At 62.5% G+C, this 133,926-nt stretch overlaps 29 non-coding genes and 3 pseudogenes across 29 annotated transcripts; all 32 read left to right on the top strand.

Annotated features, from left to right (window-relative positions):
- Nucleotides 1-10,470: 10,470 nt before the first annotated feature.
- On the top strand, nucleotides 10,471-10,589 carry LOC142863547 (5S ribosomal RNA). Its single transcript, XR_012914317.1, has one exon. It is a non-coding gene; the product is annotated as a 5S ribosomal RNA (ribosomal RNA).
- Nucleotides 10,590-14,386: 3,797 nt separating this feature from the next.
- Nucleotides 14,387-14,505, top strand: LOC142863548 (5S ribosomal RNA). The gene has a single exon (XR_012914318.1). It is a non-coding gene; the product is annotated as a 5S ribosomal RNA (ribosomal RNA).
- Nucleotides 14,506-18,308: 3,803 nt separating this feature from the next.
- LOC142863549 (5S ribosomal RNA) lies at nucleotides 18,309-18,427 on the top strand. The gene has a single exon (XR_012914319.1). It is a non-coding gene; the product is annotated as a 5S ribosomal RNA (ribosomal RNA).
- A 3,796-nt stretch (nucleotides 18,428-22,223) lies between these two features.
- Nucleotides 22,224-22,342, top strand: LOC142863550 (5S ribosomal RNA). Its single transcript, XR_012914320.1, has one exon. It is a non-coding gene; the product is annotated as a 5S ribosomal RNA (ribosomal RNA).
- Nucleotides 22,343-26,145: 3,803 nt separating this feature from the next.
- On the top strand, nucleotides 26,146-26,264 carry LOC142863551 (5S ribosomal RNA). Its single transcript, XR_012914321.1, has one exon. It is a non-coding gene; the product is annotated as a 5S ribosomal RNA (ribosomal RNA).
- Nucleotides 26,265-30,065: 3,801 nt separating this feature from the next.
- Nucleotides 30,066-30,184, top strand: LOC142863553 (5S ribosomal RNA). The gene has a single exon (XR_012914323.1). It is a non-coding gene; the product is annotated as a 5S ribosomal RNA (ribosomal RNA).
- A 3,804-nt stretch (nucleotides 30,185-33,988) lies between these two features.
- Nucleotides 33,989-34,107, top strand: LOC142863554 (5S ribosomal RNA). Its single transcript, XR_012914324.1, has one exon. It is a non-coding gene; the product is annotated as a 5S ribosomal RNA (ribosomal RNA).
- Nucleotides 34,108-37,906: 3,799 nt separating this feature from the next.
- Nucleotides 37,907-38,025, top strand: LOC142863555 (5S ribosomal RNA). Its single transcript, XR_012914325.1, has one exon. It is a non-coding gene; the product is annotated as a 5S ribosomal RNA (ribosomal RNA).
- A 3,791-nt stretch (nucleotides 38,026-41,816) lies between these two features.
- LOC142863556 (5S ribosomal RNA) lies at nucleotides 41,817-41,935 on the top strand. Its single transcript, XR_012914326.1, has one exon. It is a non-coding gene; the product is annotated as a 5S ribosomal RNA (ribosomal RNA).
- A 3,789-nt stretch (nucleotides 41,936-45,724) lies between these two features.
- Nucleotides 45,725-45,843, top strand: LOC142863557 (5S ribosomal RNA). Its single transcript, XR_012914327.1, has one exon. It is a non-coding gene; the product is annotated as a 5S ribosomal RNA (ribosomal RNA).
- A 3,783-nt stretch (nucleotides 45,844-49,626) lies between these two features.
- Nucleotides 49,627-49,745, top strand: LOC142863558 (5S ribosomal RNA). The gene has a single exon (XR_012914328.1). It is a non-coding gene; the product is annotated as a 5S ribosomal RNA (ribosomal RNA).
- Nucleotides 49,746-53,557: 3,812 nt separating this feature from the next.
- LOC142863559 (5S ribosomal RNA) lies at nucleotides 53,558-53,676 on the top strand. The gene has a single exon (XR_012914329.1). It is a non-coding gene; the product is annotated as a 5S ribosomal RNA (ribosomal RNA).
- A 3,777-nt stretch (nucleotides 53,677-57,453) lies between these two features.
- On the top strand, nucleotides 57,454-57,572 carry LOC142863560 (5S ribosomal RNA). Its single transcript, XR_012914330.1, has one exon. It is a non-coding gene; the product is annotated as a 5S ribosomal RNA (ribosomal RNA).
- A 3,773-nt stretch (nucleotides 57,573-61,345) lies between these two features.
- LOC142863561 (5S ribosomal RNA) lies at nucleotides 61,346-61,464 on the top strand. Its single transcript, XR_012914331.1, has one exon. It is a non-coding gene; the product is annotated as a 5S ribosomal RNA (ribosomal RNA).
- Nucleotides 61,465-65,247: 3,783 nt separating this feature from the next.
- On the top strand, nucleotides 65,248-65,366 carry LOC142863562 (5S ribosomal RNA). The gene has a single exon (XR_012914332.1). It is a non-coding gene; the product is annotated as a 5S ribosomal RNA (ribosomal RNA).
- A 3,785-nt stretch (nucleotides 65,367-69,151) lies between these two features.
- On the top strand, nucleotides 69,152-69,270 carry LOC142863564 (5S ribosomal RNA). Its single transcript, XR_012914334.1, has one exon. It is a non-coding gene; the product is annotated as a 5S ribosomal RNA (ribosomal RNA).
- A 3,785-nt stretch (nucleotides 69,271-73,055) lies between these two features.
- LOC142863565 (5S ribosomal RNA) lies at nucleotides 73,056-73,174 on the top strand. Its single transcript, XR_012914335.1, has one exon. It is a non-coding gene; the product is annotated as a 5S ribosomal RNA (ribosomal RNA).
- Nucleotides 73,175-76,948: 3,774 nt separating this feature from the next.
- On the top strand, nucleotides 76,949-77,067 carry LOC142863566 (5S ribosomal RNA). The gene has a single exon (XR_012914336.1). It is a non-coding gene; the product is annotated as a 5S ribosomal RNA (ribosomal RNA).
- A 3,798-nt stretch (nucleotides 77,068-80,865) lies between these two features.
- LOC142863567 (5S ribosomal RNA) lies at nucleotides 80,866-80,984 on the top strand. The gene has a single exon (XR_012914337.1). It is a non-coding gene; the product is annotated as a 5S ribosomal RNA (ribosomal RNA).
- Nucleotides 80,985-84,776: 3,792 nt separating this feature from the next.
- Nucleotides 84,777-84,895, top strand: LOC142863568 (5S ribosomal RNA). Its single transcript, XR_012914338.1, has one exon. It is a non-coding gene; the product is annotated as a 5S ribosomal RNA (ribosomal RNA).
- Nucleotides 84,896-88,678: 3,783 nt separating this feature from the next.
- On the top strand, nucleotides 88,679-88,797 carry LOC142863569 (5S ribosomal RNA). The gene has a single exon (XR_012914339.1). It is a non-coding gene; the product is annotated as a 5S ribosomal RNA (ribosomal RNA).
- A 3,787-nt stretch (nucleotides 88,798-92,584) lies between these two features.
- LOC142863570 (5S ribosomal RNA) lies at nucleotides 92,585-92,703 on the top strand. Its single transcript, XR_012914340.1, has one exon. It is a non-coding gene; the product is annotated as a 5S ribosomal RNA (ribosomal RNA).
- A 3,787-nt stretch (nucleotides 92,704-96,490) lies between these two features.
- Nucleotides 96,491-96,609, top strand: LOC142863571 (5S ribosomal RNA). Its single transcript, XR_012914341.1, has one exon. It is a non-coding gene; the product is annotated as a 5S ribosomal RNA (ribosomal RNA).
- A 3,787-nt stretch (nucleotides 96,610-100,396) lies between these two features.
- LOC142863572 (5S ribosomal RNA) lies at nucleotides 100,397-100,515 on the top strand. Its single transcript, XR_012914342.1, has one exon. It is a non-coding gene; the product is annotated as a 5S ribosomal RNA (ribosomal RNA).
- Nucleotides 100,516-104,323: 3,808 nt separating this feature from the next.
- On the top strand, nucleotides 104,324-104,442 carry LOC142863573 (5S ribosomal RNA). The gene has a single exon (XR_012914343.1). It is a non-coding gene; the product is annotated as a 5S ribosomal RNA (ribosomal RNA).
- A 3,825-nt stretch (nucleotides 104,443-108,267) lies between these two features.
- LOC142863575 (5S ribosomal RNA) lies at nucleotides 108,268-108,386 on the top strand. The gene has a single exon (XR_012914345.1). It is a non-coding gene; the product is annotated as a 5S ribosomal RNA (ribosomal RNA).
- Nucleotides 108,387-112,173: 3,787 nt separating this feature from the next.
- Nucleotides 112,174-112,292, top strand: LOC142863624 (uncharacterized; annotated as a pseudogene).
- A 3,787-nt stretch (nucleotides 112,293-116,079) lies between these two features.
- LOC142863576 (5S ribosomal RNA) lies at nucleotides 116,080-116,198 on the top strand. Its single transcript, XR_012914346.1, has one exon. It is a non-coding gene; the product is annotated as a 5S ribosomal RNA (ribosomal RNA).
- A 3,787-nt stretch (nucleotides 116,199-119,985) lies between these two features.
- On the top strand, nucleotides 119,986-120,104 carry LOC142863577 (5S ribosomal RNA). The gene has a single exon (XR_012914348.1). It is a non-coding gene; the product is annotated as a 5S ribosomal RNA (ribosomal RNA).
- Nucleotides 120,105-123,889: 3,785 nt separating this feature from the next.
- LOC142863578 (5S ribosomal RNA) lies at nucleotides 123,890-124,008 on the top strand. The gene has a single exon (XR_012914349.1). It is a non-coding gene; the product is annotated as a 5S ribosomal RNA (ribosomal RNA).
- A 3,799-nt stretch (nucleotides 124,009-127,807) lies between these two features.
- LOC142863625 (uncharacterized) lies at nucleotides 127,808-127,926 on the top strand (annotated as a pseudogene).
- A 3,798-nt stretch (nucleotides 127,927-131,724) lies between these two features.
- Nucleotides 131,725-131,843, top strand: LOC142863661 (uncharacterized; annotated as a pseudogene).
- The last annotated feature ends 2,083 nt before the right edge of the window (nucleotides 131,844-133,926 follow it).

A 133,926-nucleotide genomic window follows, 5' to 3' on the forward strand; every position in this document is an offset into this window, starting at 1 on the left:
TGTCACTGTCGATGTCATCGTCACTGTTGTCGTCATTATCACTGTCACTGCCATCATCACTGTTGATGTCATTGTCACTGTCGATGTCATTGTCACTGTCATTGGCACTGTTGATGTCATTGTCACTGTCATTGGCACTGTTGATGTCATTGTCACTGTCATTGTCACTGTTGTCATTGTCACTGTCATTGTGATTGTCACTGTTGATGTTATTGTCACTGTCAATGTCATTGTCACTGCCGATGTCATTGTCACTGTCATTGTCACTGTCGATGTCATTGTCATTTTGATGTCATTGTCATTTTCACTGTTGATGTCATTGTCACTGTTGATATCAATGTCACTGTCGATGTCATTGTAACTGTCGATGTGATTGTCATTGTCACTGTCGATGTCACTGTCACTGTCATTGTCACTGTCGATGTCATTGTCACTGTCATTGTCACTGTCGATGTCATTGTCACTGTAGTTGTCACTGTCCATGTCATTGTCACTGTTGCCATTGTCACTGTAATTGTCACTGTCCATGTCATTGTCACTGTTGTCATTGTCACTGTCGATGCCATTGTCACCGTCAATGTCATTTTCAATGTCATTGTCGCTGTGGATGTCATTGTCACCGTCAATGTTATTTTCAATGTCATTGTCACTGTGGATGTCATTGTCACTGTCATTGTCACTGTCGATGTCATTGTCGATGTCATTGTCACAGTGAATGTGATTGTCACTGTCATTGTCACTGTGGATGTCATTGTCACTGTCATTGTCACTGTAGATGTCATTGTCACTGTTGATGTCACTGTCCATGTCATTGTCATTGTGACTGTTGATGTCATTGTCACTGTCACTGTTGATGTCATTGTCACTGTTGGTATCGTTGTCACTGTCGATGTCATTGTCACAGTCGATGTCATTCTCACTGCCAATGTCATTGTCACTGTTGTCATTGTCACTGTTGATGTCACTGCCGATGTCATTGTCACTGTTGTCATTGTCACTGTCGATGTCATTGTCACTGTGATTGTCACTGTCGATGTCATTGAAACTGTGGATTTCATTGTCACTGTGGATGTCATTGTCACTGTCATTGTCACTGTCGATGTCATTGTCATTGTCACTGTCAATGTCATTGTAACTGTTGATGTCATTGTCATTGTCACTGTTGATGTTATTGTCACTGACGATGTCATTGTTATTGTCACTTTCGATGTCATTGTCACTGTCGATGTCATTGTCACTGTTGTCCTTGTCACTGTCAATGTCACTGTCACAGTCATTGTCACTGTTGATGTCATTGCCACTGTCATTGTCACTGTTAATGTCATTGTCACTGTCATTGTCACTGTCATTGTGATTGTCACTGTTGATGTTATTGTCACTGCCGATGTCATTGTCACTGTCATTGTCATTGTCACTGTCGATGTCATTGTCACTGTCACTGTCAGTGTCAGTGTCACTGTCATTGTCACTGTCGATGTCAGTGTGACTGTGGTTATTGTCACTGCCAAAGTCATTGTCAATTTTGACATTGTCACTGTCGATGTCACTGCCGATGTCATTGTCATTGTTGTCATTGTCACTGTCGATGTCATGGACACTGTCCATGTCATTGTCGATGTCATTGTCACCGTGGATGTCATTGCCACTGCCATTGTTACTGTCGATGTCATTGTCACTGTCATTGTCACTGTTGATGTCATTGTCACTGTCATTATCATTTTCATTGTGATTGTCACTGTCGATGTTATTGTCACTGCCGATGTCATTGTCACTGTAATTGTCATTGTCAATGTCGATGTCATTGTCACTGTTGATGTTATTGTCACTGTGGATGTCATTTGTTCTCTCACCATTCGGAGAACACGGAGGGGGTCCAGGGGGGTGACCCCAACCCTCAGCACCCACCACCGTGCCTGGCACCCCAGCCTGCTCCGTGGGGCCTCCACTTGCCCAAAGCTGCAGACTGCTGCCAAGCGACAGCAGGCATGGCATCTGGACTGTCAGGTCTCAGACCAAGGTTCTGGTCTGTGGGAACCAACACGCTGGAGGAAACCTTGAGAGTCTGAGAGGGGAGGGAGTTGCAGAAGGGCAGGATGTCATTTTGAGGGAGTATGTGACCAGAACTAGCCCCATTGATTTTGGCGTTCTATGGGCTACACGTAGGAATCTTTGGTGGTGGCACCGGATGTTGGGGGATGCACAGTAACACACAGACGTACTCGACAGGCCTCCTTTTACTTTTAATTTCAGAGTCATTTTTTTTTTTTTTAAAAATGCCCCTAGCTGGGCGTGGTGGCTAACACCTGTAATACTAGCACACTGGGAGGCCGAGGTGGGTGGATTGCTCGAGGTCAGGAGTTCGAAACCAGCCTGAGCAAGAGCGAGACCCCATCTCTACTATAAATAGAAAGAAATTAATTGACCAACTAATATATATATATATATATATATATATATATATATATATATATATATATATACAAAAAAAATATTAGCCGGGCATGGTGGCGCATGACTGTAGTCCCAGCTACTTGGGAGGCTGAGGCAGCAGGATTGCTTGAGTCAAGGAGATTGCGGTTGCTGTGAGCTAGGCTGACGCCATGGCACTCAATCGAGCCAGGGAAAAAAAGCACGACTCTGTCTCCAAAAAAAACCGCATCTTCCCTCAATTATTGCATTTTTTTCTCTCACTTTTCAAGCAGATTATGGGGGTACAAGTATTAAGGTTCCATGTATAGCCCGTGCCCCACTCCAACCTGTTGTCTTATTCATTTATCTCTCATGCTTTAGCAGCGTATTGTCGGGGTACCAATGTTAAGGTTGGGTACATAGCCTTCTCCCCGCCTCCCCACTCTGGTCAGAGATTCAAGTGCGCCCATCCCCCAGTTGGTGCGCACTCAACCCATTCCTAATGGGTGTGTAGGACCATCCCATACCCCAACCCGACTGACCTCCACCTGATCAAGGTGATTCCTCTACGTCCACTTAGGTGTCCATGGGTTCCTCCCAATTAGCCAGTGAGCATGCACGGAGTGTTCCTGTGTCCGTTCTTGGCATACTTGGCTTACTGGAATGGGTTCCAGCACCAGCCAGGAATACATGAGAGGTGACCTCTCACCACTGCTCCTCATAGCCGAATAGCACTCCGTGGTGTCCACGCAACACATGGAGGGGACTGATTTCTTTAGCGCCCCCCAAACCACCCCGCCCCACCCCACCCATGGGACACATCCCGAGAGACGCCCCTACACTCGCTCCCCTCCCCCATGCGCTGTGCCCCAGCCCTGGCCCTGGGGAATAGGCGGCAGCCCGCCCACCCACAGGGCGAGGGGTGCAGCTGAAAGGGGTTGTGCGGGAGGGCGGCCCCTGGCTGGGGTCAAAGGGTGAGCGCACCCAGACCTGCTCGACAGGCCTCCTTTTACTTTTCTTTTCGGATTCATTTTCTTAGAAAGTGTCTCTTATCTCTAGTATTGCATTTTCTTTTCTCTCTCTTTTCAAGCAGATGATGGGAGTAAAAGTATTGAGGTGACATGTGTTGCCCGTACCCCCCTCCCCCCTGTTTCCTTATTTATTTCTCATTTTCTCCCAGCGTATTGTGGGGGTGCCAATGTTCAGGTCAGCTGCATTGCTCTTTCCCCGCCTCCCCCCTCGGGTCAGAGCTTCAAGTGCGCCCATCCCCCAGTCGGTGCGCACCCACCCCCTCCCTAATGGATGTGGATGCCCCTCCCCTCCCCCCACCCGCCCGACACCCACCCGATGAAGGTGATTCCTCTCTGTCCACTTAGGTGTCCATCCGTTCTTACCAATATGCCGGTGAGCGCGCGCACGTGGTGCTCGTGTGTCCGTTCTTGGGATACCTGGCTTACTGGAACGGGTTCCAGCTCTGGCCAGGAGAACACGAGAGGCGCCCTCTCACCGCTGCTCCTCATAGCCGAACAGCACTCCGTGGTGTCCACGCGCCACATGTTATTAATGCACTCCTGGATGGATGGGCACTCGGGTCGCTTCCACATCTTTGCGATTGTGAATTGTGCCCTAACTGTCACCCTACCCCTTACCCAGCCCGTCTCCTCTGCCCCTGCCTGACGCGCTCCTCCCCCGCCAGGCCGGTCACTGTCCTGGGCCCCTGCCTGACCGGCTCCTTCCCGCCCCGGCCCCTCACGTCACCGTCACCGTCACCGTCACCGTCACCGTCACCGTCCTCTGCCCCTGCCTGACAGGCTGCTCCCCGCCCGGCCCACCACTTCGGCCACTGCCTGACTCGCTCCTCCCCGGCCAGGCCCGTCACTGTCCTGGGCCCCTGCCTGACCGGCTCCTTCCCGCCCGGCCTGTCACCGTTCGGCCCGTGCCTGACACGCTCCTCCCCGCCCGTCACCGTCCTCGGCCCCTGCCTGACCGGCTCCTCCGTCGCATGGGCCTTCCAAGGGCTTGGTGTGGACGCTGCTTCCGGGAAGCCCTCCAGGAACCCGGCAGCAGGGCGGCCGGCCGCAGCAGTCTGGCGCAGGCATCGCTAAGTCGCCTGCCTGCCGGGTTACGTGCCCCCGCTGTGCCGCGGGGGCCCAGCCTGGTGTCTTCCCTGAGGCCCTGGGGCTGCCGCTGCCCGCAAGGGGAGAGCCGCGGAGGTGGGGACCGCCTCCTGATGGGGACGTCCACGCAGCTCTCCACGTCGGATTCCGGGGCTCTCTGTCCTGCCTGAAGGCCCAGCTGGCCTGCGGGTCCTTAGAGTGGCGGAAACATCCTCAAACTGATATTGCGAGTCCGGTGGTTGTCTGCACTTTTGTGCTGGGCACCCCAGGGAGGCCCAGGGGCTGGCTGGACAACGCGGTCTGCTCGGGGGCTTTGGAGGTGCAACCGATGCCCTTTGGACTTTGGCAGCAGCGTCTGAGGTGTCTCTGAGCCCTGCGCCATGTCGCCATGTCGGGGAGGAGGCGGGAGGGGCCGCGACCTGCAGTCGTGTTCCCGGGGTGGCACGGCATGTGGCTTCTTCCACAGGCTGCTTGGCCTGGGCTCCCTGCACCTGGGCCTTTGGAGGACTGGCCCTGTTCTTGCCAACGCTTCCTGCAGGGACCCAGAGCTGGGAGGTGGCATCTCCCAGCCCTGGGTCGGGCAGAGCCCCAGCGGGCCATGCCCACAACCTCTCTCAGCACGGGTGCCCCAGAAGGCTCCTTTGGGACCAGGATTCTCCTGCGGGTGACTTTTTAAAGTCTGGCCCCTGGATGGAGGGGCACCGGGAGGAGAGGAGCCGGAAGCGGAAGGGGGTGCCCATGCGAGGGGACATTTTCAGCCCGAGCCCCAGCTTCAGCCTGATCCTCCTGGGAACCCCGGGGTGTACATCACACCTCCTGGTTGTCCCGCTCTGAGACCAGGAGCCGGGCTTCGCATGCCCACAGCAGCCAGTCGTGGGCTGAGGACACCTGGGGCGTTGGGAACTCCCTGGCTTCTCTTTGGATTACCATCCGGAGCTGCTTGGGAATTGTGCCGCCACACACACCCGAGTGCAGGTGTCTTCTGCACAGACTGCGGGCCTCGCTCTTCTGAATGCCACTGGCTCGCCACCCACCCACGGGTGAACCTGGTCAGGGTACTTTCTCTAAGGAGCAGACTCTGATCCGGGCGGGCTACCGGTGTTTCTGTTTGCTCGTTTCTTTCTTCCATTTCGGCAAAGTCTTCCTTACTGGGTTTGGAAATCTCCTATGCCTTTCCTCGCCTATTCTGTTAGCTTTAAAATTCTCTTTCAGTTGCCACCCTCACAGATGGATTAGGAAACTCTTTTCGGTGCATTCGTTAGTGAAACGACCTCAAGGAAGCTCGAATCCAATATCTAATCGCCGACTTTTAGCAAGTCCACACCCGAGGGTGGTTGGGGTCCAATCCAGCCCCGGGCCACAAGAGGACACAGAGCAGGGTCCCGGCCCCCACGGTAGCGGTGCCGGCAGTTCTCCAAGGGCTTGGGGGTTTTCCAGAGGTAGGAGATGGAGGGGACTGATTTCTTCAGCGCCCCCCAAACCACCCCGCCCCACCCCACCCATGGGACACATCCCGAGAGACGCCCCTACACTCGCTCCCCTCCCCCATGCGCTGTGCCCCAGCCCTGGCCCTGGGGAATAGGCGGCAGCCCGCCCACCCACAGGGCGAGGGGCGCAGCTGAAAGGGGTTGTGCGGGAGGGCGGCCCCTGGCTGGGGTCAAAGGGTGAGCGCGCCCGCCGCGCGCGCGCGTGCGCAGTCAGCGGCGGCGCGCTGGGGGTGGGGGCGGGTAGGTGAAGGAGGCGAGGTGAGGAGAGGAGGGGGGCTGGAAGGTCTCCACCTTGGCGGGTCCAGCCGTGGAGGCGCATCGTGTGTGTGTGTGTGTGTGTGTGTGTGTGTGTGTGTGTGTCTGTGTGTGTGTGTGTGTTTGTGTAGACAGCCCCCCACCCCACCCCACCCCGCCCCGTCCCTCACCTCAGTGCTCCGGAGTCCGCCCGACCGGGCCGGCGCAGTCCACAGGCCCGGCGCGGGTCAGCGCTATCGCGGGGAAGCGCGGTGAGGCTGGCTTCTTGAGCGGGGCAGGGGCGCCCTCCGCGGTCTGCGGCCACACCACCCCGAACGCGCCCCGTCTCGTCTGCTCTCTGAAGCTAAGCAGCGTCTCGGGCCTGGTTAGTACTTGGATGGGAGAAGACCGCCTGGGAATCCTGGGTGCCCTAGGCTTTTTTTTTGTTTTTTTTTTTTGCCTGTTGTTCGTTCCCCTTGCTGGGAGCGCGGCGGGGCGGCGGTCCGGCGGATCACCCCCACCCTCAGCGCCCGCCGCTGTGCCTGCCGCCCCAGCCCGCCATGGGGCCTCCTCTTGTCCCAAGCCGGGACACCGCCGCCACGCGGCAGCACGCGTGGCATCTGGACTGTCAGGTCTCAGACCAAAGGTCTGGTCTGTGGGAACCGACACGCTGGAGGAAACCTCAAGAGTCTGAGAGGGGAGGGAGTTCCGGAAGGATTCCAGGATGTCATTTTGAGCGAGTATGTGACCAGAACGCGTCCCGTTGCTTTCGGGGTTCTATGGGCTACACGTAGGAATCTCTGGTGGTGGCACTGGAGGTTGGGGGATCCGGAGTCACACCCAGACCTGCTCCACAGGCCTCCTTTTACTTTTCTCTTCGGATTCATGATTTTTAAAAAGTGTCTCTTACCTCTATGATTGCATTTTCTTTTCTCTCTCTTTTCAAGCAGATGATGGGAGTACAAGTATTCAGGTGACATGTGTTACCCGTGCCCCCCTCCCCCCTGTGTTCTTTTTTTTTTTTTTTTTTTTTTTTTGAGACAGAGTCTCGTTTTGCTGCCCAGGCTAGAGTGAGTGCCATGGCGTCAGCCTAGCTCACGGCAACCTCAATCTCCGGGCTCAAGCAATCCTGCTGCCTCAGCCTCCCGAGTAGTTGGGACTACAGGCATGCACCACCACGCCCGGCTGTGTTTTTCTATATATATTAGTTGGCCAATTAATTTCTTTCTATTTTTAGTAGAGACGGGGGTCTCGCTCTTGCTCAGGCTGGTTTCGAACTCCTGACCTGGAGCAATCCGCCCGCCTCGGCCTCCCAGAGAGCTAGGATTACAGGCGTGAGCCACCGCGCCCGGCCCCCCCTGTGTTCTTATTCATATACCTCTCATGTTGTTGCAGCGTATTGTGGGGGTACCAATGTTAAGGTCGGGTGCCTTGCCCTCTCCAAGCCTCCCCCCTCGGGTCAGAGCTTCAAGTGCGCCCATCCCCCAGTCGGTGCGCACCCACCCCATGCCTAATGGATGTGTATGCCCCTCCCCTCCCCCCACCCGCCCGACACCCACCCGATGAAGGTGATTCCTCTCTGTCCACTTAGGCGTCCATCCGTTCGTACCAATTTGCTGGTGAGCGCGCTCACGTGGTGCTCGTGTGTCCATTCTTGGGATACCTGGCTTACTGGAACGGGTTCCAGCTCTGGCCAGGAGAACACGAGAGGCGCCCTCTCACCGCTGCTCCTCACAGCCGAATGGCACTCCGTGGTGTCCACGCGCCACATTTTATTAATGCACTCCTGGATGGATGGGCACTCGGGTCGCTTCCACGTCTTTGCGATTGTGAATTGTGCCCTAACTGTCACCCTAACCCTTACCCAGCCCGTCTCCTCTGCCCCTGCCTGACGCGCTCCTCCCCGGCCAGGCCCGTCACTGTCCTGGGCCCCCGCCTGACCGGCTCCTCCCCGCCCGGCCTGTCACCGTCCTCTGCCCCTGCCTGACATGCTCCTTCCCGCCCGGCCTCTCACCGTCCTCGGCCCCTGCCTGACCGGCTCCTCCGTCGCCTGGGCCTTCCAAGGGCTTGGTGTGGACGCTGCTTCCAGGAAGCCCTCCAGAAACCCGGCAGCAGGGTGGCCGCAGCAGTCTCCAGCAGCCGTCCCTAAGTCGCGTGAGTGCGGGGGACGTGCCCCCGCTGTGCCGCGGGGGCCCAGCCTGGTGTCTTCCCTGAGGCCCTGCGGCTGCCGGCTGGGCTGCCGCTCCCCGCAAGGGGAGAGCCGCGGAGGTGGGGACCGCCTCCTGATGGGGACGTACACGCAGCTCTCCAAGTCGGATTCCGGGGCTCTCTGTCCTGCCCGAAGGCCCAGCTGGCCTGCGGGTCCTTAGAGTGGCAAAAACCTCCGAAAACTGAGACTGAGGGTCCGGTGGGTGTCTGCACTTTTGTGCTGGGCACCCCAGGGAGGCCCGGGGGCTGGCTGGACAACGTGGTCTGCTGGGCTGGGGGGTTGGAGGAGCAACTGATGCCCTTTGCACTTTGGGTAGCAAGAGTCTGAGGTGTCTCTGAGCCCTGTGCCCTGTGGGGGGGGGCGGGGGGGAGGAGGAGGAGGAGGAGGAGGAGGAGGTGGGAAGGGCCGGGGCCTGCAGTCCTGTTCCCGGGGTGGCACGGCAAGTGGCTTCTTCCACAGGCTGCTTGGCCTGGGCTCCCTGCACCTGGGCCTTTGGAGGACCGGCCCTGTGCTTGCCAACACTTCCTGCAGGGACCCAGAGCTGGGAGGTGGCATCTCTCAGCCCTGGGTCGGGCAGAGCCCCAGCGGGCCATGCCCACAACCTCTCTCAGCACCGGTCCCCCAGAAGGCTCCTTTGGGACCAGGATTCTCTTGCGGTGACTCTTTAAGGTCTGGCCCCTGGATGGAGGGGCACCAGGAGTAGAGGAGCAGGAAGGGGAAGGGGGTGGCCATGCGAGGGGACACTTTGAGGCCAAGTCCCAGCTTCAGCCTGATCCTCCTGGGAACCCCGCTCTGAGACAAGGAGCCGGGCTTCCCATTCCCACAGCAGCCAGTCGTGGGCTGAGGACACCTGGGGCGTTGGGAACTCCCTGGCTTCTCCTTGGTTTAACATCTGGAGCTGCTTGTGAATCGCGCCGCCACACACACCCGAGCGCAGGTGTCTTCCGCACAGACTGCGGGCCTCGCTCTTCTGAATGCCGCTAGCTCGCCACCCACCCACGGGTGAACCCGGTCAGGGTGCTTTCTCTAAGGGGCAGACTCTTTTCCGGGCGGGCTACCGGTGTCTCTGTTTGCTCGTTTCTTTCTTCCATTTCGGGAAAGTCTTCCTTGCTGGGTGTGGAAATCTCCTATGCCTTCCCTCGCCTATTCTGTCAGCTTTAAAATTCTCTTTCAGTTGCCACCCTCACAGATGGATTAGGAAACTCTTTCCGGTGCACTCATTAGTGAAATGACCTCCAGGAAGCTGGAATCCAATATCTAATGGCCGATTTTTAGCGAGTCCACACGCCAGGGTGGTCGGGGTCCAATGCAGCCCCGGCCAGGCCCAGGCCCCTTGGACTGGGCCACAGGAGGACACGGAGGAGGGTCCCGGCCCCCACGAAGCGGTGCCGGCAGTTCTCCACGGGCTTGGGCGTTTTCCAGAGGTAGGAGATGGAGGGGACTGATTTCTTCAGCGCCCCCCAAACCAGGCCACCCCACCCCACCCATGGGACACATCCCCAGAGAGAGACGCCCCATACACTGGCTGTGCCCCAGCCCTGGCCCGGGGGAATAGGCGGCAGCCCACCCACAGGGCGAGGGGGGGGGCGCAGCTGAAAGGGGTTGTGGGGGAGGGCGGCCCCTGGCTGGGGTCAAAGGGCGAGCGTCCCGCGCGTGCGCAGTCAGCGGCAGGCAGCGACGCGCTGGGGGTGGGCAGCGGGTAGGTGAAGGAGGCCGGGCGAGGAGACGAGGGGGGCTGGGAGGGCTCCACCTTGGCGAGTCCAGCCGTGGAGGCGCATCTTGTGTGAGTGTGAGTGAGTGTGAGTGTGTGTGTGTGTGTATAGAGAGACAGCCCCCCGCCCCGCCCCGCCCCGCCCCGCCCCGCCCATCACCCCCGTCCCTGGGAGCCCGCGGGACCCGGCCGGCGAACTCAACCGGCCCGGCCCGGCGCGGGGCCTGGGGCGGGAGGCGGCGGCGGGGAAGCCCAGAGAGGCTCGGCTTCTTGAGCGGGGCAGGGGCGCCCTCCGCCGCCGCCGTCTAGGGCCACACCACCCTGAACGCCCCCGATCTCGTCTGGTCTCGGAAGCTAAGCGGGGTCGGGCCTGGTTAGTACTTGGATGGGAGACCGCCTGGGAATACCGGGTGCCACAGGCTGCTGCTTTTTTTTTTTTTTTTTTTTTTTTTTGCCTCTTGTTCTGTCCCCTTTCTGGGAGCGCGGCGGCGGCCCGGGGTGGGGGTCACCCCCACCCTCAGCGCCCGCCCGCGGTGCCTGGCGCCCCAGCCCGCACCGTGGGGCCTCCTCTTGTCCCAAGCCGCGACACCGCCGCCACGCGGCAGCATGCGTGGCATCTGGACTGTCAGGTCTCAGACCAAAGGTCTGCTCTGTGGGAACCGACACGCTGGAGGAAACCTTGAGAGTCTGAGAGGGGAGGGAGTTCCAGAAGAAGGCCAGGATGTCATTTTGAGGGAGTATGTGACCAGAACTCGTCCCGTTGCTTTTGGGGTTCTATGGGCTACACGCAGGAATCTTTGGTGGTGGCACCTGATGTTGGGGGATCCGGAGTCACACCCAGACCTGCTCCACAGGCCTCCTTTTACTTTTCTCTTCGGATTCATGATTTTTAAAAAGTGTCTCTTACCTCTATGATTGCATTTTCTTTTCTCTCTCTTTTCAAGCAGATGATGGGAGTACAAGTATTCAGGTGACATGTGTTGCCCGTGCCCCCCTCCCCCCTGTGTTCTTTTTTTTTTTTTTTTTTTTTTTTGAGACAGAGTCTCGTTTTGCTGCCCAGGCTAGAGTGAGTGCCATGGCGTCAGCCTAGCTCACGGCAACCTCAATCTCCGGGCTCAAGCAATCCTGCTGCCTCAGCCTCCCGAGTAGTTGGGACTACAGGCATGCACCACCACGCCCGGCTGTGTTTTTCTATATATATTAGTTGGCCAATTAATTTCTTTCTATTTTTAGTAGAGACGGGGGTCTCGCTCTTGCTCAGGCTGGTTTCGAACTCCTGACCTGGAGCAATCCGCCCGCCTCGGCCTCCCAGAGAGCTAGGATTACAGGCGTGAGCCACCGCGCCCGGCCCCCCCTGTGTTCTTATTCATATACCTCTCATGTTGTTGCAGCGTATTGTGGGGGTACCAATGTTAAGGTCGGGTGCCTTGCCCTCTCCAAGCCTCCCCCCTCGGGTCAGAGCTTCAAGTGCGCCCATCCCCCAGTCGGTGCGCACCCACCCCATGCCTAATGGATGTGTATGCCCCTCCCCTCCCCCCACCCGCCCGACACCCACCCGATGAAGGTGATTCCTCTCTGTCCACTTAGGCGTCCATCCGTTCGTACCAATTTGCTGGTGAGCGCGCTCACGTGGTGCTCGTGTGTCCATTCTTGGGATACCTGGCTTACTGGAACGGGTTCCAGCTCTGGCCAGGAGAACACGAGAGGCGCCCTCTCACCGCTGCTCCTCACAGCCGAATGGCACTCCGTGGTGTCCACGCGCCACATTTTATTAATGCACTCCTGGATGGATGGGCACTCGGGTCGCTTCCACGTCTTTGCGATTGTGAATTGTGCCCTAACTGTCACCCTAACCCTTACCCAGCCCGTCTCCTCTGCCCCTGCCTGACGCGCTCCTCCCCGGCCAGGCCCGTCACTGTCCTGGGCCCGCGCCTGACCGGCTCCTCCCCGCCCGGCCTGTCACCGTCCTCTGCCCCTGCCTGACATGCTCCTTCCCGCCCGGCCTCTCACCGTCCTCGGCCCCTGCCTGACCGGCTCCTCCGTCGCCTGGGCCTTCCAAGGGCTTGGTGTGGACGCTGCTTCCAGGAAGCCCTCCAGAAACCCGGCAGCAGGGTGGCCGCAGCAGTCTCCAGCAGCCGTCCCTAAGTCGCGTGAGTGCGGGGGACGTGCCCCCGCTGTGCCGCGGGGGCCCAGCCTGGTGTCTTCCCTGAGGCCCTGCGGCTGCCGGCTGGGCTGCCGCTCCCCGCAAGGGGAGAGCCGCGGAGGTGGGGACCGCCTCCTGATGGGGACGTACACGCAGCTCTCCAAGTCGGATTCCGGGGCTCTCTGTCCTGCCCGAAGGCCCAGCTGGCCTGCGGGTCCTTAGAGTGGCAAAAACCTCCGAAAACTGAGACTGAGGGTCCGGTGGGTGTCTGCACTTTTGTGCTGGGCACCCCAGGGAGGCCCGGGGGCTGGCTGGACAACGTGGTCTGCTGGGCTGGGGGGTTGGAGGAGCAACTGATGCCCTTTGCACTTTGGGTAGCAAGAGTCTGAGGTGTCTCTGAGCCCTGTGCCCTGTGGGGGGGGGCGGGGGGGAGGAGGAGGAGGAGGAGGAGGAGGAGGTGGGAAGGGCCGGGGCCTGCAGTCCTGTTCCCGGGGTGGCACGGCAAGTGGCTTCTTCCACAGGCTGCTTGGCCTGGGCTCCCTGCACCTGGGCCTTTGGAGGACCGGCCCTGTGCTTGCCAACACTTCCTGCAGGGACCCAGAGCTGGGAGGTGGCATCTCTCAGCCCTGGGTCGGGCAGAGCCCCAGCGGGCCATGCCCACAACCTCTCTCAGCACCGGTCCCCCAGAAGGCTCCTTTGGGACCAGGATTCTCTTGCGGTGACTCTTTAAGGTCTGGCCCCTGGATGGAGGGGCACCAGGAGTAGAGGAGCAGGAAGGGGAAGGGGGTGGCCATGCGAGGGGACACTTTGAGGCCAAGTCCCAGCTTCAGCCTGATCCTCCTGGGAACCCCGCTCTGAGACAAGGAGCCGGGCTTCCCATTCCCACAGCAGCCAGTCGTGGGCTGAGGACACCTGGGGCGTTGGGAACTCCCTGGCTTCTCCTTGGTTTAACATCTGGAGCTGCTTGTGAATCGCGCCGCCACACACACCCGAGCGCAGGTGTCTTCCGCACAGACTGCGGGCCTCGCTCTTCTGAATGCCGCTAGCTCGCCACCCACCCACGGGTGAACCCGGTCAGGGTGCTTTCTCTAAGGGGCAGACTCTTTTCCGGGCGGGCTACCGGTGTCTCTGTTTGCTCGTTTCTTTCTTCCATTTCGGGAAAGTCTTCCTTGCTGGGTGTGGAAATCTCCTATGCCTTCCCTCGCCTATTCTGTCAGCTTTAAAATTCTCTTTCAGTTGCCACCCTCACAGATGGATTAGGAAACTCTTTCCGGTGCACTCATTAGTGAAATGACCTCCAGGAAGCTGGAATCCAATATCTAATGGCCGATTTTTAGCGAGTCCACACGCCAGGGTGGTCGGGGTCCAATGCAGCCCCGGCCAGGCCCAGGCCCCTTGGACTGGGCCACAGGAGGACACGGAGGAGGGTCCCGGCCCCCACGAAGCGGTGCCGGCAGTTCTCCACGGGCTTGGGCGTTTTCCAGAGGTAGGAGATGGAGGGGACTGATTTCTTCAGCGCCCCCCAAACCAGGCCACCCCACCCCACCCATGGGACACATCCCCAGAGAGAGACGCCCCATACACTGGCTGTGCCCCAGCCCTGGCCCGGGGGAATAGGCGGCAGCCCACCCACAGGGCGAGGGGGGGGGCGCAGCTGAAAGGGGTTGTGGGGGAGGGCGGCCCCTGGCTGGGGTCAAAGGGCGAGCGTCCCGCGCGTGCGCAGTCAGCGGCAGGCAGCGACGCGCTGGGGGTGGGCAGCGGGTAGGTGAAGGAGGCCGGGCGAGGAGACGAGGGGGGCTGGGAGGGCTCCACCTTGGCGAGTCCAGCCGTGGAGGCGCATCTTGTGTGAGTGTGAGTGAGTGTGAGTGTGTGTGTGTGTGTATAGAGAGACAGCCCCCCGCCCCGCCCCGCCCCGCCCCGCCCCGCCCATCACCCCCGTCCCTGGGAGCCCGCGGGACCCGGCCGGCGAACTCAACCGGCCCGGCCCGGCGCGGGGCCTGGGGCGGGAGGCGGCGGCGGGGAAGCCCAGAGAGGCTCGGCTTCTTGAGCGGGGCAGGGGCGCCCTCCGCCGCCGCCGTCTAGGGCCACACCACCCTGAACGCCCCCGATCTCGTCTGGTCTCGGAAGCTAAGCGGGGTCGGGCCTGGTTAGTACTTGGATGGGAGACCGCCTGGGAATACCGGGTGCCACAGGCTGCTGCTTTTTTTTTTTTTTTTTTTTTTTTTTTGCCTCTTGTTCTGTCCCCTTTCTGGGAGCGCGGCGGCGGCCCGGGGTGGGGGTCACCCCCACCCTCAGCGCCCGCCCGCGGTGCCTGGCGCCCCAGCCCGCACCGTGGGGCCTCCTCTTGTCCCAAGCCGCGACACCGCCGCCACGCGGCAGCATGCGTGGCATCTGGACTGTCAGGTCTCAGACCAAAGGTCTGCTCTGTGGGAACCGACACGCTGGAGGAAACCTTGAGAGTCTGAGAGGGGAGGGAGTTCCAGAAGAAGGCCAGGATGTCATTTTGAGGGAGTATGTGACCAGAACTCGTCCCGTTGCTTTTGGGGTTCTATGGGCTACACGCAGGAATCTTTGGTGGTGGCACCTGATGTTGGGGGATCCGGAGTCACACCCAGACCTGCTCCACAGGCCTCCTTTTACTTTTCTCTTCGGATTCATGATTTTTAAAAAGTGTCTCTTACCTCTATGATTGCATTTTCTTTTCTCTCTCTTTTCAAGCAGATGATGGGAGTACAAGTATTCAGGTGACATGTGTTGCCCGTGCCCCCCTCCCCCCTGTGTTCTTTTTTTTTTTTTTTTTTTTTTTTGAGACAGAGTCTCGTTTTGCTGCCCAGGCTAGAGTGAGTGCCATGGCGTCAGCCTAGCTCACGGCAACCTCAATCTCCGGGCTCAAGCAATCCTGCTGCCTCAGCCTCCCGAGTAGTTGGGACTACAGGCATGCACCACCACGCCCGGCTGTGTTTTTCTATATATATTAGTTGGCCAATTAATTTCTTTCTATTTTTAGTAGAGACGGGGGTCTCGCTCTTGCTCAGGCTGGTTTCGAACTCCTGACCTGGAGCAATCCGCCCGCCTCGGCCTCCCAGAGAGCTAGGATTACAGGCGTGAGCCACCGCGCCCGGCCCCCCCTGTGTTCTTATTCATATACCTCTCATGTTGTTGCAGCGTATTGTGGGGGTACCAATGTTAAGGTCGGGTGCCTTGCCCTCTCCAAGCCTCCCCCCTCGGGTCAGAGCTTCAAGTGCGCCCATCCCCCAGTCGGTGCGCACCCACCCCATGCCTAATGGATGTGTATGCCCCTCCCCTCCCCCCACCCGCCCGACACCCACCCGATGAAGGTGATTCCTCTCTGTCCACTTAGGCGTCCATCCGTTCGTACCAATTTGCTGGTGAGCGCGCTCACGTGGTGCTCGTGTGTCCATTCTTGGGATACCTGGCTTACTGGAACGGGTTCCAGCTCTGGCCAGGAGAACACGAGAGGCGCCCTCTCACCGCTGCTCCTCACAGCCGAATGGCACTCCGTGGTGTCCACGCGCCACATTTTATTAATGCACTCCTGGATGGATGGGCACTCGGGTCGCTTCCACGTCTTTGCGATTGTGAATTGTGCCCTAACTGTCACCCTAACCCTTACCCAGCCCGTCTCCTCTGCCCCTGCCTGACGCGCTCCTCCCCGGCCAGGCCCGTCACTGTCCTGGGCCCCCGCCTGACCGGCTCCTCCCCGCCCGGCCTGTCACCGTCCTCTGCCCCTGCCTGACATGCTCCTTCCCGCCCGGCCTCTCACCGTCCTCGGCCCCTGCCTGACCGGCTCCTCCGTCGCCTGGGCCTTCCAAGGGCTTGGTGTGGACGCTGCTTCCAGGAAGCCCTCCAGAAACCCGGCAGCAGGGTGGCCGCAGCAGTCTCCAGCAGCCGTCCCTAAGTCGCGTGAGTGCGGGGGACGTGCCCCCGCTGTGCCGCGGGGGCCCAGCCTGGTGTCTTCCCTGAGGCCCTGCGGCTGCCGGCTGGGCTGCCGCTCCCCGCAAGGGGAGAGCCGCGGAGGTGGGGACCGCCTCCTGATGGGGACGTACACGCAGCTCTCCAAGTCGGATTCCGGGGCTCTCTGTCCTGCCCGAAGGCCCAGCCGGCCTGCGGGTCCTTAGAGTGGCAAAAACCTCCGAAAACTGAGACTGAGGGTCCGGTGGGTGTCTGCACTTTTGTGCTGGGCACCCCAGGGAGGCCCGGGGGCTGGCTGGACAACGTGGTCTGCTGGGCTGGGGGGTTGGAGGAGCAACTGATGCCCTTTGCACTTTGGGTAGCAAGAGTCTGAGGTGTCTCTGAGCCCTGTGCCCTGTGGGGGGGGGCGGGGGGGAGGAGGAGGAGGAGGAGGAGGAGGAGGTGGGAAGGGCCGGGGCCTGCAGTCCTGTTCCCGGGGTGGCACGGCAAGTGGCTTCTTCCACAGGCTGCTTGGCCTGGGCTCCCTGCACCTGGGCCTTTGGAGGACCGGCCCTGTGCTTGCCAACACTTCCTGCAGGGACCCAGAGCTGGGAGGTGGCATCTCTCAGCCCTGGGTCGGGCAGAGCCCCAGCGGGCCATGCCCACAACCTCTCTCAGCACCGGTCCCCCAGAAGGCTCCTTTGGGACCAGGATTCTCTTGCGGTGACTCTTTAAGGTCTGGCCCCTGGATGGAGGGGCACCAGGAGTAGAGGAGCAGGAAGGGGAAGGGGGTGGCCATGCGAGGGGACACTTTGAGGCCAAGTCCCAGCTTCAGCCTGATCCTCCTGGGAACCCCGCTCTGAGACAAGGAGCCGGGCTTCCCATTCCCACAGCAGCCAGTCGTGGGCTGAGGACACCTGGGGCGTTGGGAACTCCCTGGCTTCTCCTTGGTTTAACATCTGGAGCTGCTTGTGAATCGCGCCGCCACACACACCCGAGCGCAGGTGTCTTCCGCACAGACTGCGGGCCTCGCTCTTCTGAATGCCGCTAGCTCGCCACCCACCCACGGGTGAACCCGGTCAGGGTGCTTTCTCTAAGGGGCAGACTCTTTTCCGGGCGGGCTACCGGTGTCTCTGTTTGCTCGTTTCTTTCTTCCATTTCGGGAAAGTCTTCCTTGCTGGGTGTGGAAATCTCCTATGCCTTCCCTCGCCTATTCTGTCAGCTTTAAAATTCTCTTTCAGTTGCCACCCTCACAGATGGATTAGGAAACTCTTTCCGGTGCACTCATTAGTGAAATGACCTCCAGGAAGCTGGAATCCAATATCTAATGGCCGATTTTTAGCGAGTCCACACGCCAGGGTGGTCGGGGTCCAATGCAGCCCCGGCCAGGCCCAGGCCCCTTGGACTGGGCCACAGGAGGACACGGAGGAGGGTCCCGGCCCCCACGAAGCGGTGCCGGCAGTTCTCCACGGGCTTGGGCGTTTTCCAGAGGTAGGAGATGGAGGGGACTGATTTCTTCAGCGCCCCCCAAACCAGGCCACCCCACCCCACCCATGGGACACATCCCCAGAGAGAGACGCCCCATACACTGGCTGTGCCCCAGCCCTGGCCCGGGGGAATAGGCGGCAGCCCACCCACAGGGCGAGGGGGGGGGCGCAGCTGAAAGGGGTTGTGGGGGAGGGCGGCCCCTGGCTGGGGTCAAAGGGCGAGCGTCCCGCGCGTGCGCAGTCAGCGGCAGGCAGCGACGCGCTGGGGGTGGGCAGCGGGTAGGTGAAGGAGGCCGGGCGAGGAGACGAGGGGGGCTGGGAGGGCTCCACCTTGGCGAGTCCAGCCGTGGAGGCGCATCTTGTGTGAGTGTGAGTGAGTGTGAGTGTGTGTGTGTGTGTATAGAGAGACAGCCCCCCGCCCCGCCCCGCCCCGCCCCGCCCCGCCCCGCCCATCACCCCCGTCCCTGGGAGCCCGCGGAACCCGGCCGGCGAACTCAACCGGCCCGGCCCGGCGCGGGGCCTGGGGCGGGAGGCGGCGGCGGGGAAGCCCAGAGAGGCTCGGCTTCTTGAGCGGGGCAGGGGCGCCCTCCGCCGCCGCCGTCTAGGGCCACACCACCCTGAACGCCCCCGATCTCGTCTGGTCTCGGAAGCTAAGCGGGGTCGGGCCTGGTTAGTACTTGGATGGGAGACCGCCTGGGAATACCGGGTGCCACAGGCTGCTGCTTTTTTTTTTTTTTTTTTTTTTTTTGCCTCTTGTTCTGTCCCCTTTCTGGGAGCGCGGCGGCGGCCCGGGGTGGGGGTCACCCCCACCCTCAGCGCCCGCCCGCGGTGCCTGGCGCCCCAGCCCGCACCGTGGGGCCTCCTCTTGTCCCAAGCCGCGACACCGCCGCCACGCGGCAGCATGCGTGGCATCTGGACTGTCAGGTCTCAGACCAAAGGTCTGCTCTGTGGGAACCGACACGCTGGAGGAAACCTTGAGAGTCTGAGAGGGGAGGGAGTTCCAGAAGAAGGCCAGGATGTCATTTTGAGGGAGTATGTGACCAGAACTCGTCCCGTTGCTTTTGGGGTTCTATGGGCTACACGCAGGAATCTTTGGTGGTGGCACCTGATGTTGGGGGATCCGGAGTCACACCCAGACCTGCTCCACAGGCCTCCTTTTACTTTTCTCTTCGGATTCATGATTTTTAAAAAGTGTCTCTTACCTCTATGATTGCATTTTCTTTTCTCTCTCTTTTCAAGCAGATGATGGGAGTACAAGTATTCAGGTGACATGTGTTGCCCGTGCCCCCCTCCCCCCTGTGTTCTTTTTTTTTTTTTTTTTTTTTTTTTTTGAGACAGAGTCTCGTTTTGCTGCCCAGGCTAGAGTGAGTGCCATGGCGTCAGCCTAGCTCACGGCAACCTCAATCTCCGGGCTCAAGCAATCCTGCTGCCTCAGCCTCCCGAGTAGTTGGGACTACAGGCATGCACCACCACGCCCGGCTGTGTTTTTCTATATATATTAGTTGGCCAATTAATTTCTTTCTATTTTTAGTAGAGACGGGGGTCTCGCTCTTGCTCAGGCTGGTTTCGAGCTCCTGACCTGGAGCAATCCGCCCGCCTCGGCCTCCCAGAGAGCTAGGATTACAGGCGTGAGCCACCGCGCCCGGCCCCCCCTGTGTTCTTATTCATATACCTCTCATGTTGTTGCAGCGTATTGTGGGGGTACCAATGTTAAGGTCGGGTGCCTTGCCCTCTCCAAGCCTCCCCCCTCGGGTCAGAGCTTCAAGTGCGCCCATCCCCCAGTCGGTGCGCACCCACCCCATGCCTAATGGATGTGTATGCCCCTCCCCTCCCCCCACCCGCCCGACACCCACCCGATGAAGGTGATTCCTCTCTGTCCACTTAGGCGTCCATCCGTTCGTACCAATTTGCTGGTGAGCGCGCTCACGTGGTGCTCGTGTGTCCATTCTTGGGATACCTGGCTTACTGGAACGGGTTCCAGCTCTGGCCAGGAGAACACGAGAGGCGCCCTCTCACCGCTGCTCCTCACAGCCGAATGGCACTCCGTGGTGTCCACGCGCCACATTTTATTAATGCACTCCTGGATGGATGGGCACTCGGGTCGCTTCCACGTCTTTGCGATTGTGAATTGTGCCCTAACTGTCACCCTAACCCTTACCCAGCCCGTCTCCTCTGCCCCTGCCTGACGCGCTCCTCCCCGGCCAGGCCCGTCACTGTCCTGGGCCCCCGCCTGACCGGCTCCTCCCCGCCCGGCCTGTCACCGTCCTCTGCCCCTGCCTGACATGCTCCTTCCCGCCCGGCCTCTCACCGTCCTCGGCCCCTGCCTGACCGGCTCCTCCGTCGCCTGGGCCTTCCAAGGGCTTGGTGTGGACGCTGCTTCCAGGAAGCCCTCCAGAAACCCGGCAGCAGGGTGGCCGCAGCAGTCTCCAGCAGCCGTCCCTAAGTCGCGTGAGTGCGGGGGACGTGCCCCCGCTGTGCCGCGGGGGCCCAGCCTGGTGTCTTCCCTGAGGCCCTGCGGCTGCCGGCTGGGCTGCCGCTCCCCGCAAGGGGAGAGCCGCGGAGGTGGGGACCGCCTCCTGATGGGGACGTACACGCAGCTCTCCAAGTCGGATTCCGGGGCTCTCTGTCCTGCCCGAAGGCCCAGCCGGCCTGCGGGTCCTTAGAGTGGCAAAAACCTCCGAAAACTGAGACTGAGGGTCCGGTGGGTGTCTGCACTTTTGTGCTGGGCACCCCAGGGAGGCCCGGGGGCTGGCTGGACAACGTGGTCTGCTGGGCGGGGGGGTTGGAGGAGCAACTGATGCCCTTTGCACTTTGGGTAGCAAGAGTCTGAGGTGTCTCTGAGCCCTGTGCCCTGTGGGGGGGGGCGGGGGGGAGGAGGAGGAGGAGGAGGAGGAGGTGGGAAGGGCCGGGGCCTGCAGTCCTGTTCCCGGGGTGGCACGGCAAGTGGCTTCTTCCACAGGCTGCTTGGCCTGGGCTCCCTGCACCTGGGCCTTTGGAGGACCGGCCCTGTGCTTGCCAACACTTCCTGCAGGGACCCAGAGCTGGGAGGTGGCATCTCTCAGCCCTGGGTCGGGCAGAGCCCCAGCGGGCCATGCCCACAACCTCTCTCAGCACCGGTCCCCCAGAAGGCTCCTTTGGGACCAGGATTCTCTTGCGGTGACTCTTTAAGGTCTGGCCCCTGGATGGAGGGGCACCAGGAGTAGAGGAGCAGGAAGGGGAAGGGGGTGGCCATGCGAGGGGACACTTTGAGGCCAAGTCCCAGCTTCAGCCTGATCCTCCTGGGAACCCCGCTCTGAGACAAGGAGCCGGGCTTCCCATTCCCACAGCAGCCAGTCGTGGGCTGAGGACACCTGGGGCGTTGGGAACTCCCTGGCTTCTCCTTGGTTTAACATCTGGAGCTGCTTGTGAATCGCGCCGCCACACACACCCGAGCGCAGGTGTCTTCCGCACAGACTGCGGGCCTCGCTCTTCTGAATGCCGCTAGCTCGCCACCCACCCACGGGTGAACCCGGTCAGGGTGCTTTCTCTAAGGGGCAGACTCTTTTCCGGGCGGGCTACCGGTGTCTCTGTTTGCTCGTTTCTTTCTTCCATTTCGGGAAAGTCTTCCTTGCTGGGTGTGGAAATCTCCTATGCCTTCCCTCGCCTATTCTGTCAGCTTTAAAATTCTCTTTCAGTTGCCACCCTCACAGATGGATTAGGAAACTCTTTCCGGTGCACTCATTAGTGAAATGACCTCCAGGAAGCTGGAATCCAATATCTAATGGCCGATTTTTAGCGAGTCCACACGCCAGGGTGGTCGGGGTCCAATGCAGCCCCGGCCAGGCCCAGGCCCCTTGGACTGGGCCACAGGAGGACACGGAGGAGGGTCCCGGCCCCCACGAAGCGGTGCCGGCAGTTCTCCACGGGCTTGGGCGTTTTCCAGAGGTAGGAGATGGAGGGGACTGATTTCTTCAGCGCCCCCCAAACCAGGCCACCCCACCCCACCCATGGGACACATCCCCAGAGAGAGACGCCCCATACACTGGCTGTGCCCCAGCCCTGGCCCGGGGGAATAGGCGGCAGCCCACCCACAGGGCGAGGGGGGGGGCGCAGCTGAAAGGGGTTGTGGGGGAGGGCGGCCCCTGGCTGGGGTCAAAGGGCGAGCGTCCCGCGCGTGCGCAGTCAGCGGCAGGCAGCGACGCGCTGGGGGTGGGCAGCGGGTAGGTGAAGGAGGCCGGGCGAGGAGACGAGGGGGGCTGGGAGGGCTCCACCTTGGCGAGTCCAGCCGTGGAGGCGCATCTTGTGTGAGTGTGAGTGAGTGTGAGTGTGTGTGTGTGTGTATAGAGAGACAGCCCCCCGCCCCGCCCCGCCCCGCCCCGCCCCGCCCATCACCCCCGTCCCTGGGAGCCCGCGGGACCCGGCCGGCGAACTCAACCGGCCCGGCCCGGCGCGGGGCCTGGGGCGGGAGGCGGCGGCGGGGAAGCCCAGAGAGGCTCGGCTTCTTGAGCGGGGCAGGGGCGCCCTCCGCCGCCGCCGTCTAGGGCCACACCACCCTGAACGCCCCCGATCTCGTCTGGTCTCGGAAGCTAAGCGGGGTCGGGCCTGGTTAGTACTTGGATGGGAGACCGCCTGGGAATACCGGGTGCCACAGGCTGCTGCTTTTTTTTTTTTTTTTTTTTTTTTTTTGCCTCTTGTTCTGTCCCCTTTCTGGGAGCGCGGCGGCGGCCCGGGGTGGGGGTCACCCCCACCCTCAGCGCCCGCCCGCGGTGCCTGGCGCCCCAGCCCGCACCGTGGGGCCTCCTCTTGTCCCAAGCCGCGACACCGCCGCCACGCGGCAGCATGCGTGGCATCTGGACTGTCAGGTCTCAGACCAAAGGTCTGCTCTGTGGGAACCGACACGCTGGAGGAAACCTTGAGAGTCTGAGAGGGGAGGGAGTTCCAGAAGAAGGCCAGGATGTCATTTTGAGGGAGTATGTGACCAGAACTCGTCCCGTTGCTTTTGGGGTTCTATGGGCTACACGCAGGAATCTTTGGTGGTGGCACCTGATGTTGGGGGATCCGGAGTCACACCCAGACCTGCTCCACAGGCCTCCTTTTACTTTTCTCTTCGGATTCATGATTTTTAAAAAGTGTCTCTTACCTCTATGATTGCATTTTCTTTTCTCTCTCTTTTCAAGCAGATGATGGGAGTACAAGTATTCAGGTGACATGTGTTGCCCGTGCCCCCCTCCCCCCTGTGTTCTTTTTTTTTTTTTTTTTTTTTTTTGAGACAGAGTCTCGTTTTGCTGCCCAGGCTAGAGTGAGTGCCATGGCGTCAGCCTAGCTCACGGCAACCTCAATCTCCGGGCTCAAGCAATCCTGCTGCCTCAGCCTCCCGAGTAGTTGGGACTACAGGCATGCACCACCACGCCCGGCTGTGTTTTTCTATATATATTAGTTGGCCAATTAATTTCTTTCTATTTTTAGTAGAGACGGGGGTCTCGCTCTTGCTCAGGCTGGTTTCGAACTCCTGACCTGGAGCAATCCGCCCGCCTCGGCCTCCCAGAGAGCTAGGATTACAGGCGTGAGCCACCGCGCCCGGCCCCCCCTGTGTTCTTATTCATATACCTCTCATGTTGTTGCAGCGTATTGTGGGGGTACCAATGTTAAGGTCGGGTGCCTTGCCCTCTCCAAGCCTCCCCCCTCGGGTCAGAGCTTCAAGTGCGCCCATCCCCCAGTCGGTGCGCACCCACCCCATGCCTAATGGATGTGTATGCCCCTCCCCTCCCCCCACCCGCCCGACACCCACCCGATGAAGGTGATTCCTCTCTGTCCACTTAGGCGTCCATCCGTTCGTACCAATTTGCTGGTGAGCGCGCTCACGTGGTGCTCGTGTGTCCATTCTTGGGATACCTGGCTTACTGGAACGGGTTCCAGCTCTGGCCAGGAGAACACGAGAGGCGCCCTCTCACCGCTGCTCCTCACAGCCGAATGGCACTCCGTGGTGTCCACGCGCCACATTTTATTAATGCACTCCTGGATGGATGGGCACTCGGGTCGCTTCCACGTCTTTGCGATTGTGAATTGTGCCCTAACTGTCACCCTAACCCTTACCCAGCCCGTCTCCTCTGCCCCTGCCTGACGCGCTCCTCCCCGGCCAGGCCCGTCACTGTCCTGGGCCCCCGCCTGACCGGCTCCTCCCCGCCCGGCCTGTCACCGTCCTCTGCCCCTGCCTGACATGCTCCTTCCCGCCCGGCCTCTCACCGTCCTCGGCCCCTGCCTGACCGGCTCCTCCGTCGCCTGGGCCTTCCAAGGGCTTGGTGTGGACGCTGCTTCCAGGAAGCCCTCCAGAAACCCGGCAGCAGGGTGGCCGCAGCAGTCTCCAGCAGCCGTCCCTAAGTCGCGTGAGTGCGGGGGACGTGCCCCCGCTGTGCCGCGGGGGCCCAGCCTGGTGTCTTCCCTGAGGCCCTGCGGCTGCCGGCTGGGCTGCCGCTCCCCGCAAGGGGAGAGCCGCGGAGGTGGGGACCGCCTCCTGATGGGGACGTACACGCAGCTCTCCAAGTCGGATTCCGGGGCTCTCTGTCCTGCCCGAAGGCCCAGCCGGCCTGCGGGTCCTTAGAGTGGCAAAAACCTCCGAAAACTGAGACTGAGGGTCCGGTGGGTGTCTGCACTTTTGTGCTGGGCACCCCAGGGAGGCCCGGGGGCTGGCTGGACAACGTGGTCTGCTGGGCTGGGGGGTTGGAGGAGCAACTGATGCCCTTTGCACTTTGGGTAGCAAGAGTCTGAGGTGTCTCTGAGCCCTGTGCCCTGTGGGGGGGGGCGGGGGGGAGGAGGAGGAGGAGGAGGAGGAGGAGGTGGGAAGGGCCGGGGCCTGCAGTCCTGTTCCCGGGGTGGCACGGCAAGTGGCTTCTTCCACAGGCTGCTTGGCCTGGGCTCCCTGCACCTGGGCCTTTGGAGGACCGGCCCTGTGCTTGCCAACACTTCCTGCAGGGACCCAGAGCTGGGAGGTGGCATCTCTCAGCCCTGGGTCGGGCAGAGCCCCAGCGGGCCATGCCCACAACCTCTCTCAGCACCGGTCCCCCAGAAGGCTCCTTTGGGACCAGGATTCTCTTGCGGTGACTCTTTAAGGTCTGGCCCCTGGATGGAGGGGCACCAGGAGTAGAGGAGCAGGAAGGGGAAGGGGGTGGCCATGCGAGGGGACACTTTGAGGCCAAGTCCCAGCTTCAGCCTGATCCTCCTGGGAACCCCGCTCTGAGACAAGGAGCCGGGCTTCCCATTCCCACAGCAGCCAGTCGTGGGCTGAGGACACCTGGGGCGTTGGGAACTCCCTGGCTTCTCCTTGGTTTAACATCTGGAGCTGCTTGTGAATCGCGCCGCCACACACACCCGAGCGCAGGTGTCTTCCGCACAGACTGCGGGCCTCGCTCTTCTGAATGCCGCTAGCTCGCCACCCACCCACGGGTGAACCCGGTCAGGGTGCTTTCTCTAAGGGGCAGACTCTTTTCCGGGCGGGCTACCGGTGTCTCTGTTTGCTCGTTTCTTTCTTCCATTTCGGGAAAGTCTTCCTTGCTGGGTGTGGAAATCTCCTATGCCTTCCCTCGCCTATTCTGTCAGCTTTAAAATTCTCTTTCAGTTGCCACCCTCACAGATGGATTAGGAAACTCTTTCCGGTGCACTCATTAGTGAAATGACCTCCAGGAAGCTGGAATCCAATATCTAATGGCCGATTTTTAGCGAGTCCACACGCCAGGGTGGTCGGGGTCCAATGCAGCCCCGGCCAGGCCCAGGCCCCTTGGACTGGGCCACAGGAGGACACGGAGGAGGGTCCCGGCCCCCACGAAGCGGTGCCGGCAGTTCTCCACGGGCTTGGGCGTTTTCCAGAGGTAGGAGATGGAGGGGACTGATTTCTTCAGCGCCCCCCAAACCAGGCCACCCCACCCCACCCATGGGACACATCCCCAGAGAGAGACGCCCCATACACTGGCTGTGCCCCAGCCCTGGCCCGGGGGAATAGGCGGCAGCCCACCCACAGGGCGAGGGGGGGGGCGCAGCTGAAAGGGGTTGTGGGGGAGGGCGGCCCCTGGCTGGGGTCAAAGGGCGAGCGTCCCGCGCGTGCGCAGTCAGCGGCAGGCAGCGACGCGCTGGGGGTGGGCAGCGGGTAGGTGAAGGAGGCCGGGCGAGGAGACGAGGGGGGCTGGGAGGGCTCCACCTTGGCGAGTCCAGCCGTGGAGGCGCATCTTGTGTGAGTGTGAGTGAGTGTGAGTGTGTGTGTGTGTGTATAGAGAGACAGCCCCCCGCCCCGCCCCGCCCCGCCCCGCCCCGCCCCGCCCATCACCCCCGTCCCTGGGAGCCCGCGGAACCCGGCCGGCGAACTCAACCGGCCCGGCCCGGCGCGGGGCCTGGGGCGGGAGGCGGCGGCGGGGAAGCCCAGAGAGGCTCGGCTTCTTGAGCGGGGCAGGGGCGCCCTCCGCCGCCGCCGTCTAGGGCCACACCACCCTGAACGCCCCCGATCTCGTCTGGTCTCGGAAGCTAAGCGGGGTCGGGCCTGGTTAGTACTTGGATGGGAGACCGCCTGGGAATACCGGGTGCCACAGGCTGCTGCTTTTTTTTTTTTTTTTTTTTTTTTTGCCTCTTGTTCTGTCCCCTTTCTGGGAGCGCGGCGGCGGCCCGGGGTGGGGGTCACCCCCACCCTCAGCGCCCGCCCGCGGTGCCTGGCGCCCCAGCCCGCACCGTGGGGCCTCCTCTTGTCCCAAGCCGCGACACCGCCGCCACGCGGCAGCATGCGTGGCATCTGGACTGTCAGGTCTCAGACCAAAGGTCTGCTCTGTGGGAACCGACACGCTGGAGGAAACCTTGAGAGTCTGAGAGGGGAGGGAGTTCCAGAAGAAGGCCAGGATGTCATTTTGAGGGAGTATGTGACCAGAACTCGTCCCGTTGCTTTTGGGGTTCTATGGGCTACACGCAGGAATCTTTGGTGGTGGCACCTGATGTTGGGGGATCCGGAGTCACACCCAGACCTGCTCCACAGGCCTCCTTTTACTTTTCTCTTCGGATTCATGATTTTTAAAAAGTGTCTCTTACCTCTATGATTGCATTTTCTTTTCTCTCTCTTTTCAAGCAGATGATGGGAGTACAAGTATTCAGGTGACATGTGTTGCCCGTGCCCCCCTCCCCCCTGTGTTCTTTTTTTTTTTTTTTTTTTTTTTTTTTGAGACAGAGTCTCGTTTTGCTGCCCAGGCTAGAGTGAGTGCCATGGCGTCAGCCTAGCTCACGGCAACCTCAATCTCCGGGCTCAAGCAATCCTGCTGCCTCAGCCTCCCGAGTAGTTGGGACTACAGGCATGCACCACCACGCCCGGCTGTGTTTTTCTATATATATTAGTTGGCCAATTAATTTCTTTCTATTTTTAGTAGAGACGGGGGTCTCGCTCTTGCTCAGGCTGGTTTCGAGCTCCTGACCTGGAGCAATCCGCCCGCCTCGGCCTCCCAGAGAGCTAGGATTACAGGCGTGAGCCACCGCGCCCGGCCCCCCCTGTGTTCTTATTCATATACCTCTCATGTTGTTGCAGCGTATTGTGGGGGTACCAATGTTAAGGTCGGGTGCCTTGCCCTCTCCAAGCCTCCCCCCTCGGGTCAGAGCTTCAAGTGCGCCCATCCCCCAGTCGGTGCGCACCCACCCCATGCCTAATGGATGTGTATGCCCCTCCCCTCCCCCCACCCGCCCGACACCCACCCGATGAAGGTGATTCCTCTCTGTCCACTTAGGCGTCCATCCGTTCGTACCAATTTGCTGGTGAGCGCGCTCACGTGGTGCTCGTGTGTCCATTCTTGGGATACCTGGCTTACTGGAACGGGTTCCAGCTCTGGCCAGGAGAACACGAGAGGCGCCCTCTCACCGCTGCTCCTCACAGCCGAATGGCACTCCGTGGTGTCCACGCGCCACATTTTATTAATGCACTCCTGGATGGATGGGCACTCGGGTCGCTTCCACGTCTTTGCGATTGTGAATTGTGCCCTAACTGTCACCCTAACCCTTACCCAGCCCGTCTCCTCTGCCCCTGCCTGACGCGCTCCTCCCCGGCCAGGCCCGTCACTGTCCTGGGCCCCCGCCTGACCGGCTCCTCCCCGCCCGGCCTGTCACCGTCCTCTGCCCCTGCCTGACATGCTCCTTCCCGCCCGGCCTCTCACCGTCCTCGGCCCCTGCCTGACCGGCTCCTCCGTCGCCTGGGCCTTCCAAGGGCTTGGTGTGGACGCTGCTTCCAGGAAGCCCTCCAGAAACCCGGCAGCAGGGTGGCCGCAGCAGTCTCCAGCAGCCGTCCCTAAGTCGCGTGAGTGCGGGGGACGTGCCCCCGCTGTGCCGCGGGGGCCCAGCCTGGTGTCTTCCCTGAGGCCCTGCGGCTGCCGGCTGGGCTGCCGCTCCCCGCAAGGGGAGAGCCGCGGAGGTGGGGACCGCCTCCTGATGGGGACGTACACGCAGCTCTCCAAGTCGGATTCCGGGGCTCTCTGTCCTGCCCGAAGGCCCAGCCGGCCTGCGGGTCCTTAGAGTGGCAAAAACCTCCGAAAACTGAGACTGAGGGTCCGGTGGGTGTCTGCACTTTTGTGCTGGGCACCCCAGGGAGGCCCGGGGGCTGGCTGGACAACGTGGTCTGCTGGGCGGGGGGGTTGGAGGAGCAACTGATGCCCTTTGCACTTTGGGTAGCAAGAGTCTGAGGTGTCTCTGAGCCCTGTGCCCTGTGGGGGGGGGCGGGGGGGAGGAGGAGGAGGAGGAGGAGGAGGTGGGAAGGGCCGGGGCCTGCAGTCCTGTTCCCGGGGTGGCACGGCAAGTGGCTTCTTCCACAGGCTGCTTGGCCTGGGCTCCCTGCACCTGGGCCTTTGGAGGACCGGCCCTGTGCTTGCCAACACTTCCTGCAGGGACCCAGAGCTGGGAGGTGGCATCTCTCAGCCCTGGGTCGGGCAGAGCCCCAGCGGGCCATGCCCACAACCTCTCTCAGCACCGGTCCCCCAGAAGGCTCCTTTGGGACCAGGATTCTCTTGCGGTGACTCTTTAAGGTCTGGCCCCTGGATGGAGGGGCACCAGGAGTAGAGGAGCAGGAAGGGGAAGGGGGTGGCCATGCGAGGGGACACTTTGAGGCCAAGTCCCAGCTTCAGCCTGATCCTCCTGGGAACCCCGCTCTGAGACAAGGAGCCGGGCTTCCCATTCCCACAGCAGCCAGTCGTGGGCTGAGGACACCTGGGGCGTTGGGAACTCCCTGGCTTCTCCTTGGTTTAACATCTGGAGCTGCTTGTGAATCGCGCCGCCACACACACCCGAGCGCAGGTGTCTTCCGCACAGACTGCGGGCCTCGCTCTTCTGAATGCCGCTAGCTCGCCACCCACCCACGGGTGAACCCGGTCAGGGTGCTTTCTCTAAGGGGCAGACTCTTTTCCGGGCGGGCTACCGGTGTCTCTGTTTGCTCGTTTCTTTCTTCCATTTCGGGAAAGTCTTCCTTGCTGGGTGTGGAAATCTCCTATGCCTTCCCTCGCCTATTCTGTCAGCTTTAAAATTCTCTTTCAGTTGCCACCCTCACAGATGGATTAGGAAACTCTTTCCGGTGCACTCATTAGTGAAATGACCTCCAGGAAGCTGGAATCCAATATCTAATGGCCGATTTTTAGCGAGTCCACACGCCAGGGTGGTCGGGGTCCAATGCAGCCCCGGCCAGGCCCAGGCCCCTTGGACTGGGCCACAGGAGGACACGGAGGAGGGTCCCGGCCCCCACGAAGCGGTGCCGGCAGTTCTCCACGGGCTTGGGCGTTTTCCAGAGGTAGGAGATGGAGGGGACTGATTTCTTCAGCGCCCCCCAAACCAGGCCACCCCACCCCACCCATGGGACACATCCCCAGAGAGAGACGCCCCATACACTGGCTGTGCCCCAGCCCTGGCCCGGGGGAATAGGCGGCAGCCCACCCACAGGGCGAGGGGGGGGGCGCAGCTGAAAGGGGTTGTGGGGGAGGGCGGCCCCTGGCTGGGGTCAAAGGGCGAGCGTCCCGCGCGTGCGCAGTCAGCGGCAGGCAGCGACGCGCTGGGGGTGGGCAGCGGGTAGGTGAAGGAGGCCGGGCGAGGAGACGAGGGGGGCTGGGAGGGCTCCACCTTGGCGAGTCCAGCCGTGGAGGCGCATCTTGTGTGAGTGTGAGTGAGTGTGAGTGTGTGTGTGTGTGTATAGAGAGACAGCCCCCCGCCCCGCCCCGCCCCGCCCCGCCCCGCCCCGCCCATCACCCCCGTCCCTGGGAGCCCGCGGAACCCGGCCGGCGAACTCAACCGGCCCGGCCCGGCGCGGGGCCTGGGGCGGGAGGCGGCGGCGGGGAAGCCCAGAGAGGCTCGGCTTCTTGAGCGGGGCAGGGGCGCCCTCCGCCGCCGCCGTCTAGGGCCACACCACCCTGAACGCCCCCGATCTCGTCTGGTCTCGGAAGCTAAGCGGGGTCGGGCCTGGTTAGTACTTGGATGGGAGACCGCCTGGGAATACCGGGTGCCACAGGCTGCTGCTTTTTTTTTTTTTTTTTTTTTTTTTGCCTCTTGTTCTGTCCCCTTTCTGGGAGCGCGGCGGCGGCCCGGGGTGGGGGTCACCCCCACCCTCAGCGCCCGCCCGCGGTGCCTGGCGCCCCAGCCCGCACCGTGGGGCCTCCTCTTGTCCCAAGCCGCGACACCGCCGCCACGCGGCAGCATGCGTGGCATCTGGACTGTCAGGTCTCAGACCAAAGGTCTGCTCTGTGGGAACCGACACGCTGGAGGAAACCTTGAGAGTCTGAGAGGGGAGGGAGTTCCAGAAGAAGGCCAGGATGTCATTTTGAGGGAGTATGTGACCAGAACTCGTCCCGTTGCTTTTGGGGTTCTATGGGCTACACGCAGGAATCTTTGGTGGTGGCACCTGATGTTGGGGGATCCGGAGTCACACCCAGACCTGCTCCACAGGCCTCCTTTTACTTTTCTCTTCGGATTCATGATTTTTAAAAAGTGTCTCTTACCTCTATGATTGCATTTTCTTTTCTCTCTCTTTTCAAGCAGATGATGGGAGTACAAGTATTCAGGTGACATGTGTTGCCCGTGCCCCCCTCCCCCCTGTGTTCTTTTTTTTTTTTTTTTTTTTTTTTTTTGAGACAGAGTCTCGTTTTGCTGCCCAGGCTAGAGTGAGTGCCATGGCGTCAGCCTAGCTCACGGCAACCTCAATCTCCGGGCTCAAGCAATCCTGCTGCCTCAGCCTCCCGAGTAGTTGGGACTACAGGCATGCACCACCACGCCCGGCTGTGTTTTTCTATATATATTAGTTGGCCAATTAATTTCTTTCTATTTTTAGTAGAGACGGGGGTCTCGCTCTTGCTCAGGCTGGTTTCGAGCTCCTGACCTGGAGCAATCCGCCCGCCTCGGCCTCCCAGAGAGCTAGGATTACAGGCGTGAGCCACCGCGCCCGGCCCCCCCTGTGTTCTTATTCATATACCTCTCATGTTGTTGCAGCGTATTGTGGGGGTACCAATGTTAAGGTCGGGTGCCTTGCCCTCTCCAAGCCTCCCCCCTCGGGTCAGAGCTTCAAGTGCGCCCATCCCCCAGTCGGTGCGCACCCACCCCATGCCTAATGGATGTGTATGCCCCTCCCCTCCCCCCACCCGCCCGACACCCACCCGATGAAGGTGATTCCTCTCTGTCCACTTAGGCGTCCATCCGTTCGTACCAATTTGCTGGTGAGCGCGCTCACGTGGTGCTCGTGTGTCCATTCTTGGGATACCTGGCTTACTGGAACGGGTTCCAGCTCTGGCCAGGAGAACACGAGAGGCGCCCTCTCACCGCTGCTCCTCACAGCCGAATGGCACTCCGTGGTGTCCACGCGCCACATTTTATTAATGCACTCCTGGATGGATGGGCACTCGGGTCGCTTCCACGTCTTTGCGATTGTGAATTGTGCCCTAACTGTCACCCTAACCCTTACCCAGCCCGTCTCCTCTGCCCCTGCCTGACGCGCTCCTCCCCGGCCAGGCCCGTCACTGTCCTGGGCCCCCGCCTGACCGGCTCCTCCCCGCCCGGCCTGTCACCGTCCTCTGCCCCTGCCTGACATGCTCCTTCCCGCCCGGCCTCTCACCGTCCTCGGCCCCTGCCTGACCGGCTCCTCCGTCGCCTGGGCCTTCCAAGGGCTTGGTGTGGACGCTGCTTCCAGGAAGCCCTCCAGAAACCCGGCAGCAGGGTGGCCGCAGCAGTCTCCAGCAGCCGTCCCTAAGTCGCGTGAGTGCGGGGGACGTGCCCCCGCTGTGCCGCGGGGGCCCAGCCTGGTGTCTTCCCTGAGGCCCTGCGGCTGCCGGCTGGGCTGCCGCTCCCCGCAAGGGGAGAGCCGCGGAGGTGGGGACCGCCTCCTGATGGGGACGTACACGCAGCTCTCCAAGTCGGATTCCGGGGCTCTCTGTCCTGCCCGAAGGCCCAGCTGGCCTGCGGGTCCTTAGAGTGGCAAAAACCTCCGAAAACTGAGACTGAGGGTCCGGTGGGTGTCTGCACTTTTGTGCTGGGCACCCCAGGGAGGCCCGGGGGCTGGCTGGACAACGTGGTCTGCTGGGCTGGGGGGTTGGAGGAGCAACTGATGCCCTTTGCACTTTGGGTAGCAAGAGTCTGAGGTGTCTCTGAGCCCTGTGCCCTGTGGGGGGGGGCGGGGGGGAGGAGGAGGAGGAGGAGGAGGAGGAGGTGGGAAGGGCCGGGGCCTGCAGTCCTGTTCCCGGGGTGGCACGGCAAGTGGCTTCTTCCACAGGCTGCTTGGCCTGGGCTCCCTGCACCTGGGCCTTTGGAGGACCGGCCCTGTGCTTGCCAACACTTCCTGCAGGGACCCAGAGCTGGGAGGTGGCATCTCTCAGCCCTGGGTCGGGCAGAGCCCCAGCGGGCCATGCCCACAACCTCTCTCAGCACCGGTCCCCCAGAAGGCTCCTTTGGGACCAGGATTCTCTTGCGGTGACTCTTTAAGGTCTGGCCCCTGGATGGAGGGGCACCAGGAGTAGAGGAGCAGGAAGGGGAAGGGGGTGGCCATGCGAGGGGACACTTTGAGGCCAAGTCCCAGCTTCAGCCTGATCCTCCTGGGAACCCCGCTCTGAGACAAGGAGCCGGGCTTCCCATTCCCACAGCAGCCAGTCGTGGGCTGAGGACACCTGGGGCGTTGGGAACTCCCTGGCTTCTCCTTGGTTTAACATCTGGAGCTGCTTGTGAATCGCGCCGCCACACACACCCGAGCGCAGGTGTCTTCCGCACAGACTGCGGGCCTCGCTCTTCTGAATGCCGCTAGCTCGCCACCCACCCACGGGTGAACCCGGTCAGGGTGCTTTCTCTAAGGGGCAGACTCTTTTCCGGGCGGGCTACCGGTGTCTCTGTTTGCTCGTTTCTTTCTTCCATTTCGGGAAAGTCTTCCTTGCTGGGTGTGGAAATCTCCTATGCCTTCCCTCGCCTATTCTGTCAGCTTTAAAATTCTCTTTCAGTTGCCACCCTCACAGATGGATTAGGAAACTCTTTCCGGTGCACTCATTAGTGAAATGACCTCCAGGAAGCTGGAATCCAATATCTAATGGCCGATTTTTAGCGAGTCCACACGCCAGGGTGGTCGGGGTCCAATGCAGCCCCGGCCAGGCCCAGGCCCCTTGGACTGGGCCACAGGAGGACACGGAGGAGGGTCCCGGCCCCCACGAAGCGGTGCCGGCAGTTCTCCACGGGCTTGGGCGTTTTCCAGAGGTAGGAGATGGAGGGGACTGATTTCTTCAGCGCCCCCCAAACCAGGCCACCCCACCCCACCCATGGGACACATCCCCAGAGAGAGACGCCCCATACACTGGCTGTGCCCCAGCCCTGGCCCGGGGGAATAGGCGGCAGCCCACCCACAGGGCGAGGGGGGGGGCGCAGCTGAAAGGGGTTGTGGGGGAGGGCGGCCCCTGGCTGGGGTCAAAGGGCGAGCGTCCCGCGCGTGCGCAGTCAGCGGCAGGCAGCGACGCGCTGGGGGTGGGCAGCGGGTAGGTGAAGGAGGCCGGGCGAGGAGACGAGGGGGGCTGGGAGGGCTCCACCTTGGCGAGTCCAGCCGTGGAGGCGCATCTTGTGTGAGTGTGAGTGAGTGTGAGTGTGTGTGTGTGTGTATAGAGAGACAGCCCCCCGCCCCGCCCCGCCCCGCCCCGCCCCGCCCCGCCCATCACCCCCGTCCCTGGGAGCCCGCGGGACCCGGCCGGCGAACTCAACCGGCCCGGCCCGGCGCGGGGCCTGGGGCGGGAGGCGGCGGCGGGGAAGCCCAGAGAGGCTCGGCTTCTTGAGCGGGGCAGGGGCGCCCTCCGCCGCCGCCGTCTAGGGCCACACCACCCTGAACGCCCCCGATCTCGTCTGGTCTCGGAAGCTAAGCGGGGTCGGGCCTGGTTAGTACTTGGATGGGAGACCGCCTGGGAATACCGGGTGCCACAGGCTGCTGCTTTTTTTTTTTTTTTTTTTTTTTTGCCTCTTGTTCTGTCCCCTTTCTGGGAGCGCGGCGGCGGCCCGGGGTGGGGGTCACCCCCACCCTCAGCGCCCGCCCGCGGTGCCTGGCGCCCCAGCCCGCACCGTGGGGCCTCCTCTTGTCCCAAGCCGCGACACCGCCGCCACGCGGCAGCATGCGTGGCATCTGGACTGTCAGGTCTCAGACCAAAGGTCTGCTCTGTGGGAACCGACACGCTGGAGGAAACCTTGAGAGTCTGAGAGGGGAGGGAGTTCCAGAAGAAGGCCAGGATGTCATTTTGAGGGAGTATGTGACCAGAACTCGTCCCGTTGCTTTTGGGGTTCTATGGGCTACACGCAGGAATCTTTGGTGGTGGCACCTGATGTTGGGGGATCCGGAGTCACACCCAGACCTGCTCCACAGGCCTCCTTTTACTTTTCTCTTCGGATTCATGATTTTTAAAAAGTGTCTCTTACCTCTATGATTGCATTTTCTTTTCTCTCTCTTTTCAAGCAGATGATGGGAGTACAAGTATTCAGGTGACATGTGTTGCCCGTGCCCCCCTCCCCCCTGTGTTCTTTTTTTTTTTTTTTTTTTTTTTTTGGAGACAGAGTCTCGTTTTGCTGCCCAGGCTAGAGTGAGTGCCATGGCGTCAGCCTAGCTCACGGCAACCTCAATCTCCGGGCTCAAGCAATCCTGCTGCCTCAGCCTCCCGAGTAGTTGGGACTACAGGCATGCACCACCACGCCCGGCTGTGTTTTTCTATATATATTAGTTGGCCAATTAATTTCTTTCTATTTTTAGTAGAGACGGGGGTCTCGCTCTTGCTCAGGCTGGTTTCGAACTCCTGACCTGGAGCAATCCGCCCGCCTCGGCCTCCCAGAGAGCTAGGATTACAGGCGTGAGCCACCGCGCCCGGCCCCCCCTGTGTTCTTATTCATATACCTCTCATGTTGTTGCAGCGTATTGTGGGGGTACCAATGTTAAGGTCGGGTGCCTTGCCCTCTCCAAGCCTCCCCCCTCGGGTCAGAGCTTCAAGTGCGCCCATCCCCCAGTCGGTGCGCACCCACCCCATGCCTAATGGATGTGTATGCCCCTCCCCTCCCCCCACCCGCCCGACACCCACCCGATGAAGGTGATTCCTCTCTGTCCACTTAGGCGTCCATCCGTTCGTACCAATTTGCTGGTGAGCGCGCTCACGTGGTGCTCGTGTGTCCATTCTTGGGATACCTGGCTTACTGGAACGGGTTCCAGCTCTGGCCAGGAGAACACGAGAGGCGCCCTCTCACCGCTGCTCCTCACAGCCGAATGGCACTCCGTGGTGTCCACGCGCCACATTTTATTAATGCACTCCTGGATGGATGGGCACTCGGGTCGCTTCCACGTCTTTGCGATTGTGAATTGTGCCCTAACTGTCACCCTAACCCTTACCCAGCCCGTCTCCTCTGCCCCTGCCTGACGCGCTCCTCCCCGGCCAGGCCCGTCACTGTCCTGGGCCCCCGCCTGACCGGCTCCTCCCCGCCCGGCCTGTCACCGTCCTCTGCCCCTGCCTGACATGCTCCTTCCCGCCCGGCCTCTCACCGTCCTCGGCCCCTGCCTGACCGGCTCCTCCGTCGCCTGGGCCTTCCAAGGGCTTGGTGTGGACGCTGCTTCCAGGAAGCCCTCCAGAAACCCGGCAGCAGGGTGGCCGCAGCAGTCTCCAGCAGCCGTCCCTAAGTCGCGTGAGTGCGGGGGACGTGCCCCCGCTGTGCCGCGGGGGCCCAGCCTGGTGTCTTCCCTGAGGCCCTGCGGCTGCCGGCTGGGCTGCCGCTCCCCGCAAGGGGAGAGCCGCGGAGGTGGGGACCGCCTCCTGATGGGGACGTACACGCAGCTCTCCAAGTCGGATTCCGGGGCTCTCTGTCCTGCCCGAAGGCCCAGCCGGCCTGCGGGTCCTTAGAGTGGCAAAAACCTCCGAAAACTGAGACTGAGGGTCCGGTGGGTGTCTGCACTTTTGTGCTGGGCACCCCAGGGAGGCCCGGGGGCTGGCTGGACAACGTGGTCTGCTGGGCGGGGGGGTTGGAGGAGCAACTGATGCCCTTTGCACTTTGGGTAGCAAGAGTCTGAGGTGTCTCTGAGCCCTGTGCCCTGTGGGGGGGGGCGGGGGGGAGGAGGAGGAGGAGGAGGAGGAGGTGGGAAGGGCCGGGGCCTGCAGTCCTGTTCCCGGGGTGGCACGGCAAGTGGCTTCTTCCACAGGCTGCTTGGCCTGGGCTCCCTGCACCTGGGCCTTTGGAGGACCGGCCCTGTGCTTGCCAACACTTCCTGCAGGGACCCAGAGCTGGGAGGTGGCATCTCTCAGCCCTGGGTCGGGCAGAGCCCCAGCGGGCCATGCCCACAACCTCTCTCAGCACCGGTCCCCCAGAAGGCTCCTTTGGGACCAGGATTCTCTTGCGGTGACTCTTTAAGGTCTGGCCCCTGGATGGAGGGGCACCAGGAGTAGAGGAGCAGGAAGGGGAAGGGGGTGGCCATGCGAGGGGACACTTTGAGGCCAAGTCCCAGCTTCAGCCTGATCCTCCTGGGAACCCCGCTCTGAGACAAGGAGCCGGGCTTCCCATTCCCACAGCAGCCAGTCGTGGGCTGAGGACACCTGGGGCGTTGGGAACTCCCTGGCTTCTCCTTGGTTTAACATCTGGAGCTGCTTGTGAATCGCGCCGCCACACACACCCGAGCGCAGGTGTCTTCCGCACAGACTGCGGGCCTCGCTCTTCTGAATGCCGCTAGCTCGCCACCCACCCACGGGTGAACCCGGTCAGGGTGCTTTCTCTAAGGGGCAGACTCTTTTCCGGGCGGGCTACCGGTGTCTCTGTTTGCTCGTTTCTTTCTTCCATTTCGGGAAAGTCTTCCTTGCTGGGTGTGGAAATCTCCTATGCCTTCCCTCGCCTATTCTGTCAGCTTTAAAATTCTCTTTCAGTTGCCACCCTCACAGATGGATTAGGAAACTCTTTCCGGTGCACTCATTAGTGAAATGACCTCCAGGAAGCTGGAATCCAATATCTAATGGCCGATTTTTAGCGAGTCCACACGCCAGGGTGGTCGGGGTCCAATGCAGCCCCGGCCAGGCCCAGGCCCCTTGGACTGGGCCACAGGAGGACACGGAGGAGGGTCCCGGCCCCCACGAAGCGGTGCCGGCAGTTCTCCACGGGCTTGGGCGTTTTCCAGAGGTAGGAGATGGAGGGGACTGATTTCTTCAGCGCCCCCCAAACCAGGCCACCCCACCCCACCCATGGGACACATCCCCAGAGAGAGACGCCCCATACACTGGCTGTGCCCCAGCCCTGGCCCGGGGGAATAGGCGGCAGCCCACCCACAGGGCGAGGGGGGGGGCGCAGCTGAAAGGGGTTGTGGGGGAGGGCGGCCCCTGGCTGGGGTCAAAGGGCGAGCGTCCCGCGCGTGCGCAGTCAGCGGCAGGCAGCGACGCGCTGGGGGTGGGCAGCGGGTAGGTGAAGGAGGCCGGGCGAGGAGACGAGGGGGGCTGGGAGGGCTCCACCTTGGCGAGTCCAGCCGTGGAGGCGCATCTTGTGTGAGTGTGAGTGAGTGTGAGTGTGTGTGTGTGTGTATAGAGAGACAGCCCCCCGCCCCGCCCCGCCCCGCCCCGCCCCGCCCCGCCCATCACCCCCGTCCCTGGGAGCCCGCGGAACCCGGCCGGCGAACTCAACCGGCCCGGCCCGGCGCGGGGCCTGGGGCGGGAGGCGGCGGCGGGGAAGCCCAGAGAGGCTCGGCTTCTTGAGCGGGGCAGGGGCGCCCTCCGCCGCCGCCGTCTAGGGCCACACCACCCTGAACGCCCCCGATCTCGTCTGGTCTCGGAAGCTAAGCGGGGTCGGGCCTGGTTAGTACTTGGATGGGAGACCGCCTGGGAATACCGGGTGCCACAGGCTGCTGCTTTTTTTTTTTTTTTTTTTTTTTTTGCCTCTTGTTCTGTCCCCTTTCTGGGAGCGCGGCGGCGGCCCGGGGTGGGGGTCACCCCCACCCTCAGCGCCCGCCCGCGGTGCCTGGCGCCCCAGCCCGCACCGTGGGGCCTCCTCTTGTCCCAAGCCGCGACACCGCCGCCACGCGGCAGCATGCGTGGCATCTGGACTGTCAGGTCTCAGACCAAAGGTCTGCTCTGTGGGAACCGACACGCTGGAGGAAACCTTGAGAGTCTGAGAGGGGAGGGAGTTCCAGAAGAAGGCCAGGATGTCATTTTGAGGGAGTATGTGACCAGAACTCGTCCCGTTGCTTTTGGGGTTCTATGGGCTACACGCAGGAATCTTTGGTGGTGGCACCTGATGTTGGGGGATCCGGAGTCACACCCAGACCTGCTCCACAGGCCTCCTTTTACTTTTCTCTTCGGATTCATGATTTTTAAAAAGTGTCTCTTACCTCTATGATTGCATTTTCTTTTCTCTCTCTTTTCAAGCAGATGATGGGAGTACAAGTATTCAGGTGACATGTGTTGCCCGTGCCCCCCTCCCCCCTGTGTTCTTTTTTTTTTTTTTTTTTTTTTTTTTTGAGACAGAGTCTCGTTTTGCTGCCCAGGCTAGAGTGAGTGCCATGGCGTCAGCCTAGCTCACGGCAACCTCAATCTCCGGGCTCAAGCAATCCTGCTGCCTCAGCCTCCCGAGTAGTTGGGACTACAGGCATGCACCACCACGCCCGGCTGTGTTTTTCTATATATATTAGTTGGCCAATTAATTTCTTTCTATTTTTAGTAGAGACGGGGGTCTCGCTCTTGCTCAGGCTGGTTTCGAGCTCCTGACCTGGAGCAATCCGCCCGCCTCGGCCTCCCAGAGAGCTAGGATTACAGGCGTGAGCCACCGCGCCCGGCCCCCCCTGTGTTCTTATTCATATACCTCTCATGTTGTTGCAGCGTATTGTGGGGGTACCAATGTTAAGGTCGGGTGCCTTGCCCTCTCCAAGCCTCCCCCCTCGGGTCAGAGCTTCAAGTGCGCCCATCCCCCAGTCGGTGCGCACCCACCCCATGCCTAATGGATGTGTATGCCCCTCCCCTCCCCCCACCCGCCCGACACCCACCCGATGAAGGTGATTCCTCTCTGTCCACTTAGGCGTCCATCCGTTCGTACCAATTTGCTGGTGAGCGCGCTCACGTGGTGCTCGTGTGTCCATTCTTGGGATACCTGGCTTACTGGAACGGGTTCCAGCTCTGGCCAGGAGAACACGAGAGGCGCCCTCTCACCGCTGCTCCTCACAGCCGAATGGCACTCCGTGGTGTCCACGCGCCACATTTTATTAATGCACTCCTGGATGGATGGGCACTCGGGTCGCTTCCACGTCTTTGCGATTGTGAATTGTGCCCTAACTGTCACCCTAACCCTTACCCAGCCCGTCTCCTCTGCCCCTGCCTGACGCGCTCCTCCCCGGCCAGGCCCGTCACTGTCCTGGGCCCCCGCCTGACCGGCTCCTCCCCGCCCGGCCTGTCACCGTCCTCTGCCCCTGCCTGACATGCTCCTTCCCGCCCGGCCTCTCACCGTCCTCGGCCCCTGCCTGACCGGCTCCTCCGTCGCCTGGGCCTTCCAAGGGCTTGGTGTGGACGCTGCTTCCAGGAAGCCCTCCAGAAACCCGGCAGCAGGGTGGCCGCAGCAGTCTCCAGCAGCCGTCCCTAAGTCGCGTGAGTGCGGGGGACGTGCCCCCGCTGTGCCGCGGGGGCCCAGCCTGGTGTCTTCCCTGAGGCCCTGCGGCTGCCGGCTGGGCTGCCGCTCCCCGCAAGGGGAGAGCCGCGGAGGTGGGGACCGCCTCCTGATGGGGACGTACACGCAGCTCTCCAAGTCGGATTCCGGGGCTCTCTGTCCTGCCCGAAGGCCCAGCCGGCCTGCGGGTCCTTAGAGTGGCAAAAACCTCCGAAAACTGAGACTGAGGGTCCGGTGGGTGTCTGCACTTTTGTGCTGGGCACCCCAGGGAGGCCCGGGGGCTGGCTGGACAACGTGGTCTGCTGGGCGGGGGGGTTGGAGGAGCAACTGATGCCCTTTGCACTTTGGGTAGCAAGAGTCTGAGGTGTCTCTGAGCCCTGTGCCCTGTGGGGGGGGGCGGGGGGGAGGAGGAGGAGGAGGAGGAGGAGGTGGGAAGGGCCGGGGCCTGCAGTCCTGTTCCCGGGGTGGCACGGCAAGTGGCTTCTTCCACAGGCTGCTTGGCCTGGGCTCCCTGCACCTGGGCCTTTGGAGGACCGGCCCTGTGCTTGCCAACACTTCCTGCAGGGACCCAGAGCTGGGAGGTGGCATCTCTCAGCCCTGGGTCGGGCAGAGCCCCAGCGGGCCATGCCCACAACCTCTCTCAGCACCGGTCCCCCAGAAGGCTCCTTTGGGACCAGGATTCTCTTGCGGTGACTCTTTAAGGTCTGGCCCCTGGATGGAGGGGCACCAGGAGTAGAGGAGCAGGAAGGGGAAGGGGGTGGCCATGCGAGGGGACACTTTGAGGCCAAGTCCCAGCTTCAGCCTGATCCTCCTGGGAACCCCGCTCTGAGACAAGGAGCCGGGCTTCCCATTCCCACAGCAGCCAGTCGTGGGCTGAGGACACCTGGGGCGTTGGGAACTCCCTGGCTTCTCCTTGGTTTAACATCTGGAGCTGCTTGTGAATCGCGCCGCCACACACACCCGAGCGCAGGTGTCTTCCGCACAGACTGCGGGCCTCGCTCTTCTGAATGCCGCTAGCTCGCCACCCACCCACGGGTGAACCCGGTCAGGGTGCTTTCTCTAAGGGGCAGACTCTTTTCCGGGCGGGCTACCGGTGTCTCTGTTTGCTCGTTTCTTTCTTCCATTTCGGGAAAGTCTTCCTTGCTGGGTGTGGAAATCTCCTATGCCTTCCCTCGCCTATTCTGTCAGCTTTAAAATTCTCTTTCAGTTGCCACCCTCACAGATGGATTAGGAAACTCTTTCCGGTGCACTCATTAGTGAAATGACCTCCAGGAAGCTGGAATCATATCTAATGGCCGATTTTTAGCGAGTCCACACGCCAGGGTGGTCGGGGTCCAATGCAGCCCCGGCCAGGCCCAGGCCCCTTGGACTGGGCCACAGGAGGACACGGAGGAGGGTCCCGGCCCCCACGAAGCGGTGCCGGCAGTTCTCCACGGGCTTGGGCGTTTTCCAGAGGTAGGAGATGGAGGGGACTGATTTCTTCAGCGCCCCCCAAACCAGGCCACCCCACCCCACCCATGGGACACATCCCCAGAGAGAGACGCCCCATACACTGGCTGTGCCCCAGCCCTGGCCCGGGGGAATAGGCGGCAGCCCACCCACAGGGCGAGGGGGGGGGCGCAGCTGAAAGGGGTTGTGGGGGAGGGCGGCCCCTGGCTGGGGTCAAAGGGCGAGCGTCCCGCGCGTGCGCAGTCAGCGGCAGGCAGCGACGCGCTGGGGGTGGGCAGCGGGTAGGTGAAGGAGGCCGGGCGAGGAGACGAGGGGGGCTGGGAGGGCTCCACCTTGGCGAGTCCAGCCGTGGAGGCGCATCTTGTGTGAGTGTGAGTGAGTGTGAGTGTGTGTGTGTGTGTGTATAGAGAGACAGCCCCCCGCCCCGCCCCGCCCCGCCCCGCCCATCACCCCCGTCCCTGGGAGCCCGCGGGACCCGGCCGGCGAACTCAACCGGCCCGGCCCGGCGCGGGGCCTGGGGCGGGAGGCGGCGGCGGGGAAGCCCAGAGAGGCTCGGCTTCTTGAGCGGGGCAGGGGCGCCCTCCGCCGCCGCCGTCTAGGGCCACACCACCCTGAACGCCCCCGATCTCGTCTGGTCTCGGAAGCTAAGCGGGGTCGGGCCTGGTTAGTACTTGGATGGGAGACCGCCTGGGAATACCGGGTGCCACAGGCTGCTGCTTTTTTTTTTTTTTTTGCCTCTTGTTCTGTCCCCTTTCTGGGAGCGCGGCGGCGGCCCGGGGTGGGGGTCACCCCCACCCTCAGCGCCCGCCCGCGGTGCCTGGCGCCCCAGCCCGCACCGTGGGGCCTCCTCTTGTCCCAAGCCGCGACACCGCCGCCACGCGGCAGCATGCGTGGCATCTGGACTGTCAGGTCTCAGACCAAAGGTCTGCTCTGTGGGAACCGACACGCTGGAGGAAACCTTGAGAGTCTGAGAGGGGAGGGAGTTCCAGAAGAAGGCCAGGATGTCATTTTGAGGGAGTATGTGACCAGAACTCGTCCCGTTGCTTTTGGGGTTCTATGGGCTACACGCAGGAATCTTTGGTGGTGGCACCTGATGTTGGGGGATCCGGAGTCACACCCAGACCTGCTCCACAGGCCTCCTTTTACTTTTCTCTTCGGATTCATGATTTTTAAAAAGTGTCTCTTACCTCTATGATTGCATTTTCTTTTCTCTCTCTTTTCAAGCAGATGATGGGAGTACAAGTATTCAGGTGACATGTGTTGCCCGTGCCCCCCTCCCCCCTGTGTTCTTTTTTTTTTTTTTTTTTTTTTTTTTTGAGACAGAGTCTCGTTTTGCTGCCCAGGCTAGAGTGAGTGCCATGGCGTCAGCCTAGCTCACGGCAACCTCAATCTCCGGGCTCAAGCAATCCTGCTGCCTCAGCCTCCCGAGTAGTTGGGACTACAGGCATGCACCACCACGCCCGGCTGTGTTTTTCTATATATATTAGTTGGCCAATTAATTTCTTTCTATTTTTAGTAGAGACGGGGGTCTCGCTCTTGCTCAGGCTGGTTTCGAGCTCCTGACCTGGAGCAATCCGCCCGCCTCGGCCTCCCAGAGAGCTAGGATTACAGGCGTGAGCCACCGCGCCCGGCCCCCCCTGTGTTCTTATTCATATACCTCTCATGTTGTTGCAGCGTATTGTGGGGGTACCAATGTTAAGGTCGGGTGCCTTGCCCTCTCCAAGCCTCCCCCCTCGGGTCAGAGCTTCAAGTGCGCCCATCCCCCAGTCGGTGCGCACCCACCCCATGCCTAATGGATGTGTATGCCCCTCCCCTCCCCCCACCCGCCCGACACCCACCCGATGAAGGTGATTCCTCTCTGTCCACTTAGGCGTCCATCCGTTCGTACCAATTTGCTGGTGAGCGCGCTCACGTGGTGCTCGTGTGTCCATTCTTGGGATACCTGGCTTACTGGAACGGGTTCCAGCTCTGGCCAGGAGAACACGAGAGGCGCCCTCTCACCGCTGCTCCTCACAGCCGAATGGCACTCCGTGGTGTCCACGCGCCACATTTTATTAATGCACTCCTGGATGGATGGGCACTCGGGTCGCTTCCACGTCTTTGCGATTGTGAATTGTGCCCTAACTGTCACCCTAACCCTTACCCAGCCCGTCTCCTCTGCCCCTGCCTGACGCGCTCCTCCCCGGCCAGGCCCGTCACTGTCCTGGGCCCCCGCCTGACCGGCTCCTCCCCGCCCGGCCTGTCACCGTCCTCTGCCCCTGCCTGACATGCTCCTTCCCGCCCGGCCTCTCACCGTCCTCGGCCCCTGCCTGACCGGCTCCTCCGTCGCCTGGGCCTTCCAAGGGCTTGGTGTGGACGCTGCTTCCAGGAAGCCCTCCAGAAACCCGGCAGCAGGGTGGCCGCAGCAGTCTCCAGCAGCCGTCCCTAAGTCGCGTGAGTGCGGGGGACGTGCCCCCGCTGTGCCGCGGGGGCCCAGCCTGGTGTCTTCCCTGAGGCCCTGCGGCTGCCGGCTGGGCTGCCGCTCCCCGCAAGGGGAGAGCCGCGGAGGTGGGGACCGCCTCCTGATGGGGACGTACACGCAGCTCTCCAAGTCGGATTCCGGGGCTCTCTGTCCTGCCCGAAGGCCCAGCCGGCCTGCGGGTCCTTAGAGTGGCAAAAACCTCCGAAAACTGAGACTGAGGGTCCGGTGGGTGTCTGCACTTTTGTGCTGGGCACCCCAGGGAGGCCCGGGGGCTGGCTGGACAACGTGGTCTGCTGGGCGGGGGGGTTGGAGGAGCAACTGATGCCCTTTGCACTTTGGGTAGCAAGAGTCTGAGGTGTCTCTGAGCCCTGTGCCCTGTGGGGGGGGGCGGGGGGGAGGAGGAGGAGGAGGAGGAGGAGGTGGGAAGGGCCGGGGCCTGCAGTCCTGTTCCCGGGGTGGCACGGCAAGTGGCTTCTTCCACAGGCTGCTTGGCCTGGGCTCCCTGCACCTGGGCCTTTGGAGGACCGGCCCTGTGCTTGCCAACACTTCCTGCAGGGACCCAGAGCTGGGAGGTGGCATCTCTCAGCCCTGGGTCGGGCAGAGCCCCAGCGGGCCATGCCCACAACCTCTCTCAGCACCGGTCCCCCAGAAGGCTCCTTTGGGACCAGGATTCTCTTGCGGTGACTCTTTAAGGTCTGGCCCCTGGATGGAGGGGCACCAGGAGTAGAGGAGCAGGAAGGGGAAGGGGGTGGCCATGCGAGGGGACACTTTGAGGCCAAGTCCCAGCTTCAGCCTGATCCTCCTGGGAACCCCGCTCTGAGACAAGGAGCCGGGCTTCCCATTCCCACAGCAGCCAGTCGTGGGCTGAGGACACCTGGGGCGTTGGGAACTCCCTGGCTTCTCCTTGGTTTAACATCTGGAGCTGCTTGTGAATCGCGCCGCCACACACACCCGAGCGCAGGTGTCTTCCGCACAGACTGCGGGCCTCGCTCTTCTGAATGCCGCTAGCTCGCCACCCACCCACGGGTGAACCCGGTCAGGGTGCTTTCTCTAAGGGGCAGACTCTTTTCCGGGCGGGCTACCGGTGTCTCTGTTTGCTCGTTTCTTTCTTCCATTTCGGGAAAGTCTTCCTTGCTGGGTGTGGAAATCTCCTATGCCTTCCCTCGCCTATTCTGTCAGCTTTAAAATTCTCTTTCAGTTGCCACCCTCACAGATGGATTAGGAAACTCTTTCCGGTGCACTCATTAGTGAAATGACCTCCAGGAAGCTGGAATCCAATATCTAATGGCCGATTTTTAGCGAGTCCACACGCCAGGGTGGTCGGGGTCCAATGCAGCCCCGGCCAGGCCCAGGCCCCTTGGACTGGGCCACAGGAGGACACGGAGGAGGGTCCCGGCCCCCACGAAGCGGTGCCGGCAGTTCTCCACGGGCTTGGGCGTTTTCCAGAGGTAGGAGATGGAGGGGACTGATTTCTTCAGCGCCCCCCAAACCAGGCCACCCCACCCCACCCATGGGACACATCCCCAGAGAGAGACGCCCCATACACTGGCTGTGCCCCAGCCCTGGCCCGGGGGAATAGGCGGCAGCCCACCCACAGGGCGAGGGGGGGGGCGCAGCTGAAAGGGGTTGTGGGGGAGGGCGGCCCCTGGCTGGGGTCAAAGGGCGAGCGTCCCGCGCGTGCGCAGTCAGCGGCAGGCAGCGACGCGCTGGGGGTGGGCAGCGGGTAGGTGAAGGAGGCCGGGCGAGGAGACGAGGGGGGCTGGGAGGGCTCCACCTTGGCGAGTCCAGCCGTGGAGGCGCATCTTGTGTGAGTGTGAGTGAGTGTGAGTGTGTGTGTGTGTGTGTATAGAGAGACAGCCCCCCGCCCCGCCCCGCCCCGCCCCGCCCCGCCCATCACCCCCGTCCCTGGGAGCCCGCGGGACCCGGCCGGCGAACTCAACCGGCCCGGCCCGGCGCGGGGCCTGGGGCGGGAGGCGGCGGCGGGGAAGCCCAGAGAGGCTCGGCTTCTTGAGCGGGGCAGGGGCGCCCTCCGCCGCCGCCGTCTAGGGCCACACCACCCTGAACGCCCCCGATCTCGTCTGGTCTCGGAAGCTAAGCGGGGTCGGGCCTGGTTAGTACTTGGATGGGAGACCGCCTGGGAATACCGGGTGCCACAGGCTGCTGCTTTTTTTTTTTTTTTTGCCTCTTGTTCTGTCCCCTTTCTGGGAGCGCGGCGGCGGCCCGGGGTGGGGGTCACCCCCACCCTCAGCGCCCGCCCGCGGTGCCTGGCGCCCCAGCCCGCACCGTGGGGCCTCCTCTTGTCCCAAGCCGCGACACCGCCGCCACGCGGCAGCATGCGTGGCATCTGGACTGTCAGGTCTCAGACCAAAGGTCTGCTCTGTGGGAACCGACACGCTGGAGGAAACCTTGAGAGTCTGAGAGGGGAGGGAGTTCCAGAAGAAGGCCAGGATGTCATTTTGAGGGAGTATGTGACCAGAACTCGTCCCGTTGCTTTTGGGGTTCTATGGGCTACACGCAGGAATCTTTGGTGGTGGCACCTGATGTTGGGGGATCCGGAGTCACACCCAGACCTGCTCCACAGGCCTCCTTTTACTTTTCTCTTCGGATTCATGATTTTTAAAAAGTGTCTCTTACCTCTATGATTGCATTTTCTTTTCTCTCTCTTTTCAAGCAGATGATGGGAGTACAAGTATTCAGGTGACATGTGTTGCCCGTGCCCCCCTCCCCCCTGTGTTCTTTTTTTTTTTTTTTTTTTTTTTTTTTGAGACAGAGTCTCGTTTTGCTGCCCAGGCTAGAGTGAGTGCCATGGCGTCAGCCTAGCTCACGGCAACCTCAATCTCCGGGCTCAAGCAATCCTGCTGCCTCAGCCTCCCGAGTAGTTGGGACTACAGGCATGCACCACCACGCCCGGCTGTGTTTTTCTATATATATTAGTTGGCCAATTAATTTCTTTCTATTTTTAGTAGAGACGGGGGTCTCGCTCTTGCTCAGGCTGGTTTCGAGCTCCTGACCTGGAGCAATCCGCCCGCCTCGGCCTCCCAGAGAGCTAGGATTACAGGCGTGAGCCACCGCGCCCGGCCCCCCCTGTGTTCTTATTCATATACCTCTCATGTTGTTGCAGCGTATTGTGGGGGTACCAATGTTAAGGTCGGGTGCCTTGCCCTCTCCAAGCCTCCCCCCTCGGGTCAGAGCTTCAAGTGCGCCCATCCCCCAGTCGGTGCGCACCCACCCCATGCCTAATGGATGTGTATGCCCCTCCCCTCCCCCCACCCGCCCGACACCCACCCGATGAAGGTGATTCCTCTCTGTCCACTTAGGCGTCCATCCGTTCGTACCAATTTGCTGGTGAGCGCGCTCACGTGGTGCTCGTGTGTCCATTCTTGGGATACCTGGCTTACTGGAACGGGTTCCAGCTCTGGCCAGGAGAACACGAGAGGCGCCCTCTCACCGCTGCTCCTCACAGCCGAATGGCACTCCGTGGTGTCCACGCGCCACATTTTATTAATGCACTCCTGGATGGATGGGCACTCGGGTCGCTTCCACGTCTTTGCGATTGTGAATTGTGCCCTAACTGTCACCCTAACCCTTACCCAGCCCGTCTCCTCTGCCCCTGCCTGACGCGCTCCTCCCCGGCCAGGCCCGTCACTGTCCTGGGCCCCCGCCTGACCGGCTCCTCCCCGCCCGGCCTGTCACCGTCCTCTGCCCCTGCCTGACATGCTCCTTCCCGCCCGGCCTCTCACCGTCCTCGGCCCCTGCCTGACCGGCTCCTCCGTCGCCTGGGCCTTCCAAGGGCTTGGTGTGGACGCTGCTTCCAGGAAGCCCTCCAGAAACCCGGCAGCAGGGTGGCCGCAGCAGTCTCCAGCAGCCGTCCCTAAGTCGCGTGAGTGCGGGGGACGTGCCCCCGCTGTGCCGCGGGGGCCCAGCCTGGTGTCTTCCCTGAGGCCCTGCGGCTGCCGGCTGGGCTGCCGCTCCCCGCAAGGGGAGAGCCGCGGAGGTGGGGACCGCCTCCTGATGGGGACGTACACGCAGCTCTCCAAGTCGGATTCCGGGGCTCTCTGTCCTGCCCGAAGGCCCAGCCGGCCTGCGGGTCCTTAGAGTGGCAAAAACCTCCGAAAACTGAGACTGAGGGTCCGGTGGGTGTCTGCACTTTTGTGCTGGGCACCCCAGGGAGGCCCGGGGGCTGGCTGGACAACGTGGTCTGCTGGGCGGGGGGGTTGGAGGAGCAACTGATGCCCTTTGCACTTTGGGTAGCAAGAGTCTGAGGTGTCTCTGAGCCCTGTGCCCTGTGGGGGGGGGCGGGGGGGAGGAGGAGGAGGAGGAGGAGGAGGTGGGAAGGGCCGGGGCCTGCAGTCCTGTTCCCGGGGTGGCACGGCAAGTGGCTTCTTCCACAGGCTGCTTGGCCTGGGCTCCCTGCACCTGGGCCTTTGGAGGACCGGCCCTGTGCTTGCCAACACTTCCTGCAGGGACCCAGAGCTGGGAGGTGGCATCTCTCAGCCCTGGGTCGGGCAGAGCCCCAGCGGGCCATGCCCACAACCTCTCTCAGCACCGGTCCCCCAGAAGGCTCCTTTGGGACCAGGATTCTCTTGCGGTGACTCTTTAAGGTCTGGCCCCTGGATGGAGGGGCACCAGGAGTAGAGGAGCAGGAAGGGGAAGGGGGTGGCCATGCGAGGGGACACTTTGAGGCCAAGTCCCAGCTTCAGCCTGATCCTCCTGGGAACCCCGCTCTGAGACAAGGAGCCGGGCTTCCCATTCCCACAGCAGCCAGTCGTGGGCTGAGGACACCTGGGGCGTTGGGAACTCCCTGGCTTCTCCTTGGTTTAACATCTGGAGCTGCTTGTGAATCGCGCCGCCACACACACCCGAGCGCAGGTGTCTTCCGCACAGACTGCGGGCCTCGCTCTTCTGAATGCCGCTAGCTCGCCACCCACCCACGGGTGAACCCGGTCAGGGTGCTTTCTCTAAGGGGCAGACTCTTTTCCGGGCGGGCTACCGGTGTCTCTGTTTGCTCGTTTCTTTCTTCCATTTCGGGAAAGTCTTCCTTGCTGGGTGTGGAAATCTCCTATGCCTTCCCTCGCCTATTCTGTCAGCTTTAAAATTCTCTTTCAGTTGCCACCCTCACAGATGGATTAGGAAACTCTTTCCGGTGCACTCATTAGTGAAATGACCTCCAGGAAGCTGGAATCCAATATCTAATGGCCGATTTTTAGCGAGTCCACACGCCAGGGTGGTCGGGGTCCAATGCAGCCCCGGCCAGGCCCAGGCCCCTTGGACTGGGCCACAGGAGGACACGGAGGAGGGTCCCGGCCCCCACGAAGCGGTGCCGGCAGTTCTCCACGGGCTTGGGCGTTTTCCAGAGGTAGGAGATGGAGGGGACTGATTTCTTCAGCGCCCCCCAAACCAGGCCACCCCACCCCACCCATGGGACACATCCCCAGAGAGAGACGCCCCATACACTGGCTGTGCCCCAGCCCTGGCCCTGGCCCAGGGGAATAGGCGGCAGCCCACCCACAGGGCGAGGGGGGGGGCGCAGCTGAAAGGGGTTGTGGGGGAGGGCGGCCCCTGGCTGGGGTCAAAGGGCGAGCGTCCCGCGCGTGCGCAGTCAGCGGCAGGCAGCGACGCGCTGGGGGTGGGCAGCGGGTAGGTGAAGGAGGCCGGGCGAGGAGACGAGGGGGGCTGGGAGGGCTCCACCTTGGCGAGTCCAGCCGTGGAGGCGCATCTTGTGTGAGTGTGAGTGAGTGTGAGTGTGTGTGTGTGTGTATAGAGAGACAGCCCCCCGCCCCGCCCCGCCCCGCCCATCACCCCCGTCCCTGGGAGCCCGCGGGACCCGGCCGGCGAACTCAACCGGCCCGGCCCGGTGCGGGGCCTGGGGCGGGAGGCGGCGGCGGGGAAGCCCAGAGAGGCTCGGCTTCTTGAGCGGGGCAGGGGCGCCCTCCGCCGCCGCCGTCTAGGGCCACACCACCCTGAACGCCCCCGATCTCGTCTGGTCTCGGAAGCTAAGCGGGGTCGGGCCTGGTTAGTACTTGGATGGGAGACCGCCTGGGAATACCGGGTGCCACAGGCTGCTGCTTTTTTTTTTTTTTTTTTTTTTTTGCCTCTTGTTCTGTCCCCTTTCTGGGAGCGCGGCGGCGGCCCGGGGTGGGGGTCACCCCCACCCTCAGCGCCCGCCCGCGGTGCCTGGCGCCCCAGCCCGCACCGTGGGGCCTCCTCTTGTCCCAAGCCGCGACACCGCCGCCACGCGGCAGCATGCGTGGCATCTGGACTGTCAGGTCTCAGACCAAAGGTCTGCTCTGTGGGAACCGACACGCTGGAGGAAACCTTGAGAGTCTGAGAGGGGAGGGAGTTCCAGAAGAAGGCCAGGATGTCATTTTGAGGGAGTATGTGACCAGAACTCGTCCCGTTGCTTTTGGGGTTCTATGGGCTACACGCAGGAATCTTTGGTGGTGGCACCTGATGTTGGGGGATCCGGAGTCACACCCAGACCTGCTCCACAGGCCTCCTTTTACTTTTCTCTTCGGATTCATGATTTTTAAAAAGTGTCTCTTACCTCTATGATTGCATTTTCTTTTCTCTCTCTTTTCAAGCAGATGATGGGAGTACAAGTATTCAGGTGACATGTGTTGCCCGTGCCCCCCTCCCCCCTGTGTTCTTTTTTTTTTTTTTTTTTTTTTTTTTGAGACAGAGTCTCGTTTTGCTGCCCAGGCTAGAGTGAGTGCCATGGCGTCAGCCTAGCTCACGGCAACCTCAATCTCCGGGCTCAAGCAATCCTGCTGCCTCAGCCTCCCGAGTAGTTGGGACTACAGGGATGCACCACCACGCCCGGCTGTGTTTTTCTATATATATTAGTTGGCCAATTAATTTCTTTCTATTTTTAGTAGAGACGGGGGTCTCGCTCTTGCTCAGGCTGGTTTCGAACTCCTGACCTGGAGCAATCCGCCCGCCTCGGCCTCCCAGAGAGCTAGGATTACAGGCGTGAGCCACCGCGCCCGGCCCCCCCTGTGTTCTTATTCATATACCTCTCATGTTGTTGCAGGGTATTGTGGGGGTACCAATGTTAAGGTCGGGTGCCTTGCCCTCTCCAAGCCTCCCCCCTCGGGTCAGAGCTTCAAGTGCGCCCATCCCCCAGTCGGTGCGCACCCACCCCATGCCTAATGGATGTGTATGCCCCTCCCCTCCCCCCACCCGCCCGACACCCACCCGATGAAGGTGATTCCTCTCTGTCCACTTAGGCGTCCATCCGTTCGTATCAATTTGCTGGTGAGCGCGCTCACGTGGTGCTCGTGTGTCCATTCTTGGGATACCTGGCTTACTGGAACGGGTTCCAGCTCTGGCCAGGAGAACACGAGAGGCGCCCTCTCACCGCTGCTCCTCACAGCCGAATGGCACTCCGTGGTGTCCACGCGCCACATTTTATTAATGCACTCCTGGATGGATGGGCACTCGGGTCGCTTCCACGTCTTTGCGATTGTGAATTGTGCCCTAACTGTCACCCTAACCCTTACCCAGCCCGTCTCCTCTGCCCCTGCCTGACGCGCTCCTCCCCGGCCAGGCCCGTCACTGTCCTGGGCCCCCGCCTGACCGGCTCCTCCCCGCCCGGCCTGTCACCGTCCTCTGCCCCTGCCTGACATGCTCCTTCCCGCCCGGCCTCTCACCGTCCTCGGCCCCTGCCTGACCGGCTCCTCCGTCGCCTGGGCCTTCCAAGGGCTTGGTGTGGACGCTGCTTCCAGGAAGCCCTCCAGAAACCCGGCAGCAGGGTGGCCGCAGCAGTCTCCAGCAGCCGTCCCTAAGTCGCGTGAGTGCGGGGGACGTGCCCCCGCTGTGCCGCGGGGGCCCAGCCTGGTGTCTTCCCTGAGGCCCTGCGGCTGCCGGCTGGGCTGCCGCTCCCCGCAAGGGGAGAGCCGCGGAGGTGGGGACCGCCTCCTGATGGGGACGTACACGCAGCTCTCCAAGTCGGATTCCGGGGCTCTCTGTCCTGCCCGAAGGCCCAGCCGGCCTGCGGGTCCTTAGAGTGGCAAAAACCTCCGAAAACTGAGACTGAGGGTCCGGTGGGTGTCTGCACTTTTGTGCTGGGCACCCCAGGGAGGCCCGGGGGCTGGCTGGACAACGTGGTCTGCTGGGCGGGGGGGTTGGAGGAGCAACTGATGCCCTTTGCACTTTGGGTAGCAAGAGTCTGAGGTGTCTCTGAGCCCTGTGCCCTGTGGGGGGGGGCGGGGGGGAGGAGGAGGAGGAGGAGGAGGAGGTGGGAAGGGCCGGGGCCTGCAGTCCTGTTCCCGGGGTGGCACGGCAAGTGGCTTCTTCCACAGGCTGCTTGGCCTGGGCTCCCTGCACCTGGGCCTTTGGAGGACCGGCCCTGTGCTTGCCAACACTTCCTGCAGGGACCCAGAGCTGGGAGGTGGCATCTCTCAGCCCTGGGTCGGGCAGAGCCCCAGCGGGCCATGCCCACAACCTCTCTCAGCACCGGTCCCCCAGAAGGCTCCTTTGGGACCAGGATTCTCTTGCGGTGACTCTTTAAGGTCTGGCCCCTGGATGGAGGGGCACCAGGAGTAGAGGAGCAGGAAGGGGAAGGGGGTGGCCATGCGAGGGGACACTTTGAGGCCAAGTCCCAGCTTCAGCCTGATCCTCCTGGGAACCCCGCTCTGAGACAAGGAGCCGGGCTTCCCATTCCCACAGCAGCCAGTCGTGGGCTGAGGACACCTGGGGCGTTGGGAACTCCCTGGCTTCTCCTTGGTTTAACATCTGGAGCTGCTTGTGAATCGCGCCGCCACACACACCCGAGCGCAGGTGTCTTCCGCACAGACTGCGGGCCTCGCTCTTCTGAATGCCGCTAGCTCGCCACCCACCCACGGGTGAACCCGGTCAGGGTGCTTTCTCTAAGGGGCAGACTCTTTTCCGGGCGGGCTACCGGTGTCTCTGTTTGCTCGTTTCTTTCTTCCATTTCGGGAAAGTCTTCCTTGCTGGGTGTGGAAATCTCCTATGCCTTCCCTCGCCTATTCTGTCAGCTTTAAAATTCTCTTTCAGTTGCCACCCTCACAGATGGATTAGGAAACTCTTTCCGGTGCACTCACTTTCCGGTGCACTCATTAGTGAAATGACCTCCAGGAAGCTGGAATCCAATATCTAATGGCCGATTTTTAGCGAGTCCACACGCCAGGGTGGTCGGGGTCCAATGCAGCCCCGGCCAGGCCCAGGCCCCTTGGACTGGGCCACAGGAGGACACGGAGGAGGGTCCCGGCCCCCACGAAGCGGTGCCGGCAGTTCTCCACGGGCTTGGGCGTTTTCCAGAGGTAGGAGATGGAGGGGACTGATTTCTTCAGCGCCCCCCAAACCAGGCCACCCCACCCCACCCATGGGACACATCCCCAGAGAGAGACGCCCCATACACTGGCTGTGCCCCAGCCCTGGCCCGGGGGAATAGGCGGCAGCCCACCCACAGGGCGAGGGGGGGGGCGCAGCTGAAAGGGGTTGTGGGGGAGGGCGGCCCCTGGCTGGGGTCAAAGGGCGAGCGTCCCGCGCGTGCGCAGTCAGCGGCAGGCAGCGACGCGCTGGGGGTGGGCAGCGGGTAGGTGAAGGAGGCCGGGCGAGGAGACGAGGGGGGCTGGGAGGGCTCCACCTTGGCGAGTCCAGCCGTGGAGGCGCATCTTGTGTGAGTGTGAGTGAGTGTGAGTGTGTGTGTGTGTGTGTATAGAGAGACAGCCCCCCGCCCCGCCCCGCCCCGCCCCGCCCCGCCCATCACCCCCGTCCCTGGGAGCCCGCGGGACCCGGCCGGCGAACTCAACCGGCCCGGCCCGGCGCGGGGCCTGGGGCGGGAGGCGGCGGCGGGGAAGCCCAGAGAGGCTCGGCTTCTTGAGCGGGGCAGGGGCGCCCTCCGCCGCCGCCGTCTAGGGCCACACCACCCTGAACGCCCCCGATCTCGTCTGGTCTCGGAAGCTAAGCGGGGTCGGGCCTGGTTAGTACTTGGATGGGAGACCGCCTGGGAATACCGGGTGCCACAGGCTGCTGCTTTTTTTTTTTTTTTTGCCTCTTGTTCTGTCCCCTTTCTGGGAGCGCGGCGGCGGCCCGGGGTGGGGGTCACCCCCACCCTCAGCGCCCGCCCGCGGTGCCTGGCGCCCCAGCCCGCACCGTGGGGCCTCCTCTTGTCCCAAGCCGCGACACCGCCGCCACGCGGCAGCATGCGTGGCATCTGGACTGTCAGGTCTCAGACCAAAGGTCTGCTCTGTGGGAACCGACACGCTGGAGGAAACCTTGAGAGTCTGAGAGGGGAGGGAGTTCCAGAAGAAGGCCAGGATGTCATTTTGAGGGAGTATGTGACCAGAACTCGTCCCGTTGCTTTTGGGGTTCTATGGGCTACACGCAGGAATCTTTGGTGGTGGCACCTGATGTTGGGGGATCCGGAGTCACACCCAGACCTGCTCCACAGGCCTCCTTTTACTTTTCTCTTCGGATTCATGATTTTTAAAAAGTGTCTCTTACCTCTATGATTGCATTTTCTTTTCTCTCTCTTTTCAAGCAGATGATGGGAGTACAAGTATTCAGGTGACATGTGTTGCCCGTGCCCCCCTCCCCCCTGTGTTCTTTTTTTTTTTTTTTTTTTTTTTTTTTGAGACAGAGTCTCGTTTTGCTGCCCAGGCTAGAGTGAGTGCCATGGCGTCAGCCTAGCTCACGGCAACCTCAATCTCCGGGCTCAAGCAATCCTGCTGCCTCAGCCTCCCGAGTAGTTGGGACTACAGGCATGCACCACCACGCCCGGCTGTGTTTTTCTATATATATTAGTTGGCCAATTAATTTCTTTCTATTTTTAGTAGAGACGGGGGTCTCGCTCTTGCTCAGGCTGGTTTCGAGCTCCTGACCTGGAGCAATCCGCCCGCCTCGGCCTCCCAGAGAGCTAGGATTACAGGCGTGAGCCACCGCGCCCGGCCCCCCCTGTGTTCTTATTCATATACCTCTCATGTTGTTGCAGCGTATTGTGGGGGTACCAATGTTAAGGTCGGGTGCCTTGCCCTCTCCAAGCCTCCCCCCTCGGGTCAGAGCTTCAAGTGCGCCCATCCCCCAGTCGGTGCGCACCCACCCCATGCCTAATGGATGTGTATGCCCCTCCCCTCCCCCCACCCGCCCGACACCCACCCGATGAAGGTGATTCCTCTCTGTCCACTTAGGCGTCCATCCGTTCGTACCAATTTGCTGGTGAGCGCGCTCACGTGGTGCTCGTGTGTCCATTCTTGGGATACCTGGCTTACTGGAACGGGTTCCAGCTCTGGCCAGGAGAACACGAGAGGCGCCCTCTCACCGCTGCTCCTCACAGCCGAATGGCACTCCGTGGTGTCCACGCGCCACATTTTATTAATGCACTCCTGGATGGATGGGCACTCGGGTCGCTTCCACGTCTTTGCGATTGTGAATTGTGCCCTAACTGTCACCCTAACCCTTACCCAGCCCGTCTCCTCTGCCCCTGCCTGACGCGCTCCTCCCCGGCCAGGCCCGTCACTGTCCTGGGCCCCCGCCTGACCGGCTCCTCCCCGCCCGGCCTGTCACCGTCCTCTGCCCCTGCCTGACATGCTCCTTCCCGCCCGGCCTCTCACCGTCCTCGGCCCCTGCCTGACCGGCTCCTCCGTCGCCTGGGCCTTCCAAGGGCTTGGTGTGGACGCTGCTTCCAGGAAGCCCTCCAGAAACCCGGCAGCAGGGTGGCCGCAGCAGTCTCCAGCAGCCGTCCCTAAGTCGCGTGAGTGCGGGGGACGTGCCCCCGCTGTGCCGCGGGGGCCCAGCCTGGTGTCTTCCCTGAGGCCCTGCGGCTGCCGGCTGGGCTGCCGCTCCCCGCAAGGGGAGAGCCGCGGAGGTGGGGACCGCCTCCTGATGGGGACGTACACGCAGCTCTCCAAGTCGGATTCCGGGGCTCTCTGTCCTGCCCGAAGGCCCAGCCGGCCTGCGGGTCCTTAGAGTGGCAAAAACCTCCGAAAACTGAGACTGAGGGTCCGGTGGGTGTCTGCACTTTTGTGCTGGGCACCCCAGGGAGGCCCGGGGGCTGGCTGGACAACGTGGTCTGCTGGGCGGGGGGGTTGGAGGAGCAACTGATGCCCTTTGCACTTTGGGTAGCAAGAGTCTGAGGTGTCTCTGAGCCCTGTGCCCTGTGGGGGGGGGCGGGGGGGAGGAGGAGGAGGAGGAGGAGGAGGTGGGAAGGGCCGGGGCCTGCAGTCCTGTTCCCGGGGTGGCACGGCAAGTGGCTTCTTCCACAGGCTGCTTGGCCTGGGCTCCCTGCACCTGGGCCTTTGGAGGACCGGCCCTGTGCTTGCCAACACTTCCTGCAGGGACCCAGAGCTGGGAGGTGGCATCTCTCAGCCCTGGGTCGGGCAGAGCCCCAGCGGGCCATGCCCACAACCTCTCTCAGCACCGGTCCCCCAGAAGGCTCCTTTGGGACCAGGATTCTCTTGCGGTGACTCTTTAAGGTCTGGCCCCTGGATGGAGGGGCACCAGGAGTAGAGGAGCAGGAAGGGGAAGGGGGTGGCCATGCGAGGGGACACTTTGAGGCCAAGTCCCAGCTTCAGCCTGATCCTCCTGGGAACCCCGCTCTGAGACAAGGAGCCGGGCTTCCCATTCCCACAGCAGCCAGTCGTGGGCTGAGGACACCTGGGGCGTTGGGAACTCCCTGGCTTCTCCTTGGTTTAACATCTGGAGCTGCTTGTGAATCGCGCCGCCACACACACCCGAGCGCAGGTGTCTTCCGCACAGACTGCGGGCCTCGCTCTTCTGAATGCCGCTAGCTCGCCACCCACCCACGGGTGAACCCGGTCAGGGTGCTTTCTCTAAGGGGCAGACTCTTTTCCGGGCGGGCTACCGGTGTCTCTGTTTGCTCGTTTCTTTCTTCCATTTCGGGAAAGTCTTCCTTGCTGGGTGTGGAAATCTCCTATGCCTTCCCTCGCCTATTCTGTCAGCTTTAAAATTCTCTTTCAGTTGCCACCCTCACAGATGGATTAGGAAACTCTTTCCGGTGCACTCATTAGTGAAATGACCTCCAGGAAGCTGGAATCCAATATCTAATGGCCGATTTTTAGCGAGTCCACACGCCAGGGTGGTCGGGGTCCAATGCAGCCCCGGCCAGGCCCAGGCCCCTTGGACTGGGCCACAGGAGGACACGGAGGAGGGTCCCGGCCCCCACGAAGCGGTGCCGGCAGTTCTCCACGGGCTTGGGCGTTTTCCAGAGGTAGGAGATGGAGGGGACTGATTTCTTCAGCGCCCCCCAAACCAGGCCACCCCACCCCACCCATGGGACACATCCCCAGAGAGAGACGCCCCATACACTGGCTGTGCCCCAGCCCTGGCCCGGGGGAATAGGCGGCAGCCCACCCACAGGGCGAGGGGGGGGGCGCAGCTGAAAGGGGTTGTGGGGGAGGGCGGCCCCTGGCTGGGGTCAAAGGGCGAGCGTCCCGCGCGTGCGCAGTCAGCGGCAGGCAGCGACGCGCTGGGGGTGGGCAGCGGGTAGGTGAAGGAGGCCGGGCGAGGAGACGAGGGGGGCTGGGAGGGCTCCACCTTGGCGAGTCCAGCCGTGGAGGCGCATCTTGTGTGAGTGTGAGTGAGTGTGAGTGTGTGTGTGTGTGTATAGAGAGACAGCCCCCCGCCCCGCCCCGCCCCGCCCATCACCCCCGTCCCTGGGAGCCCGCGGGACCCGGCCGGCGAACTCAACCGGCCCGGCCCGGCGCGGGGCCTGGGGCGGGAGGCGGCGGCGGGGAAGCCCAGAGAGGCTCGGCTTCTTGAGCGGGGCAGGGGCGCCCTCCGCCGCCGCCGTCTAGGGCCACACCACCCTGAACGCCCCCGATCTCGTCTGGTCTCGGAAGCTAAGCGGGGTCGGGCCTGGTTAGTACTTGGATGGGAGACCGCCTGGGAATACCGGGTGCCACAGGCTGCTGCTTTTTTTTTTTTTTTTTTGCCTCTTGTTCTGTCCCCTTTCTGGGAGCGCGGCGGCGGCCCGGGGTGGGGGTCACCCCCACCCTCAGCGCCCGCCCGCGGTGCCTGGCGCCCCAGCCCGCACCGTGGGGCCTCCTCTTGTCCCAAGCCGCGACACCGCCGCCACGCGGCAGCATGCGTGGCATCTGGACTGTCAGGTCTCAGACCAAAGGTCTGCTCTGTGGGAACCGACACGCTGGAGGAAACCTTGAGAGTCTGAGAGGGGAGGGAGTTCCAGAAGAAGGCCAGGATGTCATTTTGAGGGAGTATGTGACCAGAACTCGTCCCGTTGCTTTTGGGGTTCTATGGGCTACACGCAGGAATCTTTGGTGGTGGCACCTGATGTTGGGGGATCCGGAGTCACACCCAGACCTGCTCCACAGGCCTCCTTTTACTTTTCTCTTCGGATTCATGATTTTTAAAAAGTGTCTCTTACCTCTATGATTGCATTTTCTTTTCTCTCTCTTTTCAAGCAGATGATGGGAGTACAAGTATTCAGGTGACATGTGTTGCCCGTGCCCCCCTCCCCCCTGTGTTCTTTTTTTTTTTTTTTTTTTTTGAGACAGAGTCTCGTTTTGCTGCCCAGGCTAGAGTGAGTGCCATGGCGTCAGCCTAGCTCACGGCAACCTCAATCTCCGGGCTCAAGCAATCCTGCTGCCTCAGCCTCCCGAGTAGTTGGGACTACAGGCATGCACCACCACGCCCGGCTGTGTTTTTCTATATATATTAGTTGGCCAATTAATTTCTTTCTATTTTTAGTAGAGACGGGGGTCTCGCTCTTGCTCAGGCTGGTTTCGAACTCCTGACCTGGAGCAATCCGCCCGCCTCGGCCTCCCAGAGAGCTAGGATTACAGGCGTGAGCCACCGCGCCCGGCCCCCCCTGTGTTCTTATTCATATACCTCTCATGTTGTTGCAGCGTATTGTGGGGGTACCAATGTTAAGGTCGGGTGCCTTGCCCTCTCCAAGCCTCCCCCCTCGGGTCAGAGCTTCAAGTGCGCCCATCCCCCAGTCGGTGCGCACCCACCCCATGCCTAATGGATGTGTATGCCCCTCCCCTCCCCCCACCCGCCCGACACCCACCCGATGAAGGTGATTCCTCTCTGTCCACTTAGGCGTCCATCCGTTCGTACCAATTTGCTGGTGAGCGCGCTCACGTGGTGCTCGTGTGTCCATTCTTGGGATACCTGGCTTACTGGAACGGGTTCCAGCTCTGGCCAGGAGAACACGAGAGGCGCCCTCTCACCGCTGCTCCTCACAGCCGAATGGCACTCCGTGGTGTCCACGCGCCACATTTTATTAATGCACTCCTGGATGGATGGGCACTCGGGTCGCTTCCACGTCTTTGCGATTGTGAATTGTGCCCTAACTGTCACCCTAACCCTTACCCAGCCCGTCTCCTCTGCCCCTGCCTGACGCGCTCCTCCCCGGCCAGGCCCGTCACTGTCCTGGGCCCCCGCCTGACCGGCTCCTCCCCGCCCGGCCTGTCACCGTCCTCTGCCCCTGCCTGACATGCTCCTTCCCGCCCGGCCTCTCACCGTCCTCGGCCCCTGCCTGACCGGCTCCTCCGTCGCCTGGGCCTTCCAAGGGCTTGGTGTGGACGCTGCTTCCAGGAAGCCCTCCAGAAACCCGGCAGCAGGGTGGCCGCAGCAGTCTCCAGCAGCCGTCCCTAAGTCGCGTGAGTGCGGGGGACGTGCCCCCGCTGTGCCGCGGGGGCCCAGCCTGGTGTCTTCCCTGAGGCCCTGCGGCTGCCGGCTGGGCTGCCGCTCCCCGCAAGGGGAGAGCCGCGGAGGTGGGGACCGCCTCCTGATGGGGACGTACACGCAGCTCTCCAAGTCGGATTCCGGGGCTCTCTGTCCTGCCCGAAGGCCCAGCCGGCCTGCGGGTCCTTAGAGTGGCAAAAACCTCCGAAAACTGAGACTGAGGGTCCGGTGGGTGTCTGCACTTTTGTGCTGGGCACCCCAGGGAGGCCCGGGGGCTGGCTGGACAACGTGGTCTGCTGGGCGGGGGGGTTGGAGGAGCAACTGATGCCCTTTGCACTTTGGGTAGCAAGAGTCTGAGGTGTCTCTGAGCCCTGTGCCCTGTGGGGGGGGGCGGGGGGGAGGAGGAGGAGGAGGAGGAGGAGGTGGGAAGGGCCGGGGCCTGCAGTCCTGTTCCCGGGGTGGCACGGCAAGTGGCTTCTTCCACAGGCTGCTTGGCCTGGGCTCCCTGCACCTGGGCCTTTGGAGGACCGGCCCTGTGCTTGCCAACACTTCCTGCAGGGACCCAGAGCTGGGAGGTGGCATCTCTCAGCCCTGGGTCGGGCAGAGCCCCAGCGGGCCATGCCCACAACCTCTCTCAGCACCGGTCCCCCAGAAGGCTCCTTTGGGACCAGGATTCTCTTGCGGTGACTCTTTAAGGTCTGGCCCCTGGATGGAGGGGCACCAGGAGTAGAGGAGCAGGAAGGGGAAGGGGGTGGCCATGCGAGGGGACACTTTGAGGCCAAGTCCCAGCTTCAGCCTGATCCTCCTGGGAACCCCGCTCTGAGACAAGGAGCCGGGCTTCCCATTCCCACAGCAGCCAGTCGTGGGCTGAGGACACCTGGGGCGTTGGGAACTCCCTGGCTTCTCCTTGGTTTAACATCTGGAGCTGCTTGTGAATCGCGCCGCCACACACACCCGAGCGCAGGTGTCTTCCGCACAGACTGTGGGCCTCGCTCTTCTGAATGCCGCTAGCTCGCCACCCACCCACGGGTGAACCCGGTCAGGGTGCTTTCTCTAAGGGGCAGACTCTTTTCCGGGCGGGCTACCGGTGTCTCTGTTTGCTTGTTTCTTTCTTCCATTTCGGGAAAGTCTTCCTTGCTGGGTGTGGAAATCTCCTATGCCTTCCCTCGCCTATTCTGTCAGCTTTAAAATTCTCTTTCAGTTGCCACCCTCACAGATGGATTAGGAAACTCTTTCCGGTGCACTCATTAGTGAAATGACCTCCAGGAAGCTGGAATCCAATATCTAATGGCCGATTTTTAGCGAGTCCACACGCCAGGGTGGTCGGGGTCCAATGCAGCCCCGGCCAGGCCCAGGCCCCTTGGACTGGGCCACAGGAGGACACGGAGGAGGGTCCCGGCCCCCACGAAGCGGTGCCGGCAGTTCTCCACGGGCTTGGGCGTTTTCCAGAGGTAGGAGATGGAGGGGACTGATTTCTTCAGCGCCCCCCAAACCAGGCCACCCCACCCCACCCATGGGACACATCCCCAGAGAGAGACGCCCCATACACTGGCTGTGCCCCAGCCCTGGCCCAGGGGAATAGGCGGCAGCCCACCCACAGGGCGAGGGGGGGGGCGCAGCTGAAAGGGGTTGTGGGGGAGGGCGGCCCCTGGCTGGGGTCAAAGGGCGAGCGTCCCGCGCGTGCGCAGTCAGCGGCAGGCAGCGACGCGCTGGGGGTGGGCAGCGGGTAGGTGAAGGAGGCCGGGCGAGGAGACGAGGGGGGCTGGGAGGGCTCCACCTTGGCGAGTCCAGCCGTGGAGGCGCATCTTGTGTGAGTGTGAGTGAGTGTGAGTGTGTGTGTGTGTGTATAGAGAGACAGCCCCCCGCCCCGCCCCGCCCCGCCCATCACCCCCGTCCCTGGGAGCCCGCGGGACCCGGCCGGCGAACTCAACCGGCCCGGCCCGGTGCGGGGCCTGGGGCGGGAGGCGGCGGCGGGGAAGCCCAGAGAGGCTCGGCTTCTTGAGCGGGGCAGGGGCGCCCTCCGCCGCCGCCGTCTAGGGCCACACCACCCTGAACGCCCCCGATCTCGTCTGGTCTCGGAAGCTAAGCGGGGTCGGGCCTGGTTAGTACTTGGATGGGAGACCGCCTGGGAATACCGGGTGCCACAGGCTGCTGCTTTTTTTTTTTTTTTTTTTTTTTTGCCTCTTGTTCTGTCCCCTTTCTGGGAGCGCGGCGGCGGCCCGGGGTGGGGGTCACCCCCACCCTCAGCGCCCGCCCGCGGTGCCTGGCGCCCCAGCCCGCACCGTGGGGCCTCCTCTTGTCCCAAGCCGCGACACCGCCGCCACGCGGCAGCATGCGTGGCATCTGGACTGTCAGGTCTCAGACCAAAGGTCTGCTCTGTGGGAACCGACACGCTGGAGGAAACCTTGAGAGTCTGAGAGGGGAGGGAGTTCCAGAAGAAGGCCAGGATGTCATTTTGAGGGAGTATGTGACCAGAACTCGTCCCGTTGCTTTTGGGGTTCTATGGGCTACACGCAGGAATCTTTGGTGGTGGCACCTGATGTTGGGGGATCCGGAGTCACACCCAGACCTGCTCCACAGGCCTCCTTTTACTTTTCTCTTCGGATTCATGATTTTTAAAAAGTGTCTCTTACCTCTATGATTGCATTTTCTTTTCTCTCTCTTTTCAAGCAGATGATGGGAGTACAAGTATTCAGGTGACATGTGTTGCCCGTGCCCCCCTCCCCCCTGTGTTCTTTTTTTTTTTTTTTTTTTTTTTTTGAGACAGAGTCTCGTTTTGCTGCCCAGGCTAGAGTGAGTGCCATGGCGTCAGCCTAGCTCACGGCAACCTCAATCTCCGGGCTCAAGCAATCCTGCTGCCTCAGCCTCCCGAGTAGTTGGGACTACAGGGATGCACCACCACGCCCGGCTGTGTTTTTCTATATATATTAGTTGGCCAATTAATTTCTTTCTATTTTTAGTAGAGACGGGGGTCTCGCTCTTGCTCAGGCTGGTTTCGAACTCCTGACCTGGAGCAATCCGCCCGCCTCGGCCTCCCAGAGAGCTAGGATTACAGGCGTGAGCCACCGCGCCCGGCCCCCCCTGTGTTCTTATTCATATACCTCTCATGTTGTTGCAGGGTATTGTGGGGGTACCAATGTTAAGGTCGGGTGCCTTGCCCTCTCCAAGCCTCCCCCCTCGGGTCAGAGCTTCAAGTGCGCCCATCCCCCAGTCGGTGCGCACCCACCCCATGCCTAATGGATGTGTATGCCCCTCCCCTCCCCCCACCCGCCCAACACCCACCCGATGAAGGTGATTCCTCTCTGTCCACTTAGGCGTCCATCCGTTCGTATCAATTTGCTGGTGAGCGCGCTCACGTGGTGCTCGTGTGTCCATTCTTGGGATACCTGGCTTACTGGAACGGGTTCCAGCTCTGGCCAGGAGAACACGAGAGGCGCCCTCTCACCGCTGCTCCTCACAGCCGAATGGCACTCCGTGGTGTCCACGCGCCACATTTTATTAATGCACTCCTGGATGGATGGGCACTCGGGTCGCTTCCACGTCTTTGCGATTGTGAATTGTGCCCTAACTGTCACCCTAACCCTTACCCAGCCCGTCTCCTCTGCCCCTGCCTGACGCGCTCCTCCCCGGCCAGGCCCGTCACTGTCCTGGGCCCCCGCCTGACCGGCTCCTCCCCGCCCGGCCTGTCACCGTCCTCTGCCCCTGCCTGACATGCTCCTTCCCGCCCGGCCTCTCACCGTCCTCGGCCCCTGCCTGACCGGCTCCTCCGTCGCCTGGGCCTTCCAAGGGCTTGGTGTGGACGCTGCTTCCAGGAAGCCCTCCAGAAACCCGGCAGCAGGGTGGCCGCAGCAGTCTCCAGCAGCCGTCCCTAAGTCGCGTGAGTGCGGGGGACGTGCCCCCGCTGTGCCGCGGGGGCCCAGCCTGGTGTCTTCCCTGAGGCCCTGCGGCTGCCGGCTGGGCTGCCGCTCCCCGCAAGGGGAGAGCCGCGGAGGTGGGGACCGCCTCCTGATGGGGACGTACACGCAGCTCTCCAAGTCGGATTCCGGGGCTCTCTGTCCTGCCCGAAGGCCCAGCCGGCCTGCGGGTCCTTAGAGTGGCAAAAACCTCCGAAAACTGAGACTGAGGGTCCGGTGGGTGTCTGCACTTTTGTGCTGGGCACCCCAGGGAGGCCCGGGGGCTGGCTGGACAACGTGGTCTGCTGGGCGGGGGGGTTGGAGGAGCAACTGATGCCCTTTGCACTTTGGGTAGCAAGAGTCTGAGGTGTCTCTGAGCCCTGTGCCCTGTGGGGGGGGGCGGGGGGGAGGAGGAGGAGGAGGAGGAGGAGGTGGGAAGGGCCGGGGCCTGCAGTCCTGTTCCCGGGGTGGCACGGCAAGTGGCTTCTTCCACAGGCTGCTTGGCCTGGGCTCCCTGCACCTGGGCCTTTGGAGGACCGGCCCTGTGCTTGCCAACACTTCCTGCAGGGACCCAGAGCTGGGAGGTGGCATCTCTCAGCCCTGGGTCGGGCAGAGCCCCAGCGGGCCATGCCCACAACCTCTCTCAGCACCGGTCCCCCAGAAGGCTCCTTTGGGACCAGGATTCTCTTGCGGTGACTCTTTAAGGTCTGGCCCCTGGATGGAGGGGCACCAGGAGTAGAGGAGCAGGAAGGGGAAGGGGGTGGCCATGCGAGGGGACACTTTGAGGCCAAGTCCCAGCTTCAGCCTGATCCTCCTGGGAACCCCGCTCTGAGACAAGGAGCCGGGCTTCCCATTCCCACAGCAGCCAGTCGTGGGCTGAGGACACCTGGGGCGTTGGGAACTCCCTGGCTTCTCCTTGGTTTAACATCTGGAGCTGCTTGTGAATCGCGCCGCCACACACACCCGAGCGCAGGTGTCTTCCGCACAGACTGCGGGCCTCGCTCTTCTGAATGCCGCTAGCTCGCCACCCACCCACGGGTGAACCCGGTCAGGGTGCTTTCTCTAAGGGGCAGACTCTTTTCCGGGCGGGCTACCGGTGTCTCTGTTTGCTCGTTTCTTTCTTCCATTTCGGGAAAGTCTTCCTTGCTGGGTGTGGAAATCTCCTATGCCTTCCCTCGCCTATTCTGTCAGCTTTAAAATTCTCTTTCAGTTGCCACCCTCACAGATGGATTAGGAAACTCTTTCCGGTGCACTCATTAGTGAAATGACCTCCAGGAAGCTGGAATCCAATATCTAATGGCCGATTTTTAGCGAGTCCACACGCCAGGGTGGTCGGGGTCCAATGCAGCCCCGGCCAGGCCCAGGCCCCTTGGACTGGGCCACAGGAGGACACGGAGGAGGGTCCCGGCCCCCACGAAGCGGTGCCGGCAGTTCTCCACGGGCTTGGGCGTTTTCCAGAGGTAGGAGATGGAGGGGACTGATTTCTTCAGCGCCCCCCAAACCAGGCCACCCCACCCCACCCATGGGACACATCCCCAGAGAGAGACGCCCCATACACTGGCTGTGCCCCAGCCCTGGCCCGGGGGAATAGGCGGCAGCCCACCCACAGGGCGAGGGGGGGGGCGCAGCTGAAAGGGGTTGTGGGGGAGGGCGGCCCCTGGCTGGGGTCAAAGGGCGAGCGTCCCGCGCGTGCGCAGTCAGCGGCAGGCAGCGACGCGCTGGGGGTGGGCAGCGGGTAGGTGAAGGAGGCCGGGCGAGGAGACGAGGGGGGCTGGGAGGGCTCCACCTTGGCGAGTCCAGCCGTGGAGGCGCATCTTGTGTGAGTGTGAGTGAGTGTGAGTGTGTGTGTGTGTGTATAGAGAGACAGCCCCCCGCCCCGCCCCGCCCCGCCCATCACCCCCGTCCCTGGGAGCCCGCGGGACCCGGCCGGCGAACTCAACCGGCCCGGCCCGGCGCGGGGCCTGGGGCGGGAGGCGGCGGCGGGGAAGCCCAGAGAGGCTCGGCTTCTTGAGCGGGGCAGGGGCGCCCTCCGCCGCCGCCGTCTAGGGCCACACCACCCTGAACGCCCCCGATCTCGTCTGGTCTCGGAAGCTAAGCGGGGTCGGGCCTGGTTAGTACTTGGATGGGAGACCGCCTGGGAATACCGGGTGCCACAGGCTGCTGCTTTTTTTTTTTTTTTTTTTTTTTTTGCCTCTTGTTCTGTCCCCTTTCTGGGAGCGCGGCGGCGGCCCGGGGTGGGGGTCACCCCCACCCTCAGCGCCCGCCCGCGGTGCCTGGCGCCCCAGCCCGCACCGTGGGGCCTCCTCTTGTCCCAAGCCGCGACACCGCCGCCACGCGGCAGCATGCGTGGCATCTGGACTGTCAGGTCTCAGACCAAAGGTCTGCTCTGTGGGAACCGACACGCTGGAGGAAACCTTGAGAGTCTGAGAGGGGAGGGAGTTCCAGAAGAAGGCCAGGATGTCATTTTGAGGGAGTATGTGACCAGAACTCGTCCCGTTGCTTTTGGGGTTCTATGGGCTACACGCAGGAATCTTTGGTGGTGGCACCTGATGTTGGGGGATCCGGAGTCACACCCAGACCTGCTCCACAGGCCTCCTTTTACTTTTCTCTTCGGATTCATGATTTTTAAAAAGTGTCTCTTACCTCTATGATTGCATTTTCTTTTCTCTCTCTTTTCAAGCAGATGATGGGAGTACAAGTATTCAGGTGACATGTGTTGCCCGTGCCCCCCTCCCCCCTGTGTTCTTTTTTTTTTTTTTTTTTTTTTTTTTGAGACAGAGTCTCGTTTTGCTGCCCAGGCTAGAGTGAGTGCCATGGCGTCAGCCTAGCTCACGGCAACCTCAATCTCCGGGCTCAAGCAATCCTGCTGCCTCAGCCTCCCGAGTAGTTGGGACTACAGGGATGCACCACCACGCCCGGCTGTGTTTTTCTATATATATTAGTTGGCCAATTAATTTCTTTCTATTTTTAGTAGAGACGGGGGTCTCGCTCTTGCTCAGGCTGGTTTCGAACTCCTGACCTGGAGCAATCCGCCCGCCTCGGCCTCCCAGAGAGCTAGGATTACAGGCGTGAGCCACCGCGCCCGGCCCCCCCTGTGTTCTTATTCATATACCTCTCATGTTGTTGCAGGGTATTGTGGGGGTACCAATGTTAAGGTCGGGTGCCTTGCCCTCTCCAAGCCTCCCCCCTCGGGTCAGAGCTTCAAGTGCGCCCATCCCCCAGTCGGTGCGCACCCACCCCATGCCTAATGGATGTGTATGCCCCTCCCCTCCCCCCACCCGCCCGACACCCACCCGATGAAGGTGATTCCTCTCTGTCCACTTAGGCGTCCATCCGTTCGTATCAATTTGCTGGTGAGCGCGCTCACGTGGTGCTCGTGTGTCCATTCTTGGGATACCTGGCTTACTGGAACGGGTTCCAGCTCTGGCCAGGAGAACACGAGAGGCGCCCTCTCACCGCTGCTCCTCACAGCCGAATGGCACTCCGTGGTGTCCACGCGCCACATTTTATTAATGCACTCCTGGATGGATGGGCACTCGGGTCGCTTCCACGTCTTTGCGATTGTGAATTGTGCCCTAACTGTCACCCTAACCCTTACCCAGCCCGTCTCCTCTGCCCCTGCCTGACGCGCTCCTCCCCGGCCAGGCCCGTCACTGTCCTGGGCCCCCGCCTGACCGGCTCCTCCCCGCCCGGCCTGTCACCGTCCTCTGCCCCTGCCTGACATGCTCCTTCCCGCCCGGCCTCTCACCGTCCTCGGCCCCTGCCTGACCGGCTCCTCCGTCGCCTGGGCCTTCCAAGGGCTTGGTGTGGACGCTGCTTCCAGGAAGCCCTCCAGAAACCCGGCAGCAGGGTGGCCGCAGCAGTCTCCAGCAGCCGTCCCTAAGTCGCGTGAGTGCGGGGGACGTGCCCCCGCTGTGCCGCGGGGGCCCAGCCTGGTGTCTTCCCTGAGGCCCTGCGGCTGCCGGCTGGGCTGCCGCTCCCCGCAAGGGGAGAGCCGCGGAGGTGGGGACCGCCTCCTGATGGGGACGTACACGCAGCTCTCCAAGTCGGATTCCGGGGCTCTCTGTCCTGCCCGAAGGCCCAGCCGGCCTGCGGGTCCTTAGAGTGGCAAAAACCTCCGAAAACTGAGACTGAGGGTCCGGTGGGTGTCTGCACTTTTGTGCTGGGCACCCCAGGGAGGCCCGGGGGCTGGCTGGACAACGTGGTCTGCTGGGCGGGGGGGTTGGAGGAGCAACTGATGCCCTTTGCACTTTGGGTAGCAAGAGTCTGAGGTGTCTCTGAGCCCTGTGCCCTGTGGGGGGGGGCGGGGGGGAGGAGGAGGAGGAGGAGGAGGAGGTGGGAAGGGCCGGGGCCTGCAGTCCTGTTCCCGGGGTGGCACGGCAAGTGGCTTCTTCCACAGGCTGCTTGGCCTGGGCTCCCTGCACCTGGGCCTTTGGAGGACCGGCCCTGTGCTTGCCAACACTTCCTGCAGGGACCCAGAGCTGGGAGGTGGCATCTCTCAGCCCTGGGTCGGGCAGAGCCCCAGCGGGCCATGCCCACAACCTCTCTCAGCACCGGTCCCCCAGAAGGCTCCTTTGGGACCAGGATTCTCTTGCGGTGACTCTTTAAGGTCTGGCCCCTGGATGGAGGGGCACCAGGAGTAGAGGAGCAGGAAGGGGAAGGGGGTGGCCATGCGAGGGGACACTTTGAGGCCAAGTCCCAGCTTCAGCCTGATCCTCCTGGGAACCCCGCTCTGAGACAAGGAGCCGGGCTTCCCATTCCCACAGCAGCCAGTCGTGGGCTGAGGACACCTGGGGCGTTGGGAACTCCCTGGCTTCTCCTTGGTTTAACATCTGGAGCTGCTTGTGAATCGCGCCGCCACACACACCCGAGCGCAGGTGTCTTCCGCACAGACTGCGGGCCTCGCTCTTCTGAATGCCGCTAGCTCGCCACCCACCCACGGGTGAACCCGGTCAGGGTGCTTTCTCTAAGGGGCAGACTCTTTTCCGGGCGGGCTACCGGTGTCTCTGTTTGCTCGTTTCTTTCTTCCATTTCGGGAAAGTCTTCCTTGCTGGGTGTGGAAATCTCCTATGCCTTCCCTCGCCTATTCTGTCAGCTTTAAAATTCTCTTTCAGTTGCCACCCTCACAGATGGATTAGGAAACTCTTTCCGGTGCACTCATTAGTGAAATGACCTCCAGGAAGCTGGAATCCAATATCTAATGGCCGATTTTTAGCGAGTCCACACGCCAGGGTGGTCGGGGTCCAATGCAGCCCCGGCCAGGCCCAGGCCCCTTGGACTGGGCCACAGGAGGACACGGAGGAGGGTCCCGGCCCCCACGAAGCGGTGCCGGCAGTTCTCCACGGGCTTGGGCGTTTTCCAGAGGTAGGAGATGGAGGGGACTGATTTCTTCAGCGCCCCCCAAACCAGGCCACCCCACCCCACCCATGGGACACATCCCCAGAGAGAGACGCCCCATACACTGGCTGTGCCCCAGCCCTGGCCCGGGGGAATAGGCGGCAGCCCACCCACAGGGCGAGGGGGGGGGCGCAGCTGAAAGGGGTTGTGGGGGAGGGCGGCCCCTGGCTGGGGTCAAAGGGCGAGCGTCCCGCGCGTGCGCAGTCAGCGGCAGGCAGCGACGCGCTGGGGGTGGGCAGCGGGTAGGTGAAGGAGGCCGGGCGAGGAGACGAGGGGGGCTGGGAGGGCTCCACCTTGGCGAGTCCAGCCGTGGAGGCGCATCTTGTGTGAGTGTGAGTGAGTGTGAGTGTGTGTGTGTGTGTATAGAGAGACAGCCCCCCGCCCCGCCCCGCCCCGCCCATCACCCCCGTCCCTGGGAGCCCGCGGGACCCGGCCGGCGAACTCAACCGGCCCGGCCCGGCGCGGGGCCTGGGGCGGGAGGCGGCGGCGGGGAAGACCAGAGAGGCTCGGCTTCTTGAGCGGGGCAGGGGCGCCCTCCGCCGCCGCCGTCTAGGGCCACACCACCCTGAACGCCCCCGATCTCGTCTGGTCTCGGAAGCTAAGCGGGGTCGGGCCTGGTTAGTACTTGGATGGGAGACCGCCTGGGAATACCGGGTGCCACAGGCTGCTGCTTTTTTTTTTTTTTTTTTTTTTTTTGCCTCTTGTTCTGTCCCCTTTCTGGGAGCGCGGCGGCGGCCCGGGGTGGGGGTCACCCCCACCCTCAGCGCCCGCCCGCGGTGCCTGGCGCCCCAGCCCGCACCGTGGGGCCTCCTCTTGTCCCAAGCCGCGACACCGCCGCCACGCGGCAGCATGCGTGGCATCTGGACTGTCAGGTCTCAGACCAAAGGTCTGCTCTGTGGGAACCGACACGCTGGAGGAAACCTTGAGAGTCTGAGAGGGGAGGGAGTTCCAGAAGAAGGCCAGGATGTCATTTTGAGGGAGTATGTGACCAGAACTCGTCCCGTTGCTTTTGGGGTTCTATGGGCTACACGCAGGAATCTTTGGTGGTGGCACCTGATGTTGGGGGATCCGGAGTCACACCCAGACCTGCTCCACAGGCCTCCTTTTACTTTTCTCTTCGGATTCATGATTTTTAAAAAGTGTCTCTTACCTCTATGATTGCATTTTCTTTTCTCTCTCTTTTCAAGCAGATGATGGGAGTACAAGTATTCAGGTGACATGTGTTGCCCGTGCCCCCCTCCCCCCTGTGTTCTTTTTTTTTTTTTTTTTTTTTTTTTGAGACAGAGTCTCGTTTTGCTGCCCAGGCTAGAGTGAGTGCCATGGCGTCAGCCTAGCTCACGGCAACCTCAATCTCCGGGCTCAAGCAATCCTGCTGCCTCAGCCTCCCGAGTAGTTGGGACTACAGGGATGCACCACCACGCCCGGCTGTGTTTTTCTATATATATTAGTTGGCCAATTAATTTCTTTCTATTTTTAGTAGAGACGGGGGTCTCGCTCTTGCTCAGGCTGGTTTCGAACTCCTGACCTGGAGCAATCCGCCCGCCTCGGCCTCCCAGAGAGCTAGGATTACAGGCGTGAGCCACCGCGCCCGGCCCCCCCTGTGTTCTTATTCATATACCTCTCATGTTGTTGCAGGGTATTGTGGGGGTACCAATGTTAAGGTCGGGTGCCTTGCCCTCTCCAAGCCTCCCCCCTCGGGTCAGAGCTTCAAGTGCGCCCATCCCCCAGTCGGTGCGCACCCACCCCATGCCTAATGGATGTGTATGCCCCTCCCCTCCCCCCACCCGCCCGACACCCACCCGATGAAGGTGATTCCTCTCTGTCCACTTAGGCGTCCATCCGTTCGTATCAATTTGCTGGTGAGCGCGCTCACGTGGTGCTCGTGTGTCCATTCTTGGGATACCTGGCTTACTGGAACGGGTTCCAGCTCTGGCCAGGAGAACACGAGAGGCGCCCTCTCACCGCTGCTCCTCACAGCCGAATGGCACTCCGTGGTGTCCACGCGCCACATTTTATTAATGCACTCCTGGATGGATGGGCACTCGGGTCGCTTCCACGTCTTTGCGATTGTGAATTGTGCCCTAACTGTCACCCTAACCCTTACCCAGCCCGTCTCCTCTGCCCCTGCCTGACGCGCTCCTCCCCGGCCAGGCCCGTCACTGTCCTGGGCCCCCGCCTGACCGGCTCCTCCCCGCCCGGCCTGTCACCGTCCTCTGCCCCTGCCTGACATGCTCCTTCCCGCCCGGCCTCTCACCGTCCTCGGCCCCTGCCTGACCGGCTCCTCCGTCGCCTGGGCCTTCCAAGGGCTTGGTGTGGACGCTGCTTCCAGGAAGCCCTCCAGAAACCCGGCAGCAGGGTGGCCGCAGCAGTCTCCAGCAGCCGTCCCTAAGTCGCGTGAGTGCGGGGGACGTGCCCCCGCTGTGCCGCGGGGGCCCAGCCTGGTGTCTTCCCTGAGGCCCTGCGGCTGCCGGCTGGGCTGCCGCTCCCCGCAAGGGGAGAGCCGCGGAGGTGGGGACCGCCTCCTGATGGGGACGTACACGCAGCTCTCCAAGTCGGATTCCGGGGCTCTCTGTCCTGCCCGAAGGCCCAGCCGGCCTTGCGGGTCCTTAGAGTGGCAAAAACCTCCGAAAACTGAGACTGAGGGTCCGGTGGGTGTCTGCACTTTTGTGCTGGGCACCCCAGGGAGGCCCGGGGGCTGGCTGGACAACGTGGTCTGCTGGGCGGGGGGGTTGGAGGAGCAACTGATGCCCTTTGCACTTTGGGTAGCAAGAGTCTGAGGTGTCTCTGAGCCCTGTGCCCTGTGGGGGGGGGCGGGGGGGAGGAGGAGGAGGAGGAGGAGGAGGTGGGAAGGGCCGGGGCCTGCAGTCCTGTTCCCGGGGTGGCACGGCAAGTGGCTTCTTCCACAGGCTGCTTGGCCTGGGCTCCCTGCACCTGGGCCTTTGGAGGACCGGCCCTGTGCTTGCCAACACTTCCTGCAGGGACCCAGAGCTGGGAGGTGGCATCTCTCAGCCCTGGGTCGGGCAGAGCCCCAGCGGGCCATGCCCACAACCTCTCTCAGCACCGGTCCCCCAGAAGGCTCCTTTGGGACCAGGATTCTCTTGCGGTGACTCTTTAAGGTCTGGCCCCTGGATGGAGGGGCACCAGGAGTAGAGGAGCAGGAAGGGGAAGGGGGTGGCCATGCGAGGGGACACTTTGAGGCCAAGTCCCAGCTTCAGCCTGATCCTCCTGGGAACCCCGCTCTGAGACAAGGAGCCGGGCTTCCCATTCCCACAGCAGCCAGTCGTGGGCTGAGGACACCTGGGGCGTTGGGAACTCCCTGGCTTCTCCTTGGTTTAACATCTGGAGCTGCTTGTGAATCGCGCCGCCACACACACCCGAGCGCAGGTGTCTTCCGCACAGACTGCGGGCCTCGCTCTTCTGAATGCCGCTAGCTCGCCACCCACCCACGGGTGAACCCGGTCAGGGTGCTTTCTCTAAGGGGCAGACTCTTTTCCGGGCGGGCTACCGGTGTCTCTGTTTGCTCGTTTCTTTCTTCCATTTCGGGAAAGTCTTCCTTGCTGGGTGTGGAAATCTCCTATGCCTTCCCTCGCCTATTCTGTCAGCTTTAAAATTCTCTTTCAGTTGCCACCCTCACAGATGGATTAGGAAACTCTTTCCGGTGCACTCATTAGTGAAATGACCTCCAGGAAGCTGGAATCCAATATCTAATGGCCGATTTTTAGCGAGTCCACACGCCAGGGTGGTCGGGGTCCAATGCAGCCCCGGCCAGGCCCAGGCCCCTTGGACTGGGCCACAGGAGGACACGGAGGAGGGTCCCGGCCCCCACGAAGCGGTGCCGGCAGTTCTCCACGGGCTTGGGCGTTTTCCAGAGGTAGGAGATGGAGGGGACTGATTTCTTCAGCGCCCCCCAAACCAGGCCACCCCACCCCACCCATGGGACACATCCCCAGAGAGAGACGCCCCATACACTGGCTGTGCCCCAGCCCTGGCCCGGGGGAATAGGCGGCAGCCCACCCACAGGGCGAGGGGGGGGGCGCAGCTGAAAGGGGTTGTGGGGGAGGGCGGCCCCTGGCTGGGGTCAAAGGGCGAGCGTCCCGCGCGTGCGCAGTCAGCGGCAGGCAGCGACGCGCTGGGGGTGGGCAGCGGGTAGGTGAAGGAGGCCGGGCGAGGAGACGAGGGGGGCTGGGAGGGCTCCACCTTGGCGAGTCCAGCCGTGGAGGCGCATCTTGTGTGAGTGTGAGTGAGTGTGAGTGTGTGTGTGTGTGTATAGAGAGACAGCCCCCCGCCCCGCCCCGCCCCGCCCATCACCCCCGTCCCTGGGAGCCCGCGGGACCCGGCCGGCGAACTCAACCGGCCCGGCCCGGCGCGGGGCCTGGGGCGGGAGGCGGCGGCGGGGAAGCCCAGAGAGGCTCGGCTTCTTGAGCGGGGCAGGGGCGCCCTCCGCCGCCGCCGTCTAGGGCCACACCACCCTGAACGCCCCCGATCTCGTCTGGTCTCGGAAGCTAAGCGGGGTCGGGCCTGGTTAGTACTTGGATGGGAGACCGCCTGGGAATACCGGGTGCCACAGGCTGCTGCTTTTTTTTTTTTTTTTTTTTTTTTTGCCTCTTGTTCTGTCCCCTTTCTGGGAGCGCGGCGGCGGCCCGGGGTGGGGGTCACCCCCACCCTCAGCGCCCGCCCGCGGTGCCTGGCGCCCCAGCCCGCACCGTGGGGCCTCCTCTTGTCCCAAGCCGCGACACCGCCGCCACGCGGCAGCATGCGTGGCATCTGGACTGTCAGGTCTCAGACCAAAGGTCTGCTCTGTGGGAACCGACACGCTGGAGGAAACCTTGAGAGTCTGAGAGGGGAGGGAGTTCCAGAAGAAGGCCAGGATGTCATTTTGAGGGAGTATGTGACCAGAACTCGTCCCGTTGCTTTTGGGGTTCTATGGGCTACACGCAGGAATCTTTGGTGGTGGCACCTGATGTTGGGGGATCCGGAGTCACACCCAGACCTGCTCCACAGGCCTCCTTTTACTTTTCTCTTCGGATTCATGATTTTTAAAAAGTGTCTCTTACCTCTATGATTGCATTTTCTTTTCTCTCTCTTTTCAAGCAGATGATGGGAGTACAAGTATTCAGGTGACATGTGTTGCCCGTGCCCCCCTCCCCCCTGTGTTCTTTTTTTTTTTTTTTTTTTTTTTTTTTGAGACAGAGTCTCGTTTTGCTGCCCAGGCTAGAGTGAGTGCCATGGCGTCAGCCTAGCTCACGGCAACCTCAATCTCCGGGCTCAAGCAATCCTGCTGCCTCAGCCTCCCGAGTAGTTGGGACTACAGGCATGCACCACCACGCCCGGCTGTGTTTTTCTATATATATTAGTTGGCCAATTAATTTCTTTCTATTTTTAGTAGAGACGGGGGTCTCGCTCTTGCTCAGGCTGGTTTCGAACTCCTGACCTGGAGCAATCCGCCCGCCTCGGCCTCCCAGAGAGCTAGGATTACAGGCGTGAGCCACCGCGCCCGGCCCCCCCTGTGTTCTTATTCATATACCTCTCATGTTGTTGCAGCGTATTGTGGGGGTACCAATGTTAAGGTCGGGTGCCTTGCCCTCTCCAAGCCTCCCCCCTCGGGTCAGAGCTTCAAGTGCGCCCATCCCCCAGTCGGTGCGCACCCACCCCATGCCTAATGGATGTGTATGCCCCTCCCCTCCCCCCACCCGCCCGACACCCACCCGATGAAGGTGATTCCTCTCTGTCCACTTAGGCGTCCATCCGTTCGTACCAATTTGCTGGTGAGCGCGCTCACGTGGTGCTCGTGTGTCCATTCTTGGGATACCTGGCTTACTGGAACGGGTTCCAGCTCTGGCCAGGAGAACACGAGAGGCGCCCTCTCACCGCTGCTCCTCACAGCCGAATGGCACTCCGTGGTGTCCACGCGCCACATTTTATTAATGCACTCCTGGATGGATGGGCACTCGGGTCGCTTCCACGTCTTTGCGATTGTGAATTGTGCCCTAACTGTCACCCTAACCCTTACCCAGCCCGTCTCCTCTGCCCCTGCCTGACGCGCTCCTCCCCGGCCAGGCCCGTCACTGTCCTGGGCCCCCGCCTGACCGGCTCCTCCCCGCCCGGCCTGTCACCGTCCTCTGCCCCTGCCTGACATGCTCCTTCCCGCCCGGCCTCTCACCGTCCTCGGCCCCTGCCTGACCGGCTCCTCCGTCGCCTGGGCCTTCCAAGGGCTTGGTGTGGACGCTGCTTCCAGGAAGCCCTCCAGAAACCCGGCAGCAGGGTGGCCGCAGCAGTCTCCAGCAGCCGTCCCTAAGTCGCGTGAGTGCGGGGGACGTGCCCCCGCTGTGCCGCGGGGGCCCAGCCTGGTGTCTTCCCTGAGGCCCTGCGGCTGCCGGCTGGGCTGCCGCTCCCCGCAAGGGGAGAGCCGCGGAGGTGGGGACCGCCTCCTGATGGGGACGTACACGCAGCTCTCCAAGTCGGATTCCGGGGCTCTCTGTCCTGCCCGAAGGCCCAGCCGGCCTGCGGGTCCTTAGAGTGGCAAAAACCTCCGAAAACTGAGACTGAGGGTCCGGTGGGTGTCTGCACTTTTGTGCTGGGCACCCCAGGGAGGCCCGGGGGCTGGCTGGACAACGTGGTCTGCTGGGCGGGGGGGTTGGAGGAGCAACTGATGCCCTTTGCACTTTGGGTAGCAAGAGTCTGAGGTGTCTCTGAGCCCTGTGCCCTGTGGGGGGGGGCGGGGGGGAGGAGGAGGAGGAGGAGGAGGAGGTGGGAAGGGCCGGGGCCTGCAGTCCTGTTCCCGGGGTGGCACGGCAAGTGGCTTCTTCCACAGGCTGCTTGGCCTGGGCTCCCTGCACCTGGGCCTTTGGAGGACCGGCCCTGTGCTTGCCAACACTTCCTGCAGGGACCCAGAGCTGGGAGGTGGCATCTCTCAGCCCTGGGTCGGGCAGAGCCCCAGCGGGCCATGCCCACAACCTCTCTCAGCACCGGTCCCCCAGAAGGCTCCTTTGGGACCAGGATTCTCTTGCGGTGACTCTTTAAGGTCTGGCCCCTGGATGGAGGGGCACCAGGAGTAGAGGAGCAGGAAGGGGAAGGGGGTGGCCATGCGAGGGGACACTTTGAGGCCAAGTCCCAGCTTCAGCCTGATCCTCCTGGGAACCCCGCTCTGAGACAAGGAGCCGGGCTTCCCATTCCCACAGCAGCCAGTCGTGGGCTGAGGACACCTGGGGCGTTGGGAACTCCCTGGCTTCTCCTTGGTTTAACATCTGGAGCTGCTTGTGAATCGCGCCGCCACACACACCCGAGCGCAGGTGTCTTCCGCACAGACTGCGGGCCTCGCTCTTCTGAATGCCGCTAGCTCGCCACCCACCCACGGGTGAACCCGGTCAGGGTGCTTTCTCTAAGGGGCAGACTCTTTTCCGGGCGGGCTACCGGTGTCTCTGTTTGCTCGTTTCTTTCTTCCATTTCGGGAAAGTCTTCCTTGCTGGGTGTGGAAATCTCCTATGCCTTCCCTCGCCTATTCTGTCAGCTCACAGATGGATTAGGAAACTCTTTCCGGTGCACTCATTAGTGAAATGACCTCCAGGAAGCTGGAATCCAATATCTAATGGCCGATTTTTAGCGAGTCCACACGCCAGGGTGGTCGGGGTCCAATGCAGCCCCGGCCAGGCCCAGGCCCCTTGGACTGGGCCACAGGAGGACACGGAGGAGGGTCCCGGCCCCCACGAAGCGGTGCCGGCAGTTCTCCACGGGCTTGGGCGTTTTCCAGAGGTAGGAGATGGAGGGGACTGATTTCTTCAGCGCCCCCCAAACCAGGCCACCCCACCCCACCCATGGGACACATCCCCAGAGAGAGACGCCCCATACACTGGCTGTGCCCCAGCCCTGGCCCGGGGGAATAGGCGGCAGCCCACCCACAGGGCGAGGGGGGGGGCGCAGCTGAAAGGGGTTGTGGGGGAGGGCGGCCCCTGGCTGGGGTCAAAGGGCGAGCGTCCCGCGCGTGCGCAGTCAGCGGCAGGCAGCGACGCGCTGGGGGTGGGCAGCGGGTAGGTGAAGGAGGCCGGGCGAGGAGACGAGGGGGGCTGGGAGGGCTCCACCTTGGCGAGTCCAGCCGTGGAGGCGCATCTTGTGTGAGTGTGAGTGAGTGTGAGTGTGTGTGTGTGTGTATAGAGAGACAGCCCCCCGCCCCTCCCCGCCCCGCCCCGCCCCGCCCCGCCCATCACCCCCGTCCCTGGGAGCCCGCGGGACCCGGCCGGCGAACTCAACCGGCCCGGCCCGGCGCGGGGCCTGGGGCGGGAGGCGGCGGCGGGGAAGCCCAGAGAGGCTCGGCTTCTTGAGCGGGGCAGGGGCGCCCTCCGCCGCCGCCGTCTAGGGCCACACCACCCTGAACGCCCCCGATCTCGTCTGGTCTCGGAAGCTAAGCGGGGTCGGGCCTGGTTAGTACTTGGATGGGAGACCGCCTGGGAATACCGGGTGCCACAGGCTGCTGCTTTTTTTTTTTTTTTTTTTTTTTTGCCTCTTGTTCTGTCCCCTTTCTGGGAGCGCGGCGGCGGCCCGGGGTGGGGGTCACCCCCACCCTCAGCGCCCGCCCGCGGTGCCTGGCGCCCCAGCCCGCACCGTGGGGCCTCCTCTTGTCCCAAGCCGCGACACCGCCGCCACGCGGCAGCATGCGTGGCATCTGGACTGTCAGGTCTCAGACCAAAGGTCTGCTCTGTGGGAACCGACACGCTGGAGGAAACCTTGAGAGTCTGAGAGGGGAGGGAGTTCCAGAAGAAGGCCAGGATGTCATTTTGAGGGAGTATGTGACCAGAACTCGTCCCGTTGCTTTTGGGGTTCTATGGGCTACACGCAGGAATCTTTGGTGGTGGCACCTGATGTTGGGGGATCCGGAGTCACACCCAGACCTGCTCCACAGGCCTCCTTTTACTTTTCTCTTCGGATTCATGATTTTTAAAAAGTGTCTCTTACCTCTATGATTGCATTTTCTTTTCTCTCTCTTTTCAAGCAGATGATGGGAGTACAAGTATTCAGGTGACATGTGTTGCCCGTGCCCCCCTCCCCCCTGTGTTCTTTTTTTTTTTTTTTTTTTTTTTTTTGAGACAGAGTCTCGTTTTGCTGCCCAGGCTAGAGTGAGTGCCATGGCGTCAGCCTAGCTCACGGCAACCTCAATCTCCGGGCTCAAGCAATCCTGCTGCCTCAGCCTCCCGAGTAGTTGGGACTACAGGCATGCACCACCACGCCCGGCTGTGTTTTTCTATATATATTAGTTGGCCAATTAATTTCTTTCTATTTTTAGTAGAGACGGGGGTCTCGCTCTTGCTCAGGCTGGTTTCGAACTCCTGACCTGGAGCAATCCGCCCGCCTCGGCCTCCCAGAGAGCTAGGATTACAGGCGTGAGCCACCGCGCCCGGCCCCCCCTGTGTTCTTATTCATATACCTCTCATGTTGTTGCAGCGTATTGTGGGGGTACCAATGTTAAGGTCGGGTGCCTTGCCCTCTCCAAGCCTCCCCCCTCGGGTCAGAGCTTCAAGTGCGCCCATCCCCCAGTCGGTGCGCACCCACCCCATGCCTAATGGATGTGTATGCCCCTCCCCTCCCCCCACCCGCCCGACACCCACCCGATGAAGGTGATTCCTCTCTGTCCACTTAGGCGTCCATCCGTTCGTACCAATTTGCTGGTGAGCGCGCTCACGTGGTGCTCGTGTGTCCATTCTTGGGATACCTGGCTTACTGGAACGGGTTCCAGCTCTGGCCAGGAGAACACGAGAGGCGCCCTCTCACCGCTGCTCCTCACAGCCGAATGGCACTCCGTGGTGTCCACGCGCCACATTTTATTAATGCACTCCTGGATGGATGGGCACTCGGGTCGCTTCCACGTCTTTGCGATTGTGAATTGTGCCCTAACTGTCACCCTAACCCTTACCCAGCCCGTCTCCTCTGCCCCTGCCTGACGCGCTCCTCCCCGGCCAGGCCCGTCACTGTCCTGGGCCCCCGCCTGACCGGCTCCTCCCCGCCCGGCCTGTCACCGTCCTCTGCCCCTGCCTGACATGCTCCTTCCCGCCCGGCCTCTCACCGTCCTCGGCCCCTGCCTGACCGGCTCCTCCGTCGCCTGGGCCTTCCAAGGGCTTGGTGTGGACGCTGCTTCCAGGAAGCCCTCCAGAAACCCGGCAGCAGGGTGGCCGCAGCAGTCTCCAGCAGCCGTCCCTAAGTCGCGTGAGTGCGGGGGACGTGCCCCCGCTGTGCCGCGGGGGCCCAGCCTGGTGTCTTCCCTGAGGCCCTGCGGCTGCCGGCTGGGCTGCCGCTCCCCGCAAGGGGAGAGCCGCGGAGGTGGGGACCGCCTCCTGATGGGGACGTACACGCAGCTCTCCAAGTCGGATTCCGGGGCTCTCTGTCCTGCCCGAAGGCCCAGCCGGCCTGCGGGTCCTTAGAGTGGCAAAAACCTCCGAAAACTGAGACTGAGGGTCCGGTGGGTGTCTGCACTTTTGTGCTGGGCACCCCAGGGAGGCCCGGGGGCTGGCTGGACAACGTGGTCTGCTGGGCTGGGGGGTTGGAGGAGCAACTGATGCCCTTTGCACTTTGGGTAGCAAGAGTCTGAGGTGTCTCTGAGCCCTGTGCCCTGTGGGGGGGGGCGGGGGGGAGGAGGAGGAGGAGGAGGAGGAGGTGGGAAGGGCCGGGGCCTGCAGTCCTGTTCCCGGGGTGGCACGGCAAGTGGCTTCTTCCACAGGCTGCTTGGCCTGGGCTCCCTGCACCTGGGCCTTTGGAGGACCGGCCCTGTGCTTGCCAACACTTCCTGCAGGGACCCAGAGCTGGGAGGTGGCATCTCTCAGCCCTGGGTCGGGCAGAGCCCCAGCGGGCCATGCCCACAACCTCTCTCAGCACCGGTCCCCCAGAAGGCTCCTTTGGGACCAGGATTCTCTTGCGGTGACTCTTTAAGGTCTGGCCCCTGGATGGAGGGGCACCAGGAGTAGAGGAGCAGGAAGGGGAAGGGGGTGGCCATGCGAGGGGACACTTTGAGGCCAAGTCCCAGCTTCAGCCTGATCCTCCTGGGAACCCCGCTCTGAGACAAGGAGCCGGGCTTCCCATTCCCACAGCAGCCAGTCGTGGGCTGAGGACACCTGGGGCGTTGGGAACTCCCTGGCTTCTCCTTGGTTTAACATCTGGAGCTGCTTGTGAATCGCGCCGCCACACACACCCGAGCGCAGGTGTCTTCCGCACAGACTGCGGGCCTCGCTCTTCTGAATGCCGCTAGCTCGCCACCCACCCACGGGTGAACCCGGTCAGGGTGCTTTCTTCTCTAAGGGGCAGACTCTTTTCCGGGCGGGCTACCGGTGTCTCTGTTTGCTCGTTTCTTTCTTCCATTTCGGGAAAGTCTTCCTTGCTGGGTGTGGAAATCTCCTATGCCTTCCCTCGCCTATTCTGTCAGCTTTAAAATTCTCTTTCAGTTGCCACCCTCACAGATGGATTAGGAAACTCTTTCCGGTGCACTCATTAGTGAAATGACCTCCAGGAAGCTGGAATCCAATATCTAATGGCCGATTTTTAGCGAGTCCACACGCCAGGGTGGTCGGGGTCCAATGCAGCCCCGGCCAGGCCCAGGCCCCTTGGACTGGGCCACAGGAGGACACGGAGGAGGGTCCCGGCCCCCACGAAGCGGTGCCGGCAGTTCTCCACGGGCTTGGGCGTTTTCCAGAGGTAGGAGATGGAGGGGACTGATTTCTTCAGCGCCCCCCAAACCAGGCCACCCCACCCCACCCATGGGACACATCCCCAGAGAGAGACGCCCCATACACTGGCTGTGCCCCAGCCCTGGCCCGGGGGAATAGGCGGCAGCCCACCCACAGGGCGAGGGGGGGGGCGCAGCTGAAAGGGGTTGTGGGGGAGGGCGGCCCCTGGCTGGGGTCAAAGGGCGAGCGTCCCGCGCGTGCGCAGTCAGCGGCAGGCAGCGACGCGCTGGGGGTGGGCAGCGGGTAGGTGAAGGAGGCCGGGCGAGGAGACGAGGGGGGCTGGGAGGGCTCCACCTTGGCGAGTCCAGCCGTGGAGGCGCATCTTGTGTGAGTGTGAGTGAGTGTGAGTGTGTGTGTGTGTGTATAGAGAGACAGCCGCCCCGCCCCGCCCCGCCCCGCCCCGCCCCGCCCATCACCCCCGTCCCTGGGAGCCCGCGGGACCCGGCCGGCGAACTCAACCGGCCCGGCCCGGCGCGGGGCCTGGGGCGGGAGGCGGCGGCGGGGAAGCCCAGAGAGGCTCGGCTTCTTGAGCGGGGCAGGGGCGCCCTCCGCCGCCGCCGTCTAGGGCCACACCACCCTGAACGCCCCCGATCTCGTCTGGTCTCGGAAGCTAAGCGGGGTCGGGCCTGGTTAGTACTTGGATGGGAGACCGCCTGGGAATACCGGGTGCCACAGGCTGCTGCTTTTTTTTTTTTTTTTGCCTCTTGTTCTGTCCCCTTTCTGGGAGCGCGGCGGCGGCCCGGGGTGGGGGTCACCCCCACCCTCAGCGCCCGCCCGCGGTGCCTGGCGCCCCAGCCCGCACCGTGGGGCCTCCTCTTGTCCCAAGCCGCGACACCGCCGCCACGCGGCAGCATGCGTGGCATCTGGACTGTCAGGTCTCAGACCAAAGGTCTGCTCTGTGGGAACCGACACGCTGGAGGAAACCTTGAGAGTCTGAGAGGGGAGGGAGTTCCAGAAGAAGGCCAGGATGTCATTTTGAGGGAGTATGTGACCAGAACTCGTCCCGTTGCTTTTGGGGTTCTATGGGCTACACGCAGGAATCTTTGGTGGTGGCACCTGATGTTGGGGGATCCGGAGTCACACCCAGACCTGCTCCACAGGCCTCCTTTTACTTTTCTCTTCGGATTCATGATTTTTAAAAAGTGTCTCTTACCTCTATGATTGCATTTTCTTTTCTCTCTCTTTTCAAGCAGATGATGGGAGTACAAGTATTCAGGTGACATGTGTTGCCCGTGCCCCCCTCCCCCCTGTGTTCTTTTTTTTTTTTTTTTTTTTTTTTTTTGAGACAGAGTCTCGTTTTGCTGCCCAGGCTAGAGTGAGTGCCATGGCGTCAGCCTAGCTCACGGCAACCTCAATCTCCGGGCTCAAGCAATCCTGCTGCCTCAGCCTCCCGAGTAGTTGGGACTACAGGCATGCACCACCACGCCCGGCTGTGTTTTTCTATATATATTAGTTGGCCAATTAATTTCTTTCTATTTTTAGTAGAGACGGGGGTCTCGCTCTTGCTCAGGCTGGTTTCGAGCTCCTGACCTGGAGCAATCCGCCCGCCTCGGCCTCCCAGAGAGCTAGGATTACAGGCGTGAGCCACCGCGCCCGGCCCCCCCTGTGTTCTTATTCATATACCTCTCATGTTGTTGCAGCGTATTGTGGGGGTACCAATGTTAAGGTCGGGTGCCTTGCCCTCTCCAAGCCTCCCCCCTCGGGTCAGAGCTTCAAGTGCGCCCATCCCCCAGTCGGTGCGCACCCACCCCATGCCTAATGGATGTGTATGCCCCTCCCCTCCCCCCACCCGCCCGACACCCACCCGATGAAGGTGATTCCTCTCTGTCCACTTAGGCGTCCATCCGTTCGTACCAATTTGCTGGTGAGCGCGCTCACGTGGTGCTCGTGTGTCCATTCTTGGGATACCTGGCTTACTGGAACGGGTTCCAGCTCTGGCCAGGAGAACACGAGAGGCGCCCTCTCACCGCTGCTCCTCACAGCCGAATGGCACTCCGTGGTGTCCACGCGCCACATTTTATTAATGCACTCCTGGATGGATGGGCACTCGGGTCGCTTCCACGTCTTTGCGATTGTGAATTGTGCCCTAACTGTCACCCTAACCCTTACCCAGCCCGTCTCCTCTGCCCCTGCCTGACGCGCTCCTCCCCGGCCAGGCCCGTCACTGTCCTGGGCCCCCGCCTGACCGGCTCCTCCCCGCCCGGCCTGTCACCGTCCTCTGCCCCTGCCTGACATGCTCCTTCCCGCCCGGCCTCTCACCGTCCTCGGCCCCTGCCTGACCGGCTCCTCCGTCGCCTGGGCCTTCCAAGGGCTTGGTGTGGACGCTGCTTCCAGGAAGCCCTCCAGAAACCCGGCAGCAGGGTGGCCGCAGCAGTCTCCAGCAGCCGTCCCTAAGTCGCGTGAGTGCGGGGGACGTGCCCCCGCTGTGCCGCGGGGGCCCAGCCTGGTGTCTTCCCTGAGGCCCTGCGGCTGCCGGCTGGGCTGCCGCTCCCCGCAAGGGGAGAGCCGCGGAGGTGGGGACCGCCTCCTGATGGGGACGTACACGCAGCTCTCCAAGTCGGATTCCGGGGCTCTCTGTCCTGCCCGAAGGCCCAGCCGGCCTGCGGGTCCTTAGAGTGGCAAAAACCTCCGAAAACTGAGACTGAGGGTCCGGTGGGTGTCTGCACTTTTGTGCTGGGCACCCCAGGGAGGCCCGGGGGCTGGCTGGACAACGTGGTCTGCTGGGCGGGGGGGTTGGAGGAGCAACTGATGCCCTTTGCACTTTGGGTAGCAAGAGTCTGAGGTGTCTCTGAGCCCTGTGCCCTGTGGGGGGGGGCGGGGGGGAGGAGGAGGAGGAGGAGGAGGAGGTGGGAAGGGCCGGGGCCTGCAGTCCTGTTCCCGGGGTGGCACGGCAAGTGGCTTCTTCCACAGGCTGCTTGGCCTGGGCTCCCTGCACCTGGGCCTTTGGAGGACCGGCCCTGTGCTTGCCAACACTTCCTGCAGGGACCCAGAGCTGGGAGGTGGCATCTCTCAGCCCTGGGTCGGGCAGAGCCCCAGCGGGCCATGCCCACAACCTCTCTCAGCACCGGTCCCCCAGAAGGCTCCTTTGGGACCAGGATTCTCTTGCGGTGACTCTTTAAGGTCTGGCCCCTGGATGGAGGGGCACCAGGAGTAGAGGAGCAGGAAGGGGAAGGGGGTGGCCATGCGAGGGGACACTTTGAGGCCAAGTCCCAGCTTCAGCCTGATCCTCCTGGGAACCCCGCTCTGAGACAAGGAGCCGGGCTTCCCATTCCCACAGCAGCCAGTCGTGGGCTGAGGACACCTGGGGCGTTGGGAACTCCCTGGCTTCTCCTTGGTTTAACATCTGGAGCTGCTTGTGAATCGCGCCGCCACACACACCCGAGCGCAGGTGTCTTCCGCACAGACTGCGGGCCTCGCTCTTCTGAATGCCGCTAGCTCGCCACCCACCCACGGGTGAACCCGGTCAGGGTGCTTTCTCTAAGGGGCAGACTCTTTTCCGGGCGGGCTACCGGTGTCTCTGTTTGCTCGTTTCTTTCTTCCATTTCGGGAAAGTCTTCCTTGCTGGGTGTGGAAATCTCCTATGCCTTCCCTCGCCTATTCTGTCAGCTTTAAAATTCTCTTTCAGTTGCCACCCTCACAGATGGATTAGGAAACTCTTTCCGGTGCACTCATTAGTGAAATGACCTCCAGGAAGCTGGAATCCAATATCTAATGGCCGATTTTTAGCGAGTCCACACGCCAGGGTGGTCGGGGTCCAATGCAGCCCCGGCCAGGCCCAGGCCCCTTGGACTGGGCCACAGGAGGACACGGAGGAGGGTCCCGGCCCCCACGAAGCGGTGCCGGCAGTTCTCCACGGGCTTGGGCGTTTTCCAGAGGTAGGAGATGGAGGGGACTGATTTCTTCAGCGCCCCCCAAACCAGGCCACCCCACCCCACCCATGGGACACATCCCCAGAGAGAGACGCCCCATACACTGGCTGTGCCCCAGCCCTGGCCCGGGGGAATAGGCGGCAGCCCACCCACAGGGCGAGGGGGGGGGCGCAGCTGAAAGGGGTTGTGGGGGAGGGCGGCCCCTGGCTGGGGTCAAAGGGCGAGCGTCCCGCGCGTGCGCAGTCAGCGGCAGGCAGCGACGCGCTGGGGGTGGGCAGCGGGTAGGTGAAGGAGGCCGGGCGAGGAGACGAGGGGGGCTGGGAGGGCTCCACCTTGGCGAGTCCAGCCGTGGAGGCGCATCTTGTGTGAGTGTGAGTGAGTGTGAGTGTGTGTGTGTGTGTATAGAGAGACAGCCCCCCGCCCCGCCCCGCCCCGCCCCGCCCCGCCCCGCCCATCACCCCCGTCCCTGGGAGCCCGCGGGACCCGGCCGGCGAACTCAACCGGCCCGGCCCGGCGCGGGGCCTGGGGCGGGAGGCGGCGGCGGGGAAGCCCAGAGAGGCTCGGCTTCTTGAGCGGGGCAGGGGCGCCCTCCGCCGCCGCCGTCTAGGGCCACACCACCCTGAACGCCCCCGATCTCGTCTGGTCTCGGAAGCTAAGCGGGGTCGGGCCTGGTTAGTACTTGGATGGGAGACCGCCTGGGAATACCGGGTGCCACAGGCTGCTGCTTTTTTTTTTTTTTTTGCCTCTTGTTCTGTCCCCTTTCTGGGAGCGCGGCGGCGGCCCGGGGTGGGGGTCACCCCCACCCTCAGCGCCCGCCCGCGGTGCCTGGCGCCCCAGCCCGCACCGTGGGGCCTCCTCTTGTCCCAAGCCGCGACACCGCCGCCACGCGGCAGCATGCGTGGCATCTGGACTGTCAGGTCTCAGACCAAAGGTCTGCTCTGTGGGAACCGACACGCTGGAGGAAACCTTGAGAGTCTGAGAGGGGAGGGAGTTCCAGAAGAAGGCCAGGATGTCATTTTGAGGGAGTATGTGACCAGAACTCGTCCCGTTGCTTTTGGGGTTCTATGGGCTACACGCAGGAATCTTTGGTGGTGGCACCTGATGTTGGGGGATCCGGAGTCACACCCAGACCTGCTCCACAGGCCTCCTTTTACTTTTCTCTTCGGATTCATGATTTTTAAAAAGTGTCTCTTACCTCTATGATTGCATTTTCTTTTCTCTCTCTTTTCAAGCAGATGATGGGAGTACAAGTATTCAGGTGACATGTGTTGCCCGTGCCCCCCTCCCCCCTGTGTTCTTTTTTTTTTTTTTTTTTTTTTTTTTTGAGACAGAGTCTCGTTTTGCTGCCCAGGCTAGAGTGAGTGCCATGGCGTCAGCCTAGCTCACGGCAACCTCAATCTCCGGGCTCAAGCAATCCTGCTGCCTCAGCCTCCCGAGTAGTTGGGACTACAGGCATGCACCACCACGCCCGGCTGTGTTTTTCTATATATATTAGTTGGCCAATTAATTTCTTTCTATTTTTAGTAGAGACGGGGGTCTCGCTCTTGCTCAGGCTGGTTTCGAGCTCCTGACCTGGAGCAATCCGCCCGCCTCGGCCTCCCAGAGAGCTAGGATTACAGGCGTGAGCCACCGCGCCCGGCCCCCCCTGTGTTCTTATTCATATACCTCTCATGTTGTTGCAGCGTATTGTGGGGGTACCAATGTTAAGGTCGGGTGCCTTGCCCTCTCCAAGCCTCCCCCCTCGGGTCAGAGCTTCAAGTGCGCCCATCCCCCAGTCGGTGCGCACCCACCCCATGCCTAATGGATGTGTATGCCCCTCCCCTCCCCCCACCCGCCCGACACCCACCCGATGAAGGTGATTCCTCTCTGTCCACTTAGGCGTCCATCCGTTCGTACCAATTTGCTGGTGAGCGCGCTCACGTGGTGCTCGTGTGTCCATTCTTGGGATACCTGGCTTACTGGAACGGGTTCCAGCTCTGGCCAGGAGAACACGAGAGGCGCCCTCTCACCGCTGCTCCTCACAGCCGAATGGCACTCCGTGGTGTCCACGCGCCACATTTTATTAATGCACTCCTGGATGGATGGGCACTCGGGTCGCTTCCACGTCTTTGCGATTGTGAATTGTGCCCTAACTGTCACCCTAACCCTTACCCAGCCCGTCTCCTCTGCCCCTGCCTGACGCGCTCCTCCCCGGCCAGGCCCGTCACTGTCCTGGGCCCCCGCCTGACCGGCTCCTCCCCGCCCGGCCTGTCACCGTCCTCTGCCCCTGCCTGACATGCTCCTTCCCGCCCGGCCTCTCACCGTCCTCGGCCCCTGCCTGACCGGCTCCTCCGTCGCCTGGGCCTTCCAAGGGCTTGGTGTGGACGCTGCTTCCAGGAAGCCCTCCAGAAACCCGGCAGCAGGGTGGCCGCAGCAGTCTCCAGCAGCCGTCCCTAAGTCGCGTGAGTGCGGGGGACGTGCCCCCGCTGTGCCGCGGGGGCCCAGCCTGGTGTCTTCCCTGAGGCCCTGCGGCTGCCGGCTGGGCTGCCGCTCCCCGCAAGGGGAGAGCCGCGGAGGTGGGGACCGCCTCCTGATGGGGACGTACACGCAGCTCTCCAAGTCGGATTCCGGGGCTCTCTGTCCTGCCCGAAGGCCCAGCCGGCCTGCGGGTCCTTAGAGTGGCAAAAACCTCCGAAAACTGAGACTGAGGGTCCGGTGGGTGTCTGCACTTTTGTGCTGGGCACCCCAGGGAGGCCCGGGGGCTGGCTGGACAACGTGGTCTGCTGGGCTGGGGGGTTGGAGGAGCAACTGATGCCCTTTGCACTTTGGGTAGCAAGAGTCTGAGGTGTCTCTGAGCCCTGTGCCCTGTGGGGGGGGGCGGGGGGGAGGAGGAGGAGGAGGAGGAGGAGGAGGAGGTGGGAAGGGCCGGGGCCTGCAGTCCTGTTCCCGGGGTGGCACGGCAAGTGGCTTCTTCCACAGGCTGCTTGGCCTGGGCTCCCTGCACCTGGGCCTTTGGAGGACCGGCCCTGTGCTTGCCAACACTTCCTGCAGGGACCCAGAGCTGGGAGGTGGCATCTCTCAGCCCTGGGTCGGGCAGAGCCCCAGCGGGCCATGCCCACAACCTCTCTCAGCACCGGTCCCCCAGAAGGCTCCTTTGGGACCAGGATTCTCTTGCGGTGACTCTTTAAGGTCTGGCCCCTGGATGGAGGGGCACCAGGAGTAGAGGAGCAGGAAGGGGAAGGGGGTGGCCATGCGAGGGGACACTTTGAGGCCAAGTCCCAGCTTCAGCCTGATCCTCCTGGGAACCCCGCTCTGAGACAAGGAGCCGGGCTTCCCATTCCCACAGCAGCCAGTCGTGGGCTGAGGACACCTGGGGCGTTGGGAACTCCCTGGCTTCTCCTTGGTTTAACATCTGGAGCTGCTTGTGAATCGCGCCGCCACACACACCCGAGCGCAGGTGTCTTCCGCACAGACTGCGGGCCTCGCTCTTCTGAATGCCGCTAGCTCGCCACCCACCCACGGGTGAACCCGGTCAGGGTGCTTTCTCTAAGGGGCAGACTCTTTTCCGGGCGGGCTACCGGTGTCTCTGTTTGCTCGTTTCTTTCTTCCATTTCGGGAAAGTCTTCCTTGCTGGGTGTGGAAATCTCCTATGCCTTCCCTCGCCTATTCTGTCAGCTTTAAAATTCTCTTTCAGTTGCCACCCTCACAGATGGATTAGGAAACTCTTTCCGGTGCACTCATTAGTGAAATGACCTCCAGGAAGCTGGAATCCAATATCTAATGGCCGATTTTTAGCGAGTCCACACGCCAGGGTGGTCGGGGTCCAATGCAGCCCCGGCCAGGCCCAGGCCCCTTGGACTGGGCCACAGGAGGACACGGAGGAGGGTCCCGGCCCCCACGAAGCGGTGCCGGCAGTTCTCCACGGGCTTGGGCGTTTTCCAGAGGTAGGAGATGGAGGGGACTGATTTCTTCAGCGCCCCCCAAACCAGGCCACCCCACCCCACCCATGGGACACATCCCCAGAGAGAGACGCCCCATACACTGGCTGTGCCCCAGCCCTGGCCCGGGGGAATAGGCGGCAGCCCACCCACAGGGCGAGGGGGGGGGCGCAGCTGAAAGGGGTTGTGGGGGAGGGCGGCCCCTGGCTGGGGTCAAAGGGCGAGCGTCCCGCGCGTGCGCAGTCAGCGGCAGGCAGCGACGCGCTGGGGGTGGGCAGCGGGTAGGTGAAGGAGGCCGGGCGAGGAGACGAGGGGGGCTGGGAGGGCTCCACCTTGGCGAGTCCAGCCGTGGAGGCGCATCTTGTGTGAGTGTGAGTGAGTGTGAGTGTGTGTGTGTGTGTATAGAGAGACAGCCCCCCGCCCCGCCCCGCCCCGCCCATCACCCCCGTCCCTGGGAGCCCGCGGGACCCGGCCAGCGAACTCAACCGGCCCGGCCCGGCGCGGGGCCTGGGGCGGGAGGCGGCGGCGGGGAAGCCCAGAGAGGCTCGGCTTCTTGAGCGGGGCAGGGGCGCCCTCCGCCGCCGCCGTCTAGGGCCACACCACCCTGAACGCCCCCGATCTCGTCTGGTCTCGGAAGCTAAGCGGGGTCGGGCCTGGTTAGTACTTGGATGGGAGACCGCCTGGGAATACCGGGTGCCACAGGCTGCTGCTTTTTTTTTTTTTTTTTTTTTTTTTGCCTCTTGTTCTGTCCCCTTTCTGGGAGCGCGGCGGCGGCCCGGGGTGGGGGTCACCCCCACCCTCAGCGCCCGCCCGCGGTGCCTGGCGCCCCAGCCCGCACCGTGGGGCCTCCTCTTGTCCCAAGCCGCGACACCGCCGCCACGCGGCAGCATGCGTGGCATCTGGACTGTCAGGTCTCAGACCAAAGGTCTGCTCTGTGGGAACCGACACGCTGGAGGAAACCTTGAGAGTCTGAGAGGGGAGGGAGTTCCAGAAGAAGGCCAGGATGTCATTTTGAGGGAGTATGTGACCAGAACTCGTCCCGTTGCTTTTGGGGTTCTATGGGCTACACGCAGGAATCTTTGGTGGTGGCACCTGATGTTGGGGGATCCGGAGTCACACCCAGACCTGCTCCACAGGCCTCCTTTTACTTTTCTCTTCGGATTCATGATTTTTAAAAAGTGTCTCTTACCTCTATGATTGCATTTTCTTTTCTCTCTCTTTTCAAGCAGATGATGGGAGTACAAGTATTCAGGTGACATGTGTTGCCCGTGCCCCCCTCCCCCCTGTGTTCTTTTTTTTTTTTTTTTTTTTTTTTTTTTGAGACAGAGTCTCGTTTTGCTGCCCAGGCTAGAGTGAGTGCCATGGCGTCAGCCTAGCTCACGGCAACCTCAATCTCCGGGCTCAAGCAATCCTGCTGCCTCAGCCTCCCGAGTAGTTGGGACTACAGGCATGCACCACCACGCCCGGCTGTGTTTTTCTATATATATTAGTTGGCCAATTAATTTCTTTCTATTTTTAGTAGAGACGGGGGTCTCGCTCTTGCTCAGGCTGGTTTCGAACTCCTGACCTGGAGCAATCCGCCCGCCTCGGCCTCCCAGAGAGCTAGGATTACAGGCGTGAGCCACCGCGCCCGGCCCCCCCTGTGTTCTTATTCATATACCTCTCATGTTGTTGCAGCGTATTGTGGGGGTACCAATGTTAAGGTCGGGTGCCTTGCCCTCTCCAAGCCTCCCCCCTCGGGTCAGAGCTTCAAGTGCGCCCATCCCCCAGTCGGTGCGCACCCACCCCATGCCTAATGGATGTGTATGCCCCTCCCCTCCCCCCACCCGCCCGACACCCACCCGATGAAGGTGATTCCTCTCTGTCCACTTAGGCGTCCATCCGTTCGTACCAATTTGCTGGTGAGCGCGCTCACGTGGTGCTCGTGTGTCCATTCTTGGGATACCTGGCTTACTGGAACGGGTTCCAGCTCTGGCCAGGAGAACACGAGAGGCGCCCTCTCACCGCTGCTCCTCACAGCCGAATGGCACTCCGTGGTGTCCACGCGCCACATTTTATTAATGCACTCCTGGATGGATGGGCACTCGGGTCGCTTCCACGTCTTTGCGATTGTGAATTGTGCCCTAACTGTCACCCTAACCCTTACCCAGCCCGTCTCCTCTGCCCCTGCCTGACGCGCTCCTCCCCGGCCAGGCCCGTCACTGTCCTGGGCCCCCGCCTGACCGGCTCCTCCCCGCCCGGCCTGTCACCGTCCTCTGCCCCTGCCTGACATGCTCCTTCCCGCCCGGCCTCTCACCGTCCTCGGCCCCTGCCTGACCGGCTCCTCCGTCGCCTGGGCCTTCCAAGGGCTTGGTGTGGACGCTGCTTCCAGGAAGCCCTCCAGAAACCCGGCAGCAGGGTGGCCGCAGCAGTCTCCAGCAGCCGTCCCTAAGTCGCGTGAGTGCGGGGGACGTGCCCCCGCTGTGCCGCGGGGGCCCAGCCTGGTGTCTTCCCTGAGGCCCTGCGGCTGCCGGCTGGGCTGCCGCTCCCCGCAAGGGGAGAGCCGCGGAGGTGGGGACCGCCTCCTGATGGGGACGTACACGCAGCTCTCCAAGTCGGATTCCGGGGCTCTCTGTCCTGCCCGAAGGCCCAGCCGGCCTGCGGGTCCTTAGAGTGGCAAAAACCTCCGAAAACTGAGACTGAGGGTCCGGTGGGTGTCTGCACTTTTGTGCTGGGCACCCCAGGGAGGCCCGGGGGCTGGCTGGACAACGTGGTCTGCTGGGCGGGGGGGTTGGAGGAGCAACTGATGCCCTTTGCACTTTGGGTAGCAAGAGTCTGAGGTGTCTCTGAGCCCTGTGCCCTGTGGGGGGGGGCGGGGGGGAGGAGGAGGAGGAGGAGGAGGAGGTGGGAAGGGCCGGGGCCTGCAGTCCTGTTCCCGGGGTGGCACGGCAAGTGGCTTCTTCCACAGGCTGCTTGGCCTGGGCTCCCTGCACCTGGGCCTTTGGAGGACCGGCCCTGTGCTTGCCAACACTTCCTGCAGGGACCCAGAGCTGGGAGGTGGCATCTCTCAGCCCTGGGTCGGGCAGAGCCCCAGCGGGCCATGCCCACAACCTCTCTCAGCACCGGTCCCCCAGAAGGCTCCTTTGGGACCAGGATTCTCTTGCGGTGACTCTTTAAGGTCTGGCCCCTGGATGGAGGGGCACCAGGAGTAGAGGAGCAGGAAGGGGAAGGGGGTGGCCATGCGAGGGGACACTTTGAGGCCAAGTCCCAGCTTCAGCCTGATCCTCCTGGGAACCCCGCTCTGAGACAAGGAGCCGGGCTTCCCATTCCCACAGCAGCCAGTCGTGGGCTGAGGACACCTGGGGCGTTGGGAACTCCCTGGCTTCTCCTTGGTTTAACATCTGGAGCTGCTTGTGAATCGCGCCGCCACACACACCCGAGCGCAGGTGTCTTCCGCACAGACTGCGGGCCTCGCTCTTCTGAATGCCGCTAGCTCGCCACCCACCCACGGGTGAACCCGGTCAGGGTGCTTTCTCTAAGGGGCAGACTCTTTTCCGGGCGGGCTACCGGTGTCTCTGTTTGCTCGTTTCTTTCTTCCATTTCGGGAAAGTCTTCCTTGCTGGGTGTGGAAATCTCCTATGCCTTCCCTCGCCTATTCTGTCAGCTTTAAAATTCTCTTTCAGTTGCCACCCTCACAGATGGATTAGGAAACTCTTTCCGGTGCACTCATTAGTGAAATGACCTCCAGGAAGCTGGAATCCAATATCTAATGGCCGATTTTTAGCGAGTCCACACGCCAGGGTGGTCGGGGTCCAATGCAGCCCCGGCCAGGCCCAGGCCCCTTGGACTGGGCCACAGGAGGACACGGAGGAGGGTCCCGGCCCCCACGAAGCGGTGCCGGCAGTTCTCCACGGGCTTGGGCGTTTTCCAGAGGTAGGAGATGGAGGGGACTGATTTCTTCAGCGCCCCCCAAACCAGGCCACCCCACCCCACCCATGGGACACATCCCCAGAGAGAGACGCCCCATACACTGGCTGTGCCCCAGCCCTGGCCCGGGGGAATAGGCGGCAGCCCACCCACAGGGCGAGGGGGGGGGCGCAGCTGAAAGGGGTTGTGGGGGAGGGCGGCCCCTGGCTGGGGTCAAAGGGCGAGCGTCCCGCGCGTGCGCAGTCAGCGGCAGGCAGCGACGCGCTGGGGGTGGGCAGCGGGTAGGTGAAGGAGGCCGGGCGAGGAGACGAGGGGGGCTGGGAGGGCTCCACCTTGGCGAGTCCAGCCGTGGAGGCGCATCTTGTGTGAGTGTGAGTGAGTGTGAGTGTGTGTGTGTGTGTATAGAGAGACAGCCCCCCGCCCCGCCCCGCCCCGCCCATCACCCCCGTCCCTGGGAGCCCGCGGGACCCGGCCAGCGAACTCAACCGGCCCGGCCCGGCGCGGGGCCTGGGGCGGGAGGCGGCGGCGGGGAAGCCCAGAGAGGCTCGGCTTCTTGAGCGGGGCAGGGGCGCCCTCCGCCGCCGCCGTCTAGGGCCACACCACCCTGAACGCCCCCGATCTCGTCTGGTCTCGGAAGCTAAGCGGGGTCGGGCCTGGTTAGTACTTGGATGGGAGACCGCCTGGGAATACCGGGTGCCACAGGCTGCTGCTTTTTTTTTTTTTTTTTTTTTTTTTGCCTCTTGTTCTGTCCCCTTTCTGGGAGCGCGGCGGCGGCCCGGGGTGGGGGTCACCCCCACCCTCAGCGCCCGCCCGCGGTGCCTGGCGCCCCAGCCCGCACCGTGGGGCCTCCTCTTGTCCCAAGCCGCGACACCGCCGCCACGCGGCAGCATGCGTGGCATCTGGACTGTCAGGTCTCAGACCAAAGGTCTGCTCTGTGGGAACCGACACGCTGGAGGAAACCTTGAGAGTCTGAGAGGGGAGGGAGTTCCAGAAGAAGGCCAGGATGTCATTTTGAGGGAGTATGTGACCAGAACTCGTCCCGTTGCTTTTGGGGTTCTATGGGCTACACGCAGGAATCTTTGGTGGTGGCACCTGATGTTGGGGGATCCGGAGTCACACCCAGACCTGCTCCACAGGCCTCCTTTTACTTTTCTCTTCGGATTCATGATTTTTAAAAAGTGTCTCTTACCTCTATGATTGCATTTTCTTTTCTCTCTCTTTTCAAGCAGATGATGGGAGTACAAGTATTCAGGTGACATGTGTTGCCCGTGCCCCCCTCCCCCCTGTGTTCTTTTTTTTTTTTTTTTTTTTTTTTTTTTGAGACAGAGTCTCGTTTTGCTGCCCAGGCTAGAGTGAGTGCCATGGCGTCAGCCTAGCTCACGGCAACCTCAATCTCCGGGCTCAAGCAATCCTGCTGCCTCAGCCTCCCGAGTAGTTGGGACTACAGGCATGCACCACCACGCCCGGCTGTGTTTTTCTATATATATTAGTTGGCCAATTAATTTCTTTCTATTTTTAGTAGAGACGGGGGTCTCGCTCTTGCTCAGGCTGGTTTCGAACTCCTGACCTGGAGCAATCCGCCCGCCTCGGCCTCCCAGAGAGCTAGGATTACAGGCGTGAGCCACCGCGCCCGGCCCCCCCTGTGTTCTTATTCATATACCTCTCATGTTGTTGCAGCGTATTGTGGGGGTACCAATGTTAAGGTCGGGTGCCTTGCCCTCTCCAAGCCTCCCCCCTCGGGTCAGAGCTTCAAGTGCGCCCATCCCCCAGTCGGTGCGCACCCACCCCATGCCTAATGGATGTGTATGCCCCTCCCCTCCCCCCACCCGCCCGACACCCACCCGATGAAGGTGATTCCTCTCTGTCCACTTAGGCGTCCATCCGTTCGTACCAATTTGCTGGTGAGCGCGCTCACGTGGTGCTCGTGTGTCCATTCTTGGGATACCTGGCTTACTGGAACGGGTTCCAGCTCTGGCCAGGAGAACACGAGAGGCGCCCTCTCACCGCTGCTCCTCACAGCCGAATGGCACTCCGTGGTGTCCACGCGCCACATTTTATTAATGCACTCCTGGATGGATGGGCACTCGGGTCGCTTCCACGTCTTTGCGATTGTGAATTGTGCCCTAACTGTCACCCTAACCCTTACCCAGCCCGTCTCCTCTGCCCCTGCCTGACGCGCTCCTCCCCGGCCAGGCCCGTCACTGTCCTGGGCCCCCGCCTGACCGGCTCCTCCCCGCCCGGCCTGTCACCGTCCTCTGCCCCTGCCTGACATGCTCCTTCCCGCCCGGCCTCTCACCGTCCTCGGCCCCTGCCTGACCGGCTCCTCCGTCGCCTGGGCCTTCCAAGGGCTTGGTGTGGACGCTGCTTCCAGGAAGCCCTCCAGAAACCCGGCAGCAGGGTGGCCGCAGCAGTCTCCAGCAGCCGTCCCTAAGTCGCGTGAGTGCGGGGGACGTGCCCCCGCTGTGCCGCGGGGGCCCAGCCTGGTGTCTTCCCTGAGGCCCTGCGGCTGCCGGCTGGGCTGCCGCTCCCCGCAAGGGGAGAGCCGCGGAGGTGGGGACCGCCTCCTGATGGGGACGTACACGCAGCTCTCCAAGTCGGATTCCGGGGCTCTCTGTCCTGCCCGAAGGCCCAGCCGGCCTGCGGGTCCTTAGAGTGGCAAAAACCTCCGAAAACTGAGACTGAGGGTCCGGTGGGTGTCTGCACTTTTGTGCTGGGCACCCCAGGGAGGCCCGGGGGCTGGCTGGACAACGTGGTCTGCTGGGCGGGGGGGTTGGAGGAGCAACTGATGCCCTTTGCACTTTGGGTAGCAAGAGTCTGAGGTGTCTCTGAGCCCTGTGCCCTGTGGGGGGGGGCGGGGGGGAGGAGGAGGAGGAGGAGGAGGAGGTGGGAAGGGCCGGGGCCTGCAGTCCTGTTCCCGGGGTGGCACGGCAAGTGGCTTCTTCCACAGGCTGCTTGGCCTGGGCTCCCTGCACCTGGGCCTTTGGAGGACCGGCCCTGTGCTTGCCAACACTTCCTGCAGGGACCCAGAGCTGGGAGGTGGCATCTCTCAGCCCTGGGTCGGGCAGAGCCCCAGCGGGCCATGCCCACAACCTCTCTCAGCACCGGTCCCCCAGAAGGCTCCTTTGGGACCAGGATTCTCTTGCGGTGACTCTTTAAGGTCTGGCCCCTGGATGGAGGGGCACCAGGAGTAGAGGAGCAGGAAGGGGAAGGGGGTGGCCATGCGAGGGGACACTTTGAGGCCAAGTCCCAGCTTCAGCCTGATCCTCCTGGGAACCCCGCTCTGAGACAAGGAGCCGGGCTTCCCATTCCCACAGCAGCCAGTCGTGGGCTGAGGACACCTGGGGCGTTGGGAACTCCCTGGCTTCTCCTTGGTTTAACATCTGGAGCTGCTTGTGAATCGCGCCGCCACACACACCCGAGCGCAGGTGTCTTCCGCACAGACTGCGGGCCTCGCTCTTCTGAATGCCGCTAGCTCGCCACCCACCCACGGGTGAACCCGGTCAGGGTGCTTTCTCTAAGGGGCAGACTCTTTTCCGGGCGGGCTACCGGTGTCTCTGTTTGCTCGTTTCTTTCTTCCATTTCGGGAAAGTCTTCCTTGCTGGGTGTGGAAATCTCCTATGCCTTCCCTCGCCTATTCTGTCAGCTTTAAAATTCTCTTTCAGTTGCCACCCTCACAGATGGATTAGGAAACTCTTTCCGGTGCACTCATTAGTGAAATGACCTCCAGGAAGCTGGAATCCAATATCTAATGGCCGATTTTTAGCGAGTCCACACGCCAGGGTGGTCGGGGTCCAATGCAGCCCCGGCCAGGCCCAGGCCCCTTGGACTGGGCCACAGGAGGACACGGAGGAGGGTCCCGGCCCCCACGAAGCGGTGCCGGCAGTTCTCCACGGGCTTGGGCGTTTTCCAGAGGTAGGAGATGGAGGGGACTGATTTCTTCAGCGCCCCCCAAACCAGGCCACCCCACCCCACCCATGGGACACATCCCCAGAGAGAGACGCCCCATACACTGGCTGTGCCCCAGCCCTGGCCCGGGGGAATAGGCGGCAGCCCACCCACAGGGCGAGGGGGGGGGCGCAGCTGAAAGGGGTTGTGGGGGAGGGCGGCCCCTGGCTGGGGTCAAAGGGCGAGCGTCCCGCGCGTGCGCAGTCAGCGGCAGGCAGCGACGCGCTGGGGGTGGGCAGCGGGTAGGTGAAGGAGGCCGGGCGAGGAGACGAGGGGGGCTGGGAGGGCTCCACCTTGGCGAGTCCAGCCGTGGAGGCGCATCTTGTGTGAGTGTGAGTGAGTGTGAGTGTGTGTGTGTGTGTATAGAGAGACAGCCCCCCGCCCCGCCCCGCCCCGCCCATCACCCCCGTCCCTGGGAGCCCGCGGGACCCGGCCAGCGAACTCAACCGGCCCGGCCCGGCGCGGGGCCTGGGGCGGGAGGCGGCGGCGGGGAAGCCCAGAGAGGCTCGGCTTCTTGAGCGGGGCAGGGGCGCCCTCCGCCGCCGCCGTCTAGGGCCACACCACCCTGAACGCCCCCGATCTCGTCTGGTCTCGGAAGCTAAGCGGGGTCGGGCCTGGTTAGTACTTGGATGGGAGACCGCCTGGGAATACCGGGTGCCACAGGCTGCTGCTTTTTTTTTTTTTTTTTTTTTTTTTGCCTCTTGTTCTGTCCCCTTTCTGGGAGCGCGGCGGCGGCCCGGGGTGGGGGTCACCCCCACCCTCAGCGCCCGCCCGCGGTGCCTGGCGCCCCAGCCCGCACCGTGGGGCCTCCTCTTGTCCCAAGCCGCGACACCGCCGCCACGCGGCAGCATGCGTGGCATCTGGACTGTCAGGTCTCAGACCAAAGGTCTGCTCTGTGGGAACCGACACGCTGGAGGAAACCTTGAGAGTCTGAGAGGGGAGGGAGTTCCAGAAGAAGGCCAGGATGTCATTTTGAGGGAGTATGTGACCAGAACTCGTCCCGTTGCTTTTGGGGTTCTATGGGCTACACGCAGGAATCTTTGGTGGTGGCACCTGATGTTGGGGGATCCGGAGTCACACCCAGACCTGCTCCACAGGCCTCCTTTTACTTTTCTCTTCGGATTCATGATTTTTAAAAAGTGTCTCTTACCTCTATGATTGCATTTTCTTTTCTCTCTCTTTTCAAGCAGATGATGGGAGTACAAGTATTCAGGTGACATGTGTTGCCCGTGCCCCCCTCCCCCCTGTGTTCTTTTTTTTTTTTTTTTTTTTTTTTTTTTGAGACAGAGTCTCGTTTTGCTGCCCAGGCTAGAGTGAGTGCCATGGCGTCAGCCTAGCTCACGGCAACCTCAATCTCCGGGCTCAAGCAATCCTGCTGCCTCAGCCTCCCGAGTAGTTGGGACTACAGGCATGCACCACCACGCCCGGCTGTGTTTTTCTATATATATTAGTTGGCCAATTAATTTCTTTCTATTTTTAGTAGAGACGGGGGTCTCGCTCTTGCTCAGGCTGGTTTCGAACTCCTGACCTGGAGCAATCCGCCCGCCTCGGCCTCCCAGAGAGCTAGGATTACAGGCGTGAGCCACCGCGCCCGGCCCCCCCTGTGTTCTTATTCATATACCTCTCATGTTGTTGCAGCGTATTGTGGGGGTACCAATGTTAAGGTCGGGTGCCTTGCCCTCTCCAAGCCTCCCCCCTCGGGTCAGAGCTTCAAGTGCGCCCATCCCCCAGTCGGTGCGCACCCACCCCATGCCTAATGGATGTGTATGCCCCTCCCCTCCCCCCACCCGCCCGACACCCACCCGATGAAGGTGATTCCTCTCTGTCCACTTAGGCGTCCATCCGTTCGTACCAATTTGCTGGTGAGCGCGCTCACGTGGTGCTCGTGTGTCCATTCTTGGGATACCTGGCTTACTGGAACGGGTTCCAGCTCTGGCCAGGAGAACACGAGAGGCGCCCTCTCACCGCTGCTCCTCACAGCCGAATGGCACTCCGTGGTGTCCACGCGCCACATTTTATTAATGCACTCCTGGATGGATGGGCACTCGGGTCGCTTCCACGTCTTTGCGATTGTGAATTGTGCCCTAACTGTCACCCTAACCCTTACCCAGCCCGTCTCCTCTGCCCCTGCCTGACGCGCTCCTCCCCGGCCAGGCCCGTCACTGTCCTGGGCCCCCGCCTGACCGGCTCCTCCCCGCCCGGCCTGTCACCGTCCTCTGCCCCTGCCTGACATGCTCCTTCCCGCCCGGCCTCTCACCGTCCTCGGCCCCTGCCTGACCGGCTCCTCCGTCGCCTGGGCCTTCCAAGGGCTTGGTGTGGACGCTGCTTCCAGGAAGCCCTCCAGAAACCCGGCAGCAGGGTGGCCGCAGCAGTCTCCAGCAGCCGTCCCTAAGTCGCGTGAGTGCGGGGGACGTGCCCCCGCTGTGCCGCGGGGGCCCAGCCTGGTGTCTTCCCTGAGGCCCTGCGGCTGCCGGCTGGGCTGCCGCTCCCCGCAAGGGGAGAGCCGCGGAGGTGGGGACCGCCTCCTGATGGGGACGTACACGCAGCTCTCCAAGTCGGATTCCGGGGCTCTCTGTCCTGCCCGAAGGCCCAGCCGGCCTGCGGGTCCTTAGAGTGGCAAAAACCTCCGAAAACTGAGACTGAGGGTCCGGTGGGTGTCTGCACTTTTGTGCTGGGCACCCCAGGGAGGCCCGGGGGCTGGCTGGACAACGTGGTCTGCTGGGCGGGGGGGTTGGAGGAGCAACTGATGCCCTTTGCACTTTGGGTAGCAAGAGTCTGAGGTGTCTCTGAGCCCTGTGCCCTGTGGGGGGGGGCGGGGGGGAGGAGGAGGAGGAGGAGGAGGAGGTGGGAAGGGCCGGGGCCTGCAGTCCTGTTCCCGGGGTGGCACGGCAAGTGGCTTCTTCCACAGGCTGCTTGGCCTGGGCTCCCTGCACCTGGGCCTTTGGAGGACCGGCCCTGTGCTTGCCAACACTTCCTGCAGGGACCCAGAGCTGGGAGGTGGCATCTCTCAGCCCTGGGTCGGGCAGAGCCCCAGCGGGCCATGCCCACAACCTCTCTCAGCACCGGTCCCCCAGAAGGCTCCTTTGGGACCAGGATTCTCTTGCGGTGACTCTTTAAGGTCTGGCCCCTGGATGGAGGGGCACCAGGAGTAGAGGAGCAGGAAGGGGAAGGGGGTGGCCATGCGAGGGGACACTTTGAGGCCAAGTCCCAGCTTCAGCCTGATCCTCCTGGGAACCCCGCTCTGAGACAAGGAGCCGGGCTTCCCATTCCCACAGCAGCCAGTCGTGGGCTGAGGACACCTGGGGCGTTGGGAACTCCCTGGCTTCTCCTTGGTTTAACATCTGGAGCTGCTTGTGAATCGCGCCGCCACACACACCCGAGCGCAGGTGTCTTCCGCACAGACTGCGGGCCTCGCTCTTCTGAATGCCGCTAGCTCGCCACCCACCCACGGGTGAACCCGGTCAGGGTGCTTTCTCTAAGGGGCAGACTCTTTTCCGGGCGGGCTACCGGTGTCTCTGTTTGCTCGTTTCTTTCTTCCATTTCGGGAAAGTCTTCCTTGCTGGGTGTGGAAATCTCCTATGCCTTCCCTCGCCTATTCTGTCAGCTTTAAAATTCTCTTTCAGTTGCCACCCTCACAGATGGATTAGGAAACTCTTTCCGGTGCACTCATTAGTGAAATGACCTCCAGGAAGCTGGAATCCAATATCTAATGGCCGATTTTTAGCGAGTCCACACGCCAGGGTGGTCGGGGTCCAATGCAGCCCCGGCCAGGCCCAGGCCCCTTGGACTGGGCCACAGGAGGACACGGAGGAGGGTCCCGGCCCCCACGAAGCGGTGCCGGCAGTTCTCCACGGGCTTGGGCGTTTTCCAGAGGTAGGAGATGGAGGGGACTGATTTCTTCAGCGCCCCCCAAACCAGGCCACCCCACCCCACCCATGGGACACATCCCCAGAGAGAGACGCCCCATACACTGGCTGTGCCCCAGCCCTGGCCCGGGGGAATAGGCGGCAGCCCACCCACAGGGCGAGGGGGGGGGCGCAGCTGAAAGGGGTTGTGGGGGAGGGCGGCCCCTGGCTGGGGTCAAAGGGCGAGCGTCCCGCGCGTGCGCAGTCAGCGGCAGGCAGCGACGCGCTGGGGGTGGGCAGCGGGTAGGTGAAGGAGGCCGGGCGAGGAGACGAGGGGGGCTGGGAGGGCTCCACCTTGGCGAGTCCAGCCGTGGAGGCGCATCTTGTGTGAGTGTGAGTGAGTGTGAGTGTGTGTGTGTGTGTATAGAGAGACAGCCCCCCGCCCCGCCCTGCCCCGCCCATCACCCCCGTCCCTGGGAGCCCGCGGGACCCGGCCGGCGAACTCAACCGGCCCGGCCCGGCGCGGGGCCTGGGGCGGGAGGCGGCGGCGGGGAAGCCCAGAGAGGCTCGGCTTCTTGAGCGGGGCAGGGGCGCCCTCCGCCGCCGCCGTCTAGGGCCACACCACCCTGAACGCCCCCGATCTCGTCTGGTCTCGGAAGCTAAGCGGGGTCGGGCCTGGTTAGTACTTGGATGGGAGACCGCCTGGGAATACCGGGTGCCACAGGCTGCTGCTTTTTTTTTTTTTTTTTTTTTTTTTGCCTCTTGTTCTGTCCCCTTTCTGGGAGCGCGGCGGCGGCCCGGGGTGGGGGTCACCCCCACCCTCAGCGCCCGCCCGCGGTGCCTGGCGCCCCAGCCCGCACCGTGGGGCCTCCTCTTGTCCCAAGCCGCGACACCGCCGCCACGCGGCAGCATGCGTGGCATCTGGACTGTCAGGTCTCAGACCAAAGGTCTGCTCTGTGGGAACCGACACGCTGGAGGAAACCTTGAGAGTCTGAGAGGGGAGGGAGTTCCAGAAGAAGGCCAGGATGTCATTTTGAGGGAGTATGTGACCAGAACTCGTCCCGTTGCTTTTGGGGTTCTATGGGCTACACGCAGGAATCTTTGGTGGTGGCACCTGATGTTGGGGGATCCGGAGTCACACCCAGACCTGCTCCACAGGCCTCCTTTTACTTTTCTCTTCGGATTCATGATTTTTAAAAAGTGTCTCTTACCTCTATGATTGCATTTTCTTTTCTCTCTCTTTTCAAGCAGATGATGGGAGTACAAGTATTCAGGTGACATGTGTTGCCCGTGCCCCCCTCCCCCCTGTGTTCTTTTTTTTTTTTTTTTTTTTTTTTTTGAGACAGAGTCTCGTTTTGCTGCCCAGGCTAGAGTGAGTGCCATGGCGTCAGCCTAGCTCACGGCAACCTCAATCTCCGGGCTCAAGCAATCCTGCTGCCTCAGCCTCCCGAGTAGTTGGGACTACAGGCATGCACCACCACGCCCGGCTGTGTTTTTCTATATATATTAGTTGGCCAATTAATTTCTTTCTATTTTTAGTAGAGACGGGGGTCTCGCTCTTGCTCAGGCTGGTTTCGAACTCCTGACCTGGAGCAATCCGCCCGCCTCGGCCTCCCAGAGAGCTAGGATTACAGGCGTGAGCCACCGCGCCCGGCCCCCCCTGTGTTCTTATTCATATACCTCTCATGTTGTTGCAGCGTATTGTGGGGGTACCAATGTTAAGGTCGGGTGCCTTGCCCTCTCCAAGCCTCCCCCCTCGGGTCAGAGCTTCAAGTGCGCCCATCCCCCAGTCGGTGCGCACCCACCCCATGCCTAATGGATGTGTATGCCCCTCCCCTCCCCCCACCCGCCCGACACCCACCCGATGAAGGTGATTCCTCTCTGTCCACTTAGGCGTCCATCCGTTCGTACCAATTTGCTGGTGAGCGCGCTCACGTGGTGCTCGTGTGTCCATTCTTGGGATACCTGGCTTACTGGAACGGGTTCCAGCTCTGGCCAGGAGAACACGAGAGGCGCCCTCTCACCGCTGCTCCTCACAGCCGAATGGCACTCCGTGGTGTCCACGCGCCACATTTTATTAATGCACTCCTGGATGGATGGGCACTCGGGTCGCTTCCACGTCTTTGCGATTGTGAATTGTGCCCTAACTGTCACCCTAACCCTTACCCAGCCCGTCTCCTCTGCCCCTGCCTGACGCGCTCCTCCCCGGCCAGGCCCGTCACTGTCCTGGGCCCCCGCCTGACCGGCTCCTCCCCGCCCGGCCTGTCACCGTCCTCTGCCCCTGCCTGACATGCTCCTTCCCGCCCGGCCTCTCACCGTCCTCGGCCCCTGCCTGACCGGCTCCTCCGTCGCCTGGGCCTTCCAAGGGCTTGGTGTGGACGCTGCTTCCAGGAAGCCCTCCAGAAACCCGGCAGCAGGGTGGCCGCAGCAGTCTCCAGCAGCCGTCCCTAAGTCGCGTGAGTGCGGGGGACGTGCCCCCGCTGTGCCGCGGGGGCCCAGCCTGGTGTCTTCCCTGAGGCCCTGCGGCTGCCGGCTGGGCTGCCGCTCCCCGCAAGGGGAGAGCCGCGGAGGTGGGGACCGCCTCCTGATGGGGACGTACACGCAGCTCTCCAAGTCGGATTCCGGGGCTCTCTGTCCTGCCCGAAGGCCCAGCCGGCCTGCGGGTCCTTAGAGTGGCAAAAACCTCCGAAAACTGAGACTGAGGGTCCGGTGGGTGTCTGCACTTTTGTGCTGGGCACCCCAGGGAGGCCCGGGGGCTGGCTGGACAACGTGGTCTGCTGGGCTGGGGGGTTGGAGGAGCAACTGATGCCCTTTGCACTTTGGGTAGCAAGAGTCTGAGGTGTCTCTGAGCCCTGTGCCCTGTGGGGGGGGGCGGGGGGGAGGAGGAGGAGGAGGAGGAGGAGGAGGTGGGAAGGGCCGGGGCCTGCAGTCCTGTTCCCGGGGTGGCACGGCAAGTGGCTTCTTCCACAGGCTGCTTGGCCTGGGCTCCCTGCACCTGGGCCTTTGGAGGACCGGCCCTGTGCTTGCCAACACTTCCTGCAGGGACCCAGAGCTGGGAGGTGGCATCTCTCAGCCCTGGGTCGGGCAGAGCCCCAGCGGGCCATGCCCACAACCTCTCTCAGCACCGGTCCCCCAGAAGGCTCCTTTGGGACCAGGATTCTCTTGCGGTGACTCTTTAAGGTCTGGCCCCTGGATGGAGGGGCACCAGGAGTAGAGGAGCAGGAAGGGGAAGGGGGTGGCCATGCGAGGGGACACTTTGAGGCCAAGTCCCAGCTTCAGCCTGATCCTCCTGGGAACCCCGCTCTGAGACAAGGAGCCGGGCTTCCCATTCCCACAGCAGCCAGTCGTGGGCTGAGGACACCTGGGGCGTTGGGAACTCCCTGGCTTCTCCTTGGTTTAACATCTGGAGCTGCTTGTGAATCGCGCCGCCACACACACCCGAGCGCAGGTGTCTTCCGCACAGACTGCGGGCCTCGCTCTTCTGAATGCCGCTAGCTCGCCACCCACCCACGGGTGAACCCGGTCAGGGTGCTTTCTCTAAGGGGCAGACTCTTTTCCGGGCGGGCTACCGGTGTCTCTGTTTGCTCGTTTCTTTCTTCCATTTCGGGAAAGTCTTCCTTGCTGGGTGTGGAAATCTCCTATGCCTTCCCTCGCCTATTCTGTCAGCTTTAAAATTCTCTTTCAGTTGCCACCCTCACAGATGGATTAGGAAACTCTTTCCGGTGCACTCATTAGTGAAATGACCTCCAGGAAGCTGGAATCCAATATCTAATGGCCGATTTTTAGCGAGTCCACACGCCAGGGTGGTCGGGGTCCAATGCAGCCCCGGCCAGGCCCAGGCCCCTTGGACTGGGCCACAGGAGGACACGGAGGAGGGTCCCGGCCCCCACGAAGCGGTGCCGGCAGTTCTCCACGGGCTTGGGCGTTTTCCAGAGGTAGGAGATGGAGGGGACTGATTTCTTCAGCGCCCCCCAAACCAGGCCACCCCACCCCACCCATGGGACACATCCCCAGAGAGAGACGCCCCATACACTGGCTGTGCCCCAGCCCTGGCCCGGGGGAATAGGCGGCAGCCCACCCACAGGGCGAGGGGGGGGGCGCAGCTGAAAGGGGTTGTGGGGGAGGGCGGCCCCTGGCTGGGGTCAAAGGGCGAGCGTCCCGCGCGTGCGCAGTCAGCGGCAGGCAGCGACGCGCTGGGGGTGGGCAGCGGGTAGGTGAAGGAGGCCGGGCGAGGAGACGAGGGGGGCTGGGAGGGCTCCACCTTGGCGAGTCCAGCCGTGGAGGCGCATCTTGTGTGAGTGTGAGTGAGTGTGAGTGTGTGTGTGTGTGTATAGAGAGACAGCCCCCCGCCCCGCCCCGCCCCGCCCCGCCCCGCCCCGCCCCGCCCATCACCCCCGTCCCTGGGAGCCCGCGGGACCCGGCCGGCGAACTCAACCGGCCCGGCCCGGCGCGGGGCCTGGGGCGGGAGGCGGCGGCGGGGAAGCCCAGAGAGGCTCGGCTTCTTGAGCGGGGCAGGGGCGCCCTCCGCCGCCGCCGTCTAGGGCCACACCACCCTGAACGCCCCCGATCTCGTCTGGTCTCGGAAGCTAAGCGGGGTCGGGCCTGGTTAGTACTTGGATGGGAGACCGCCTGGGAATACCGGGTGCCACAGGCTGCTGCTTTTTTTTTTTTTTTTTTTTTTTTTGCCTCTTGTTCTGTCCCCTTTCTGGGAGCGCGGCGGCGGCCCGGGGTGGGGGTCACCCCCACCCTCAGCGCCCGCCCGCGGTGCCTGGCGCCCCAGCCCGCACCGTGGGGCCTCCTCTTGTCCCAAGCCGCGACACCGCCGCCACGCGGCAGCATGCGTGGCATCTGGACTGTCAGGTCTCAGACCAAAGGTCTGCTCTGTGGGAACCGACACGCTGGAGGAAACCTTGAGAGTCTGAGAGGGGAGGGAGTTCCAGAAGAAGGCCAGGATGTCATTTTGAGGGAGTATGTGACCAGAACTCGTCCCGTTGCTTTTGGGGTTCTATGGGCTACACGCAGGAATCTTTGGTGGTGGCACCTGATGTTGGGGGATCCGGAGTCACACCCAGACCTGCTCCACAGGCCTCCTTTTACTTTTCTCTTCGGATTCATGATTTTTAAAAAGTGTCTCTTACCTCTATGATTGCATTTTCTTTTCTCTCTCTTTTCAAGCAGATGATGGGAGTACAAGTATTCAGGTGACATGCAAGCAGATGATGGGAGTACAAGTATTCAGGTGACATGTGTTGCCCGTGCCCCCCTCCCCCCTGTGTTCTTTTTTTTTTTTTTTTTTTTTTTTTGAGACAGAGTCTCGTTTTGCTGCCCAGGCTAGAGTGAGTGCCATGGCGTCAGCCTAGCTCACGGCAACCTCAATCTCCGGGCTCAAGCAATCCTGCTGCCTCAGCCTCCCGAGTAGTTGGGACTACAGGCATGCACCACCACGCCCGGCTGTGTTTTTCTATATATATTAGTTGGCCAATTAATTTCTTTCTATTTTTAGTAGAGACGGGGGTCTCGCTCTTGCTCAGGCTGGTTTCGAACTCCTGACCTGGAGCAATCCGCCCGCCTCGGCCTCCCAGAGAGCTAGGATTACAGGCGTGAGCCACCGCGCCCGGCCCCCCCTGTGTTCTTATTCATATACCTCTCATGTTGTTGCAGCGTATTGTGGGGGTACCAATGTTAAGGTCGGGTGCCTTGCCCTCTCCAAGCCTCCCCCCTCGGGTCAGAGCTTCAAGTGCGCCCATCCCCCAGTCGGTGCGCACCCACCCCATGCCTAATGGATGTGTATGCCCCTCCCCTCCCCCCACCCGCCCGACACCCACCCGATGAAGGTGATTCCTCTCTGTCCACTTAGGCGTCCATCCGTTCGTACCAATTTGCTGGTGAGCGCGCTCACGTGGTGCTCGTGTGTCCATTCTTGGGATACCTGGCTTACTGGAACGGGTTCCAGCTCTGGCCAGGAGAACACGAGAGGCGCCCTCTCACCGCTGCTCCTCACAGCCGAATGGCACTCCGTGGTGTCCACGCGCCACATTTTATTAATGCACTCCTGGATGGATGGGCACTCGGGTCGCTTCCACGTCTTTGCGATTGTGAATTGTGCCCTAACTGTCACCCTAACCCTTACCCAGCCCGTCTCCTCTGCCCCTGCCTGACGCGCTCCTCCCCGGCCAGGCCCGTCACTGTCCTGGGCCCCCGCCTGACCGGCTCCTCCCCGCCCGGCCTGTCACCGTCCTCTGCCCCTGCCTGACATGCTCCTTCCCGCCCGGCCTCTCACCGTCCTCGGCCCCTGCCTGACCGGCTCCTCCGTCGCCTGGGCCTTCCAAGGGCTTGGTGTGGACGCTGCTTCCAGGAAGCCCTCCAGAAACCCGGCAGCAGGGTGGCCGCAGCAGTCTCCAGCAGCCGTCCCTAAGTCGCGTGAGTGCGGGGGACGTGCCCCCGCTGTGCCGCGGGGGCCCAGCCTGGTGTCTTCCCTGAGGCCCTGCGGCTGCCGGCTGGGCTGCCGCTCCCCGCAAGGGGAGAGCCGCGGAGGTGGGGACCGCCTCCTGATGGGGACGTACACGCAGCTCTCCAAGTCGGATTCCGGGGCTCTCTGTCCTGCCCGAAGGCCCAGCCGGCCTGCGGGTCCTTAGAGTGGCAAAAACCTCCGAAAACTGAGACTGAGGGTCCGGTGGGTGTCTGCACTTTTGTGCTGGGCACCCCAGGGAGGCCCGGGGGCTGGCTGGACAACGTGGTCTGCTGGGCTGGGGGGTTGGAGGAGCAACTGATGCCCTTTGCACTTTGGGTAGCAAGAGTCTGAGGTGTCTCTGAGCCCTGTGCCCTGTGGGGGGGGGGCGGGGGGGAGGAGGAGGAGGAGGAGGAGGAGGAGGTGGGAAGGGCCGGGGCCTGCAGTCCTGTTCCCGGGGTGGCACGGCAAGTGGCTTCTTCCACAGGCTGCTTGGCCTGGGCTCCCTGCACCTGGGCCTTTGGAGGACCGGCCCTGTGCTTGCCAACACTTCCTGCAGGGACCCAGAGCTGGGAGGTGGCATCTCTCAGCCCTGGGTCGGGCAGAGCCCCAGCGGGCCATGCCCACAACCTCTCTCAGCACCGGTCCCCCAGAAGGCTCCTTTGGGACCAGGATTCTCTTGCGGTGACTCTTTAAGGTCTGGCCCCTGGATGGAGGGGCACCAGGAGTAGAGGAGCAGGAAGGGGAAGGGGGTGGCCATGCGAGGGGACACTTTGAGGCCAAGTCCCAGCTTCAGCCTGATCCTCCTGGGAACCCCGCTCTGAGACAAGGAGCCGGGCTTCCCATTCCCACAGCAGCCAGTCGTGGGCTGAGGACACCTGGGGCGTTGGGAACTCCCTGGCTTCTCCTTGGTTTAACATCTGGAGCTGCTTGTGAATCGCGCCGCCACACACACCCGAGCGCAGGTGTCTTCCGCACAGACTGCAGGCCTCGCTCTTCTGAATGCCGCTAGCTCGCCACCCACCCACGGGTGAACCCGGTCAGGGTGCTTTCTCTAAGGGGCAGACTCTTTTCCGGGCGGGCTACCGGTGTCTCTGTTTGCTCGTTTCTTTCTTCCATTTCGGGAAAGTCTTCCTTGCTGGGTGTGGAAATCTCCTATGCCTTCCCTCGCCTATTCTGTCAGCTTTAAAATTCTCTTTCAGTTGCCACCCTCACAGATGGATTAGGAAACTCTTTCCGGTGCACTCATTAGTGAAATGACCTCCAGGAAGCTGGAATCCAATATCTAATGGCCGATTTTTAGCGAGTCCACACGCCAGGGTGGTCGGGGTCCAATGCAGCCCCGGCCAGGCCCAGGCCCCTTGGACTGGGCCACAGGAGGACACGGAGGAGGGTCCCGGCCCCCACGAAGCGGTGCCGGCAGTTCTCCACGGGCTTGGGCGTTTTCCAGAGGTAGGAGATGGAGGGGACTGATTTCTTCAGCGCCCCCCAAACCAGGCCACCCCACCCCACCCATGGGACACATCCCCAGAGAGAGACGCCCCATACACTGGCTGTGCCCCAGCCCTGGCCCGGGGGAATAGGCGGCAGCCCACCCACAGGGCGAGGGGGGGGCGCAGCTGAAAGGGGTTGTGGGGGAGGGCGGCCCCTGGCTGGGGTCAAAGGGCGAGCGTCCCGCGCGTGCGCAGTCAGCGGCAGGCAGCGACGCGCTGGGGGTGGGCAGCGGGTAGGTGAAGGAGGCCGGGCGAGGAGACGAGGGGGGCTGGGAGGGCTCCACCTTGGCGAGTCCAGCCGTGGAGGCGCATCTTGTGTGAGTGTGAGTGAGTGTGAGTGTGTGTGTGTGTGTATAGAGAGACAGCCCCCCGCCCCGCCCCGCCCCGCCCATCACCCCCGTCCCTGGGAGCCCGCGGGACCTGGCCGGCGAACTCAACCGGCCCGGCCCGGCGCGGGGCCTGGGGCGGGAGGCGGCGGCGGGGAAGCCCAGAGAGGCTCGGCTTCTTGAGCGGGGCAGGGGCGCCCTCCGCCGCCGCCGTCTAGGGCCACACCACCCTGAACGCCCCCGATCTCGTCTGGTCTCGGAAGCTAAGCGGGGTCGGGCCTGGTTAGTACTTGGATGGGAGACCGCCTGGGAATACCGGGTGCCACAGGCTGCTGCTTTTTTTTTTTTTTTTTTTTTTTGCCTCTTGTTCTGTCCCCTTTCTGGGAGCGCGGCGGCGGCCCGGGGTGGGGGTCACCCCCACCCTCAGCGCCCGCCCGCGGTGCCTGGCGCCCCAGCCCGCACCGTGGGGCCTCCTCTTGTCCCAAGCCGCGACACCGCCGCCACGCGGCAGCATGCGTGGCATCTGGACTGTCAGGTCTCAGACCAAAGGTCTGCTCTGTGGGAACCGACACGCTGGAGGAAACCTTGAGAGTCTGAGAGGGGAGGGAGTTCCAGAAGAAGGCCAGGATGTCATTTTGAGGGAGTATGTGACCAGAACTCGTCCCGTTGCTTTTGGGGTTCTATGGGCTACACGCAGGAATCTTTGGTGGTGGCACCTGATGTTGGGGGATCCGGAGTCACACCCAGACCTGCTCCACAGGCCTCCTTTTACTTTTCTCTTCGGATTCATGATTTTTAAAAAGTGTCTCTTACCTCTATGATTGCATTTTCTTTTCTCTCTCTTTTCAAGCAGATGATGGGAGTACAAGTATTCAGGTGACATGTGTTGCCCGTGCCCCCCTCCCCCCTGTGTTCTTTTTTTTTTTTTTTTTTTTTTTTTGAGACAGAGTCTCGTTTTGCTGCCCAGGCTAGAGTGAGTGCCATGGCGTCAGCCTAGCTCACGGCAACCTCAATCTCCGGGCTCAAGCAATCCTGCTGCCTCAGCCTCCCGAGTAGTTGGGACTACAGGCATGCACCACCACGCCCGGCTGTGTTTTTCTATATATATTAGTTGGCCAATTAATTTCTTTCTATTTTTAGTAGAGACGGGGGTCTCGCTCTTGCTCAGGCTGGTTTCGAACTCCTGACCTGGAGCAATCCGCCCGCCTCGGCCTCCCAGAGAGCTAGGATTACAGGCGTGAGCCACCGCGCCCGGCCCCCCCTGTGTTCTTATTCATATACCTCTCATGTTGTTGCAGCGTATTGTGGGGGTACCAATGTTAAGGTCGGGTGCCTTGCCCTCTCCAAGCCTCCCCCCTCGGGTCAGAGCTTCAAGTGCGCCCATCCCCCAGTCGGTGCGCACCCACCCCATGCCTAATGGATGTGTATGCCCCTCCCCTCCCCCCACCCGCCCGACACCCACCCGATGAAGGTGATTCCTCTCTGTCCACTTAGGCGTCCATCCGTTCGTACCAATTTGCTGGTGAGCGCGCTCACGTGGTGCTCGTGTGTCCATTCTTGGGATACCTGGCTTACTGGAACGGGTTCCAGCTCTGGCCAGGAGAACACGAGAGGCGCCCTCTCACCGCTGCTCCTCACAGCCGAATGGCACTCCGTGGTGTCCACGCGCCACATTTTATTAATGCACTCCTGGATGGATGGGCACTCGGGTCGCTTCCACGTCTTTGCGATTGTGAATTGTGCCCTAACTGTCACCCTAACCCTTACCCAGCCCGTCTCCTCTGCCCCTGCCTGACGCGCTCCTCCCCGGCCAGGCCCGTCACTGTCCTGGGCCCCCGCCTGACCGGCTCCTCCCCGCCCGGCCTGTCACCGTCCTCTGCCCCTGCCTGACATGCTCCTTCCCGCCCGGCCTCTCACCGTCCTCGGCCCCTGCCTGACCGGCTCCTCCGTCGCCTGGGCCTTCCAAGGGCTTGGTGTGGACGCTGCTTCCAGGAAGCCCTCCAGAAACCCGGCAGCAGGGTGGCCGCAGCAGTCTCCAGCAGCCGTCCCTAAGTCGCGTGAGTGCGGGGGACGTGCCCCCGCTGTGCCGCGGGGGCCCAGCCTGGTGTCTTCCCTGAGGCCCTGCGGCTGCCGGCTGGGCTGCCGCTCCCCGCAAGGGGAGAGCCGCGGAGGTGGGGACCGCCTCCTGATGGGGACGTACACGCAGCTCTCCAAGTCGGATTCCGGGGCTCTCTGTCCTGCCCGAAGGCCCAGCCGGCCTGCGGGTCCTTAGAGTGGCAAAAACCTCCGAAAACTGAGACTGAGGGTCCGGTGGGTGTCTGCACTTTTGTGCTGGGCACCCCAGGGAGGCCCGGGGGCTGGCTGGACAACGTGGTCTGCTGGGCTGGGGGGTTGGAGGAGCAACTGATGCCCTTTGCACTTTGGGTAGCAAGAGTCTGAGGTGTCTCTGAGCCCTGTGCCCTGTGGGGGGGGGGGCGGGGGGGAGGAGGAGGAGGAGGAGGAGGAGGAGGTGGGAAGGGCCGGGGCCTGCAGTCCTGTTCCCGGGGTGGCACGGCAAGTGGCTTCTTCCACAGGCTGCTTGGCCTGGGCTCCCTGCACCTGGGCCTTTGGAGGACCGGCCCTGTGCTTGCCAACACTTCCTGCAGGGACCCAGAGCTGGGAGGTGGCATCTCTCAGCCCTGGGTCGGGCAGAGCCCCAGCGGGCCATGCCCACAACCTCTCTCAGCACCGGTCCCCCAGAAGGCTCCTTTGGGACCAGGATTCTCTTGCGGTGACTCTTTAAGGTCTGGCCCCTGGATGGAGGGGCACCAGGAGTAGAGGAGCAGGAAGGGGAAGGGGGTGGCCATGCGAGGGGACACTTTGAGGCCAAGTCCCAGCTTCAGCCTGATCCTCCTGGGAACCCCGCTCTGAGACAAGGAGCCGGGCTTCCCATTCCCACAGCAGCCAGTCGTGGGCTGAGGACACCTGGGGCGTTGGGAACTCCCTGGCTTCTCCTTGGTTTAACATCTGGAGCTGCTTGTGAATCGCGCCGCCACACACACCCGAGCGCAGGTGTCTTCCGCACAGACTGCGGGCCTCGCTCTTCTGAATGCCGCTAGCTCGCCACCCACCCACGGGTGAACCCGGTCAGGGTGCTTTCTCTAAGGGGCAGACTCTTTTCCGGGCGGGCTACCGGTGTCTCTGTTTGCTCGTTTCTTTCTTCCATTTCGGGAAAGTCTTCCTTGCTGGGTGTGGAAATCTCCTATGCCTTCCCTCGCCTATTCTGTCAGCTTTAAAATTCTCTTTCAGTTGCCACCCTCACAGATGGATTAGGAAACTCTTTCCGGTGCACTCATTAGTGAAATGACCTCCAGGAAGCTGGAATCCAATATCTAATGGCCGATTTTTAGCGAGTCCACACGCCAGGGTGGTCGGGGTCCAATGCAGCCCCGGCCAGGCCCAGGCCCCTTGGACTGGGCCACAGGAGGACACGGAGGAGGGTCCCGGCCCCCACGAAGCGGTGCCGGCAGTTCTCCACGGGCTTGGGCGTTTTCCAGAGGTAGGAGATGGAGGGGACTGATTTCTTCAGCGCCCCCCAAACCAGGCCACCCCACCCCACCCATGGGACACATCCCCAGAGAGAGACGCCCCATACACTGGCTGTGCCCCAGCCCTGGCCCGGGGGAATAGGCGGCAGCCCACCCACAGGGCGAGGGGGGGGGCGCAGCTGAAAGGGGTTGTGGGGGAGGGCGGCCCCTGGCTGGGGTCAAAGGGCGAGCGTCCCGCGCGTGCGCAGTCAGCGGCAGGCAGCGACGCGCTGGGGGTGGGCAGCGGGTAGGTGAAGGAGGCCGGGCGAGGAGACGAGGGGGGCTGGGAGGGCTCCACCTTGGCGAGTCCAGCCGTGGAGGCGCATCTTGTGTGAGTGTGAGTGAGTGTGAGTGTGTGTGTGTGTGTATAGAGAGACAGCCCCCCGCCCCGCCCCGCCCCGCCCATCACCCCCGTCCCTGGGAGCCCGCGGGACCCGGCCGGCGAACTCAACCGGCCCGGCCCGGCGCGGGGCCTGGGGCGGGAGGCGGCGGCGGGGAAGCCCAGAGAGGCTCGGCTTCTTGAGCGGGGCAGGGGCGCCCTCCGCCGCCGCCGTCTAGGGCCACACCACCCTGAACGCCCCCGATCTCGTCTGGTCTCGGAAGCTAAGCGGGGTCGGGCCTGGTTAGTACTTGGATGGGAGACCGCCTGGGAGTACCGGGTGCCACAGGCTGCTGCTTTTTTTTTTTTTTTTTTTTTTTTTGCCTCTTGTTCTGTCCCCTTTCTGGGAGCGCGGCGGCGGCCCGGGGTGGGGGTCACCCCCACCCTCAGCGCCCGCCCGCGGTGCCTGGCGCCCCAGCCCGCACCGTGGGGCCTCCTCTTGTCCCAAGCCGCGACACCGCCGCCACGCGGCAGCATGCGTGGCATCTGGACTGTCAGGTCTCAGACCAAAGGTCTGCTCTGTGGGAACCGACACGCTGGAGGAAACCTTGAGAGTCTGAGAGGGGAGGGAGTTCCAGAAGAAGGCCAGGATGTCATTTTGAGGGAGTATGTGACCAGAACTCGTCCCGTTGCTTTTGGGGTTCTATGGGCTACACGCAGGAATCTTTGGTGGTGGCACCTGATGTTGGGGGATCCGGAGTCACACCCAGACCTGCTCCACAGGCCTCCTTTTACTTTTCTCTTCGGATTCATGATTTTTAAAAAGTGTCTCTTACCTCTATGATTGCATTTTCTTTTCTCTCTCTTTTCAAGCAGATGATGGGAGTACAAGTATTCAGGTGACATGTGTTGCCCGTGCCCCCCTCCCCCCTGTGTTCTTTTTTTTTTTTTTTTTTTTTTTTTGAGACAGAGTCTCGTTTTGCTGCCCAGGCTAGAGTGAGTGCCATGGCGTCAGCCTAGCTCACGGCAACCTCAATCTCCGGGCTCAAGCAATCCTGCTGCCTCAGCCTCCCGAGTAGTTGGGACTACAGGCATGCACCACCACGCCCGGCTGTGTTTTTCTATATATATTAGTTGGCCAATTAATTTCTTTCTATTTTTAGTAGAGACGGGGGTCTCGCTCTTGCTCAGGCTGGTTTCGAACTCCTGACCTGGAGCAATCCGCCCGCCTCGGCCTCCCAGAGAGCTAGGATTACAGGCGTGAGCCACCGCGCCCGGCCCCCCCTGTGTTCTTATTCATATACCTCTCATGTTGTTGCAGCGTATTGTGGGGGTACCAATGTTAAGGTCGGGTGCCTTGCCCTCTCCAAGCCTCCCCCCTCGGGTCAGAGCTTCAAGTGCGCCCATCCCCCAGTCGGTGCGCACCCACCCCATGCCTAATGGATGTGTATGCCCCTCCCCTCCCCCCACCCGCCCGACACCCACCCGATGAAGGTGATTCCTCTCTGTCCACTTAGGCGTCCATCCGTTCGTACCAATTTGCTGGTGAGCGCGCTCACGTGGTGCTCGTGTGTCCATTCTTGGGATACCTGGCTTACTGGAACGGGTTCCAGCTCTGGCCAGGAGAACACGAGAGGCGCCCTCTCACCGCTGCTCCTCACAGCCGAATGGCACTCCGTGGTGTCCACGCGCCACATTTTATTAATGCACTCCTGGATGGATGGGCACTCGGGTCGCTTCCACGTCTTTGCGATTGTGAATTGTGCCCTAACTGTCACCCTAACCCTTACCCAGCCCGTCTCCTCTGCCCCTGCCTGACGCGCTCCTCCCCGGCCAGGCCCGTCACTGTCCTGGGCCCCCGCCTGACCGGCTCCTCCCCGCCCGGCCTGTCACCGTCCTCTGCCCCTGCCTGACATGCTCCTTCCCGCCCGGCCTCTCACCGTCCTCGGCCCCTGCCTGACCGGCTCCTCCGTCGCCTGGGCCTTCCAAGGGCTTGGTGTGGACGCTGCTTCCAGGAAGCCCTCCAGAAACCCGGCAGCAGGGTGGCCGCAGCAGTCTCCAGCAGCCGTCCCTAAGTCGCGTGAGTGCGGGGGACGTGCCCCCGCTGTGCCGCGGGGGCCCAGCCTGGTGTCTTCCCTGAGGCCCTGCGGCTGCCGGCTGGGCTGCCGCTCCCCGCAAGGGGAGAGCCGCGGAGGTGGGGACCGCCTCCTGATGGGGACGTACACGCAGCTCTCCAAGTCGGATTCCGGGGCTCTCTGTCCTGCCCGAAGGCCCAGCCGGCCTGCGGGTCCTTAGAGTGGCAAAAACCTCCGAAAACTGAGACTGAGGGTCCGGTGGGTGTCTGCACTTTTGTGCTGGGCACCCCAGGGAGGCCCGGGGGCTGGCTGGACAACGTGGTCTGCTGGGCTGGGGGGTTGGAGGAGCAACTGATGCCCTTTGCACTTTGGGTAGCAAGAGTCTGAGGTGTCTCTGAGCCCTGTGCCCTGTGGGGGGGGGGCGGGGGGGAGGAGGAGGAGGAGGAGGAGGAGGAGGTGGGAAGGGCCGGGGCCTGCAGTCCTGTTCCCGGGGTGGCACGGCAAGTGGCTTCTTCCACAGGCTGCTTGGCCTGGGCTCCCTGCACCTGGGCCTTTGGAGGACCGGCCCTGTGCTTGCCAACACTTCCTGCAGGGACCCAGAGCTGGGAGGTGGCATCTCTCAGCCCTGGGTCGGGCAGAGCCCCAGCGGGCCATGCCCACAACCTCTCTCAGCACCGGTCCCCCAGAAGGCTCCTTTGGGACCAGGATTCTCTTGCGGTGACTCTTTAAGGTCTGGCCCCTGGATGGAGGGGCACCAGGAGTAGAGGAGCAGGAAGGGGAAGGGGGTGGCCATGCGAGGGGACACTTTGAGGCCAAGTCCCAGCTTCAGCCTGATCCTCCTGGGAACCCCGCTCTGAGACAAGGAGCCGGGCTTCCCATTCCCACAGCAGCCAGTCGTGGGCTGAGGACACCTGGGGCGTTGGGAACTCCCTGGCTTCTCCTTGGTTTAACATCTGGAGCTGCTTGTGAATCGCGCCGCCACACACACCCGAGCGCAGGTGTCTTCCGCACAGACTGCAGGCCTCGCTCTTCTGAATGCCGCTAGCTCGCCACCCACCCACGGGTGAACCCGGTCAGGGTGCTTTCTCTAAGGGGCAGACTCTTTTCCGGGCGGGCTACCGGTGTCTCTGTTTGCTCGTTTCTTTCTTCCATTTCGGGAAAGTCTTCCTTGCTGGGTGTGGAAATCTCCTATGCCTTCCCTCGCCTATTCTGTCAGCTTTAAAATTCTCTTTCAGTTGCCACCCTCACAGATGGATTAGGAAACTCTTTCCGGTGCACTCATTAGTGAAATGACCTCCAGGAAGCTGGAATCCAATATCTAATGGCCGATTTTTAGCGAGTCCACACGCCAGGGTGGTCGGGGTCCAATGCAGCCCCGGCCAGGCCCAGGCCCCTTGGACTGGGCCACAGGAGGACACGGAGGAGGGTCCCGGCCCCCACGAAGCGGTGCCGGCAGTTCTCCACGGGCTTGGGCGTTTTCCAGAGGTAGGAGATGGAGGGGACTGATTTCTTCAGCGCCCCCCAAACCAGGCCACCCCACCCCACCCATGGGACACATCCCCAGAGAGAGACGCCCCATACACTGGCTGTGCCCCAGCCCTGGCCCGGGGGAATAGGCGGCAGCCCACCCACAGGGCGAGGGGGGGGCGCAGCTGAAAGGGGTTGTGGGGGAGGGCGGCCCCTGGCTGGGGTCAAAGGGCGAGCGTCCCGCGCGTGCGCAGTCAGCGGCAGGCAGCGACGCGCTGGGGGTGGGCAGCGGGTAGGTGAAGGAGGCCGGGCGAGGAGACGAGGGGGGCTGGGAGGGCTCCACCTTGGCGAGTCCAGCCGTGGAGGCGCATCTTGTGTGAGTGTGAGTGAGTGTGAGTGTGTGTGTGTGTGTATAGAGAGACAGCCCCCCGCCCCGCCCCGCCCCGCCCATCACCCCCGTCCCTGGGAGCCCGCGGGACCCGGCCGGCGAACTCAACCGGCCCGGCCCGGCGCGGGGCCTGGGGCGGGAGGCGGCGGCGGGGAAGCCCAGAGAGGCTCGGCTTCTTGAGCGGGGCAGGGGCGCCCTCCGCCGCCGCCGTCTAGGGCCACACCACCCTGAACGCCCCCGATCTCGTCTGGTCTCGGAAGCTAAGCGGGGTCGGGCCTGGTTAGTACTTGGATGGGAGACCGCCTGGGAATACCGGGTGCCACAGGCTGCTGCTTTTTTTTTTTTTTTTTTTTTTTGCCTCTTGTTCTGTCCCCTTTCTGGGAGCGCGGCGGCGGCCCGGGGTGGGGGTCACCCCCACCCTCAGCGCCCGCCCGCGGTGCCTGGCGCCCCAGCCCGCACCGTGGGGCCTCCTCTTGTCCCAAGCCGCGACACCGCCGCCACGCGGCAGCATGCGTGGCATCTGGACTGTCAGGTCTCAGACCAAAGGTCTGCTCTGTGGGAACCGACACGCTGGAGGAAACCTTGAGAGTCTGAGAGGGGAGGGAGTTCCAGAAGAAGGCCAGGATGTCATTTTGAGGGAGTATGTGACCAGAACTCGTCCCGTTGCTTTTGGGGTTCTATGGGCTACACGCAGGAATCTTTGGTGGTGGCACCTGATGTTGGGGGATCCGGAGTCACACCCAGACCTGCTCCACAGGCCTCCTTTTACTTTTCTCTTCGGATTCATGATTTTTAAAAAGTGTCTCTTACCTCTATGATTGCATTTTCTTTTCTCTCTCTTTTCAAGCAGATGATGGGAGTACAAGTATTCAGGTGACATGTGTTGCCCGTGCCCCCCTCCCCCCTGTGTTCTTTTTTTTTTTTTTTTTTTTTTTTTGAGACAGAGTCTCGTTTTGCTGCCCAGGCTAGAGTGAGTGCCATGGCGTCAGCCTAGCTCACGGCAACCTCAATCTCCGGGCTCAAGCAATCCTGCTGCCTCAGCCTCCCGAGTAGTTGGGACTACAGGCATGCACCACCACGCCCGGCTGTGTTTTTCTATATATATTAGTTGGCCAATTAATTTCTTTCTATTTTTAGTAGAGACGGGGGTCTCGCTCTTGCTCAGGCTGGTTTCGAACTCCTGACCTGGAGCAATCCGCCCGCCTCGGCCTCCCAGAGAGCTAGGATTACAGGCGTGAGCCACCGCGCCCGGCCCCCCCTGTGTTCTTATTCATATACCTCTCATGTTGTTGCAGCGTATTGTGGGGGTACCAATGTTAAGGTCGGGTGCCTTGCCCTCTCCAAGCCTCCCCCCTCGGGTCAGAGCTTCAAGTGCGCCCATCCCCCAGTCGGTGCGCACCCACCCCATGCCTAATGGATGTGTATGCCCCTCCCCTCCCCCCACCCGCCCGACACCCACCCGATGAAGGTGATTCCTCTCTGTCCACTTAGGCGTCCATCCGTTCGTACCAATTTGCTGGTGAGCGCGCTCACGTGGTGCTCGTGTGTCCATTCTTGGGATACCTGGCTTACTGGAACGGGTTCCAGCTCTGGCCAGGAGAACACGAGAGGCGCCCTCTCACCGCTGCTCCTCACAGCCGAATGGCACTCCGTGGTGTCCACGCGCCACATTTTATTAATGCACTCCTGGATGGATGGGCACTCGGGTCGCTTCCACGTCTTTGCGATTGTGAATTGTGCCCTAACTGTCACCCTAACCCTTACCCAGCCCGTCTCCTCTGCCCCTGCCTGACGCGCTCCTCCCCGGCCAGGCCCGTCACTGTCCTGGGCCCCCGCCTGACCGGCTCCTCCCCGCCCGGCCTGTCACCGTCCTCTGCCCCTGCCTGACATGCTCCTTCCCGCCCGGCCTCTCACCGTCCTCGGCCCCTGCCTGACCGGCTCCTCCGTCGCCTGGGCCTTCCAAGGGCTTGGTGTGGACGCTGCTTCCAGGAAGCCCTCCAGAAACCCGGCAGCAGGGTGGCCGCAGCAGTCTCCAGCAGCCGTCCCTAAGTCGCGTGAGTGCGGGGGACGTGCCCCCGCTGTGCCGCGGGGGCCCAGCCTGGTGTCTTCCCTGAGGCCCTGCGGCTGCCGGCTGGGCTGCCGCTCCCCGCAAGGGGAGAGCCGCGGAGGTGGGGACCGCCTCCTGATGGGGACGTACACGCAGCTCTCCAAGTCGGATTCCGGGGCTCTCTGTCCTGCCCGAAGGCCCAGCCGGCCTGCGGGTCCTTAGAGTGGCAAAAACCTCCGAAAACTGAGACTGAGGGTCCGGTGGGTGTCTGCACTTTTGTGCTGGGCACCCCAGGGAGGCCCGGGGGCTGGCTGGACAACGTGGTCTGCTGGGCTGGGGGGTTGGAGGAGCAACTGATGCCCTTTGCACTTTGGGTAGCAAGAGTCTGAGGTGTCTCTGAGCCCTGTGCCCTGTGGGGGGGGGGGCGGGGGGGAGGAGGAGGAGGAGGAGGAGGAGGAGGTGGGAAGGGCCGGGGCCTGCAGTCCTGTTCCCGGGGTGGCACGGCAAGTGGCTTCTTCCACAGGCTGCTTGGCCTGGGCTCCCTGCACCTGGGCCTTTGGAGGACCGGCCCTGTGCTTGCCAACACTTCCTGCAGGGACCCAGAGCTGGGAGGTGGCATCTCTCAGCCCTGGGTCGGGCAGAGCCCCAGCGGGCCATGCCCACAACCTCTCTCAGCACCGGTCCCCCAGAAGGCTCCTTTGGGACCAGGATTCTCTTGCGGTGACTCTTTAAGGTCTGGCCCCTGGATGGAGGGGCACCAGGAGTAGAGGAGCAGGAAGGGGAAGGGGGTGGCCATGCGAGGGGACACTTTGAGGCCAAGTCCCAGCTTCAGCCTGATCCTCCTGGGAACCCCGCTCTGAGACAAGGAGCCGGGCTTCCCATTCCCACAGCAGCCAGTCGTGGGCTGAGGACACCTGGGGCGTTGGGAACTCCCTGGCTTCTCCTTGGTTTAACATCTGGAGCTGCTTGTGAATCGCGCCGCCACACACACCCGAGCGCAGGTGTCTTCCGCACAGACTGCGGGCCTCGCTCTTCTGAATGCCGCTAGCTCGCCACCCACCCACGGGTGAACCCGGTCAGGGTGCTTTCTCTAAGGGGCAGACTCTTTTCCGGGCGGGCTACCGGTGTCTCTGTTTGCTCGTTTCTTTCTTCCATTTCGGGAAAGTCTTCCTTGCTGGGTGTGGAAATCTCCTATGCCTTCCCTCGCCTATTCTGTCAGCTTTAAAATTCTCTTTCAGTTGCCACCCTCACAGATGGATTAGGAAACTCTTTCCGGTGCACTCATTAGTGAAATGACCTCCAGGAAGCTGGAATCCAATATCTAATGGCCGATTTTTAGCGAGTCCACACGCCAGGGTGGTCGGGGTCCAATGCAGCCCCGGCCAGGCCCAGGCCCCTTGGACTGGGCCACAGGAGGACACGGAGGAGGGTCCCGGCCCCCACGAAGCGGTGCCGGCAGTTCTCCACGGGCTTGGGCGTTTTCCAGAGGTAGGAGATGGAGGGGACTGATTTCTTCAGCGCCCCCCAAACCAGGCCACCCCACCCCACCCATGGGACACATCCCCAGAGAGAGACGCCCCATACACTGGCTGTGCCCCAGCCCTGGCCCGGGGGAATAGGCGGCAGCCCACCCACAGGGCGAGGGGGGGGGCGCAGCTGAAAGGGGTTGTGGGGGAGGGCGGCCCCTGGCTGGGGTCAAAGGGCGAGCGTCCCGCGCGTGCGCAGTCAGCGGCAGGCAGCGACGCGCTGGGGGTGGGCAGCGGGTAGGTGAAGGAGGCCGGGCGAGGAGACGAGGGGGGCTGGGAGGGCTCCACCTTGGCGAGTCCAGCCGTGGAGGCGCATCTTGTGTGAGTGTGAGTGAGTGTGAGTGTGTGTGTGTGTGTATAGAGAGACAGCCCCCCGCCCCGCCCCGCCCCGCCCATCACCCCCGTCCCTGGGAGCCCGCGGGACCCGGCCGGCGAACTCAACCGGCCCGGCCCGGCGCGGGGCCTGGGGCGGGAGGCGGCGGCGGGGAAGCCCAGAGAGGCTCGGCTTCTTGAGCGGGGCAGGGGCGCCCTCCGCCGCCGCCGTCTAGGGCCACACCACCCTGAACGCCCCCGATCTCGTCTGGTCTCGGAAGCTAAGCGGGGTCGGGCCTGGTTAGTACTTGGATGGGAGACCGCCTGGGAATACCGGGTGCCACAGGCTGCTGCTTTTTTTTTTTTTTTTTTTTTTTTGCCTCTTGTTCTGTCCCCTTTCTGGGAGCGCGGCGGCGGCCCGGGGTGGGGGTCACCCCCACCCTCAGCGCCCGCCCGCGGTGCCTGGCGCCCCAGCCCGCACCGTGGGGCCTCCTCTTGTCCCAAGCCGCGACACCGCCGCCACGCGGCAGCATGCGTGGCATCTGGACTGTCAGGTCTCAGACCAAAGGTCTGCTCTGTGGGAACCGACACGCTGGAGGAAACCTTGAGAGTCTGAGAGGGGAGGGAGTTCCAGAAGAAGGCCAGGATGTCATTTTGAGGGAGTATGTGACCAGAACTCGTCCCGTTGCTTTTGGGGTTCTATGGGCTACACGCAGGAATCTTTGGTGGTGGCACCTGATGTTGGGGGATCCGGAGTCACACCCAGACCTGCTCCACAGGCCTCCTTTTACTTTTCTCTTCGGATTCATGATTTTTAAAAAGTGTCTCTTACCTCTATGATTGCATTTTCTTTTCTCTCTCTTTTCAAGCAGATGATGGGAGTACAAGTATTCAGGTGACATGTGTTGCCCGTGCCCCCCTCCCCCCTGTGTTCTTTTTTTTTTTTTTTTTTTTTTTTGAGACAGAGTCTCGTTTTGCTGCCCAGGCTAGAGTGAGTGCCATGGCGTCAGCCTAGCTCACGGCAACCTCAATCTCCGGGCTCAAGCAATCCTGCTGCCTCAGCCTCCCGAGTAGTTGGGACTACAGGCATGCACCACCACGCCCGGCTGTGTTTTTCTATATATATTAGTTGGCCAATTAATTTCTTTCTATTTTTAGTAGAGACGGGGGTCTCGCTCTTGCTCAGGCTGGTTTCGAACTCCTGACCTGGAGCAATCCGCCCGCCTCGGCCTCCCAGAGAGCTAGGATTACAGGCGTGAGCCACCGCGCCCGGCCCCCCCTGTGTTCTTATTCATATACCTCTCATGTTGTTGCAGCGTATTGTGGGGGTACCAATGTTAAGGTCGGGTGCCTTGCCCTCTCCAAGCCTCCCCCCTCGGGTCAGAGCTTCAAGTGCGCCCATCCCCCAGTCGGTGCGCACCCACCCCATGCCTAATGGATGTGTATGCCCCTCCCCTCCCCCCACCCGCCCGACACCCACCCGATGAAGGTGATTCCTCTCTGTCCACTTAGGCGTCCATCCGTTCGTACCAATTTGCTGGTGAGCGCGCTCACGTGGTGCTCGTGTGTCCATTCTTGGGATACCTGGCTTACTGGAACGGGTTCCAGCTCTGGCCAGGAGAACACGAGAGGCGCCCTCTCACCGCTGCTCCTCACAGCCGAATGGCACTCCGTGGTGTCCACGCGCCACATTTTATTAATGCACTCCTGGATGGATGGGCACTCGGGTCGCTTCCACGTCTTTGCGATTGTGAATTGTGCCCTAACTGTCACCCTAACCCTTACCCAGCCCGTCTCCTCTGCCCCTGCCTGACGCGCTCCTCCCCGGCCAGGCCCGTCACTGTCCTGGGCCCCCGCCTGACCGGCTCCTCCCCGCCCGGCCTGTCACCGTCCTCTGCCCCTGCCTGACATGCTCCTTCCCGCCCGGCCTCTCACCGTCCTCGGCCCCTGCCTGACCGGCTCCTCCGTCGCCTGGGCCTTCCAAGGGCTTGGTGTGGACGCTGCTTCCAGGAAGCCCTCCAGAAACCCGGCAGCAGGGTGGCCGCAGCAGTCTCCAGCAGCCGTCCCTAAGTCGCGTGAGTGCGGGGGACGTGCCCCCGCTGTGCCGCGGGGGCCCAGCCTGGTGTCTTCCCTGAGGCCCTGCGGCTGCCGGCTGGGCTGCCGCTCCCCGCAAGGGGAGAGCCGCGGAGGTGGGGACCGCCTCCTGATGGGGACGTACACGCAGCTCTCCAAGTCGGATTCCGGGGCTCTCTGTCCTGCCCGAAGGCCCAGCTGGCCTGCTGGTCCTTAGAGTGGCAAAAACCTCCGAAAACTGAGACTGAGGGTCCGGTGGGTGTCTGCACTTTTGTGCTGGGCACCCCAGGGAGGCCCGGGGGCTGGCTGGACAACGTGGTCTGCTGGGCTGGGGGGTTGGAGGAGCAACTGATGCCCTTTGCACTTTGGGTAGCAAGAGTCTGAGGTGTCTCTGAGCCCTGTGCCCTGTGGGGGGGGGGCGGGGGGGAGGAGGAGGAGGAGGAGGAGGAGGAGGTGGGAAGGGCCGGGGCCTGCAGTCCTGTTCCCGGGGTGGCACGGCAAGTGGCTTCTTCCACAGGCTGCTTGGCCTGGGCTCCCTGCACCTGGGCCTTTGGAGGACCGGCCCTGTGCTTGCCAACACTTCCTGCAGGGACCCAGAGCTGGGAGGTGGCATCTCTCAGCCCTGGGTCGGGCAGAGCCCCAGCGGGCCATGCCCACAACCTCTCTCAGCACCGGTCCCCCAGAAGGCTCCTTTGGGACCAGGATTCTCTTGCGGTGACTCTTTAAGGTCTGGCCCCTGGATGGAGGGGCACCAGGAGTAGAGGAGCAGGAAGGGGAAGGGGGTGGCCATGCGAGGGGACACTTTGAGGCCAAGTCCCAGCTTCAGCCTGATCCTCCTGGGAACCCCGCTCTGAGACAAGGAGCCGGGCTTCCCATTCCCACAGCAGCCAGTCGTGGGCTGAGGACACCTGGGGCGTTGGGAACTCCCTGGCTTCTCCTTGGTTTAACATCTGGAGCTGCTTGTGAATCGCGCCGCCACACACACCCGAGCGCAGGTGTCTTCCGCACAGACTGCGGGCCTCGCTCTTCTGAATGCCGCTAGCTCGCCACCCACCCACGGGTGAACCCGGTCAGGGTGCTTTCTCTAAGGGGCAGACTCTTTTCCGGGCGGGCTACCGGTGTCTCTGTTTGCTCGTTTCTTTCTTCCATTTCGGGAAAGTCTTCCTTGCTGGGTGTGGAAATCTCCTATGCCTTCCCTCGCCTATTCTGTCAGCTTTAAAATTCTCTTTCAGTTGCCACCCTCACAGATGGATTAGGAAACTCTTTCCGGTGCACTCATTAGTGAAATGACCTCCAGGAAGCTGGAATCCAATATCTAATGGCCGATTTTTAGCGAGTCCACACGCCAGGGTGGTCGGGGTCCAATGCAGCCCCGGCCAGGCCCAGGCCCCTTGGACTGGGCCACAGGAGGACACGGAGGAGGGTCCCGGCCCCCACGAAGCGGTGCCGGCAGTTCTCCACGGGCTTGGGCGTTTTCCAGAGGTAGGAGATGGAGGGGACTGATTTCTTCAGCGCCCCCCAAACCAGGCCACCCCACCCCACCCATGGGACACATCCCCAGAGAGAGACGCCCCATACACTGGCTGTGCCCCAGCCCTGGCCCGGGGGAATAGGCGGCAGCCCACCCACAGGGCGAGGGGGGGGCGCAGCTGAAAGGGGTTGTGGGGGAGGGCGGCCCCTGGCTGGGGTCAAAGGGCGAGCGTCCCGCGCGTGCGCAGTCAGCGGCAGGCAGCGACGCGCTGGGGGTGGGCAGCGGGTAGGTGAAGGAGGCCGGGCGAGGAGACGAGGGGGGCTGGGAGGGCTCCACCTTGGCGAGTCCAGCCGTGGAGGCGCATCTTGTGTGAGTGTGAGTGAGTGTGAGTGTGTGTGTGTGTGTATAGAGAGACAGCCCCCCGCCCCGCCCCGCCCCGCCCATCACCCCCGTCCCTGGGAGCCCGCGGGACCCGGCCGGCGAACTCAACCGGCCCGGCCCGGCGCGGGGCCTGGGGCGGGAGGCGGCGGCGGGGAAGCCCAGAGAGGCTCGGCTTCTTGAGCGGGGCAGGGGCGCCCTCCGCCGCCGCCGTCTAGGGCCACACCACCCTGAACGCCCCCGATCTCGTCTGGTCTCGGAAGCTAAGCGGGGTCGGGCCTGGTTAGTACTTGGATGGGAGACCGCCTGGGAATACCGGGTGCCACAGGCTGCTGCTTTTTTTTTTTTTTTTTTTTTTTTGCCTCTTGTTCTGTCCCCTTTCTGGGAGCGCGGCGGCGGCCCGGGGTGGGGGTCACCCCCACCCTCAGCGCCCGCCCGCGGTGCCTGGCGCCCCAGCCCGCACCGTGGGGCCTCCTCTTGTCCCAAGCCGCGACACCGCCGCCACGCGGCAGCATGCGTGGCATCTGGACTGTCAGGTCTCAGACCAAAGGTCTGCTCTGTGGGAACCGACACGCTGGAGGAAACCTTGAGAGTCTGAGAGGGGAGGGAGTTCCAGAAGAAGGCCAGGATGTCATTTTGAGGGAGTATGTGACCAGAACTCGTCCCGTTGCTTTTGGGGTTCTATGGGCTACACGCAGGAATCTTTGGTGGTGGCACCTGATGTTGGGGGATCCGGAGTCACACCCAGACCTGCTCCACAGGCCTCCTTTTACTTTTCTCTTCGGATTCATGATTTTTAAAAAGTGTCTCTTACCTCTATGATTGCATTTTCTTTTCTCTCTCTTTTCAAGCAGATGATGGGAGTACAAGTATTCAGGTGACATGTGTTGCCCGTGCCCCCCTCCCCCCTGTGTTCTTTTTTTTTTTTTTTTTTTTTTTTTTTGAGACAGAGTCTCGTTTTGCTGCCCAGGCTAGAGTGAGTGCCATGGCGTCAGCCTAGCTCACGGCAACCTCAATCTCCGGGCTCAAGCAATCCTGCTGCCTCAGCCTCCCGAGTAGTTGGGACTACAGGCATGCACCACCACGCCCGGCTGTGTTTTTCTATATATATTAGTTGGCCAATTAATTTCTTTCTATTTTTAGTAGAGACGGGGGTCTCGCTCTTGCTCAGGCTGGTTTCGAACTCCTGACCTGGAGCAATCCGCCCGCCTCGGCCTCCCAGAGAGCTAGGATTACAGGCGTGAGCCACCGCGCCCGGCCCCCCCTGTGTTCTTATTCATATACCTCTCATGTTGTTGCAGCGTATTGTGGGGGTACCAATGTTAAGGTCGGGTGCCTTGCCCTCTCCAAGCCTCCCCCCTCGGGTCAGAGCTTCAAGTGCGCCCATCCCCCAGTCGGTGCGCACCCACCCCATGCCTAATGGATGTGTATGCCCCTCCCCTCCCCCCACCCGCCCGACACCCACCCGATGAAGGTGATTCCTCTCTGTCCACTTAGGCGTCCATCCGTTCGTACCAATTTGCTGGTGAGCGCGCTCACGTGGTGCTCGTGTGTCCATTCTTGGGATACCTGGCTTACTGGAACGGGTTCCAGCTCTGGCCAGGAGAACACGAGAGGCGCCCTCTCACCGCTGCTCCTCACAGCCGAATGGCACTCCGTGGTGTCCACGCGCCACATTTTATTAATGCACTCCTGGATGGATGGGCACTCGGGTCGCTTCCACGTCTTTGCGATTGTGAATTGTGCCCTAACTGTCACCCTAACCCTTACCCAGCCCGTCTCCTCTGCCCCTGCCTGACGCGCTCCTCCCCGGCCAGGCCCGTCACTGTCCTGGGCCCCCGCCTGACCGGCTCCTCCCCGCCCGGCCTGTCACCGTCCTCTGCCCCTGCCTGACATGCTCCTTCCCGCCCGGCCTCTCACCGTCCTCGGCCCCTGCCTGACCGGCTCCTCCGTCGCCTGGGCCTTCCAAGGGCTTGGTGTGGACGCTGCTTCCAGGAAGCCCTCCAGAAACCCGGCAGCAGGGTGGCCGCAGCAGTCTCCAGCAGCCGTCCCTAAGTCGCGTGAGTGCGGGGGACGTGCCCCCGCTGTGCCGCGGGGGCCCAGCCTGGTGTCTTCCCTGAGGCCCTGCGGCTGCCGGCTGGGCTGCCGCTCCCCGCAAGGGGAGAGCCGCGGAGGTGGGGACCGCCTCCTGATGGGGACGTACACGCAGCTCTCCAAGTCGGATTCCGGGGCTCTCTGTCCTGCCCGAAGGCCCAGCCGGCCTGCTGGTCCTTAGAGTGGCAAAAACCTCCGAAAACTGAGACTGAGGGTCCGGTGGGTGTCTGCACTTTTGTGCTGGGCACCCCAGGGAGGCCCGGGGGCTGGCTGGACAACGTGGTCTGCTGGGCTGGGGGGTTGGAGGAGCAACTGATGCCCTTTGCACTTTGGGTAGCAAGAGTCTGAGGTGTCTCTGAGCCCTGTGCCCTGTGGGGGGGGGGCGGGGGGGAGGAGGAGGAGGAGGAGGAGGAGGAGGTGGGAAGGGCCGGGGCCTGCAGTCCTGTTCCCGGGGTGGCACGGCAAGTGGCTTCTTCCACAGGCTGCTTGGCCTGGGCTCCCTGCACCTGGGCCTTTGGAGGACCGGCCCTGTGCTTGCCAACACTTCCTGCAGGGACCCAGAGCTGGGAGGTGGCATCTCTCAGCCCTGGGTCGGGCAGAGCCCCAGCGGGCCATGCCCACAACCTCTCTCAGCACCGGTCCCCCAGAAGGCTCCTTTGGGACCAGGATTCTCTTGCGGTGACTCTTTAAGGTCTGGCCCCTGGATGGAGGGGCACCAGGAGTAGAGGAGCAGGAAGGGGAAGGGGGTGGCCATGCGAGGGGACACTTTGAGGCCAAGTCCCAGCTTCAGCCTGATCCTCCTGGGAACCCCGCTCTGAGACAAGGAGCCGGGCTTCCCATTCCCACAGCAGCCAGTCGTGGGCTGAGGACACCTGGGGCGTTGGGAACTCCCTGGCTTCTCCTTGGTTTAACATCTGGAGCTGCTTGTGAATCGCGCCGCCACACACACCCGAGCGCAGGTGTCTTCCGCACAGACTGCGGGCCTCGCTCTTCTGAATGCCGCTAGCTCGCCACCCACCCACGGGTGAACCCGGTCAGGGTGCTTTCTCTAAGGGGCAGACTCTTTTCCGGGCGGGCTACCGGTGTCTCTGTTTGCTCGTTTCTTTCTTCCATTTCGGGAAAGTCTTCCTTGCTGGGTGTGGAAATCTCCTATGCCTTCCCTCGCCTATTCTGTCAGCTTTAAAATTCTCTTTCAGTTGCCACCCTCACAGATGGATTAGGAAACTCTTTCCGGTGCACTCATTAGTGAAATGACCTCCAGGAAGCTGGAATCCAATATCTAATGGCCGATTTTTAGCGAGTCCACACGCCAGGGTGGTCGGGGTCCAATGCAGCCCCGGCCAGGCCCAGGCCCCTTGGACTGGGCCACAGGAGGACACGGAGGAGGGTCCCGGCCCCCACGAAGCGGTGCCGGCAGTTCTCCACGGGCTTGGGCGTTTTCCAGAGGTAGGAGATGGAGGGGACTGATTTCTTCAGCGCCCCCCAAACCAGGCCACCCCACCCCACCCATGGGACACATCCCCAGAGAGAGACGCCCCATACACTGGCTGTGCCCCAGCCCTGGCCCGGGGGAATAGGCGGCAGCCCACCCACAGGGCGAGGGGGGGGGCGCAGCTGAAAGGGGTTGTGGGGGAGGGCGGCCCCTGGCTGGGGTCAAAGGACGAGCGTCCCGCGCGTGCGCAGTCAGCGGCAGGCAGCGACGCGCTGGGGGTGGGCAGCGGGTAGGTGAAGGAGGCCGGGCGAGGAGACGAGGGGGGCTGGGAGGGCTCCACCTTGGCGAGTCCAGCCGTGGAGGCGCATCTTGTGTGAGTGTGAGTGAGTGTGAGTGTGTGTGTGTGTGTATAGAGAGACAGCCCCCCGCCCCGCCCCGCCCCGCCCCGCCCCGCCCATCACCCCCGTCCCTGGGAGCCCGCGGGACCCGGCCGGCGAACTCAACCGGCCCGGCCCGGCGCGGGGCCTGGGGCGGGAGGCGGCGGCGGGGAAGCCCAGAGAGGCTCGGCTTCTTGAGCGGGGCAGGGGCGCCCTCCGCCACCGCCGTCTAGGGCCACACCACCCTGAACGCCCCCGATCTCGTCTGGTCTCGGAAGCTAAGCGGGGTCGGGCCTGGTTAGTACTTGGATGGGAGACCGCCTGGGAGTACCGGGTGCCACAGGCTGCTGCTTTTTTTTTTTTTTTTTTTTTTTGCCTCTTGTTCTGTCCCCTTTCTGGGAGCGCGGCGGCGGCCCGGGGTGGGGGTCACCCCCACCCTCAGCGCCCGCCCGCGGTGCCTGGCGCCCCAGCCCGCACCGTGGGGCCTCCTCTTGTCCCAAGCCGCGACACCGCCGCCACGCGGCAGCATGCGTGGCATCTGGACTGTCAGGTCTCAGACCAAAGGTCTGCTCTGTGGGAACCGACACGCTGGAGGAAACCTTGAGAGTCTGAGAGGGGAGGGAGTTCCAGAAGAAGGCCAGGATGTCATTTTGAGGGAGTATGTGACCAGAACTCGTCCCGTTGCTTTTGGGGTTCTATGGGCTACACGCAGGAATCTTTGGTGGTGGCACCTGATGTTGGGGGATCCGGAGTCACACCCAGACCTGCTCCACAGGCCTCCTTTTACTTTTCTCTTCGGATTCATGATTTTTAAAAAGTGTCTCTTACCTCTATGATTGCATTTTCTTTTCTCTCTCTTTTCAAGCAGATGATGGGAGTACAAGTATTCAGGTGACATGTGTTGCCCGTGCCCCCCTCCCCCCTGTGTTCTTTTTTTTTTTTTTTTTTTTTTTTTGAGACAGAGTCTCGTTTTGCTGCCCAGGCTAGAGTGAGTGCCATGGCGTCAGCCTAGCTCACGGCAACCTCAATCTCCGGGCTCAAGCAATCCTGCTGCCTCAGCCTCCCGAGTAGTTGGGACTACAGGCATGCACCACCACGCCCGGCTGTGTTTTTCTATATATATTAGTTGGCCAATTAATTTCTTTCTATTTTTAGTAGAGACGGGGGTCTCGCTCTTGCTCAGGCTGGTTTCGAACTCCTGACCTGGAGCAATCCGCCCGCCTCGGCCTCCCAGAGAGCTAGGATTACAGGCGTGAGCCACCGCGCCCGGCCCCCCCTGTGTTCTTATTCATATACCTCTCATGTTGTTGCAGCGTATTGTGGGGGTACCAATGTTAAGGTCGGGTGCCTTGCCCTCTCCAAGCCTCCCCCCTCGGGTCAGAGCTTCAAGTGCGCCCATCCCCCAGTCGGTGCGCACCCACCCCATGCCTAATGGATGTGTATGCCCCTCCCCTCCCCCCACCCGCCCGACACCCACCCGATGAAGGTGATTCCTCTCTGTCCACTTAGGCGTCCATCCGTTCGTACCAATTTGCTGGTGAGCGCGCTCACGTGGTGCTCGTGTGTCCATTCTTGGGATACCTGGCTTACTGGAACGGGTTCCAGCTCTGGCCAGGAGAACACGAGAGGCGCCCTCTCACCGCTGCTCCTCACAGCCGAATGGCACTCCGTGGTGTCCACGCGCCACATTTTATTAATGCACTCCTGGATGGATGGGCACTCGGGTCGCTTCCACGTCTTTGCGATTGTGAATTGTGCCCTAACTGTCACCCTAACCCTTACCCAGCCCGTCTCCTCTGCCCCTGCCTGACGCGCTCCTCCCCGGCCAGGCCCGTCACTGTCCTGGGCCCCCGCCTGACCGGCTCCTCCCCGCCCGGCCTGTCACCGTCCTCTGCCCCTGCCTGACATGCTCCTTCCCGCCCGGCCTCTCACCGTCCTCGGCCCCTGCCTGACCGGCTCCTCCGTCGCCTGGGCCTTCCAAGGGCTTGGTGTGGACGCTGCTTCCAGGAAGCCCTCCAGAAACCCGGCAGCAGGGTGGCCGCAGCAGTCTCCAGCAGCCGTCCCTAAGTCGCGTGAGTGCGGGGGACGTGCCCCCGCTGTGCCGCGGGGGCCCAGCCTGGTGTCTTCCCTGAGGCCCTGCGGCTGCCGGCTGGGCTGCCGCTCCCCGCAAGGGGAGAGCCGCGGAGGTGGGGACCGCCTCCTGATGGGGACGTACACGCAGCTCTCCAAGTCGGATTCCGGGGCTCTCTGTCCTGCCCGAAGGCCCAGCTGGCCTGCTGGTCCTTAGAGTGGCAAAAACCTCCGAAAACTGAGACTGAGGGTCCGGTGGGTGTCTGCACTTTTGTGCTGGGCACCCCAGGGAGGCCCGGGGGCTGGCTGGACAACGTGGTCTGCTGGGCTGGGGGGTTGGAGGAGCAACTGATGCCCTTTGCACTTTGGGTAGCAAGAGTCTGAGGTGTCTCTGAGCCCTGTGCCCTGTGGGGGGGGGCGGGGGGGAGGAGGAGGAGGAGGAGGAGGAGGAGGAGGTGGGAAGGGCCGGGGCCTGCAGTCCTGTTCCCGGGGTGGCACGGCAAGTGGCTTCTTCCACAGGCTGCTTGGCCTGGGCTCCCTGCACCTGGGCCTTTGGAGGACCGGCCCTGTGCTTGCCAACACTTCCTGCAGGGACCCAGAGCTGGGAGGTGGCATCTCTCAGCCCTGGGTCGGGCAGAGCCCCAGCGGGCCATGCCCACAACCTCTCTCAGCACCGGTCCCCCAGAAGGCTCCTTTGGGACCAGGATTCTCTTGCGGTGACTCTTTAAGGTCTGGCCCCTGGATGGAGGGGCACCAGGAGTAGAGGAGCAGGAAGGGGAAGGGGGTGGCCATGCGAGGGGACACTTTGAGGCCAAGTCCCAGCTTCAGCCTGATCCTCCTGGGAACCCCGCTCTGAGACAAGGAGCCGGGCTTCCCATTCCCACAGCAGCCAGTCGTGGGCTGAGGACACCTGGGGCGTTGGGAACTCCCTGGCTTCTCCTTGGTTTAACATCTGGAGCTGCTTGTGAATCGCGCCGCCACACACACCCGAGCGCAGGTGTCTTCCGCACAGACTGCGGGCCTCGCTCTTCTGAATGCCGCTAGCTCGCCACCCACCCACGGGTGAACCCGGTCAGGGTGCTTTCTCTAAGGGGCAGACTCTTTTCCGGGCGGGCTACCGGTGTCTCTGTTTGCTCGTTTCTTTCTTCCATTTCGGGAAAGTCTTCCTTGCTGGGTGTGGAAATCTCCTATGCCTTCCCTCGCCTATTCTGTCAGCTTTAAAATTCTCTTTCAGTTGCCACCCTCACAGATGGATTAGGAAACTCTTTCCGGTGCACTCATTAGTGAAATGACCTCCAGGAAGCTGGAATCCAATATCTAATGGCCGATTTTTAGCGAGTCCACACGCCAGGGTGGTCGGGGTCCAATGCAGCCCCGGCCAGGCCCAGGCCCCTTGGACTGGGCCACAGGAGGACACGGAGGAGGGTCCCGGCCCCCACGAAGCGGTGCCGGCAGTTCTCCACGGGCTTGGGCGTTTTCCAGAGGTAGGAGATGGAGGGGACTGATTTCTTCAGCGCCCCCCAAACCAGGCCACCCCACCCCACCCATGGGACACATCCCCAGAGAGAGACGCCCCATACACTGGCTGTGCCCCAGCCCTGGCCCGGGGGAATAGGCGGCAGCCCACCCACAGGGCGAGGGGGGGGGCGCAGCTGAAAGGGGTTGTGGGGGAGGGCGGCCCCTGGCTGGGGTCAAAGGGCGAGCGTCCCGCGCGTGCGCAGTCAGCGGCAGGCAGCGACGCGCTGGGGGTGGGCAGCGGGTAGGTGAAGGAGGCCGGGCGAGGAGACGAGGGGGGCTGGGAGGGCTCCACCTTGGCGAGTCCAGCCGTGGAGGCGCATCTTGTGTGAGTGTGAGTGAGTGTGAGTGTGTGTGTGTGTGTATAGAGAGACAGCCCCCCGCCCCGCCCCGCCCCGCCCCGCCCCGCCCATCACCCCCGTCCCTGGGAGCCCGCGGGACCTGGCCGGCGAACTCAACCGGCCCGGCCCGGCGCGGGGCCTGGGGCGGGAGGCGGCGGCGGGGAAGCCCAGAGAGGCTCGGCTTCTTGAGCGGGGCAGGGGCGCCCTCCGCCACCGCCGTCTAGGTCCACACCACCCTGAACGCCCCCGATCTCGTCTGGTCTCGGAAGCTAAGCGGGGTCGGGCCTGGTTAGTACTTGGATGGGAGACCGCCTGGGAGTACCGGGTGCCACAGGCTGCTGCTTTTTTTTTTTTTTTTTTTTTTTGCCTCTTGTTCTGTCCCCTTTCTGGGAGCGCGGCGGCGGCCCGGGGTGGGGGTCACCCCCACCCTCAGCGCCCGCCCGCGGTGCCTGGCGCCCCAGCCCGCACCGTGGGGCCTCCTCTTGTCCCAAGCCGCGACACCGCCGCCACGCGGCAGCATGCGTGGCATCTGGACTGTCAGGTCTCAGACCAAAGGTCTGCTCTGTGGGAACCGACACGCTGGAGGAAACCTTGAGAGTCTGAGAGGGGAGGGAGTTCCAGAAGAAGGCCAGGATGTCATTTTGAGGGAGTATGTGACCAGAACTCGTCCCGTTGCTTTTGGGGTTCTATGGGCTACACGCAGGAATCTTTGGTGGTGGCACCTGATGTTGGGGGATCCGGAGTCACACCCAGACCTGCTCCACAGGCCTCCTTTTACTTTTCTCTTCGGATTCATGATTTTTAAAAAGTGTCTCTTACCTCTATGATTGCATTTTCTTTTCTCTCTCTTTTCAAGCAGATGATGGGAGTACAAGTATTCAGGTGACATGTGTTGCCCGTGCCCCCCTCCCCCCTGTGTTCTTTTTTTTTTTTTTTTTTTTTTTTTTGAGACAGAGTCTCGTTTTGCTGCCCAGGCTAGAGTGAGTGCCATGGCGTCAGCCTAGCTCACGGCAACCTCAATCTCCGGGCTCAAGCAATCCTGCTGCCTCAGCCTCCCGAGTAGTTGGGACTACAGGCATGCACCACCACGCCCGGCTGTGTTTTTCTATATATATTAGTTGGCCAATTAATTTCTTTCTATTTTTAGTAGAGACGGGGGTCTCGCTCTTGCTCAGGCTGGTTTCGAACTCCTGACCTGGAGCAATCCGCCCGCCTCGGCCTCCCAGAGAGCTAGGATTACAGGCGTGAGCCACCGCGCCCGGCCCCCCCTGTGTTCTTATTCATATACCTCTCATGTTGTTGCAGCGTATTGTGGGGGTACCAATGTTAAGGTCGGGTGCCTTGCCCTCTCCAAGCCTCCCCCCTCGGGTCAGAGCTTCAAGTGCGCCCATCCCCCAGTCGGTGCGCACCCACCCCATGCCTAATGGATGTGTATGCCCCTCCCCTCCCCCCACCCGCCCGACACCCACCCGATGAAGGTGATTCCTCTCTGTCCACTTAGGCGTCCATCCGTTCGTACCAATTTGCTGGTGAGCGCGCTCACGTGGTGCTCGTGTGTCCATTCTTGGGATACCTGGCTTACTGGAACGGGTTCCAGCTCTGGCCAGGAGAACACGAGAGGCGCCCTCTCACCGCTGCTCCTCACAGCCGAATGGCACTCCGTGGTGTCCACGCGCCACATTTTATTAATGCACTCCTGGATGGATGGGCACTCGGGTCGCTTCCACGTCTTTGCGATTGTGAATTGTGCCCTAACTGTCACCCTAACCCTTACCCAGCCCGTCTCCTCTGCCCCTGCCTGACGCGCTCCTCCCCGGCCAGGCCCGTCACTGTCCTGGGCCCCCGCCTGACCGGCTCCTCCCCGCCCGGCCTGTCACCGTCCTCTGCCCCTGCCTGACATGCTCCTTCCCGCCCGGCCTCTCACCGTCCTCGGCCCCTGCCTGACCGGCTCCTCCGTCGCCTGGGCCTTCCAAGGGCTTGGTGTGGACGCTGCTTCCAGGAAGCCCTCCAGAAACCCGGCAGCAGGGTGGCCGCAGCAGTCTCCAGCAGCCGTCCCTAAGTCGCGTGAGTGCGGGGGACGTGCCCCCGCTGTGCCGCGGGGGCCCAGCCTGGTGTCTTCCCTGAGGCCCTGCGGCTGCCGGCTGGGCTGCCGCTCCCCGCAAGGGGAGAGCCGCGGAGGTGGGGACCGCCTCCTGATGGGGACGTACACGCAGCTCTCCAAGTCGGATTCCGGGGCTCTCTGTCCTGCCCGAAGGCCCAGCTGGCCTGCGGGTCCTTAGAGTGGCAAAAACCTCCGAAAACTGAGACTGAGGGTCCGGTGGGTGTCTGCACTTTTGTGCTGGGCACCCCAGGGAGGCCCGGGGGCTGGCTGGACAACGTGGTCTGCTGGGCTGGGGGGTTGGAGGAGCAACTGATGCCCT

Source organism: Microcebus murinus, chromosome 22 (genome assembly GCF_040939455.1).
Source record: "Microcebus murinus isolate Inina chromosome 22, M.murinus_Inina_mat1.0, whole genome shotgun sequence".
Lineage (NCBI taxonomy): Eukaryota > Metazoa > Chordata > Mammalia > Primates > Cheirogaleidae > Microcebus > Microcebus murinus.